We start from the raw sequence: 115,333 nt of genomic DNA on the forward strand, positions 1-115,333 counted from the left end.
CAAGATCATATCGGCCCAGCTGTCGCTGCCACGTGCATTCAGGTATTGACGTAAATGTTTTGGGTAATATCGCATGTTTTGTTTTTATTGCAATTTATTATTTAATATAAAACTTCTATAAATGTGTGTAAAATTGATTTTTATCTTAACCAGTCGCGATGGTAGTAGTAAAGGTAATGATTTTTGCATGTTAACGTACTCGGAACTTGTGTCAGGTTTTAAAAGCTTGTCTAACTATAAACTTTATCTGAATTCTTGTTTTAGCTTCAATAGGCATAGTAAAATAGATATTAATAACATTTGAGGTATTTCTCTTCTTGTGTCGTTATAATTTTTACTGCTTATTTATTGCGATTTAACTGAAGCAATCAGTTTAGCTTTACATTACGCTGTAATGTACCATGATTACTAAGCATATTGCATTGTTTTTCCCTAAATTTCCTCAATTATTCTCCACTTTCGACCCTAAAAGGACCTATCAAACACACAAAGATGTGTTCTAACATCACTTGTGAACAATCGGCGATCACATCGGAGGGGAGGCTAAGCCGTTTATATCTGTTTGTTTAACATTCATGAGGTCGACCCTCACCTACACACTCACAACTAACACTACTCACTGCCTACTGTTCAACACTTTGTGCTGCAATACATAGAATCAATATACGGATATTCATTTTTTTTAAATGTAAATTGTCATAAAGGAACCAAGTAGTACAGCCATGCGACGAAGTTGTTTTTTTTTTGTATCTTTGTATTGATGGCGTGCACTTGGGGAGGCCAGTGTCCAGCAATAGACGAATATCGGCTCTTGATGATGATGATGGTGATATCTTCGAATTTGCTTCGTTGACCAAAATATAGAATAGAGTTCTTGTTTGTTGTATAATGGTAGATCGTATTTGAATATTTTTCTTTGGTTTAATGGTTTACTTTTGTCATAAGCAATTAATTTAAACGTTATTACTTAAATTAATTCACGTAATCTAATTTCCATTCAAATAAATGTAAATTACTGTCTAACTAATTTCAACAATTTTATCGAGTATAACTCTATCTACAAATAATTTATACTGTCCTAAAATGGTTATTATAAGTGGGCCCTCCCACGTCCGTGGCATCACTATGCATTTTTTTATTTGACCATCAATTGTGCATCCGTCGTCGAGTGGCGAGGGAGGGCTGCATTCCCTCACACCTAGCGTCAGCTGGTCGTCCTCACCCTCCGAACATTCCTATTAACTTCAATTGAGCCCGACAAATTTACATCAACTAGGAAGCCATGAGGTTAGCGGGTGACGTGACTTTGCAATTACGAGTGCGCATGCTTTCATCCCTTAAGCTTGTCTTAAAAACCTAAAGTTTTCAAGTATTATAAATGTTTTAACACTTTAATCTAGACCAATCATTAAGTATATTTTTACTTGCATGTACCTAGATTTGTGTCGAAATCAGTCTAAAATACATTTTTGTATAGAATACACAGAACAGATTTTTAGAAAAAATCTGTGTTACCTACTACATTGACGTACAGAACTATTTTTGTTTCCCAGTAAACAATTTAGTAGTAAGTTTTTAAATGCTGTGGCAATACTGCGACAGTTTACGCTTATACACTTATTAAAAACGCACACTCCATGGGCACACCGCCGCCCGTGCGCTACGCCATATGGCCACGGCAACGCGACTCAAATCGCTATTATATTGCTTTTAATTGATAACAATTTAAATATATTTGGTGATTCACACTTACAAACCTCATTATTATTCATCGAGTCATTATCTCCATGTTCGCGTTTTACCAAACGATGGTATCTTAAGCACGAATGTGTTTTACCTTTTTTTATTGTCACGCTACTAATTTAATAATGCTGATGTCATTGTTCAATTGTTAGTAGTTTTAAATTGTTGATAAACCTATTATTACAAATATTAATTAATAAAAATGGCATACTTAGAGCTTTTTTTGCAAAAAGTTTACACAAATTGTTTGTCATTTCTGCACTAGCTACACTTACGCGCAACATAATAGAACATTATTTCTATAACACCAGAAATTTTCATAACAGCGATCGTTAAAAGGGAATTATGACCTATAAAGTTGTTCCATTTTGTGGAAATATTTTATTATATAATAAAAGTGTGTTTGCAACAAAGGCACATTGAATCCCTGCGGTTTTTGGAGCCCGTAAATCAGGAGCAAGGACCCTTGGCCCTAGCCAGCAGAGGCTTCTTGAACTGTCAAGGTCTCGTTGTGGTCATCCACATTTCTCCGACGAGTGCAAACAAACCATTCTTATGTTGATGGAATTGAGGTAATTGCGAAGAAACTTTGCATAATATCGCAAAAGTTTTTAAGTTAAACTAAAGATATGCTAAGCCAAAAAATAAGAAACACATTTTTTTTATAATTGCGTCACAACCTACTCAACTCACCTAAGTGTTATCCACAATTAAAAGCGATACAATAATAATTATAATAATGAGCTATTATAATACCATAACGTAAAAACAGAACGTACAATTAAATACGCGTCGCGTGCCGATGGTACCGTCAGATAACACAATTCACAGACCATATTGCATCCAGTCATCTACATAATTGTCCGATGTATGCGTTTGTGCTGACGATAACATTGAATAAATCGTCCTTATGGTACGGTCTGGATGAGCAAGTTTGTTTTATTGTTTCTGGGATGTTTGGAGCACTTTCATAGTAAAAATGTACGGAAAAATATAGGATTTGCTGACATCCAGTAGTTTGTTAAGTTTTGTTAGATAATTCACCTAATGTGAAATCTCAGTTCAAAAGGAAAAAAATGATTAACTGATAAAGTTGAACCGACTTCTAATAAGTAGAAATTAAACTTGGTATAGTTGGAATTTTGCAAAAGAAGACGGAACTGCTGTGTTCGGTGAAGTCCCTCTTTTAACAATTGAAGGTTATTGTTCTAATATTTAAAATAAAAGCCCATAGAAACAACACTACAGGATCAAATAATTGAAATAAATCAATATGAAATTGTGACAATAGCGGCATTCATTCCCATCTATGTAAATACCTTATCAAGGAAAACACATAAATGGCAATAAAAGTTTTATGTTAAATACCAATGGCGACATGATAAGTGGGAATTACCGTACCTAACTAAAACTGCCTAAGTAACTGCCAACCTACATAGAGAATCGATTTTCCGCCAGCGGCCGACCAATGGCGGGGCCGCACACACGGATAACCGATAATGACAATGATTAAAGGTTACAGACGAATACCTGATGGATTTCCTATTGAACACAATAACAATATGCTAAATAGGTAAGCAATTAAAATGCTTTTGAATTTTAGATCAAGTACGTCTGAAAAATACCTACGTACATTGATGCTTGAGTGACTCTTAGATATTAAAGGCGGTTAATGTAATATTAGCTTTTTTAAACGTTCAGGAAACATAAAAAAAGTCCGAGGAAAATGATGGAATGATTTATTTATTAATCAAGTTATTATCAGATTGAATTTGATAGCGTTTAAAGATAAAATGGAATGAAGACAAAGAGCTTTGACCGCGCACCTCCGAATAATCCTTGTGCCACATTCAATGGGCTAATTGCACCACATGTGAGATAAACTCATTAACAAGGATAGACGCGAGATTCCGCTGCTACCACTGCCGAGCTTATCTGTAAGGGTGCGGGCACGGTGTAAGCGCCAGCGAGCTAGCGTCGAAGCTAAGAATGTTCCGAACCATTTTGATTATAGCTTACTTGTTTTACTTTACTTACCTACTTGCTTTTTTGTGCATTGATCTCTTATTTCTCTCACTCTTCAGGTTATCTTTATTTTGTAACACACTTCATGGGTTCAAAAATAAAGATAACCTTTACGATACTGCAATACTTACATGTATTTTAAATATTTGTAGGCTTCAAAGCGGCATTCAACCATAATCACTTATTACAATATTACTGAAAGTCTAATTTCAATAAGCAGTTCATTTTCTTAGTACCATGTACCACAATATTAGCAAGTACCACGTCAAGGTAGTTTAGAGCCGCTCCGCTCATGAGTGCGTCACGATTCAGCACACGTACAAAGGCCTTTGAGGCGCGCGCCGGCGGGCGGCGGGGCGGGCTGCGAAGGGCGGGCAGCCCGCATGATCGCACGATCAGCGACCCATTTGCGGCTCGTTACACGCCGATAGCACCAAACAAAACACACCCCAAGTAATTACGAAAAGCCTTTTCCAGATACCGTAAGCACTGCCGTGACTCTTGTGTTCTGACTGCTGTTTTCACTGTTCAGTGTTCACCTTCAGTAATAGTGTTTGTTTCTGAATAGCGTTTGTTCTGTACTACAGAAACTGAATGTTTGGTCTTTATGGTAGTATGTTTTACTGAGGTTTGGGATAATCACGTAGGTACTGAACTTTTTATGATGAGACGTTGTGAATAGAAATCATCGTACTGATTTTGAAATCGCAGCTACGTATGTAAAATTAAGTGTGTGCCTAGTAGTTTATACATATTTGGTTTTACCTATATTGTTCGTCGAACAGCGCCGGATATGATGACTCTAATACTATCCTTTCAAAAAGGATAAATACTACAGAATCTGCGGAGAAACATTTTGACATTTTATCCACAAAAGTACAGGCGAAAAGAAAAAAAATACATCGCAAAAAATAGACAAAGGAATTGTTTTAGCACACTCAAGGTGCATAATATTTACGAGCTATCGACCACAGGATGACCATTATGTCTCTATGTGGTCTAAAAAGAAATGCTCGCTACTAGGGAATGTGTACCTAAATATTTAGTAAGATTTAAAAAACTAAGCATCTACCGCGTCCTCATAAAGTTAGTAACCTTCGATTTAGTTCGTCACATATTGACGTTGACGTATTGAATTAGTATCTTTCACCTTTAAGAAATAAAAAAAAAATAGAGTAAAGAAGATTAAAAGCACTTAAAATAAAGAAATGTATGGTAGCGGGGCTAAAGAATTCACTTGCTAATAAAAAGCGTGCTGGAAAGTGACGTATAAATAACTTCATTTTTGTAAACAATTTTTTTTATCTCATAAATGAGATAAGAGAAAAAATATGTAACCAATGTTTTTTGGAAATTTGTCTGATGGACTAAACATATTTTTTATATTGTGAAAGAAAGATGTCTAGGTGGTAGTAGGCCCTCTGGCTACTTTTAATTATAATGGAGGCAATTCAAATTTATTTATGGGTACAGACGTTGGCCAACCACAGTGCCACGCTCCACTAATAGTTCTTAAGAACATAATTGGATTTTTAGTACCAATAAAAACTGGAGTTTACAAACCACTTTCTAGTAAATATTTGCTTAAACAAAGCAGCGAATGGTTTTTGTTTTTATTGAAAATGTTGAGTTACGGGCAATGCAAAATAAATTACCAATCAACGCATCTTTCGTACTACAATGTTTTAGTCTATACAATTTACAACTAGCTAACTCAAAATCGAAATTTAAGGGTCCGCATACGCCGACGGCAGTCACTTAAAATTATTTTATTGGAAATATTAAATCTAATAATATTTTCACAGCTTGCACTTTTAGCACTTGTGGCAATAAGCTTATTTTAGAATTCATAAATTTTATAACATTGACAGTGCAATTACGTAGGTCAAATAAGATTAGGATTAAAGCAAAATAAAACCTATGCAGCAATTTGTCATTTTTTTTTCAGTTGGCAATAAAAATTAATAGTGTTTAGTTCAAAGATCAGTACGGGATCGATATCAAGGGATGATGTATCCTCGCAGGGTGCGTCGTGTGCCGGGTGGTGTGCCAGACCACCTGGGCACAGGGCCCATTGCCCACCTTTCTGTCACAAATCTATTGATCTGTTTATACATGTCATCAAATCAAAAGATAAGATAATCGCTTAATTGCTTGTCAGTCAATTAGACTAGTTTGTGAATTCAATTAGCTAGGTCTTGGCGGGCTTTAGGATAATTATGGATACTTTAATGATATCAGTGATCCATCAGCTCAAATAGTCTATAGAAATACTTGCTGTCCCAACAAACGTTATTTTGTAATAATAATGAGTTCAAGGCAATAAAAATAACATAGAAATAGAAATATAGTATGAAAGAAATAGATGTTGTCTGATTCTCCGACCTATGCAATATGCACACAAAAATTCAGTATTTATTATTTACTTATTTTATTTTATTTATTTATGACACTGTTTATATTATAATACTTATTTGCTTATACATAAATCCCCAAAAACCTGTTTGCACACTTTGTATGTGGGCATGACGACTAAAACTAATATAATCATATCATAATCAATTTATATCAATTAAGAAACAAACTAAAAAAGAAAAATTCTTTACTTTGGAAAATTGCTGCTTTGCTTCTAACATATCTTTCAGCTTGGACGTATCTCAACATATAACAGCAACAATTTTTATAAAACACTTATTCAAACCAATAAAGATTCAACAATCTGCCCGTTAATACTTTTTAACAAGTATTGCATTAAGTTAGGGTGTCAGTAGAAAGTGTAACGGTATTGTGCTTCGCCAAAGTCCTACGTCAATCAGTGGATGCGGGTTCACAATTAGACGCACGTGCCACGATGGGAAAACTGAATGCGAATACAAATAAATTCTCATAATAAACCATTTAAATATATCGCCTTACGTATTGTAATGTAACGGCTTTTAAACAATCATTATCTAAGCGTCCAGAGCTTAGATCTGTGTCTACATAGTCCGATTTAAACTGATGGTGCAATCAAACCAGCAAGTACCTTAATATCTGTTGTATTTTTTTGGAAAATAGCATTAATATTTTATGTTTTCTATTCCTCTTAGTTATAAATAGAATTAGTCTAATTATCCTTAGCCCTTTCGGTACCTACTTGGAGACTTCTTGTCCAATTTCTATTTTTCCGCCAAAAAAACAAAAACCGTTTAAACAACATAGACTTGTGACCGTAGAAACAACAAAAACTTTGAATTAATATAGTTATTAGCAAACGATTTGAAAGAATTGCATTATTTCCATTAAAACAATAGGTTCGCTTCATTTTTCCTTATGATCTTCAGACCAACACATAATTTTACGTACACCTGTTTTGTAATTAGTATTTCAAAGCCTTGGTTTTTAATTAGATTATTACTTAGTGTTAGCATCGTTCTATTTAGTTCACAAGCACGTTATTTTATACTCTATATACTGTAATACATCCATCTTGTCTATTTTTAGATCACAAAATAAATTGCTGCTTGAATTGTGCAATTAGTTGCTTGTAATTATACTAATCTGGTAATTTATATAACATTGAACCGTCTATTTTATTTTATTTCTTCTTCGAAAAGAAAACAAAAGAAATCAATTGACATCAATCAATTACACTCATTAGAAGACAATGCAGTATACGTTACAATGGACTGCAAAAAATATATCACAAATAAAGAAATAAGTTAAATGGTACTACTACTAGTTGCGTCCTATGGTGCTACTCGAAGATAAAAAAAGTATTTTATAATAAAGTATGCTTTATGTTATAATAAAGTAGTTTTAAAGGCAAGGCAAAAGAAGCGTCGGTCGGCCGGCAGCAAGATGGGTCGACAATATTGTTGAGGTATCGGTTCGAGTCTGGATGAGGCTGGCACAGGACTGTAGAATTGCGAGGAAGGGGAGGCCTATGATGATGATGATGTGTTTATCTCGAGTCTTAGCGATCTTTTATAAACATTTCTATTAGTTCAGCCGTTTGAGCTTCAAGAGGTAACACTTATACACGCATACAAACTTCAATAATACAAGAATGTTTTGAATCTACGAGAAGAAAACCTCAACCAATACCGGATCGCTTTATTAATAATAATACAGGCAATAACCAAATCATTTTATGTAATAAGTATTAATTTAGTACTTGGCAATATCATTAAAATAACTAGCCCATAAAATGGTCACAAGTTCATAGCTCCCTTGTACATCTGGTTGTACACTTAAATGTAGAGTTATTGCGTAATAATCTAGGCAGGCAGATGTTGGAGCTGATTGCCGCAGCTTAGATATGTTTAGCTAACAGGTGCTGTTCTATCACCACGTGGTGGCCCAGGGTTGACAGGAAGATGTGGCGTATTTTAAGTGACATGTAATCGTACTTGACTCTTGAAAAGTAGAGCAGTCAAACCGAGTTATTACACCGTTCTGAAGTCCATTTCTTGGTATATTAAAACATAACATATAAATATTAGTTAATGTGATGCTAAATAGCTCTTTTTGGAATAACAGCAGTTGAAACTGTCTTAGTTTCCATCCTCACGATATTTTCCAAAACCAATTCGAATTTTGCTGAAATTTGAGCTCATAGTCCTCATCAAAGCGCAACATTATTGTAACATTAAGATCCATAAAAATCTGAACACAACCCTCTTATAAGTTCATTGGGCAGCCCTAGCGGATAGGGAACACGACAGGATAAACCAGTTGTTGCGATTTTATAGAGTGGACATTACATAATGGCTACCAACGTGATAATTGCCCTATCCATGTAAGGCGTGCTTATAAAAACTACTCGCTTCTCCCAGTATATATACACGCTACCATTAAATTAACAAGGGCGTTTTGTATTTCTCAAACACTGTTTGTTTTCGATATCAACACTTGCGCTCACCATACTATTAATTCACGTATCTGCTTTATGCAGACACATAAAAAGAAAACACTTTTACACCTTTATGTTAAAGCTTAAATAGATATTGTAACACGGTGAGCATTTGAATAATTAAAGATGCTTGCAAAACAACTTCATTACTGTAATCTATCACTATCGCAGGAGTCTCTGATAGCCGTTATAATAATCTCGTTTCATTAAAGCTCTGGTCAGCGTGATAAATCGAGACATGGGTACACGTGTCGTCCGCAAGCCGACGTGTGCGCAGCCATGATTAGAAACAGATAATGTTGAATCACGCAGGTGGCTTTCCTTGTAGAAAAGTTTTTGCACAGATACATGTAGTGAAGGCAGCTGGCGTTGTGAAAATTGCGAGCCCCTATGTCCCTCACTAGTCATAATCCTAGAATTAATAGCCGATTGCTAATGACAAAATGGAAATACAAGCAAACGTTTGGTCAAAGCAACGCAATTACCTGCGGACGTTAGATTTGCGCATCGGTTGCAAACGATACGGGCCCCGGCACGTGCCTGTCAAGCGGAACTCAACGAAATATATGTACACCAGTCTTAGAAATAAATAAAACATCTTTGAATATAAGTATTTTGTTATAGCCATTAGCACCCACATCGAAAGGTAATCGGGTACTGACATGCACATAATTAGATACGTTACAATTATTTTACTATAGGGGTTTATCAAACTTGCTATCTGGATGGCTTAAATAAGATAATGGATACAACGACGTTAACAGAATAGGTCCTTATTGTTTGTTTGTTCAAGTCAATCGCAGCGGACATCGATAAATAGAACAAATCAGTGCAAAGTTTTGCAAAGCTTTTGTATGCGGCGCACATGCGCGCACTCAATATGGATGGAATACCTCACAAAACGCTTTTCATTTCGTTTGAATCGCTCGCGCACTTTGTGCGTACACGCAAGATGAGTCAGAACTTATAGAATAATATAGAATAAGTAAATAACAGACGTGACACTACTACTTTATGTTTCCCAAATATTTATTTAATAATTTTCTAGATTGTTTGAATTTGGTGGACCATTTTTAGAGACATTAACAAACGGTAATTTTAAGTTCAACTTTTAAAATTAAAATTAAAGAAAGCTAATAATATACAAACGCACTAACACAATAACATATGTATTTAATAGGAAATCTGCTACGCAATGAAGCTTTTTTTAACCGTAAACCAAATTCGATTTTGCCTAACTAAATTTCATGAAGAATTCATTAAACCACAAACAGTTTTTTTTAAGATTTATGCACTAGCATGAGCACTAGCAATTATTGCTCCACCAAACATTCCAAAGAAAATCAAATTAACGAAAAACAACTATCCCTACATCGGCTTCATAATCTTTGCCGTCGCGTAATTAGTAGCGGGGTGAGTTGTCTGCCTGGAATTCTTTTGACGGGAGACAAACGGAGGAGGTTCGGAACGAGCATGCCTCACAATGGAGTATCGTATGTCGGCCACCTGCATGAGCCGCTCTACATGGGATGCGCAAGCGACGCGGCTTGCATCGAATGCTGCGTGCTTGCAGAATTTGATTAGATATCAATGGCATTATACCTTAAAAGTAAATAAAGTCGGCGACATCTATATTACTCTCTTTCCGGTCTATCCAAAGGTTGTCTCCTAGAAATCTTTAGTTGCGATAGGCCCGCCACTCTACCTTTACACTGTATGTTACCAATTTCACTGGTGTTCAATAAACAGTATTCACAGATCGAAAATCAAAACTTTAATAATGCGGAACTTTAATTATAGTCTTAGCAACCACGGTCTTGTAAACATCCCCAAAAAATACTCTAAACAAAATCCACAAAATTGTAACTGTATCGCCGTGCAACCTATTGTGATTATTACTTTTTACTGTACAAAACCAAAAAGTCAATAATACAATAACAATTAGCCAGCTACCTCATTCGAAACCAGAAGGCCGTAAACAATAATCGAAATTTTACAACTCGGTCGTTACAGCTATTGTGGGTTGACTCGTAAAGTCGCAGATCTCACACGAAGATACGGTCGCCCCCAAGTCTCCTGCTGGCTCCTGAGAACGTCGCTCATTACAAAACAGTAATTTACCATCGATATTGAGTTAAACTTATCGATATAAATTGGCGTATCGATTTTATCATGCCTGTTGCGGTTTGTGTGGGAAACGAGCGGAATTTTTGACGATTTACCTTAAGTATGTTTCATGACACGTGCTGCTTTCGCGTCGATTCTACAGCTGCTTCTTACGTTTAAAGAGACGAGTGTGGTCATTCGATTACTTTGCTTGTACTGTGTATAAATGACCGCATCGTGGTTAGACCCTTACGAAAAGGATATTATAATTCTTCGACACACACTTCTTTTTTCAAACTCGGTAACATAACGTCCTGTTTTTAGACACACAGTCTACCTTTTTTTTGACATACAACTTATATTTATTGCTACAACTATAAGCAAATCTAAACTAGCTGGATCAACAGAATTAATGACACAAATGCCAATAAGTATAATACCTCCCTCGGCAACACAACTCATTATCTCAATATCAGTGATTAGTTAATCTAACACACGGACAGACGTGCCACCCCATCCTGATTGTGGGAATGGCAAAGACAATGGCGATTACATCAGGGTTAATAGCCACCATCAAGTATCTGACGATGACCTGGGGTGCAAACACCACCTCACAACATGAAAATGTTCAAAGTGAGACAGTGCTATACAGTGCTTAGAGCGGTGTCTCCCTTCCACGACTGCGGCTCTTACTTTTAAGGATGCTGGTGGAACTCCTGTTATCAGTAAGGATTATCCGGAAACTTGCCTGATTGCGATTTGAGATGTATCTGCAATTTGTCTTAACTTATTTTGGGCGTTGCAGTCACACATATAAATTGTAGAAATAAATTTCTTATTAAGATACTTTTGTGGCCAATATTTCGGGTCTTAGTAAGTTAAGAAGACTAAGGAGACTTATATTCGTATTTGTTTGCTGATGAATGAAAAACGATAATTTTAGAATGCTTGCGATATTGAGATTTTTATTGGCTCAATACTGTCCTAAATTGTAATAATAAATAAAACTTTTTTTTTTTAATGCCAATCTGCTAATGATTATTATTGTCTCATTTAAAAACACGTAAGCAATATTAAGAGTCTACATTACAAATTATTTCTTTAATTCGAACAGTAAAAAGTTATAGAACCATTTAAGAGCTTTTGTCACGGTCATAAGTAAAATAATCAAAATTGTAATACATGTACCAACAATAAGATCTATTTAAGTGTACTAAAATGTAAAAAGCTATCAACACCTAACACGGGAATATGAATCATAACTTCACAATCAGAAAGCTCATTATAACTTACCATAATTTCGCAGTTTATAGAGGGGAGAATTCATTGTTAATATCACAATATGGTCCTGTCAGTTAATTGGAATAGATTATGGGAATAAGGGAAGAAGTGCGCTATGGAGTGGTCCCGAGGGATGGGACGCGGATGAACTTTTTATATTTTTTTATCAAGTCATCGACTGACAATAGAGAATGGAGGGATTATCACAATATTTGGAGGCGGTCGTGTGGCTCCGCTGAAAATTGACACCGGCTGCGGTCGCTCAACAATGAAAGTGCTAAATAAATACCAATAATCATGTCGCATAACCACTTAAGTAGATAATTACCGCGTCATGTTTACATAATCAGTCATTTCTAAGTGGACGCGAGGCACTTTTAATCAATAAAATTAAGTATCATTTACTTAATTTAGAACTTTTCTTGTACTATAAAATGCAGCACACACATGAACTGTTTACGAAATTCAATTATAAGAATCTTTTTGTTTACCCATTAACGTAAATCAACGGATAGTGTAAAATACCTACAAGTGTTTTTTTACTATATAGACAATAGAACCGCTCAATGGATTTGTGGTAAATTTCCAATTCCAAAACAAACAAATGCTAAATATAAAAGTAGATTAACAATAAATAAATGTCATGACATATAAAATTGAAACATATTTTATAAAATCCAACTGTCATTCAGTTCCTCAGTATAATGCACTTGAAACAGTTACTTAATCATTCTTCGTCACAGCTCAAGATTAGCCTATTAACCAGATGTACTCTTGCACATAAGTGACCTTACCCAAGCTAATTCGATTAGTTCCAATTATAAGTGAATTACGTATCAAATAGGCTCTAGCCGGTGTCGGTCGTGACCCAGTAAGAGGCCCGCATGGCTGCCCAGACGGCGGGGCTCTGAGATGACCACGGAAGGACCTTAACAGTCTCAAGTGTTCTGTGATTCATCGTGGGACCAGACGAAAGATGTGCATGTTTATTGCTGTTTCGTTAAGTGGGATTTGTACCAAGTATGTAAGTGCAGTAGGGTAGGATTTTCAATCGTTCGTTACTTAATTTTCAACTCCTAATTTTAACCTTTGAGTTTGTGAAGTCGTGTTGTTATCAGGGTATCCAGCAAGGAAATGACAACTCGAGCCAACTGAAAAATAGTTAAACTTGACGTTCAATATAAAAAGATAGAACTAGAGTAAAAATGTAAAGCTAAGGGGTAAAAACAAAATTCCCGACACAGTATAGAACCGCCTACGCCTATTTTCTTTGATATGCAATACGAGTATAGTTGTTAACGAAATATCTTTGACGGTGTAACTGTAATCTTACACCATATCAGATACAAATTAACGTAATTCGAGAACATTATTTGCGGCAATCAGAAAAATTCTTCACAAGTCCCTTAATAAAAGAATCTCAGTAGCGGAATTATAGCGTGAAGCCATACATCGTTGTCGGCCGACATTTTTATTGATAAAAAGCAAATAAAAGATGTAACAAAGCTAACAAAGCTTTGAAGATGAGCAATAAATGTGCAATAACGTGTGTTGTAGTGCGCGCTCCTATGCAACCGCATAATAAGCGTGTCGGGCGTGACAATGGGCTCAGCGGCGCGTGCGCACCCGATAAGCACACCTTGTTGCGCGCAGCTACCCTGGCGGTGCAGGACGCGTGTGTGCCATTCGTGTCTATATTACCTGTTTTTAGAAAAAGTGATGAAACTATTTGATTATCCAGAGCAATATACAAAAGTACTAGACATAGTTATTAAGTACCTAATGGGTATTTTCTGCAAGCTACCTTTAAACATTCTATATGTAAATTATGTAATATTATTTTAGGGTAAAAGCTCAGTTAAGCCTTTACTCCAAAATATTTCAGAGTAAAACTAATACTAAATTTTAATAATTTCGTACTGTATTTGAAAAACGGCTGATAAAATTCTATTCAAATTTTGTAACCTCGACTTCCAACCTTTCTATCGCAAAATCCTATCGGACACAAAAAATATAAGCTCCCAAACTCCATTGTTGTAATGTCCGAAAAAACAGCTTATCGAACTCATAATAACACCCAACAGAAATATTGAATGCAGATCTTGAGCGGTCCATTGTAGCTGTTTCCTTTCATTTTTGATTTGTTGCTACAAATAGCGGACATGAAAAGCGTTTAAGGTACTTAATGTCCAGTAATTGGCGATCAATGAGGATCAGTGGGTACATTGTGCCAAAGTATCGAATGGCCCTATTTCTATTGTCCGAGCTCGGGTAAAAAACACACACAAAAAATATTAAACCAAATAAGCACCCGTCAAGGGTCAGCCGTCAATACCGAACTGTCGATTTGTGACAGATTAAAATAATATCTAATGAAACTTAAACCAGAACAATGTTATTTGAACAGTGGAAAAAAAAGAACAAAGTAGCCCCATGTTAATGGAAACTTAAGACTTTAAAGCTGTGACAAATCAACGTGAATGTTATTAATATTTAAACAGCGGCCTAAAGGTAACTGTTTACCATATCACGTATTTGTTAAAGGGTTGACAAATCATTAAATTAAAACAACGGAACAAGGTGTTCCTAACGGTTAGTAAACGATATAAATTCAAATACGAAAGCTCGGCGCATCACCGGGCGGGTCCCACGCACTCTGAATAAGAAATATGAGCTGAACGGATACTGCTATTATCAAAACATTATTACAACACTCGAAACGCATCGCCCTACCAGTGTAAAAATTAAACAACAATTGCCTTTAATATTCGCTCGGCTGTACTGAGCTAACCCTCGGCTGGTTTTGTAAAAAATCTGTCAATCCACTGTAGATCAATCATCCTTGGTGAATGGGCGGGGGGTGAGCCACACGCTTCTCAACCGCAATCAAACCTACCAGATAATAAAAGGTAGTCTATATTTACGTAAACGCATTCATTTGATGTCCAATATTATGCATGGGCGCATCCGACACTGATTTCTTTTGTCAAACGGTTTGCGAATTCTGTACTTCCAAATGTCAAGTAGGCGTTTGATGTTTGCTTTGAGATTTTTTTAACCCTCTTCTTATAATAGTTTTGAGGTTTATTTGGTAATTTCTATTTGAAATTACCTGAAAGAGAACCAATCATTCTTGTAAAGTTTTTAACTAAAGAAATATGTTTTCTAAATTTTAGGAGGTACTTTATGATTACTATTTTTGAAAGGTATTTAAATTGTTCTAGTAAAAATGTCAGGCATACATTCACTTGTGCATGACAGGGTGAAATGGACCTTCTCTGAAACAAGAGTCAGCACTCAGTGTCTCCGCTGCAGCGGAGATGCGCGCGGCCGGTCCCACGTGCGCGCACGCACCGGCGCGCCCACGTGCCCGCGCGCATCGCACGCGTCAGGTACACCTAATGCGCGACGCGTGCCGGAGATAAGACGGCTACCGTACGGTTACAACAGGTAAGATGTTATAATTAAGAAAGAAGATAAATTATACAGGTTCATTTGATAACAAATTGCTTCTATTTAGTCAATAATTATGTTTAACGAAAATTAGCATGAGATTTCTCTAATTTCGAATTGTAATTCACCTCCTATTTATGAATGCCAGCACAACTATATTAAATATTCTGTCTTAAAATACTGTCTCGTTAATCCTGTATAACAAAATATCCACGTCAAACAAAATTAATTTAACAAAATCTATTTCTTTTTTCGCAGGTTTGCTGGAAGCGATTTCTTAAGATATAGACAGTACCTTTGTACACCTCTTTCGAATTAAGTGTTACTTTAAGTTGTTCGTCTACATTTATAGTAAATAAATAAGTTTTAAGTGTCTAGCTATTACTGTATCTAAGATACAACTTCGTAACGAACGGATGGACAAAACGAACATTCAACGGTGGTTCAGTAAAAGGGTTCCGGGTTTTTACCCTTTGGCAGCAACCAAAGTTACTTTAAAATACCCAGTAATGATTGTTTACGAGCTACCAGCTCTGAGTTTTTAATCGCAGTGTCAGCCGTGCAGTTTATCACCACACCTAATCGCGTCACTCGCGACCCTTCTGAAACCCGTCTTATTGATGATCTGTCAATAGAAATCAATGGATGTGTGACTGCAGGACTCGTTAATGATTTTAAATTTAATAAAACACAATAGTATTAGGTTAAAGTACGTAGATTATGAAAAAGGGCATTATGGTCGTATAACAAAAATTACACGGCAAAAATTGCGGTATTAAAGAAGAAATTTCTTAACCCCGTGTTCGTCCGACCGTTGGCCTAAGTAATCAACCTCATTTCACTATCGGGCCATAGGTTAACACAAAAACAATATACCGCACGAGACGGACTTACCAATATTGCATGTTAAGTGCCAAGTTTAATACTCAAAGAAAAAGCAGACTAAAAATTTCGCATTTAAAATTTTTAACAACCAATTTAGTTTTATCCTATTTTGCAACATCACTATTCAACCTCAAACACAGTAAATCACGTATATTCAATTGTCCATCGATGTTTAATAAGTAACGTTCGTTAAAATCACATTACCACCTACTGTATATTGTAAACAAGTAATCGGCTAAATACATCAATCCTGTACAACAATAGACGATAGTGTTATACTGGGCGCGTGTCTGTCCGTCCTTTCTCCACGTTTCTATTGACCAGCTACTCGCAAATGGCCGCCGATGGACTTACAATAGCATTTCCTTGTTTCCGCATTCAGCTGGCCACAGGGAGTCCGATTGATCATTGAATATGAAGAATATACCTTTAATTTAACTAATCCGGAAACTTTTTTTGTAAAGCGCATCTATAAATATTTTTCACTTTTTACTCAACAACAAAAGCTTAATGTGATTTTGTTGTATTGGTTAATAAATTTTACTATAATATTCGTTGGATAGTGTTGAATATGATACGTCAGCAATAACCGTAGATCTCGGTATATGTATAAATATTGTTCTAATAACAATAAACATTAAGTGTTCGCGGGCTAGCGGCCGCGGCGGCGCGGCACCGGCGCACGCGCAACCCTTTCCCACCGCTCTAATTTTACTAATGCGTTCGACTAACAGAGGGGCCAGTAAGTATTTGGTTAAATAAATGCATTAAAACGATGTTTAACCTTTGAATTTACAAATTACTTACGGATTGAGTTACCATTTGTTTTTCATTGAAATTGATATTTAGCCAAGACAGGATAAAATTAACACCACATACATTATATGAGATGACCGTTACAATGAAATAATTTTTAAAAAGTGTTTTTATTTCAAGATTTCTTAACTCTAAAGTCAAAATTGAATAAATTATTTCTTAAGAATTTGTTTTATTTATTATTTTCTTCAGAATATTGAAGATCCATTAGCTATTCAACTGTTTAGTACAATTACATCCTCAAATATCTATGAAAAAGGTGTAATAGGCCTAAAACACATTCTAAAGCTGACAAAAAAACGAAAAACAATGCACAAAACTGTACAAACATCATGGCGTCTTAACTTTTTTTAAGCTGCAATCATTTTTTTTTAATCAACCCGGCACGCGTTGAGTCTATAAGAATCCAAACAAAATCCGTTCACATGGTGTCCTCTGTCACAATCGTAGCTAATTGCGCATAATGAGTGCAGCAAACGCAATATGTTTTTTTGCTATTATTTATGTGTTGTGCCCTAAACGGCCACCCTCCAGCGCCCGCGGGTTCAAATAAAATTTAATGGTCCGACGGGTACATTTTACTCTAAACGTTCAATGCCATGTGAAATATCGGATTTCCGGAGTTTTAAAGGAATATCAAGTTGTCTTTATCATCACTTTTTTTTGGTTTTGTGTACGATGATTGCACAATTTTTGCGCAACTATAGCTATCACTATATATGTAAGTAAAAATAATAAACATATATTATTAAAACTGTTGGATGTTCTCTTAAAATGTTTATCTGCATACAAACTATTTTTGTTCTTACCTTTTTATCTTCATCAGCCTCATTTTGACCAGTGTGCAATGATCCCTAAAATCCAAGTCCAATAATATACGGCACTATTACCAAATCCTAAATCCATAGGTACCAGAATAAATCCTATTAGTTCCTTTTTCCCACGCGTGGCCACGAATGAACATCAATTAATTAAATCAAGCAATCAAGGTGGGTTCCCACACTTCCCACGTTATGATATCTAGAAATCACGCAACATCTTTATTCGTTTATTAGATTATTCCCCCATCGCTACCCCATCTATAACCCATTGTTTTTGGGGCGAGTGTGAAATGGGCCGACCGGTGAAACCATAATTACTTTCCTAATACTCAACACAAATTACGTTTTTGAGGGGTGACTGACTACATTGCAATTTATTTATTAAGTTCCTGTATCCTGCATAAACTTAGCTTTTTATTTCCGCCTGTCAGACAAAACCCTTGAATTTTAGATATCTTTGTTTCCGCCTCTTTAATAGAAGCATTCAACACTAGAAGTCTTACAAATAACAAATAAATAATAAATTTTATGGTATAATCTCACAATACCGACAATGACACACTACAATTAGTATAATACTGCAATAATTCAATCTCTTCTATAGAAAAGTTCAAATAATTATGCGGAAATGTCGCGACGCCCATGTTTATGCAAAATAAACGTTTTTGAAAATTCAAATGAATCTACAAATTGTCGGGGTGAATGATAAAGAGTTAATTCGTACATTTTGCGAATATTCGCCGATTGGGTTATGTTGTAAGTAGAGCAAAAGAATCAACCATATGATAAAATATTTAAGGATAGCTTTGCTTTTTTGTGTTAGTGCACAATAATTTTTAGTAACTATTCCAATAAGATGGCGTGAATTGATGAAATCAATAATTAAAATCATCATACATGGTTTCGTACATATCCGTGCTATTGAACATAATAATAAATACTGAAAATACGTAAGATAAATCGACTTCGTATAAGGGATAAAAACATACTTAAAACGATCTTTCTGCGTACGTTGTGTCATTTTCGTTTGACAAAAATTCATCAAATTAAAAAAAGCAAAGAAACAGTTGTCGTTTGTCGCGTGCTGCATGTTAAAAAGCAGTAGCTATCAGCGAGAGGTGGGGCGCTAGTCGTATCGCTCGTAGCGTCGCGTCGCCATGACTGCCGGCCGGCGCACGCGCACCCGCATCGTGTAGATAACGCTACACCGACAATAAATTAACTCTAACACCTACCTTTCACAATATAAGTTTTCACCTTGTGTCTTTATCATATACCAAACGTTTACACCGGGTTAATAAAGTCGTAAATTAACATTTATTGCACAAATAAAATTTAACATTGGACTTTTCCAATCCGCTAAAAAAAATATTGTGATAACCAATTGACTGTACAAATCACTTTTGTTACACAGATACATGTCTTGAGTAATATACTATTTACTATGTAAAAGAATAATAGATTTTACATCTCACATTCTTTTTAGTCGGTGTCGTAGCAAATCGCTTCGCAGACCAAATTAATAGATCCGTTACTTGCAACCGTTCAATTTTGAGATCTGTAAATATTGAACTATAAAATCAATCGAAAAACATAAATCACAGAAATCGATCGGATGACACTCAATATTTTAATCCAATTGACATTCAAGGGTGAGCACAAGACACGAATAATGATACGCAGCCGGCAAAGCTGTTGTCACCGGCGTCACGTATTGCGCATATTGGCCACCGCATTAGTTACACCATACAATCGACTAAGGTCAATCACAAATGCGTTTGTCGCATGACAGTTGAGTGCGGGGGCGTTCTATTTGTTCAGACTTCAAAATAGTTATTTGATTAACTCTCTTTCATGTCGATGTTCGTCGGAACGCGATTGTCTGCGGATTTTGTTTAATTTGATCCTTTGTTTGAACGCCGCTTGTGCGGAAAGGCTTATGGGATGGGGTAGGCCTGTAGGGCGCTCTATGCAGATATGAGGAGCCGCTATCGGAGCCGGCGAAGGGTTATCTCTGTTGTCACGAACAGATCGCAACGTGTAGTTGATTTGGTAGGTTTGACATGTTCATGGAATGGATCTGTGACTATCTATTGTCGTATCTATACTGGCTATTTGTGCGAATACTATGAACGGGTTGATATAAAAAATAAAGTATTCTAGAAACAAGAGGACTTAATGCTACTTATATATTATTATTATTTCATAGAAAACGTCTTTGCTTTCTCTACATACTGACGACAAAATATGGAAAACTCTTTTTACGACCGTGATAAAATATATCGATGTACGACCAGCAACGAACACAAACGTACAGTTGTAGACACAGACAACTCTCTCGTGTCTATATTTGCTAGGAAAACTTTAAATCGAATGAAAACCCGTGTGAAAATGTATCGCAACGGCACATGTCGCTTTGATCGGTTGTTGACTCAAGCGCAGTGCTCGCTCCCGCTAATTCCGTGTTTGATTACTCCCGAGTAAAGCTTCTGACAAATACATTGCAATATACAACAGTCTTTGTAGCTCTGTTTGAGAAAAATACCTGCATATGTACGTCACTGTTTATTTTAGCAAATGTAGTTGAAATGAAAATGATTTATTTCGCACTGAGTTGCCGAAAATATCGGCTGCCAAAACGTTTCCTTGGTAGCAAATAAGTAGTTATTTTTGGTGTACTTCACGTAAAAAAATAAAGAATATGACCTTAACTTACCAAAGCTTAACGAAAACCTTAAAACTTAACAAAAAAAAAGGATTGACAATAAGGGTTTAGAAATGATAGAACATCAAAAAATATTTTAGGACATTATTACATTTTCCATAAACCTACCATTTTGTAATACTCGTAGTTTTACTCCCCGTTAACGCCACACAAGAGAGATATCTAGGATAGAGCTGCCTGAAACTTCGCAAAGATAAGCATCCCTTGCCAAGTTAATTCGCTAAATAGTCCGGTACAAGACAAATTGTCGGCCGCAAGTCATGACCCGGGGCTAAAATTAGCGAAAACTATTTTGGATTATAATACCGAACAATTTAATACACTCTAAACCAATGCAACCACTGATAATAATAATACAAAGATAATCACCACCAATTAGACTTCTCATATCATTGTTCATAACAAATGGAATATGGATAAGTTAGACCTAAGTGAAAAGTATTATTAATAACCAGGGCAAGCCAATATCCGTGAGGAAACGACGAATCAATATGAGGACAGTTGAATGATCGTAGTAGCAGTTCACACACGATTTACGATTACACACCAACCTTCTTATTCTAGACCGGAATTGCTGTCAATTTTGCGAATTGGCCACTTCCTTAGGGCCGGGCAGGGGACGCAAATTGTTCGCGAGCTCGACTCGCTTCATGGGCGTCAATTGACGACGGAGGCGATAACTAAAGGGGACTGCCTCTCCACCAATCATAACACGTAGCTCTACTTACGTAGATAATCTAATCTGCGTCCTAAACGATTCAAGAGTGTAGAAAACCAAATTGGCATTCACTTTAAAACCGAAAGCTGGAGCGAACATTTAAGTGCATAAAGTCACCGACCTAAAACGATTACTGCAAATCTTTTGCAAACGAAACTAGCTTAAAGCTAATATTGTTGATGATTATCAATTTAATCTTCTTAACTTTGCTCTACGGCAGAAATATAAGCTCTTACACCCGTCCTTAGCAACTGGAACGGGTCCCTACTTGTATCAGTTTAAAACCCCTAAGTCAGTAAAAGCACCCAGAAGTTTTGCCGGTACATACGACCCGAAGCGATTCTGCGATAAAGAAATCTCTAAATCCTGGATTAAAACGTCGCCTGGCAAAACAATAAACAGATTAAAAGTAAACAATTGATCAGAATAACCCAGATTGTGTGTTTGTTGCCACCGTTACAGGATACCGTAAACAGACAAAAAGAAGGATTAACTATAATTGTTTTCTGAATTTAGATTAAGTTTTGAGGTCCTTCTGGATTGATCTAATTATTCCTTTTAATAAAAAGGATATCAATAATTGGGAAGCTATTTTTTAATTGACTACTGGTTGGCTTTACTTGCTGCGGCACTCAATAATTGTGCTTTAATTTTATGTGACTACAATTTACTTCGCTCGTTGCAACACAATTTTCTCGGGTAATAAAATATTAGATCTTGAACTTCTGAAGTCTGAATCTACACATCTGCCGTGATGTGCTGTTTCCGACGGTTATTCAATGAGCTGTAGAGATGTGCACATCCAAGTTGGAAAATTGTGCTACATTTAGGAAAAATTATACAGGTTTTTTATTGTATGCACATGTCTAATTTCATGGCATTTGATTGAAAACAAATATTCTTACTTTAAAGTACATCAACGAAAAATTGAGAAAAATTTGACGATTCTGAAATCTCCTGAATTTCCTCAATATATGTATTTCTAAGTTTAATTAAGGTAAAAAAATAACCACGTCATGGTCAAATAATTCTAAACTTGATACGCCGGTAGTGTCAGCGAGCTTACCCAGAAAGCCTAAGATTAAAGTTAGAGATTAAATTAATCCAAGCCGAGGTCGGATTAACAACAGATTATTTAAATGTTTTAGCAGAATATTTAAGAATAAAAACAAAACATCTGATTAAATACTTTTATAGTTTCCCGCTAAGAAATTGAAGATTATTAACTAAACCATCTTTTGCCACTTTTTGAAGTACAATTTTAAAATAGTGCTAATACATTGAAATATTTTTATTTATATATTTACGCCCGTATGTAACCCCAAAAAAACAAGATTAAATATAATCTTTCATCAAGAAATACACCAAAACTTTAGGCTATTTTTAAAGATCTTTCAATATTCCTTATACCTCAGTTATTTAATGATTAAGGTTTTCGTTTACCGCAGATTAGATTTAGAAAGGAGTCACAGATTGGAGTCCTATTTAAACTTTGATTTTTTTTGCAATATTTGTATTTTATTGCAAATATTTTCCTCTTTCCAGCGCTTTAAATAATAAATATACATAGTTGTATAAGCTATGTCCATCGCAACATTTTCGCAGCTTTATTAGGGGCTGCGCACGCGCCGCGCGTTGTAACGTGCGCCCGCATCCAGGACCCTGCGTCATTTTATAGTAGGTCCGCTCTACATCTTGAACACACTCACCTTATATATAACGTTCAGTAATTATACTGCAGCTGCCCGTGAGAAAAACGTTACAACTAAACTAAACTGACGTTACCCATTTAACTGGAAAGAAAATTAGAATGATTTTCCTGATTGAAAGGTCCTTAGTTTAATGTTGAACAAAATCATTGTATACCTCGGCTGTCCCTCATAAGTGGCGAAAATGTTTCCTTTTGTTCGTTTTTTGTTTTTTATTAGCATTACGCAATCTGAAATTATATGAAGTTGCTATGCATGTATTGATTCGAAATACAGACACAAAGGCAGGAATAAATCCTTGTTTCATTAAGACTTGTGGGCTCAAAGGGTAAAAAGGAAACTCTATCACGAATGCTTTGCTGTCTATAAAGACGGATACGCAGCAGACAGACGTCCGTCCGACCGTCACTAGACTTTATCTCAATCCATGAGTGATAGCTAGACAGTTGAAGTCTTCACTAATGATGTATTAGTTTTGTCGGTATGACAACGAACAGAAATATAGATCGAGGTAAAGCCATGTTCGAGAATTTATTGGCGGGTGCCAATAAATTTGAGCATGTGCTACATACACATTTATTTGTCACTTAAACAGGTTGGTAAGCCTGTTTGCCTGTCGCAGAAGATATTAAGCGCAATGAAACTTTCTTGGAATACCTATATCAATAGCTAAAATGCCTAATACAAGTTTTCAGGAATTTATTGCTCTTGTTTTAATAATATTTAGCAAACTTTAAGTAGGTAACTGAGAAGGTTTCTTTGCTACTTAGGAGATACAGTATAATTAAATATTCAGAACAAATTTGAAACAATGTTTTATAAAGGTATCTTGAATAATGAATGTATCGAGTGATGGATCAAGAAGGAAAAAAGGAAATTAAAGAAAAGAGATCTAGAAAGACGAAATCAAAGTAGAAGTACCCAGCCTAAGAATAAAAGCTTATCGTAAAGATTTCATAATGACTTTTTATGAGTCATTCTCACGTAACAATTTTCTGAAAAAACCAAGGCTTGGAAAATACAGTAAAACCAATTAACTAGAGTGTCATTGCACAACATTTAACAAATATGTTAGTCACAGTTGACAGCAGAACAACAAAATGTTAACCACGTTTAATAAATGGCGATTGATAAGGATATTCTAAAAATGGCAGCGCACTGAAATTTCCCATGTTTTCCTGAAAAATACGATACTTATAGTTATAGAAATCTATCATTGGTGGACGTTTCTGGTTTCTGATTGGTCGGGAGGCGGCGTCGTGTAACTGGGAGCTTGCGATTGGTTGGCGGTCTGCCCCACCTCGAACACGGCGGGGCTCATCATCCCTGTGTTTATTTTTGTTGTTTCGTTCAGTGGGCTGTGAGCTTTCCCCGCGGTTACATGTGTGACACAAACGTATACATTTTGAATACGATCGTACGCGGATAGTGTATTGATGGACTGTGATTGTTTTGGACTGGACAGAGAACCTGCATTGTGATTGTGTATCGATTGCATTTCGGAGATGGTTATCCTGTAAGTACCTACTATATTTATCTATGAATATAGATTTATAGCTACGAATTTTAAGTTACTTTACGTTAATTTATGATAGTGTCATATCATGTCATAAGCGTCGATGATTACATAATATATGAGTTCTTATTTTGGAAATATAAGAAGTATCTGAAAATACATCTTGCTTTGCGCTTAAACCATAACATAATTATTATATGTATAGTAAACAGGCAATTAAATACTTAAATTACTACTAATACTTTTTTCTAAGAACTACCTATGTAACTGGATAGGTAATAGGGAGTATGAAAACTACTCCATATTTCTTGGGATCCTAGATTTTAGGTTCAAGCAGGCATGTTAGGTTTTATGATTTCATTCAGTCATATTTTTATAAACTTAATATTAACTTGTTAATCCATTACCTATTTAAGAACCGACAGGAAACCCTATCAATATTGATTTCCGTAAAAAAAAATAAAAAATGTATGTACCTACAGTTTGTCCGCAACCGACTTTCATGCTTATTATACATAAATATATTTTTAGTACTCTTTTTAGAATAGGGTATAATATTAAACTTTATCTTGGCATAGAGAAGTTTAACAAAGAAAGTCTAGAGTCCCATTGCAAAGAGTCATACTTATATCGCATATTTCTGATATTTTTTCTCTCCCTCTTTACTAAAGGCATTCAAAGGAACTGTTATTACAATAATAACTCTTACTTTTACTTAAATAACATTAACTTTATACCTGCTGCAAGCGCTTACAGTAGACCGGGCTTCTTCTAAAAAAAAAAAAAAAATTCCACTAAGGGCCGATTTTCCTGTCACAAGATAACTTTTATTCGACGAATATGTTTGAGGTTTTGACAGCTTTTGTATAGGAAATATGTCAAACGGCCATATTTATTCCTTAGATAAAAGTTATCTGACGATTGAAAAATCGGGCCTAAGAGAAATGTTCTTCCGTTCCGCACGTGAATCTAATTCACTACATTTTTATGTCATTTTGTTCTCTATCAAATTAAGTTTAACTTGACTTTCATCTACCAAACATTCATTTAATGAAAACCTTGTTAAATGAAATATAATTTACCTTCACTAAAAGCTCAATAACACACGTCATCATCATCATCATAATATATAGGTATTGAAATAAAAAAAAACAGCCGTCAAACAGTGTAAGCTAAACGTTAAACACATCATAAAATTCAATAGAACAGCAATAACATACATGGTCTAGCATTTACAAGCGCCCAAAGCGTGTAGGGTTGGGGAAGGTGCAGGCTACCAATTGAAACTAATTGAAACTCATTGAGACTGTGACGTTGCTTTGTTACTTCATTACGTATCACCCAGTAAGGATTTTGAATACGGCGAATACTTATGTTTTCTAGTTCCTTGTTATGTTATTCTATTTAGGATTTAATTTGAATATATAAGTTGATATGCAGAGATAAACACTGGTGGGGATCTACTTAAATAATGTTTGTAGTAAAAATTAGAAATCGGTATCATTTTTTGCTGTTCCTTCGATTTCAGTTGCCTGTCTTTACAAATAACTGTTAATTTGCACATAAGTATTATTATAAAGGCTAAAAAAGTTGTACCTACCACTAAATAATCTGTTGCGATGCAATCAAGCAAAGGTAGCAATATCTGACATGAGTAATTAATATTTTAATCAACAGGCAAGAATATTGTGATAAAATAAAGACCATTTTATCACGTTTACACTTTTAGTTCAATTCTCACTCATATTTGTTTTTTTTTTATATCTTCTCAACCAATACTTGCGTATAACTAAAAAACGTAGACCCTAGTCAAACTAAGCAAAGATCTTAACAAAATAGAGCACATTTAGCAACAACTTTAACATTTATCATTTTATTTAGAAGACGATCCAATATTCCCAAAGGACTCGTTCGTTTATTTACTTACTCCCTCGTAAGTGGGTATCTACACAAAGTTATTTGGCCAATTAAGGCGCGGCCTCCCCTTCAGACAGTGTAATTCTGAAGCAATTGGCTCAACAAGGACTCGTGAGGGGAACACAGCTTTCTCCGCGATTTAGATGTTTGTTTTTTATACCGTCAAAAGCTTGCTTCAGTTCTTTGTACCTAATACTGAAGTGGAATTTAGTAATCTCTAGGTATTATATGCAGTTACTTATTTAATTTTGTCATTTTTAGTGAAGCGTTATATTGAATTGACGAAAAACAAATTGTGGGCATGGGAAAAGCAATATCGGATTGAAGAGATTTATTTAAAGCAATACTTTTTTTGTATTTTTCGACTCATAACATTGGTATATTATCCTTATTATTTTTCACTAGATAAGCCTGGTACCTTCCATTAAACCAAAACTCTTGTAAATGTCTTCTTTAGGCCTTAACCCGTCGCAAAATTAGGTGCAATAGTTAGCAAACCCGACTACTATTAGACAAAACCCGAATCAAGTAGCCTAGCTAACAATTAATCAATTTTCCCAGCACCAGCAGTCGCACGGACATGTCAGAGGGCCAAACACCGGATTGGGACATCAACGATGCCGTGGTACCACGCGTGGCCGCCTTCGACGCCTTTAGCGAGTGGTGCGACGGCCACGTGAGACGCGTATACCCGCCGGCCTGCGAAGAAGCGAGACGGCACGCGTCGGGCTGGGCCATGCGTAACACCAACAACCATAACGTGCATATACTGAAGAAAAGCTGCCTTGGGGTGCTTGTCTGCTCGCAGCGCTGCCGCCTACCTGATGGCTCAAGAGTGCATTTAAGACCCGCCATTTGTGATAAAGCCAGGAAAAAGCAGCAAGGTAAATAATATTGTTACTTAACCTTCTCTTTTCTGTCGGCGATTTTTAACTAGTTTGTCTTTTTCCAAAAATATCTAACTTTAATATTTTACTACTATAGAATGAACGGTCAAAACCTACTTATTTCACTTCAATTTCGCTGAAGTATTTCTAATTAACATCTTTCTCAACAGGCAAACCCTGCCCGAATAGGATGTGCAACGGTGGTCGTTTAGAAGTTCTACCATGTAGGGGTCACTGCGGCTACCCCGTCACACACTTCTGGCGGCATACGGAACACGCCATCTTCTTCCAAGCGAAGGGCGCTCACGACCACCCAAGACCTGAAGCTAAGGGCGCCAGTGAAGTCAGGCGATCTCTTGGCGCTGGTAGAAGAGTCAGAGGGCTAGCACTTTTGCTGGCAAGAGAGGCAGCCATAGCAGACAAAATACTAACGGTGAAACCTGATAAGCAACATGCGCAGAAAGTGTGCAATACACATCCGCAACCTCCACCACTTATACCGGATAACCAAAGAGGTGTGTGTAGTAAACTATTGTTTTATCTCTAATGAGGGAAACCGAACTTACGGCATTCCTTCAATATTAATTACTCTAGAACTTGTTTTTTTATTATTATTTTGGTGAATATGTTCACTAAATTCGTATTTATTTTCGCAGGACAACTGACTTGCACGTGTGGGCCCTTCGAGTGCTCATGTCGGTGGCGAGTCGAGCAGACACCTGAGAGCTACGCGACCGCGGGCTGGTCGCCGCCGGAGCCGCAATACCAGCAGTACATACCTCCCGCGGTACCCAGCAACATACAGCAACAACATTACGACCCTACCGCGCTACCAGCCGACGACATCTTCCATCCTGAAGAAATCTTCCAACTTGACCAACCGATCAGACTAGATTTCCCAATAGAAGAACACACTTTAGAATCTCCACCCACGTTCGCTGATCTCAACAGTGAAAACTCGAGGCCTGAAGACGCGTACTGGCCGGACTGGCAACGAGCTGCGGGCGGCTCGGAGTCCAGTGAGACCCCTTCACCAGAACTCTTCGGCAGCGGGTACCAGCAGACTGAGGCTTACTGCGAGCAGCAAGCGTACATCCCTCAGGCGTATTACCCTGAAGAAGCACAATACTATCCTACTGAAAGTCGGACCTCGCCCATTATGGACATGCAGGAGCAGAGGTTCTACAGATACGGCCAAGATTGCTCGCAGACCAACCTAGACATGCAGGCCTGGAACTACTCTGACTGCGCCTTCACATCCAACGACATGTCAGAGTGCAAACAATACTTCGACGTCCAGCACCAACAGGCGGTGAACGCGTTTAGCGGCCTCTTATAATAATGTTCCTGTACATAGACTTGTAAATTGTAAATAAGCTAGTCGTAAGTAGATGTAAGTTGTTAATTTTGTCTCTAAGATACAAAGATATAATTAAGTATTATGTTCCTACATGGTTTTAAATAAACATATCTCCTTTTGAAACGTGAGAAAATAAAAAACAGTTTGTATAAAATGGTCTATTTATTGTATATAAAAATTACATTAAAATTGTCAATTTTACATTTTTAATTTCTAACAATAAAATTGGTCACTACAAAATAGTCCATTAAGCGATCGCACGATTTTATTATGCATTTGCAAAACATTCCGAAAACCGTCCTTGCGACACGTTACATGACACCATAATTTGACGACAGAGTCCGCAACCCAAACCTAATCCTTTGCAAATGAGTCTGTCCGTGTCCAGCACAAGTAAACAATGCGACATACCCACTGACCAAGTACCACAAACTTCTCAAAAATCGATAACCGTCACAATTCCATCACGAAATTTGGCTGATATCGAAATATCACAACTTAATTTTAATCCGACACAATTATGGATACTTATAACGATATCTCAAACAATATTTACAAACGATTGCGTTAACATTGCTCAGTGCTTGTATTGCAATATCCAGGCTGGCCCAGGCTGGCCCGAACTGCTCCTCCCGAATATTGCACAAGACTCGACAACAAGTCGACCACATCACTTCGATACAACATACTCCAGAAAAATATAATATATAGAATCTATATAATATAACTGAGAATGATTTTGTTGATATGAATGTCACTCTAAATACTATATAAAATTAAACTCGGTAATGTGGTCTATAATTTCCAAAGGAGCCAAATATATGCGAACGGTTTTACAGGCACAAAGTATACATAATAGCTAAACGTTTGGATTAATTTTAGACTTAAATATAGGCCCCTAACTCAATATTACGCACAATTTAGTGTGTTGTGCTGGTAAAACAGTCCGGCAGGGTCTCGGAGAGCACAGCGCGCACTATCACAGCAGTGAGGCCCCGCCGGCCGGGGCCGCAGCCCCATGGCGGGCGCCACTTATAATAAGGCCACAAACAAATTTAACGTGAAGCATGTTCTCTTATTTCATAATATAACACCATAATTTGCGCTTCGAACAAATCTAGTTTAGTTTAAAAGGCTAAAACAATATTCGGACGCAAGTTTCTGTGCCTCACTATTATTCGTTTCACTTTATAATTGTTCTTTACCACGTGTACCACGGGAGCAAGCGACGAACGCAACACTGTGGGCTCGAGTGATTGCCTCACCCTAGCGAATCTATAAATATAAGTAACTAAGCTACAGTGTGGAGTCTGATTAGGATTCAGAGTTCAAAAGGGGCGAGATCGAGTGTTTAAAGCGTTGAGTTTGCTGAAGCCTATCGACAACTGTAAGAGAAATTCCTAAGAGGAACGACTGTCCTACTAAATAATCACTATGACTTAGTTATCAAGATAGTACTTATCAAGGTAGGAGAATCTTAAGGAGAATGTGAATCTAACCACAATAAGACACGTATCTAGCTAAGAGACATAAAATACATTGTCATTTGTGAACAAAGCGCTAGTCTGAAATCAAAGTACACAGCGTTACAATAATATATTACGTTTGTGCTAGAATATAACTCGGTCACCAATAACACTACACTCAAATAAAATAGCTAACATAGGTTGATACACAATACGAAAGTAAACGTATCTAATAAGAAATAAATGGATATTTAGAGAACTAAAATATAACACAACACAACGTAAAGATAAGAAATATTAATATATGAATATATTCGCAACAAAAATCACGTAAAGCTTCAACACGACTAAACAAATTTGTACTATTGGAAGAAATTACTGCCTAATCGAGATACGAACTTCAACTGAGGGATTTAGAGACTGTAATTTCTACGTTATATTCTAGGTACACATAGAATATAGGAGACAGGGAAACACTGAGATTTAGGCGGTGAACCAGATTCACAAGATCGTCTGGTGCAGCCGGTGCGGCTGGTGCGACCGGTGCGGTTGGTGCGACCGTTACGATAGACGAGAGCGACAGCCGTAACGTCACGCGCGTACACGTACACGCCTCACACCGCGACCGCATCATTAACACTGAAGAATAAAGAAGTGCCGCCGCGAATACACCGCACCGATACGCCTTGGTAAACGAATGGTAATCTACACATTAGGGCGGTAAGATGCGTGATTAACACTGAGTGTTCTCGTGCACAGCGGCGTGTTCAGCATTCAGTACAGGTGTGCGCCCCCCTGCCCCCGCCCCCGCGGCCAGGGCGCGCCCCCCTGCCCCCGCCGGGGCGCGCCCCCGCGGTCAGGGCGCGGCCTCCTCGGCCAGCTCGGGGCCGGCGGGGTCGCCGCGCGCCGGCCCGGCCGCCGCGCTCCCCGCCAGCTCCAGCGGCTCCGCGCCCGCGCAGCGACCCACGCTGCACTCCATGTCCGTGCTGCAACAGTATCACACAACACTATTGATCGAACTCATCAAACGACACTAATGTTAGTGGTTAGCTAAATGTATACCTCACCTGCACCGGTACGGAGTAAGTTAGGCATGCAACGGGCTTAAGTTATAATTCGCGACCACCTTATCGCTGAGTTTGTATTAAGTTAGTAGTTCTGGGCATGCGTGTTGTAAGGGCTATGGGTTGCATAGACAGACCGCTTGAGGCGCGATACCGTTCTACATATATAAAATAGTGAACACCCACACGGCACTGATGGTGGAGAGTTGCATGCGGGAGTTCTGCCACTGGTCCCCGGCCTCGATGCTGTCGAGCTGGTCCTCGTCCTGCGGGGGGGGCGCGCTGCCGGGGGACTCCAGGTTGATGAGCGTGGCGGTGGCCACCTCCCCCGCGCGCGCGCTCTCCTCCGTCGTGGAGCTGGTGGACTGGCTCGTGTCCACAGACTTCTGCGAGTCTGTTGGCAAAGCGGACATTACATAACCATAACCAACTACGTCGAAAAACTTCCCAATTAAGTTTAATTTTTGAATAAAAATGTTACAGTCACGAACTGTTATAAATGTTAACAAACAATATTAAAGTCGTTGAAATTCGTTCATATAACATTTCGCATCAAATCACAGGTAAATGAGTTGGGAAACCCGTGTGAATGTATGAAGCAAAACAAGTATGAAGCGTGTGATGTGATCTGCAAGCGGATGCGAGTGTGAGATGAAGAGAAATAAGCAAAGACCTGGAGCATGCATGTAGGTCAACCATTTCTTGAGCGGTCGAGTCGGTCCGAACACCGGCAGCATGCCGCTCTTCAGAGCATCTGCAACGCGGGCATGGGTTAGACAAATGATGACACCTCTACTCCAAAAATATACTTTTCATCATATATTTCGAGACACAATCTAAGCTGTGTCTACTAATACATTTAGGTCAAACTAATTAGTAACATTTTTACTGTTTTTAAATCACCTACAGGTGTTTTAGAGGTAGCGTGCTATCAACTCAGGTTTTAAGATTAATCACTACTGTTTTATAAGATTTTTTACTGACAGCGTGGATAAGCGTAGGGGAAAGCAAATACTACACAGAGATGTTGCTGGCTTAAAAAATACTACTATAATTAGAGGCAGAAAAATACTAAAAATAACTACGAAAATTGTTGTCAAATCTAGTACAAAATGTGAACCATGTATGAAACAGTGTCATCAAATAATAATACTTAACACCCAAAACGTAACACAATAACATTAACAATAAGCAAAAAGGTTTTGTAGGAAAACCTTTTTTCTGAAGAAAACAACATCACAAATTTCACAATGCATTCAATGATAGAAGATAACAATTGTTCAAATGTACAAGACGGTAATTTATACAAAATTTTCCTTCCATTTTTTCACAAATTAAAATTTATTAAAGAAATATATATTACAGAGCGTTAAGAATATGAATGACTAAAAGTAAAAGCACACTTATAAGAGTCGAACGAAACGAATTTTCTAATTCTGTAAATGAAATGTCATGAAACTTCGCTCACTTCTCTGTGTCGGTTCGTCCAAATTTGTATGAACCCTAGAATTCCTAGATAAATATTCTGACGGCTTCATCGGATTGGGCGTGGCTTATATAGTCGACATGTGTTCGCATTTTATCCATTGTGAATGACAGAGCAACAAGCAGATAAAACATAATTTATTTAAATTGAGTGATGCTAATTTTAAACGGTAAAAAAAATCGAAACGATTCTTTTGAAGCGTTCGGCTCGGATATGTGTGCGTTCACCATTATTCTCCTGACATTTACAATACATAGACAGTTTTTAAGAGATTTCCTTCATGAATAGCCCTGTGCTAGAGTAATATTCTGGCCATGGATTAGAGAGTGTGTGTTGTGTCCGTACCAGGTCGATGCCTGGTGTCGCAGCAGGGCGGCGGCGCGGGCGCGGGCGCGCGCGGGGGCCGCACTCGCACGCGGTAGAAGCGGGACCCGCGGGGCATGCCGTAGCGGTTGCCGCTCTGGATAAACAACAATGTTTTATATTCTCATCATCACTTTAAATAATTATTTATTTCGTTATGGCGGATATTGGCTGTACATATCCTTAATCTAACTCTTATGAGGTAACTCTTTGAAATCCTGCCCGATTTGAACTTCAGCTTCTTTATTTGCATACGTAGTTATTAAAAAAATCGCCATCAAATAAAAGTACTGTTCAAATCTCGTTCTGCACGAATTAAATTAGATACAATTTTTACAGATTTTATCGCTTGAAATTGATAGAAAAAAAGTCATGCATAACGGCGTTAAGTCTGCTAAATCATGCTTAACCTAATCTTACATTAAAATCGCTGAAAGATCTAGAAATTCCACCTCATTGTCACTGTCTATCTATTATTTTGATAAAACATATCAGTATTGTCATAATATTAAAATCACAACTCAAGATAAGTAATATATTATCTTTTTATACCTTCTTGGCATAGCAATACTCCTTGGACTCGACTGTGGCGACTGCGTACAGTTTTCTCTCACTTTCGTTCTTAACTTGTATGCTGAGATCTAAAGCCGCCAGACAGTCGCTGTGCACGAAATACATTATCGATGCTTCCTGGAAAATAATTACATATTACAATAAGGTGTTGAAGCGGGAAGAAATAGGATTACATGTTCATTTGACATGTTCTCGCAATACGTTTGAATTCATTTAACACGGAATTATTTGGGTTTCGCTTAATTCGATTGGGTATTCAGACAGCGCGAAATACTGGTGGAAAAAATTATACTCCGGAGCGGGAGTTCTGTATTATTTTATCGTGGTTCAATCGGTATATCGGGGTAGGAACGCAGAAATGCCAGTTTAAAGATATCGAGTTCAAAAACAAGGCACGCACAGACTTTTCAAATATGTGCGTATTAGAAAGAAACATTAACAGTTTTCGTAAAAATGTGGTTGCTGTGCCTAATCTTTCCACGGTCGAGTTTGATCATCGTCCCACAGGGCCAAGACAGTAATAGAAGAGAGAGTGCACTTACGTTTGCGCAAAGGAATGAAACGGCGAATATACCCTGCGCATGGCGGGTGTCTACTTATCTAGTAACACTAGCCGAGGTGGCCGAAAACGGTAATACAAGGGGGAGAATATTACAAGGGTGTATGTTCGTGTACCTGCAACACAGTGTAGTTAAGATGCGCGGGGTCCCACAGCAGCATGACGGTGTGTCCGGGCAGACACGACGACAGCGACAGCGTGCCCGCGGACAGCCCGCACGGCGTGTGGCAGCGACCGCGAGAGCGACGACCCTCCTCCTTCTTTGGTGACGACCTGCAAATATTTAATAAAGGAAATATTTAATCATGGGAATTATTTCGGCTATAGTGGTCTTGTTCGAGGGGAGGTTTAGCCGGTAAGGGTAAAACGACAAGAGTTTAATAATTCCGTCAATTTTCTGCTTCGACTCTTCCGTAATACCCCCTGGTATTGGCCCCAAAAGGGCTACGATAGTTACCTGTCTTTAGACTCTTTTCGATATGCATGTTTTTACTCTGTGCCCGTATAAAAACTACAAACATTATACTTTTAAATCTCAACGACAAAGCATAATCTGATATTCACAATTTACCTATAAGAATTTAATACAAGCCTCTGAAGAATTTAATATAAGCCTCTACAGTGACCTCATTTTAATGACAAGTATATCACGCGTTTTCTAAACATATTCGCATAATATAATTGCACAACATGAGTCCGCAATAAAGGCCATAAATTTGAACTCACGGCATATTTCTATTGAATCATATTGTGAAATATTATCACGGATATACACGTTATTATTTACGTAACACGATTGTCAAGCAGGCTAATACCAAAAGATTAAGGAACAATTTTCAGGATGATTTATCAGTATTTAATTTTTAAGTCACAATTACGGTTAGCCTACTTCTGCAAATCTTATCAGATTGATGGATAAATACAAGATTTTTTTTCTGCATGTCACCAGAACAAACAAGAATGAATGACTAGTAAAGAAAAACAAATAAAATAATGATTAACATTTCTAAAACAGTTTTTCACAGAATACAATCTTTGAACATTATATAACAAATAATCTTAGTCAGTTGATGAGACTTCCAGATTATTAAAAGGGAGTGCGTTTGTGTATGAACTTGTTTCACACCTTTGTATAAAATAACAAACAACAGATTACTCGTTAGTTCTAAGTTCTTTTTCTGTCCATATCCGACATCAATTTGAAAGGATACATACCTGCCATCACTATCGCTTTTCTCTTCCTCGGTTTTCTTCTCTAAATCTTTCTTCAAGTCCTTGACTTGCTGTTTCAGAACTTCATTCTCATTTTCAAGAGTGGCCAACTGGGAATAAGTAAGATATGAAGTGTTTATCAATTAATTTCGATTATCGATTTATTTTATAGTCGTACTAATGTCGAGGTGGCCTGACGGTTCTATGCAGTGGCGCCCAAACTAGGAATCTAAAAGAAACACGCATCTGTTTTGTTCGCGCGCGGAACTACGAAATTTTACATTAAAAAAGTGTTTTCTTTTTATTTGATTGACACAAAAAACACAATCTTGCCGCCCTTCTGATAGTGGCGCCCGGGGCGGTCCACCCCTCCGAATTTTTCAGAATAGTGTATTTGGTGTCAGAATTTAGAAAGTCAGTAGCGCTGACGTGGTTTTATATTACCTTGAAAATTTTAAATAAAATTCCGAATTCGGGAAAAGTTTATCTTCATCATGTAATTTTTAATCCAATAATGGATCGGACTACACATTATCAATATTCATCAATCAATCATACTTACTGCAATAAATGCATACCGAGGGGAATTATAACATAATATTGGTAAAATAATATATGTAATAGTCCTATTACAATTATTATTTGAAGTCGCTGTTAAATAGCAGTAAAAATACTTATTCTTTGTTTGTTTTGGTTTTTGAGAACATGGAACAATTATGTTTATAAAACCGAATAATATGTCGCGAATTCAACCCCGCATAGGTCAACCTTTTATGTCATCCACGAACGATTTAAGGTAAATGAGTTTTGGTAACTTTAAGTTGACTGTTCCTTATCCCCACCCAAGACAAGGTATTTTTTACAAATTTAGGGACGTTTTAACAATGTTCACGTTAGTCCCACCATACCTCTTTACTTAATATAACACAACTATTAACTATTATATTTTATAACTAACTTATTTTATCTGCATTAATGTGGTGTGCAATAAAGAATATTCTATCAAGACTAGGATTAAATTCCATGTATGTAATATTAGACAGTACCTGAGTCTTAAGCAGCTGATCGTAGTCGTTGGTGTCGGGGTCGGTCAGCTGTTGTATAGTGTCGCGGTACTTGCCGCACTCCCGCAGTAGCGCCAGCTCGCGCTCCCGCAGCGCGTCGATCTGACGCTCCTTCTCCGACAGCAGGCGGCGAGTCACGTCGTTCATAGACATCGATGTTGTTAACTAAGGAGGTAAAGGTTATACAATGGATTATTGAATTAGTGATAATTAGAAATTCAACTTTGTGCTGGGGTATTCGACCCGCTACTCGATATCGGTCGCAAATTATGGGGTGTAATAGTTCAATTAATTATTTATTTTTCTGTTCGGCAGACAATAAAGAAGGCTTTTCTTTTATGAGTAAAAATAACGAAAACAGATACTGGTGTGGGGTCATTGCATTTTATAGTAAGTGTATTTGCTTGTAACAAAATAAAAATCCACATAGTCACAAAACTTCCCAAACTCAACCATTTAAAATTCTCATCTCAAACTAGCAATTTTAACAAATACTTTGTTTACTATACCTAAATCAAAACAAGCATCGAAAATGTATATAATTTTTTTTTATTTATAAACGATACAAATGGAAAAACCGTGGCGAAGCCTTGGCAAGTCATTTTACACTACAGATATTATTTACCTGTTTATCAGATTCTTGCTTAGCGCTGGCGGCGGCGACCTCGGCCTCAAGCTTGGCCTTCCACTCAGCTTCGGCCTTCGCCAGCGCCTCCCTCACGGCCTCCTCCTTCTCGACTTCAGCATTCTCCTTCGTCTGCATAACTATAGCATTATGACTGGATATCTCGATGACGTCAGTGCGTTCGATCTTCTCAAGGCTAGACTCGGACGGCGAACGGTCCATATTTGTAAGTGCTACGAGGCGGAACCTGGGAACAGATTAAGAAAAAAGAATGATTATTATAAAGCAAAAATCCCTCGGGAACATAAAATCGGGATAAAACTATCCTCTGTTAAATCTGGTTTTAAACTATCTGTATACCAAGTTTCGTCTAAATCCGGTTAGTCGTTTTTGCATGAAAGAGGAACATACATCCATGAAAACAAATCTTCGCGTTTTTAATATTAGTACGATTTGTACTGTGGGTAATTTCCATTTAAAATTTTGATATCTAAAAGTATGAGAAGTTATTTTTTAAATCCTGTCTGGGGTTTTAGTTACTTGCAAATTCTTGTGATAATAATTCTTACAATGTCATATTTTGTAGATAATATCACCATACAGTATCTATAAGCATAGATAAGAAAATTCGCTGTAGGAATTATGTGATACTGATATGGTTAAAGGTTTTCATGATAGGAATTTAATACCTGGATCGTAAAGACTCGATTTCAGCCTTGTAATCCATATGCATCTTCTCTTGCAAGTCTCTGATCTCTTTCTGCTTCTGCGCCTCAATATCTTCAAGCTTACTCTCAAACCCTTTGATTTCCTCGCGAGTCTTTTCAAGCAAGTCTTTTGTATCCTGATGTTCCTTTTCTAACTGTTCAATTTTTTTCTGATGTTCGGTTTTCAAGTTCTCCATTTCAGTTTTAAGGTTTGATATCACTTCGTCTTTCTCGTTTAACGCTGCCTTCATATCACTAAGTTCTAGTTCATGGTCTACTGTCAGCCTCTGTGTCTCCTCACGAAACCTTATTGCACATTCAGCATTGCTCTTCTCCCAAGCTTCTAATATCTCTAAATATTTACTCGTTATAAATTTCTTCTGTTCATTTACTTCATTCTTTAAATTCGCCAACTCTTCTATTATGAAAACAATATTCACTTTACATAAACCGTAAACTTTCACTAAAAACTCTTGAAGTTTTTCTATATTTATTTTGTGTGTGTCCATATTGTCCTGCGAAAAAGAAAATACCTTCAGAATATTCATTGTTTTGTAAGCTTCCCTACTATACGACTACACATTTAAAATTAATAAACGAATAATGCTAATACTACTATGCAAAACAAAAGAAAACATGAAGACAGCTCATACGGGGCCGGTGAAGACAGGAGCAAAATAAAAAATTACAATAAATAACGGTAACCACTCATATAAGACCTCCGGCTCAAATACCCAGTTACTGAAAGGCGATTTCAATTTATTTTTCTCAAATTGAACGTCAGCCAGTAAAGTTAATTGATCGGCTACTCTCATCACAGTGCTTGCGAGAGAAAGGCAATATCAGTCACTACGCAAGTAAAATTAAAACTGAGTTTAAATTTAAAGTTACATTGAATTGTAACATTAAATGCCAATAAAATCGGCCTATTAGAGACTGGGGGATTGAGTTTTATTGATTCTAAATGTTCTAATATCGGAGTTCTTATAGAAGTGGTGTGTGTCGATGTTCGTCGCGGGGTAGATGTACACCTGTCGTTCGTCCCGGCCCCATTCCAAGCTCGATGGTAGCGACTCTTCGATGTATAAATCCGAGTTCTCAAACTCGTCACTCTTTGGCGAGCTCTCAGCTGTTTCCAATATAACCGGTAGTTTTCGCACCTCGGTTACCGTCGACACTGCCATCGTTTCAGGAACACATATTATTGAGATGTCGACTTTCTGTTTTTGTGTGGAACTCTGTCCGCCGAGCTTTTCGAAGTCACCGCCGGTTACTGACTCGAAGTCTCTGTGAAGGGTAAAAATATAGTATGAAATCTATTTATTTAAAAGAATAAATGTATAAGAAACTGATAATATCTGTAGGTAACTTACTTATCCATATCAACTTGAATATCTGCATCTTTACATTCGTGTTCTGATGCTCGTATTCTGAAAAGACAAAATTATTTAACAATTTTCATAATATTACTTATAGAACGTTGTTAAAAATTTAAACACTGTCAGAGGTTTTATTTATCACCATTTTTCAAAATCGTTGTGAACGATTTACTTCAAGAAAACCAATCTTTTTAATAAACGTTGACCATACAAAATTTTCATCAGCTTATCAAAATTTTCTTTTGGAATAAACTTACCTATAAATAAATAATATTTTCTTGGACAAAGTTATTTAGTAGCACATAACTACTATTATAAAACGCAACAACATACCTTTGCTGGAAAAACTGTACAGTGGCATCCATATCATAACTCGGTACGTCTTTCGCCAAATCAGGGAAAGCGTTCGCTATGTACTCGACATCAGCCTCGGTTAGTTTCGGGAGGTTGGCGTCGAATGTAGGGGGCGCCTGTGTAGCGAAGGTGGGAGGGAGCTCCGTCATGCCCGGGAACAGGCTGCGGAGGAAGTGGCCCTCGAACACGTTGTTGAACTCTTGTCTTCTGTGGACCTCCTCGTCGTGGATTTTTAGTAGCTTTTCCGCGAGATCTGTCGCCCACTTGAAATTATAGAGAAAAATTGAGTTAAGTATGTTTATTCTTTCGTTGATCACGCGGATTCATTTTTTACTGCATATTCTTGATATATGACATATGTATATCAACAATATGCAGTAAAAAAGTTTAAATCTCATATATTATATGAGATTGATATACCATGATATTCCATAACATGATATACCATTACATCTAGTATCATACACCATGATACTAGACTTAGTACGCTTGTGTATCGTGACTTAAAGGTTTACTTTTAAATTAAAAAGACAAGCCAATGCTTTTGTCTCTGCTTAAATTTTGTTGCCATCGAAAGAATAAGAAAATGAACATTATATCTGATATAAAAAACCACAGTCCTTAAAGTTCAAAATGCCGTATCAATACTGTTTACCTTAAGATGTGCCTGTGAGAAGCTCCTCCTCCTGGCGACCTCGTGGACCGCGCTGACGAACACGCCGGGCGCGCGGTGCAGCTGCGACACGATGCTGAAGTAGCGCGACAGGCGGTTGAAGCACTGGAACGACAGCATGGCGTGCGCGTCCTGCACCGACATCGAGTTCTCGATCATCAGGACCGCTCTGGAAGAAGATAGACGGATATAGTCAGCAGATTTATTTATATTAATGAAAAAAAATAAAATTAAATAATGATATCTTTTTTTACACTCACACATGACCATCAGGTCCCAAATTAGAAATAGACTGCTAATTAATCTCACTAGCATCAATTGGAATAAAATAGGCCATTTGTCGGAATCCTAATAGTTTATTGTAAACTTTTAGATCAAACTCTTTCTCTTTAAAACCTACTTCTAAGAATCCTTCTACAATACTATTATTTGACTCTCCGATATTATAATCTGAGAAGTGAGACTTAGCTTTCTATTTTAAGAACTTGTTAATACAAAAACAACTATCGTTAACTTTTTTCACAAAAATGTCCCTCCAATATTAAAAAGTATGAATGTATGTATATTTAATTGGTACAAAAGTAAAAGGAAAATCTCTACTTACTCTAATCTCGCCTTCAATATATGTGAGAGTTCATCCTTAGACTTGGCGATACGTCTCCTTATGTCGATGAGCATCTGATGACCTTTCAACAACTTTTTGAGCTGACACCAGTGCGACTGCACCAGCGTGGGCAGGACGGACGGGTCGCATGTCGTGTTCAGACGTTCACGACACTGGAGAATGATAAACTTATTCGTTTAATACTAAATGGATAAGTTTAGTAAACTGAGTTACTGTTTATCAGGGTCAAAAGTAGATGTTAGTGAGAGTAAATTCATAGCACACAGTTAACAACTAAAGGTCTGGAATATTTGGTAGCATTGCATTATTTATTAAGGAAAACCATTGATTTATTAGAAACCAACCATTTTTTGGAAACCACCAACGTGCAGTAGGAAATGTAATCCTCACAAGTAGAAAAACTATAAACCGTCTGTGGTTTTTCTAATACACATCATTTGTTCGAGACAAATTTGGTCCAGTTTAAGTTTGACCATCACTCTTTCTACACACACAAAATAGAAGGTAATAAAAGGATATTTTCCAAATGTCTTACCTGAATTAACGATGCTGCCTGGTCGCGTTGATCTCTCTCTAATTTCTTCACATCGTTCAGTAACTGATCAAGCCCGTACAGCCGCTCCTCAATACCCTTTATATGCTTCAAGCCATGCATGTTAGCGTACTCTAGGATGTGGTACAGCTCTGCCTCACGCTCTTTGAGAGGATCTGCGTCTAACTGTAAGTAAGAAGAAATAATTGTTAATTTCCAATGACAATTTTATTTTACCTTTTTGAAACAAAGTACTTATAAGGATTATACATTCTTAGGAACCCAATTTTAATGTGTTGTATGCGTAAATCACCTACAAACGGATTAGCGCTATTCAATATAATGCCACAACCCTTCGCAGAGATGGTCCTCTGACCCGAGAACGGTGGAACAAACACGGGCTTTGGCGTTACCACGTGAATAATGATCAAAATCAGTTCTCTTATATGAAATCTGTATCGTTAAAACGTTTTAAGCCCATGTGGCAAAAATAGTAATACTCCAGCGTATGATTCCATAAACTACGCAATAAGCGAATCAAAACACCAAGAGTTTGATTCAACAATTTTAATAGCATTACAAGAAAGTACACAAGAGCATGTGTAACCTTAAAACATACTTTGATAAAGGTTTTATGCGTTCTGATAAAATTTAATATACGCAAACTTATGCACACATTTCAGATTTTCAAAATACCGTCACGAATGATCATCTTGTTTAACAATAACAACAAACTATTCTTTGTTTATTATCCATGTCTATTTGGGTAATAATAAGTCTCTGTTATGGCATTAAAGCTAATTGTTATCGTTAGCCTGAAAGCAATGTCCAGTATTCAATGTTCACATGCCTATAATGGGAATACGAATTCCCCAATAACCCATTATTCCGTGGTAAAAGCAATAAACGTAAACATTTATTTGCACAAACAGATCCTTTTAATACGACGCAATATTCGAATAAAAAATTATCGGTGTATTATGCTCGTATTACGAAGTCAAGGTTTTTGCATTTCTGACCCAATTTCGATATTTTTTTAAAAGATTGAGCAAGTCTTGGCTGCTTTTGGATTGCCAATGGGCTTCCTCCGCTCTAGGGAAAACATAGCGTGACGGACTCCGATCGTCCCTGAGTCCTTCTCCGTTCCTTATTCATGGCCATGCGGAAACGCTTTCGCATACCGTAACCACGGATAAACAAATACCTCGCTTAGACATGTAGTATTTATCCCAATAATATGTTTTAGCTAACTGAATATAAGCAACAAGTACTTACTAATGCTAATCCCTTTTGGCAATAGTCCAAAATATCTTGAAGCGACGCTTTGTTCCCTTGAGCCAATATCCAGTGTAGTAGGGACGGTTCCTCCTTGCTCTCGTAAGACTGTGCCTTAAAAGTGACCCCCTCATCAGACTCTTCGATATGAGGGATGGGCTCCGAAGATGTGGCACCTTCGTTACCTGAAGACGCATCTTTGTGCTCAAAAACTGGAATGGGTAAAATCGTTTTTTGTCAGTTTCACTTGTTCTGTGAAATTGATTTGGGCGTAAAAATACCAGTTGAGGTTTAAGAGGTGGAGAAAGTTCCTAAAATTTAGTTAAATGAAAATTTTAGACGTCAAAACCAAGTTTGTTAGCATTTTGAGCGATCTCATTCGTATCCTTATTCGCAAAGTAATTAATTTCACAAGTCACAACATAGATAAGCTGCAACAGTCCCTCAGAATTGTTATAATTAGAATATGTTATCAGTCACTGCCCTAAAAGCATACAATAATCGATATAAATCACATCATAAACCCTTCAAACTACCTGGATGACGTCAGCAGTGAATATTTAATCGTTTCCGCTTAAAACCTGTTTGCACTAAAAAGTCATTAGCCGAAAATAACTGAGGCGTCGTAATGCCAACTCATTGACATTGAAAATAGAATCAATTTAGATTCTGGCCTAGTGTAACACATATCGAGCACATCGTTAAATCGTAACTTCAATGTTGGTCGAACACGTTTGGTCTATATTAGGTGAAACTATTCGATCAAGATACATAAGTGATAGGTATATTGATTCATATTTAACAGACATTCATATGGAATATTTCACATACATTACAACATACTAAGAAATATAAGACGAGCATGATATGAGCAAAATAAGTATTCATGAAGATGATTTTAAATACTTCTGATGGTTCGCCGTGTGATGACGAAGCCGCATAATAAAAAAGACGGCTATTTGTTTTACATAAAACAGGTGAAGCGTTGAGTATTTGCCTTCTCGAAAATGAACTCATTTCGAAACGAACGATAATACGTTTATTTACACAGCGTATTGTATTGTTAAGCACTTACCATCTTCGTCGGACAGTTTGAATGCCTCGACGCCAAAATCCTGGCAGGGTTTGTTTTCTGAGCTGTTGTCTAGCGGATGCGTGATCCTGTAGTGTGGGCCTTCGAAGTCCGTGTCCTCAAAAACGTCAAAAGCCGAGAACCTGTGGGCCTCAGCATTCAGCTGCAACGGCGGCAATATTGGTATCTTGCCTAAAGATTCTAAAACTTCGTTGAGCCTAAAAACAAAACATTACTCATTGGAGCTTATCTTTCATTGACAGACGAAATAAGATTACCTACATGAAGTACGTAGACAGGCGGAAATAAGATATCTTTTTGTTTTTAGATATGAGGCTCATTGACTTTTAAAGAAAAAAAAAACCCGGAATCCCCGGATAAAAATATGAAGCTATAAAATATGCATACGAATATTCCATTTACGTACAAAACGCACTTGGAAAATTCTCTGTGCCATCCTATGGAGCCAGCAGACAAATGGATGTCCTATCATTGTCTCCTTTGTCTGCGAAACTAAACATGCATCCCTTTCAAATGCTAAACTAGCCGTTGCAAAATATAAGCATGTGTATTGTTCACACATGCAAGAGTATTTAGAAGATTACCTACTGTTTGTACTTTAAACACATATCACGTGCCAGTGAAGAGGTTTGAGCTTATCATAAAAGTTGGTCTAGACAGAATTGTGGAGTATATGCAAAGCAGAAGTGGGGCGCGCGGCCGCCGGTCAGGGTCAATGGAAATGCGACGATGCACGCCAGAGGTCCGAGTGTGACCCAAAAATATTTTAACGAACCAACCTAAATAAAGACGACTACTCTTTTTAGTTTGAAATTATTTTATGTTGAATGAGGTACTTACCTATTAATTGTTCCTAGTTATTAGTCATGGCATTGTAATAAATATAAAGCGTATTGCGCATTATCATCCTAATAAACACGCATTCTTAAAACGTGTTTAAACTTTAAATATTGTATGAAACTACCTGTAAAACTATGTAGTCCTAGACACTATGATTATGCAAACTCATGGTCTTGTAATGGCGGTAAATAAATGCATGGCGACTGTATGTAGAATCAATACTGAAACCGCTGCACTGACCTAACACAGTACGATGTGCGCAACTGTACCTAAAATAATTTATTCAGGCGAATGACAACGCGACACGAACGAGCTATGTCAACATTGTCGACTGAACTTCCTCGCATGCGGACATGAAACTCACACGTAATTATTAAATTACTTAAGTATATAATTACTATAACACTACGATATAATGCGTCAAGAATTCATGGAGCATTTTTATTCAATAGAGAAGGATTCCTTTAAAAGCATTTAATAAAGAATATATTACGATAACATACAACCTCGCGAGACATTTCCAATCTAAATTACGCAAAAACCAAACAATATTATATTAACAAGGTTAATGAGAATGAATTAATGCTCGCCGCCTTGTGTTACAGAAATTACTTTTTACTTTTAACGACTAGTTTGATTGTTGATAGCTTTGTTAGTAAATAAATGTAGCTGTGAACTTGAACGAATTGCAGTCGGTAATGGTTTTTAACACGAACGTGCGGTGCAGCACATAGATCATAACTCAAGTGACCAAGCTTTCCGTTATGAACGAGACTATTCACAAAAAGAGGGGTTTTGTAAGTTTAACGTATCTGTGTCCGTGCCATCACAGCTCCCGAACGGATTGAGCGATTTCAATGAAGTTTGCTTCGAATTATGTGCGAGTGTTCCTAGACATGTTCGATAAAAAATGGTCTAGCTATTTCAAAGTTGGTGGGGGGTTAAAGTAGGAAATAATTATATCCCAGTATTTACAATTAATAAACGAGTTCTTGAGTAGAGACCGCGAATCGGCAAACGGTAGTGCAGGCGGATGCTGGGTGCGGCAAGCCGAAGACAGGGCGCTATGGCGCACATTGGGGAGGCCTATGTCCAGCAGTGGACTACTAAAGGCTGATGATGATGATATACATTGTTGGTCATGTGAGCTACAGCTGTAGGAGGTATTTTAATTTTTAAATTGTAATTACTCATCAATCGTAAAACTAAAAATTACCATTTCCTTTTTTCTCTCCGTAGTCAAGCGATTTAAAACCATCCTGTTCTATTTATAATGATTTCACTGACTACCTGGCAATTTACCTAAACAGATCAATGTCCCGTTTTGAGTCCCGGAAAAGATGGTCACTTCAATCATTACCTACCAAGCACCCAACTACCTCTGTATGTGTATACTAAGTATTATAGTGTTTACTATTTGTTACTATCATAGATGTCGTATAATAAACAAGCACATGTTTTCATTTAGTAATGTTTGAGGAAAGGTTGAGCACTTTCCTCCTGTGAGATGCGTGGCTACTGCGTGACTCACTCAGAGATTAAGAATAGTAGAACTCAATATCTTAGTTACATGTTAAATACCGTTTCGTGGTAAAACCGCAATGAGATCGCACACGGCAGTTATCACAAAATGACTTATCATTATCAAAGAGAAATGTAGTTTATAATTTATGAAAGAGGAGGTTAGTAGCAGTGAGGAATTTAAACCTTGTGTCGCGGGGGTTTTCAAAACTTTTAAATCACGTTCACCAAGACACAAGCTCAAAACAAGCATTAGTAGATCACGACGCGCGTAGTGTTAGGCATGGTGACCTCAACCACTCGACTCAGTGCGTCGAATGTATCTTCTGAGACTTCAGTACTTACGATTTTCAGACCACAATTCTTATAGATGCGTTAGACTAACTACCCACTAAAGAAAACTAAAGCAGCGGAACTGCTCTCTAACAAACTGGAAGGGAGGTTTTGCAGGCCTGTAGAACAAAATCATACTTTGACACTTACCCAGACAACTTTTCATGATACTCTTCCTTTTTTAGTCGATGTTTCCTAAAGGATTCTTTAAAATTCCGCGATCTCTCACAGAATTCGTTGAATATGTCCTCCAAGTTAGCGACCACCGCTGCCCAGCCCTGCATCAAAGGAATCATTAAGCAAATGATATCGGGTCGAGGTCATCCAACCGATTAGTTTACTTAAACTCGTTAATTTAAATATACCTAGTGACACACTTGTGTCCACTAATAGAGTATGTTACTGCCTGGAGACTCAATTGTTTTACGCATTGACATAGTTTTTGTTAATGATCTTAATAATTATTACGACGAAACGAAGATAGAGCAGAAATGAGGAGCGAAAATTTAAAGTTTAAAGTAATCATATAATTTGTTCAAAATGTAAGGTATTTTTAGCAAGCCACTTCACAATTTGCGCTACTTTGTCCGCCAACCGTTTTTCTGGTCGATGAGATCTAGCCTATTATTATAATAGACAATGTTATCAGCTAGGTAGATAGCGAAGTAATTGGTTCGTATAGGTTCTCGATAATCGCAAGTATGTCAACATAATTACAACCAATATACATAGTATGGTCAAAAATGTAAACTATTACTGTAATAGCAATTAGATAAGATTAACTCACAGTGTTATAAGCACACGAGAATTTATAATCATTGTTATTTACATACATTTCGTACGAATTGAGACGATACCTACGTTTAAAGTTCCGTGTATCAGCCGTTTCGCGCGTGCTAATTACGAATGCGATTTTAGTTGACTTCAAACTTATTTACAATCTTGAATAGAGTTCCAGTCAAACATAATGTAATTTAGATTGTGGAACAAAGAAACAAATATATTGGAATTCGTATTGAATAGTAATGGCTCACAATTACTTACTTGGTGTTGCAAATGCTGCTCATGCACCAGCTGATCACAACTGCTGGACACTTCGAATGCGAGGTCACTGAACTGCTGGGCGAGTGACGCGCATGACGTCACAGTGTAAACGTTAGGCTGCAGAGAACAACACTTCTCCACCGCAGCCTTCAGCTCAGCCACCGACTTCCCATCGAAAGCACTTCGGAACTCACTTGAAAACTCACCGGTGCTCAACTCCACTATCGGACTTAGATCACACACTAAAAACGTACAAGAAATTACGTAAAACAATTCTTAATAATATATTTTTAAGAACAACATTGTGTAACCGCCTTCAAATAAAAACTAGCGAGCTTAACTTGATGATATTCTTATGGGACCAAATGACAGCTATATCACGTTAAATGAAGAAAGAATCAACAAAGTCGATTCGTCCAGTCCGAAGTTCTGAGGTTAAAAATTAAAAAAAGGCAAGTGTTAGTTGCTTGAAGACTGCTTATTTAGGACTGATTGGACATCAGTTCAAAAGTCATTAGTACAGTATATTACAGTACCGTTAAATTAGCAGTCTTAGAGCAAGTACTCATATTGCCTTGAAATTATGAATATATAATTAATATAATACATACTCATTTAATTAAACACATACTAAACCATCAAATTAAGTATTAAAGGCATACTTACTGGACTGTTTCAAATGGCTGTCCTTCACAGAAGGTTTGCTGAACATGTATATAGGGTTTGTGTCGGTACCAGCACTGTATGAGGAAACCATATGATCAGACTGCAGAACTTCACCCCCGCTCACGAGGAGCACCAAGGAGTTTGCTGGCACTTTAGACTTCCTCTCTATTGCTAGTTTTAGTGAGGACACACTAAAAACAAAATCATCACTATATATTTTTTAAGAATAAATTACTTATTTCAGTTTCTTTTAAAATTAAACATATCTTGTAGGGTATTATATAAAACATCTCATAGTACATTTTAAGTTGACTTTGAACACTGTAAACATACACATATAAATATTTATGGCTTTACCAATTTAACTTTCTCATAATTATCAATCTGTCTACTAAGCCACATAAACATACCTACAGTTTCTCTACACATAAATACATTAAATATAAATATAAAATAAGACTTAATATCTTCTAAGAATCAATTCAACTTAAAATTATGTTTTTTCAATCTAATTTCTCTGAATAAGTTTGTACAAAGTCTGCATGAATAATGAGTAAGATGAATTCTGCATGACTCGTCAAAATAATTATATTTGGCAACAGTTGGTACATTCTAAAAAGGTTTATTGGTATGATTGAAAATTTCTTTATGGACTCATCAAATGTGAACTTTGTTTGTATAGCAACATATGTTTTTCCTTGAAATATGTTTTTGTGGATAATGTATACAACAAACAAAGAGCCTTTTTCATAATGGAAATCTTTCTTTGAAAATGCTGTATGATATAAATCAACCAAAAAAGGTATAAAATGTACATAGTTATTAATAGTAATGTTGCCCTAGAGCCAAATATGTTTCTTAAATTGCATAAAAAAAACTTGAGTGTAGGATATTTTCTTCATTTAGTCCTTTTAGAAAAATATATACAGTTAATAGCTAAAAGTTACTTACTTCTGTAGAGTGAGACTCATATCATATGTGGTCATTTGACCAGCATCCACGTGAAACACATACAGCATTTTGGCAGTGTATTAATTCTCACAGCTTAAATATAATATGCCTTAATGTAACTATCACTTGCATCTGCCTGCATATCCATGGACACTACAAAAAAAAAAGTATATTTATGGGAAGAGGTTTTATGAGACATGTATTGCCTGTTGTTATTAATTTTAAGTTTGATAAGCATTTTAGAAAAATGTATTCAAAGTTAGTATACCAATACCACACAATATTCAGAAGGTTGCACAGTGTGAAAAAGAAGTATTTTTAATTCAAAATAATTAAATATTTAATATGATTACAACAAAGAGTTATAATTGATTAAATGTTCAGCATATAGTAAAAAAATATCTTAAATGTTAATAAGTAGCTTTAGTGAAAAAATGAGTAATATTTTGATTAAGGAATGCATCAGAACTTGGAAAACAGAGGTATTTTTGATATTTTTTTATTAATAAAAGATGATTAGTGGTAATATTAAATAAAAATTTAAACATGTGTTATTTATTACAGAACAAAACATTGCCAAACCAGTCATGGTGTTATCTGCATTTCAGCACTCAAATATATAAACAGTTGTGAATAAATATGAACTTGAAAATAACACTTGAAAGTATTTTATGTATCTAAAAACGATAAGTTGGACCTTACTCTATTTACAGCACAAAGAAAACAGCAGTTCATATCCATGTTTTTTAATTCAACAAAAAATACCACGCGCAAAGAAAACCTAGTAGACAAGCCTAAAATAAACAACAACGTCATAGTATGGACTATCAGTACAATCGGTACATTTGTAAACTTTTATATAATAATCAATCATTTATTAATTGCAATACATGATGCAAATGATTAAAACGTAAAAAAGTAGACGTGGTCAGCCAAATAGATAAGATGGAATTAATGCGTTAGAAAAAAAAATTAACAACAAAGATTTTGCACTTACGCAGTCTAGAAATCTCGCAAATACTCCTTAGAGCATTGCTAAGTTCTCAAACAAATCCATTAACAAGTTTTAACATGCATCACGTTAAATAATAAACAAACACATATAACGAAACTATACGAAATAGAAGGGCTGTTTATAATTTAAACTCTCGAAAATGTAAAAACACCACCATTGCTCAACTCAATAATCACTCAGCTGACATGACAGATAATAGGCGCACACTACATACTCACAACAAAAACATTGAACTATGTAACGCTGTCTTGTCCCTATCACACTCATTACTTTGTGATAGGACTATCCTTCTATGATGCTACAAAACAAAAAAATACAATCTGGTTCCACTGAAATGTCAAATACGACATTGCAATAAAAAAATATTAGAAATAGAAAACCCTTGGAACAGTGTTACCATTACCAGAAAATACAAAACAAAGAAAATCTGTAAACAAAATAGAGAAAGTAGCCGTTATGTGATAATAAAAAATAAATTACCATTTGATGGACCAGTATTGAATTAAACTTGAGTTTTTGTAATTAAAGCATGCAGGCATTTTCTTTCATTAATGAGACACAATAAGCCTTTCAGCTCTTAAATGAATGTCTACATTATTGTTGTCTGAACGATTATTTCATGCACACTGCTGACACTGCAGTAAAATAATTTTAGGATTTTTTTTTATCCATCCTGCCATCTATCCTACCATATAAAAACAAAGAAAGGTACGGCTGGTTTTGGGTAGTCGACTTTACAATTATCATTACAGATGTCGCTTTTAACCTGAAAATTACCTAAAATACCCACACCATCGCTTATGACGCAGATTTAACGTAAGTACCTAATACAATGACCCAATAGATTGAAGATATGATTATTGATGACTACGTCACTCAAGGTTCTCGATGTTATTTTTAAAAGTCATCACTTACGGCATATTATGAAATTAAGTACACATATTAGCACCATAATCTTTATTTCTGATTCAATAACAGTTTACCGATGATGTGTAAATGTACAAGTCTCTAAAGAATATATGAGTATATAAAATACATAAGTATATAGATCTATAAATGATTCAAAGGGTAATCACCTTTACAAAAGGTTATAGTTTATTATGCATTACATTGGCACTTAGTACCTCAAAATAAATTATTATGCGCAAAAGTAAATAGGAATCAATGCTTCTTATTCTAAAATAAAATAAAAAACAGTGAACACAATAAAATTAGTAAATTAACAACTGTTAAATATAAGGGAATAACAGAAATGATTGTTATTTTTAAACTGAAAAAAAAAATGCAAGGTAATTGATACATTATCAACTACTTCAAATCAATTACACTAATCATGGTACAATGAAGTTGATAACACCTTATATTTATTTGTTATGGGTTGCTGCATCATATCAGTGAATAAGATTCACATAAGGTCATTAATCAGTGACTCAAGGCATTGTCATACATGATGAGCAAAAAAAAAGTATAATCATGACATGATTATTTTTTTCTATCAAGCATAAAAACTAAATGCTATAGAAGCCTTCTGATACAGAGAACAAAACTCCCATTTTTACTCCTTTATTTTATAAGCAAAAAAAATTGTAACAAAACAAGATTTACAACTAAAATGTAACAATGCAAAAAGCTGAGTCATGAAAAAAAATGCAATAAGTAAATTTACATTGCTAAGCTAAAATGTATTATTTCAAAAATAGTACATCAATCACAATAACATAAAATGAAATACTTTTTAATAAAAATATGTTTTGTCAAAAACGGTCCATTAAATGCAGGTTAATATTTTTATCAAAATCACCACGGAAATGTATTTAGAATATCATGATTAATAATTAATCAAATCTTAAGTGGAATGTTGGCAAAGATAAATTTATTTTGTTCATGCTACATGAATTACATCAGTATCACAGCTTAAAAAGTTCTGAAAATTTATAAAAGTATATAAGGCACATGCACAACCATTGTCAAACAGTTAAAATGGTCCCTTAACTTATCATGTTAACTTGCAAAACCTTACATGCTATAGAATATTTATATTTGTCATTTATATTATAATTGCTTTTTATACAAATTGTAACATAAAAGTATAGAAAATATAAAAAATGTATGAAAAATATAAATTAACAACAATTCTAGCTAATTGTGATCAAAATTGGAATGTAACTTAAATTATTGAATTGGAACAAGCAGTATAAGTTGTATAACATATCCTATAATAATAAAATTATTATTATCTCCAAGAAGAGAAGCAAACCACCACCAGCATGTTTAACAGCCAGCCCCAAGCTCTTACAACTAACTTAAGAAAGAGTGGGTTTTTTCCATTTGTATGAGCCAGAGTACTTAAAGTTATACTCTGCAAGTTTATCATCGGCTTGAGGAGGCCCTCGAGATCCATACACATAGGGAACAGGTTTTATGTGTTTTCCTTCAAGTTCCTTAAGAACTGGAGTGAAAATACGCCAAGCCTCTTTCAATTCATCATTACGTACGAAATGCATCTGTGTACCCGTAAACACATCTAAAATAAGTCTCTCATAGGCATCAGGAACATCAGCTTCCCCATAGCGCATACTATATGTAAGATCCAGCTCAGTTTCAACCAAGTCAAACTTCATTCCAGGTGATTTACTCATCAGCTTCAAATATAATGCTTCACCTGGCTGTACTCTAATGACCAGTTCATTCCTCTTTGCATGCCCATCAAAGATGTCACCAGGGACATCTTTGTATTGAATTCTTACTTCTGCTTTCCTCTCATTTAGAGCTTTCCCACAGCGAAGTATAAAGGGCACACCTTGCCACCTGGCATTATTAATGTTAAGAGCAGCAAGGGCATATGTTGGGGTGACAGAATCTTTAGGAACAGTTGGATCTTCTAGGTAGCCCAATTTTTCATCACCTTTCCCCTCAGGGTTTCCAACATATTGTCCTACTAGAATATCACTTAGTTCAATAGGATTAATGTGGCGAAGAACCTTTACCTTTTCATCTCTAATATCATTTGGGTTTAAGGTAACAGGTTTTTCCATAGCAACAAGGGACAAAATTTGAAGAAGATGGTTTTGCATGACATCTCGAATTATGCCAAAATCATCAAAGTAACCACCACGGCCTTCTGTGCCAAAGGGTTCCTTGAATGAAATTAATACAGATGCAATGTTTTCTCTGTTCCATGAGGGCTTAAATATTTGATTGGCAAATCTGATAGTCATCAAGTTTTGAACCATTTCCTTGCCAAGGTAGTGATCAATTCTGTAAATTTGTTCTTCTTTAAATAGGCCTGCAAGGTGATTGCTCAAGGCATCGGAGCTAACATCATCACTACCAAATGGTTTCTCAATGATAACTCTTGTAAAACCTTTAATAGAAACACATGCATTTCTAATATTGACTGTTACATCTTGGAACACAGTAGGTGGAACTGCCAAATAAAAAATTCTGTTAGCAACTGGACCCTTCTCAAATTTGTTAATTAACTGGTTGAGCATTTCATAATCAATTCTCTTGTCATAAGATCCAGCGAAATACTCATTAGCTGCCCAAAACTCGTCCAACTTCTCTTCATCTCCAGGTCGTACCTTCAAGTATTTTTTGCACTTCTCTTTAACTTCGGAAAGCGTTTGCTTCGTGCGGGCATAACCAATAAACTTGGTGTGCTTAGGTAAAAGATTGTCTCGATATAAGTACCAAATAGTTGGATAAATCTTTTTTCTTGCTAAGTCACCTGAAGCGCCCAGAAGTATGAAGGTGTGCGGGTATTGAAAGTCATTTTTGTTTTCCATTTTATTCAATTTCGCTGTCGTATTTTATATGTAAAGCAGCACAAAGTTAACGTTTACGTATAAGAGCACTTCAGATGTATGTCGTCAAACTGATAAATTAAATCACAATGTATTAATTAATTACACTAAACATTTACGCCGGGAAACTAAGTAAACTTGCAAAATTGTCAGCAGAGTATTTATACAAAACTTATTTCAATTTCAAACTTACACGAGTGCAAGGTCAATAAGGTGTTCTTATACGTGATTGGTTCTTACTATGATTGATAATTATAAACCAATAGCATCACAAAGACTCCTTCCAAAACTTTGTTTGACAAGGAGAACTGACCTTATTATATGACATTAACTTGACATTGAAAAATAAAAAAAGCGCGTTCCGCTACATCCTAGGTCATATTCAATATTGAACAAAAAATTTACATCGGATTATTACTGATAAATAACTTTAACGTACTGTCGTTCTCAACTTCTACATAATCTTTCTTTATTTATGTATCACCTTAGCACACGTTTTAATTCTCTGTCGAGTATTTTTTAATTTACTGCACTATCAGTATTTGAGATCAATTTTCATTAATATAAAATTTTGACTGCACTTATTAATCCTATTAAAACTACGTTTGACTGCTTGCAGAATGAATATAAAATTTATTACTGCCTTACTATTAGTTTCTAGCAAAAATATTACCTAATTTAATGCATCACAAAATAAACATAACTTTAGCTGCTGACGGCATGAAATATTATTTCAATTTGTACGAAAAAGGCAATATTTTCTTTACGTTTGTAGCTATTTACTTTTCTATCGAGTTTTCTGTTTAGAATCTGATGACTTCTCGTACAATGTTTTAAGCTTCCGAACGAAATTCGACTGTGACGTGACGCGTTGTTTTATGTCACTAAGAATTAATTGAAATTGGGTTATTGGTGAATTCTTTATATATATCATCCTTTGTAATGCTATTATTGATTATAATTAAGTAATATTACGAGTGTGTTTCATAATATTCCCAAAGACTTCAGTGTGCAGCAAGGGGGTGTATAATTTCATCTTCTTATAGGTATATTTAGTTCAACGACCTTGTTACTGACAGGTTCATCGTTAGCCACTGAACTGTTCTATGAAAGTGGTGTATCGTTGACGAAAGATAAATAGAGCCAAATGATGGAGCCCTCGAGAGACTCAGGTAAGTGATACTGCATGGTCTGGACTCCTTTGTAAACGTACGTTATGTATTTCGCGTTTTATTCGTAAGGGAATTTGTGGTATCTACGATACTGCACTCGTTGTTTCCCCAGATAAACAATAGTTCCTATAGGGATTACTAGTACGTTCGTATTGTAACCTATACCCGAAGTTATATCGACTATTGTATTATGCTATACAAAGCTAGAATACAAGATATATGGAGATAGTAAGAAGGGGTTATTGTACGATTCTAAAAACAGACCTATTTATCACTATTAAATTTTTCGAGTTTTAGAACAGTCATAACAAAGTGATAAAATTATTTTATCACTCTCATTGTAATGCTGACAGTTGATTTAGACTGAATGAAATGGATAGGTTATCTCAAAATAGTATAGCTTCATACTGAAGCAAAATATTTTCATTGAATTTAATTTTCTGAAAACTGTTGGATTGTCATAATTACTTACTATAAAAAAGGGAGCTAGCTTGTAACTAGAAAGGTTAGAAATTAATTTGTAGCAAGTTAACAAAATGATTACAAAAAAGTTTTTAACTAAAATGACCTGAAACATGATTGATAAACATTCAGATTCAATTTGGACTCTGTATTACACAAATGAATGAATCTAAGGATAACTTTAAGTAGGTAAGATTTCCAAAAGTTTTTTAGTTAAATAGTATAGTAGTAGGGGTTTTAAAATATACCACAATCAACCAATCTTATTAATAAAGTATAATTTTAAATAATAATAATAATTTTATTTTTGGAAATTTGTAAATGTTAGTTATATTTTTATTACTTATACTTTGTTACTATACTTCTTGGTTATAAGAAGTGTAGAAGTAGGTAATGATATTATATTAATAACTATATATTAATATATTCATTAGAAAAAGTACTGATTAATAAATGATGATGTTTTATTTTTGTGATATGAAACCAGTTCATAAACAATTATTTTTATAAGTATACATACAATAATAGTCTACAGTTTTATAACTTGACTAACTGTAAAAAATACTACAAATAAAAAAATCTGTTAAGCTCTGTTACCAACTAACTCTATGTAGAAGAAATGCTGATAAAATTATAAGTAATTAAAATTGTGTGCTAAATAACTGAGTTTATGGGCTCAATATGATTTTTTTTAGCACAAAAATAAATCTCAGTATCATTCTTACTAAATACACTGCCTGCTAAATGTCATAGATGGCGCTTTAAAAATAGTTCTATCAGTTTCAACTAGATGGCGTTGCATACTCTGTTTTGGTCCTTATATTATCCACTTGAGTGTTTAAAGAGTCTCATAGTTTTGTTTATAGTAATCTCATAACCTTTGGCTGTAATTTTTATCCAACACCTGCTAATGTAAAATAAATTCTTTACTAAAAAACAAGTGCAAGTCGCATACGCGGCATTGTTCCGTTCATTAAACATATTGGGTAATGGAAATATCGAATCCCTGATTAAGGACTGGTGTAATATCTAAAAAAAATAAGAAGCGTATTGGACCAAGTGCGTCACCTTATAGAAATCTACCTAATTATGGACACGAAAAATCATTAAAAATATCTGGAGTCATACTGGACTTAACTGGACCAAATGCGTTACCCTGTCGTACTATCACTTATTAAAAATGTGATTCATCAATAAGATGTTGCCAAGAATGATAAAGAATCCTTGATCCACTTTTAAAGGAACGCGAAAGTATTAAAAAGATATAATAGTGTGCATTTTGCGTGTTCATGCAGACGGAAAAACTAAATTTACTTTCCTAAAAATTTAAAATTCATATGCAAATACAGAACGGTGCAGATAACTAAACAAAAAAGTGGTGGAAATACACAAGACTTCGTTGTTATTTCTAATGATTATGAAATATGATTGCTATATAACAACAATCCTGCTTGTCGAAAGGAGTTATCCGGTAAACCACTTAATTAAATCACGCTGACTATTCAAAGAGAAAAATCAATCATGAAGTTCTGAGAAATTTGTCCGTGGGGTTTTCATTTTTAATAAAGGAACACCTCGATGACCATCTGGTTGTTTGTTATGAATAGATTTCAATTTAGGCAAGGAAATCCAAGCATTTCTAGTTGCCTATCATATAGAAGTCAAATTGATTTCGCTAGTGAACGAGAAAATAAACAAACGTAAGAATTGCTTTAAATTAAACCTGAAAATCACTTTAGACCAACATACGTCATTAAAATAATTAAGGTTAATCATGCTAAGACATAAAATAGAAGTAATTACTTTATAAACACTGTACCCATAAAAGTATTTCTTTGTAACTTGATACTCATATCCCTATCAAAGACTAAAGTTTATTCATGTAACGAGTGATAATGTCTCGTGAGATACGATAGTGAAAAGTCCAATAGGTTAATAGACTAGTATAAGACAGGTCCAAGGAAAGGAAAGGTCGTATAGTCTGGCTGGTCACATTGCATGGTGCGGTTCGAAGGACTAAAGCACGTGCGATGCGGCGCGACAGGCAGCGCGGGGTGGCGGCAGGGCGAGGGGTGCGCAGTCGTGTGCAGTGGACCACTCGACGTCGCACAAGGTCAAGGAGAATGATTAACAACGAAAATACAGCAAAACAAACGGTGGCGATGCGGGGTACGAGCGGGGACGCGGCGCGCCAGTCAGAGCAGCGACGCCGTCCGCACCGGCCGCGAACTGGCGCCGCTCGCGACACACGAAAATCGATGCACGATCCGTAACCGGCATTTAAAGACTAATTAACTACAGTAATTCTGATATTAATTATTAATGATAATCGTCATGACGGGCCCCGCGCGCACTCGCTACTTATGTTTGTGATGTGTCACTCGTGTTGGGATTTAGGGTTGTCTCACGATTTCTGTCAACTTTGGATATACAAGCGCTCTTGGATCCCATGCAGCCATAAAACCGTAATTTCACCTGAGGGTGTTCCTATGATTATGTATGAAATATTTATTGCTTGACTCAAAACAGTAATGCTTTAAAAGCATAATTTGTTTAAGCTCTACATTTAAATCTTAAAAATACGTCGCATAACCAAATAAAGTGATTTATATTATGGATTCCAAATGTCTGTCTGTAAAGAGAAAGTATAAAGCCCTAATAATTTCCCTTTGAATTTTTTTTATCAAAACACGAATTATTATGTCAGTACAAAGAAATGTTGACAATAACATCTTTATCAATGTTTTTTTATCATTTTATTGATAACATTAAAATAATATGTCAATTATTTGGAGCAAGTAGTAGAAAGTAACTGATATTTCATCAGTATTTTAAAAGCAGCCTTTCTCGGATAACGATTGTTGCATTGTTGATACGCAATGTAAACTTGTAATGTTTTAATGCCCTTATGTCTTTATCTGACATGAGTCGTAAAGAGCACTGCAAGGTTGCAAGTGTATTGACTCTAGTGTTTTGAATAAATTTATCTCGGTGCTCTATTGGTCTAGCCGATGCATTTCCATTCGTGTACCTCATTTTCGTATCGAGATAACACAGAACTTTCCTCGTTTGATAGTTTGACGTCAGGATGATGTAACCTAGTACAGAAAGCGTGCCAAAGGAAAATGTGATGAGATCGGAACCCCGTCATATTCGTCAGACATTATAGGATTAATGGTGACATCTTTTTGCCTCCCAACATAACGACGCTTAATTAACTCCCTATAAGGCTTTTAATGTTTGTTGTATTATGAAGTATTCCAGATATTTCCGTCGTTATCCTCCTGGGATTATAAATTACTGGGAGTAAGCTCGTGAAGAGTCAATTTGACTTCGATCTTTTGCCTTGCTTGAATGGTTTTGCTATTCCAGTTTGATGCGTAAAAAATTGCCTCTCAAGCGATTTGCTGAAAATTCTTTTTGAGAACATCAAGTTAACAAACGTTTGTTAACAATAATTTCATAACACATAAATCGCAACAACTATTAACCAAATAAAATAACTTGAAATTCCAATATCCATTGTAATTTATCTGGAAATGGACCTACATCATATTTCAATGAATTACGAAGACGTACGTGAACCTAAAAATTACATGAATACGGTCAGTAATTATGCTGTCAACAATTATTGTAAAATTATTACACGCCAGCAACTGAAGTAGAACGGTGGATGTTTGTCATCATAAATTATATGCCCATGGTTAATTAGTTAATAACCCTTTTAATTGTCAGCCTGGGTACCAATGTTTGCATTTCAGCATTTACCGAAGCTCATCCAGCTTTTCAGAACCTCGCAGACTGAGACTGGTTTAAAAAAATCTTTTATTCTACATACACGTACATCTTCTACCGAATATTTTGTAGTTCTTTACCTGTCTTTTGTTTGTTTTTAGACCTAGCTTCATCGTGTCGAATTGTTTCACTAGGTGCAGTTGAAAAAAGTCCCTCTCCTGTTTCCAATGATGGATAGAAATATGAAAATTTGGAAAAGTTTGGAATATCTTTGTTGCACAAAAAATCCGATCTATAAAAATATTAAACGTGCCTACCAAAATCTACATAAATAAATATTTATACGAAATTTAGATTATACCCGTTCACTGAATGAAAAATAATGACAAAATTATTTCGAAGATACACGTTCCAAGTCGTAATAATTACCCATTTACATCTCGATGTCAAATATAAGAGTAATATTTCGAGATTTGTTATTTCATTTGGAATATCCGTCGTCAAAAGCACGTTAATTATTTTTTAAACTCGGTTATTCAAGACGATTGTATCATTGTCAAGGCCTTCTACTCCATTAGAATTCATAACCGTCCTCATGATATTTCTCATTTGGAATACTAATACGTTTTACGCTTTTGATAATGCAGTTCCAGATTGTTTCCGTAACGTTGTGTCAGATTTAAAGTATCCCATGAAAGCCGTCTTAAGACAAATCATGAATACCACTTTCAATTTCATTTCACATTTTAAACAATAAATTGCCTCGTCTTTTACACTCAAGACGCGACGCACGCTTTTCACTTTTCTAATGAATCGGCGGTTTAAATAGCATTGCTTGCACTTCCAAACTTTTATTTTCAAATAAAACTACATTGTGTACTTTGATTATTTCGTTTACTATTTATATACAAAGCTTTACATCAATCTCGGGTCTTTTTTAATCTCCATTATCGATTGGCGGCGATTACTAATCGCATTCGTTTATAGCCGTTGTAACCGCTCATTAAATATTTTTAAATTTAGTGTAACTTGTTAGGGAGTGTTTAGTTTATTATTGTTGCGTGTACCTAATCGTGGCAGTGGCGAGCGTCACGTCACGCCCGGGAAGTGTTACTCTCTGGCTTGGTCACGGCCAAGGTCTCGTGTCGACAGCGCTTGGCGTCATTATGTAACGCTTGGGTAAATGATAAACGTTCCAGTTCTCATTATTTTTTATTTAGCCATATGACAACAACGTACTATTCACGTGTTCGTTAGAATTTTGTTGGCCTACATCATTCATTCCTTTCTTCTTCATTGTCTCTTCGAGGCATAGGGCATTATTTCACAACAGGTTCAAAGTCGGAAAATAAATGTTTTGTTTATTGTCGAGGTTTATATCTTCAAGTATTTTTTTTAACAATTTAACAATAAGTCGTTGCAAATTCCCTCTCTAGAAAATTACTGTGTTTACACCATTCTTCAATTGCTTTCTGCAGAGGATAGAATATAATTATGATGCTGTTACTAATAACTTATATGTATTCTTACGATGTGCTCATCACCACGATGCAAGATAAGCCATAAACGAATTCAAAACAATGTAGGAATACTACTTCTGAGAACATAACTAAATGGCTTTGTTTATGTCCGGTAAACTGTATTAGCCTATTTGAAATCGAATCACGTGTCTAAAAGAATATTATTCACCTACACCTTGGTGGACCTTAATTACCTCGAAGTCCCACAATAACGCATCTCGGTATTGAGAATGAGCATTGTTTTGTAGTTGGAGTTCCGGTTGTGCTCCCCGCGCCGCGCGTCCACCGTCTCGCCCAGCGCAGACTGGCCAGCAGAGCAAGCATCGCTCAGATCTTGTGCACGAACAAAAAACACCTGTAGTCGTCAGCGAATCGCCAAGGTCGCAGGCCCCCGCGGCGCGCTTCTCTCTGCGTTCCGTTTACCCATATCTCGCGGCGAATGCACGCGTCGCACCGCCCCCGCGCCTTTGACTCACCGTACACCCGCTCCGCTACCCGCACGCCTCTCGCCTGCCGTTCTACGGGTCAGTTCTAGGACGGCCATTTGACTTTGCTTTTATAGTACTTGTCTCTCGTAAAGTTAATGACCAATTGACGTCCGCATTTCTCTATTAAGAGCCGCTTTGAAGAGTTCTTCCTTTTTCTCTTAAAACTGCATTTTTATGACTTCGGTATTAGCATACATCAATCCGGCGTAGAATTTTATTTCATAAACAAATGATGTAAAAACATACGTTATAAAAATACACGAAGAGGAAAGTATGTATTTGATAAGGTGTTGCGCGTGCGTCGCTATTGTCAATGTTAATTGTGGCAGGCGAGCGCGCGTCAAGTCAAGGTCGGTGCAGATCGATAGCGCCTCGCCAGAGGGGGGGCGACAGTAGTAGACGGATTTCCATCTCTATACACTCCACATGCACATATGCACGCACGTCATGCAGACCAAAGAAAGTGTATGAAAGTGGAAACATTCCTTGATAACGCGACAAACTGCTCTACGCTCACTGAGCGCTGCGTAATTCTTACTTATCGAGTTTTTGCATCTTTTTAATCTGGTTTACAACATTTCATGACTGGTGCTACTTAAAATTTCTTCGCATATTTTGCTTATTAAACTGATTACTCCATATGAAATATGGAAATTTCCAAAGTGATAACCATCAGATTTTTTTTATGAGAACTTTAGGATCTTTAGAATATTTTATATGAAAAACCCTACATTTTTTTTTGAGTTCTTATTCACTTGCTTCTTAAAGAAAACGTTTGTGGATGCTTTCATAAGTGGGAAATTAGATTATTAAACTTTTGTATGTTCCTATAATCAGATATCTTATCGTACACCATTGACCATATTCTGTCAGTTATTCCTTGTGCACTGGTTTAGAAGTGGCCTTCCAATTTCAGATACATAACTCATTTTTTTTTACTTCGTTGTATATATATAGTAACAGGTTCTTCCCCCAGATTTACTTTCCACCAAAGATCTACCGAAAACCATACGGCAGGATATGCCTATATAATCAACATAAGTAATTTAAATCAGTTGATCAAGTAGCCATATTCGAGCAAAAAGTATTTATTACTACTAATCGTAGTATCAAAAAAATGTAGTTGGGAAACAATATTATGTAATATTTCCTTTGTCATGTTTATTACCAGTAGTGTTCGTATCTGCTTCGTCATTGTTGAGGCGATTCCCTTTGTGAGGCCCATCAATCTCCACACTATATAAACGACTGAATTCATTCATTTCGCGCCTGAAGCCGGCGTTGTGGCGTACTAAAGCCTTTGTCGTATTATCGATGGCGTGTTTCCTTCGTCTAGTTAAAGTATTGATTTGTTCATTGTTCAACACGCATATCTAAGTATAAATACGCTTTGGTATATTAATTTACGAAGGAATCTTCTCTTCTCACGAGAGGCTATCAATTACATGGACCCGGGGTCGTCAAGGATACGGCTTGATTGACAGGTTCGGGTAATGTAGTTGTATGATATAAAAGCCTCCCTAGCCCAACACCCCAAACTGAGCGTAAATGGATATGGATGTATTCACGCCTGGCCGATTTCTTTCCAATCGAAAGTGAATTTTATTAAACGCCTACGCATTTAATGATGTACTTAGGTACATTGATTGTTTGCCTCGTTCCATCCAACGCTCGTTTTTGGATTCACAAGGTTTTATTGAGCCTACTTATTATCGTCTTAATACATAATAGATTAAACACATTTTGTTAATTCTATTATTTACATTTTGCCTTTGATGATTAAGATGTATGTAAAAAGAATCACGAAATCAGTGTCGTAGTACAGACTGGAAAATATGACAACATTTTTTACTGAGAGCAGAAAGCTCAGGTTCAATTTAATGAAATTGAATCCTTGATAGTTGAAAAGCGACGTTGCCGTGTAGTGCAAACAGCAATCAAATATATAAAATCAATGTAGGAACTCACTCAAAGTTTTTTAATTGAGGATAGTATCATTCATAATCTTTATTGATTCCATAGTTCTATGTCGTATCCATTCTGCATGAATTATGATTACTAATTAAGTTCAATTATCTGGCAGACTGTTTACTTTCTTTGAATCGTGTTACAAGGTTTATTTGTTCATCTATGTCGATCACGATTATTCGTTACCGAGCTTCGCAGTATGTGGTCCAGATGTAATCTAATATCTCGTTATTATCTTATTTATTTTTCTGAGCCAAACCCTTACGAACTGCGACGTTACTCTAGCTTTATTTATCGCTACATGTATACTTGTATAGTGTAAATTACGTAGTTGATACTTGAGCTTTTTTTTGTAATATGGTTAGTCATAGCCGTTAGTAAACATGATCCATAAGGACTCACTGTGCTGGGGTAAATATTTACAAGGCAAATGTTTGATAACTCAAAATAACATTTTAGTTTATTATGAGCCTAAAATGTTTGTGATCAGTTTTATAAAATCAACCGATAATAACTAGATTGTTTTGAACCAGAAGTATCAAAAAAGGCTTTAGCAGTAAACTCACGAAATGAAAGAACCATTATTTTTCTGAGGCGGAAATCTATGGAGATATTTCTAATGTTATCTTGCTATTTTACTGAACTCTCCTTTTTTCATTTCGTCATTTTGTTGTTAATATTCAAAACGTTAATGATCAGAACAGCAGTGAACGTTACACTGTTTAGTTTAGCACCGGAAAACTTTTTGTCGTCAAACTATGACAAGCGCCTCCAACACGTGCAGCGGACGTCCCAATACGCACAGGCCCAAGGCCGCATGTGTCTCCAAACAAACAAACATTTAGTCATGTTTTGAATTATCGCCCTCCATGATGAATGTTCATTTGTAACGTATTTGCGCACCCACTGTGGAAATCGCACGTCTTTTATTATCCTTTCCCACAGAATGACTATCACTGATAGCAATTTTAGTGATCTATCATTATATCAATTATTTTGTTTTATCATTCTCTCCGATACCGAATAACGAAGTTCCAGCAACTCTAGGTTTCGTTAAGTGACATAGCGAATTTTTATATGGTAGAGGCTATCGCAGGGAGTTCGGTCTATGAGTGACGTAAAACTTAATTACAGAAACGCGCCGCAGCCACGACCACGAAGGTCGACAGCTAACAACTACAATTATTTAGATGATTCCATTCTAACATATAACTATAAAATTTTAGATTATCTAGTTCAATTCGCAATCGTTTGCAGCTTTAAAGGCAAAAAATGTGATTATAGGAACTCGTTTTCAACATAAAATCAGATTTATTCACGTATGATTGTATGCGGACCTTGAGCGCGTCGGGTGAGACCTTCACGCCGGTAACCGCGCGGAAGTTGACGGGTACATTTTTTGTCAAATTCGAGCTTGTTGAATTTTAGTGCGCATTAGTCACTGGCTAAGCATCAGCGACGAAGCTCGTGGCGCATTGTTGATGAGTTGCATTGCGATACCGTCGTATGCGCGACGCCGACGGGTGCAATAACAGTCGCTATCACAATGTCACTACGTCTGCTTTGTCCCCGGTCGCGGCTCTGACGCTTTTGTCCGTATCTTCGTCGTCGCACGCTCAATCGCATTTGCACGTACCTATTATATACAGCCTAGCGTTGTAACACTCATAATCATAACTCGTGGGTTTGATCTTTTAGGACGTGAATTGATCGTGACCGTAACGAGCGGTACGTTGTCAGTATAATTCGTGTTTTAGTGCTGTTTGGTTTGAACTTCACTTAGTGCAGTGAGTTGCTAGTGATGTGAGGATGCTTGTGCGTGGCCATGTCCGTGGCGAAGAAAGATAAGCCGACGATGTCGGTGACAGCGCTCATAAACTGGGCTCGGCCCCTGCCGCCGGGCCAGCAGCAGCAGCCGATGACGCCAACGTCGCCTGGGACCTTACTGCAGCCATTAGCGGCGCCGTCTAACATGCCGACCGTGGACTGCTCGCTCGATATCCAATGTAAATATACAATTTTGTGGCATTTTAATTTTCAATTTGTAGCCAAGATTCAATTTCAACTTTAGTAGTATTTAGAACATCTTCATTATTAAAATTTTGCTAGAAAAGATCTGCTAAATTTCTAAATATTGTTTGACGCGGTTATATAATCTTATGTGCTAAATATGTAAATTATGGATAAAAAAAACAACTTAGCGGTTTCTCAAGGCTTTTCATGCACAAGTTGTTTTTACTACTTACATCGATGTTTCAGTTACACGTCTTATTTTAATAGAAACCGACCTAATGTAAAAACTGTATATCTATTAGTATATTGTGAAAAGTTTTAGGCAAGTCATGCTACTTATTAATATGTTTATTCTCGTGTAACCATTCTACAAAGGTCGCACTTAAATCAAGCAAAACATTTATTGATAATGTCAGTCTTTATCTAGAGAAGGGAGAATTTACACAAGAATAGAAATCTGTGTAAACTTTTCTTGCATAATCAAATGCAATATGACGTTACAAAACATTAAGGCAAAACTATTTAACAGATATGTTTTTGCGTAGTTCCTTCAAGATTAAATTTAATGTAAATGATGAAACATCAGAGTTTTCATATTTTCTTACCTACGCAGTTACCAAAGTCTTGTTCGTTAATATACATACATTTTTATTGGCCCGTTGTTACAAGAAAATATTAGACCTCAACTGATTCTGATTTTTTTAAAACCACAATGAATAGAACGTAATTAGACAGTCGTTTATACTTTTTATAGAGCCAATTAAGTCTCCTCTAATTGTGTAATAAGATCCACTTCTAATGATGAATTTGTCAGAATATTCAGATATAATAAATCTTCCTAAATCTTTAAGACCATTTTTGAATTAAACACCGTGATCAGAATATAATTACTAGATCCACACTTTTTTGTAGAGTTAACCAAGTTCCACTTGTAATTTATCTTCTAATTTGTGTTGGCGTGGTGTAATTGCCATGTTTACGTATGGCCTCATACACTTGTGATTTTTTATGTAAAATCTGTCAACAATAAGACTATAGTATATTCAATTCAGTATGGTTCCTTATGAAAAATTGTTTTTCTTTTCTTTCCTCGAGAACGCCCTGAAAGTCCTCATGGTCTTGGACTCTTGAGAAGACAAGTCGAATCGTAGGACTCCGGCAAACTGAACCCCAAGTAGAAGTACCGTTTCTCTTACAGAAACCAGACGAAATCGTTTTTTACAGACTCCTCTTAATGGGATACCTGTACCCGAAGATAATAAGTTACAATAAAAAATAGGTACTAATTAAGACATTAATAATACTAATATCATGGTCATTAAGACAATTATAGAGACTGCCTACATTTCGTTTTAATACAAGTATTATTTATAATTATAATTTAGACTCTTCTTACCTACATGCCTGAATTTAACGTTTAATTGACCTTATTAAATTAATTTACTGTAACGTATGTTGAACACACGCTGTGCAAACTTTGTTGCCTAGGCAAGATCATGATCAAGATACATGAAGTTTTAGTCTAGGGTCTAGAGAATACTTAAACTACAGTGTATCACTCAGGGAGCTTACCACAATTCGAAGCAATCTTCTGCGTTTCCAAGTACTGGCAGCAAGACTGTTCGTGATCATCCAGCTGGTGGTTAGTTTTATTCTGTAAAAATCTGGCACTGCTCATTCCAACCCCGAGGGAAGCGAAAAAAGGGGACTACTGTCATGTCTTAAACTAATACTGTGTTTGTGGAAGCGTAACAGCGCGCTACATAGAGTAGCATCTCACTTGCACAATTTGTCAATATCAAATACTTTTCCTATCGCTGGTCTACTGGTAGAGATTTCTTATGAAATAAGCAAGAATTTTGATTAAGAATCAGTAGCAACAGTATCAATCATTTTCCAGTCTTAAAATATTCTGATATTCGTTCAGAATTATATTCTGTACATATCTCTATATCAATATCGATTACATTATTTACTTCCCAATTTACATCCAGTTATAGTAATTAATCATTTAGCGTACAAGACCAAAACACGAGTCACAGTCATTTTTCTTTGTCAAATTGTTTTGTTAGTACGCAACAGTAAAATGTAAATTAAACGTTATGACTACTGCCTTTAACAAAATGTCTACTACGAGCCATTTAATTGAGAGATTGTGTTCTTTATGGCTTGATGTCGCAGTTTGATGTAGAGCCGCTTAGCAGGCGTGTCGCGCTCATAATCTTTCTTTTTCACTGATTTTCGTTAATTACTAAGATTAACATCAAATTATACGAGATATCTCGTTCGCGAGAGTGAAAATTGTTATTACGCTCCACAATATCTCTTTGAAATAAAACTCAATTACAAAGCTAAATCGAGTTGTCGTTCTCTTTTATACAAGAATACTAACTAGGTTATTACATTTTGTATATTAGATCACATGAAACTTGTTTATAGACTTTTAAATATGATTTCGCATCGAGATACGTACGCGGTTTCAGCCTTATGGCGCATAACGCAATCATTCTACGAAATGAACATGTATGGCAATAAAAAAATAATTTAAATTTTATTGTTGAATGAGAGAACCATTAGCTTAAAGTATACAGAGTTTTAATGCTAGAAAATGATAGGTACGTCTCTAGGCGTTTTTAGTAGTCCTTAATATTTATTGCGTTTTTACGCAACGGAAACAATTGATTGTATTAAATAATTGACACAAAGCAATTTTGAAAAGAGCGTTATTTTCTTTTTTTTATATCAAAGAGTAATCACTTCACGGCTTTCCACAAAGGTCTAATGTTGTTGTTTTCTAAAGACCCACTTCAAAGGACCTTGTCCCCTTTTCTGTGTAAGAAAACGTAAAGTAGGTGCTATTAAAGGTTTTTCAACACATAAAAAGTATAGTTACTTCTACCCTTCCTACCATTATTAAAAAGTAATTTATAGCAAAGTTTTTCTTTAAGCATTAGCATTTGTTTTTACCTAATATAAGGCTGCATATTTAAGCAAAAGTAAATGTAAAATGCTACCTTGAATACCTTGATATTTCATAAAAGAAATCCCTCAAACCATACTCTTTCTTACTCTGAAATATTACTTTACTTAAAAGTTTAGATATTATGTTTAAAGTCCACGAAAAGTGAATTAATTTTAAGCACCACTTAGGCTCTCAGGTGCATGTTTTACGACTGTAATTGTCATAATTTTAATCATTCATTAGACGACAAAGTTACAAATTCGCTAAGATTCTTGATTATAGTGCCTTTTTACGCAGGATTTAATCTGGGTAAAGGGTTTTCTTTGTCCATGTGTCCGGAATGTTTGTGAAACCCTCCGCACCCAAGGATAAATAGCCTTACAGCGGGAGTCGTTTAAAAAAGACGGGTAAAGTAATGCATATTTAAAATTATGAACATTTCGAGAATTTTCAAAGCATGAATGTATTGCCTACTACACCTTAATATTTTTCCCTCGCCTTTATCACCCGCCTTGCACACGAGAAAAGCATATATCTTTCAGGCATATATTCTGCCTTCTTTCTTGTGGGCGGCGAGTCTCACTCTGAAACCGTTCATTCAGATTTCTTTGTTATACTCTACCTTGAAATTTGTATTTCTCGAATGTTCCTTTACATTGTAAAACTTTCGCCTATTGTAGTACAAATGACAATAGCTGGAAAATGTTGATTGAACTTAGTTGATACGTATTTGATGAACGAATAATATATTTTGGAAACACACGATTGAGTTTAATTATAATCAATTAAAATAATATTGGTGCCTCAGCATGCAGAATAGTTATACGTAAATACTTGTATAGAAATTTGAATTATTTGCATCTGTCAATTGTTAATTCAAGTTTTTCAAGGATATTTTTTCCTCTACGGGCCGTTCGGTATTATAATTTCTAATTCTCGGTGTCTTACTTAGCATAAGTAGCTTGCTCATGATTTAGAAACATTTTCTGGTGTTTTTTTTGCCATGGCTAATCGGTTTATATATAGCCCGTGAAACAGTAGAAAAAGAACCTATCTTTTTCTGGATGGATACCTAGTTATTGTGAATATTCGACCTTTGTACCTCACTAAGTTTTACACGCGAGGTGTTTTCTAAAAATGTACTAAAATACTGAAATACTGATGGGAAAAAGCCCCTGTATGATGTTGAAAGAAAGAAAAAGTGTTTTATTGCGAACTTGAACGCATACATAACACAATGTTAATATTAGTCTTAAAGACTATGCGTGAAAGACTTTGTCAAATACATTTAGTCTTAACTCGAAGAGATTTCAGAATGCAATATATTTCATCATTGATAAGTTTTGCTATTTCATTTACATTGCTATATATGAGGAACTAGTAGCGGACCCTAAGGGTAGCATCAGGTAATTTCCTACCGATACCATATTGAATCCTTGACCACTACAGTAGGTACGTAGGAAACGGATGTATTAAAAGCGAACCAGACGATGCAACCGCCTCACTCATAAAGATAACGTTTGTTATTCACAATCTGCATTCAAGTTTATGTTTCATTTTATTATGATCTGAAATATAAAGATGAAAAACACAGTTAAGGGCTTCTTACACACTAACGTTAGGTTCTGTACCTATGAAGATGCAAAAGTACCAGATAAGTATTTTGGGAAAGTGTTGCGAACTGTGATAACGAAATATCTATGATTTTCTGTGATTTCGACGCAGGGCAACACATTGAATAAGAAAAGTAAAGCTATTTAATAAGTCGGGACGCCAAGTGTATTTAGGGGTCCAATTGCTTTAATACTGCTTCGCAAAATATCAACGACAATTCATATTACCAAGTAAACGTGCTTCTAACAATCAGAACTTAAAAATCCAGGTGTAACAATACCCCGCCTCCCATCATGCCTTTGTATTTCTCTCCTGTTATCAATTCTTCTGTTCAGAAAACTACACAAGTTGTCATTAAACAAGTAACGAACTTTGCTCTGCCGGTAATGGCCGTTGTAGATCGATCACAAAGTTTTGTCTAAGAAAATGTACCAATACCTTTCTGAAAACCTCTATTAGAACCGATCAGACACGAAACATGTTATTAGTGGTCGTTGGTGTCAAAATTAAATGTGTAAGTGTTAAGATGTTCTTCAAAAAAGTAATTTTCCACTTTTCGTTTTTGATATCAGGTCGCCAAAAAGATTTATCTGTAATATTAATCTCCATTTACATGATGTACCTCCAATGGAAAATGTAGTAACTCTAACAGTGTTTAAAGGAACTCTAAAATTCAGATCCCTAAGGACAAACAAGAGATGTTTTATGGACGACATGTAAATTAACACTAGCACTTTTCAATTATTAGCTAAATTAAAACGGAAGCAATAAAACTCTACAGTATCATATTTCAAACCTTATTCGCTGCGCGTATAAATACAATGCATTACAAATAAAATGTTGCGCGTGCATTTAAATTTTCTACTGATGTCATATTATAATTTTAAACCAATAGTGGGTGTGGTCTCCTTGTTAATTACCAATGAAATCAACATGACGACTTCGAATATAAATCACTTGAGCGTTACGTAATGAAATCGAAAGAAATGGTTAATTTCCATGTGTTTACTTATACAATTGCAATCATTAATTAAAACATGTATTCTGTACATTGAATGACATTGCTATAACTAATTTAATATGACATACCTTATACAAGAGGAGCTCGTGGCTAAGCTATAACCGCATAAGTAATTCGATCACAGGTTAAGCTGTGCTTGACGGGGTTGGTCCGCAGATGGGTGACCAGACCATGTTTGTCATAAAGAGTTCCTCCGTGTTTCGGAAGGCACGTTAAATTGTGGGTCCCGGCTGTTATTCCTACATCTTCGAAAGTCGTTACAGGTAGTCAGAAGCTTGAAAAGTCCGACATCCAGTCTAACCAAGGGGTATGGTGTTGCCCCGGGTAACTGGGTTGAGGAGGTCAGATAGGCAGTCGCTCCTTGTAAAAAACTGGTACTTAGCTGAAACCAGTTAGACTGGTAGCTGACCCCAACATAGTTGGGAAAAGGCTAGGCCGATGATGATACCATGTTATACAGAAGTTACATAATCAGCTACCTTATAATATAGATTTCATCGCTCATGTTTACAGTATTGAAGAGGCTCACTCATATTTTATGACGTTTCAAATTATTGTTATACTACCTTACGTTTCGAATCCTAAAAATGTCTCGAAGATTAATGGGCGAACGGCAAGACTTAAAATAATTTAGTGGTCTATCGAATTCTAAAAGCCCACTTGAATACTTTTGACATAAATCTCTATCGATCGTAAAATTTCAGGTTATGTTCAGTCAAACACAGATGGTGAGACAGTTATTTTTGAATTATCTATTACTTTATGATTGGTAGTTATTCACAAAGGACTTGCTGGATTTTATGTCACATAAATCAATAACATACGAGTGTGTCTATGTAAGACAGGAGAACAGGAACAGATTCACGCACGTGGTTTCCTTGTTTAGCAAATATTTGTCACTATCCAAATGGAGAGCAGATACCTGAAGCGTTTAACACACTAAAGCTCGAACTAAACTAAGATATTAAATAGTATTTCATAAGTAATTGTTCATAAATAATGATCATAACCAAATGCTTTTGGCCGATTATTCGGAATCCTTATTTAAAGTTTAAAATTATGTTTTTTTTTTAAAGGGTTAATTTTTGATAGTTGAATGCCTCAAGGCTTTAAGTTTGGACCTCTGACAAACTATTAACGGGCTCATATTAGATGTGTTTTACACAAAGCAAACATATAATATATATTTATATTTATAGCAGTACCACTTAGAATGATTAAAATTACCAAGTGATCCTTGAGCGTTGATTTTGGGGTTTCTGTTAATAATAAACCTTGACCTTGAAATATAACCAATGCTTGCCGCTGGTTCATTTTGTTCATAAAATCTGCGACAGGATTCTTGTATGTACTTATTTATATCTTCGTAAATGTCAGTGTGTCACTGTACAAAAGAACCGGACAATACAAGTTTTAGAGAATTTAAAACTCATATTACGTTCCTTGGAATCTTAGTAGTGTCGTAGAAATAGTGCAAAATAGTATCAAAGAGTCGATAAAACTTGAGAAAGTAAAAGCAATATATTGCTCCGCACGTGCACATATTTTATTTCATATTAATCTGGTAATTTTAGACAATATGTGACGTTCGAGACTGTGCAATACGAGGATTATGGCATCATTCAGTATAATATGAACATTTATTTTGACCGAGTAATACTGTATCCACGAGAATACAAGATTTACCTTTTAATATACCGACATGTTTACGTATGTGAATTGCGTCACGTATACTTTTAAACCATACCACTATCGATGCGTTTATTGGTTGAAAACACCTGAACACTTTCCATCATCGGTGGAATCATTAGTAAAATATGGCGCTTTAGAACTCACTGAAACTATTCCTGATAAAATACTTGAGGTTATACGAAGGTTTTCTAAACACACATGCGAAAGAGGGTGAAGGATGTGTTTATTTTCTTTTTGCTGCAAAAGCTCTTGGACTGCTAAACCGGTTCTGTTAGTTTTCGGAACAACTGCCATCCTTACTTTTTGTTATACTCAGCTTTGTTCCAGACAGCATTATGTTTTTATTTTTAATTTCCTATTCGGGAACTTAACTTGAATTATGCTTTAGTTTCTACTTAAAATAAATTCGTACAAACACAAGTAAATAAATGTCGTCTGAAAATATAATTAAACCCAAACCTTCTGCTATTGACAGCTAAACAAGAAAAAAGTACTAACGCCAGAGCGTGGAGTCTGTAATTAAGATTTCCATTATTGAAGCTGTTCAAATGTTGATTAGACTTTTTTATTGCAGGGCTGAACTTGGAGGGTGGTTTTATGTCGCCGATGTCACCGCCGGAGATAAAACCAGACACGGCGATGCTAGACATACGAGAGGACTCCACCCCACCTCCCGCGTTCAAGAATTATCCCCCGAACCATCCCCTAAGTGGTTCCAAGCACCTCTGCTCTATATGTGGAGACAGAGCGTCGGGAAAACATTATGGAGTGTACAGGTACATATAATTTTACGTCTAGCGAATGTTTAAAATCGCTGTAGGGAATACGGTAACACGGTATTTAACACAGGATGCCAAATTTTCGATACAAACGAAATTACTGTAATGGCGTTAGCTCCGTTCCCGATATCTGGAATGAACTATCCTTCCCTCGGGCCAGATGTGCGATAGTTAAGAGTTTGAATGTCAGGTTTTTGCTTTAATTTTTTTACGCCTCCTCATATGCACCATAAAATGGACCCTCTCTAATGCACTGTTTTAAATGGATCGTTATCTGTTTCTAATAGTCTTATCTCAAAGCTAAGTTCCCTCCTATTAGACTGACTTAAAATAGAAGTTTTATATTCATCGTTATTCTTCAAGGAGTGTCTTGTCAATTAATAGTAGCAAAACAGTTTTTCATTATATCGCCAGCTGTTTTTGTTTCTTCCATCATAACAGCCAGATGAGATGTTTCGCAATAATAGAAAAAACCGTGTGTAAATATAAAATAACTCTGAATGTGTTTTGGCAAAATACACGTTCACCTTTCATTATTGTTTTTTGAATGGGTTTCGGTCGTAAATACGTATGTACCAAATTAAGCAATAAGTGGAGTCGCTAGAGAGTTGTGGAAAGTAAAATGGTGGACGTTGCAGTTTTATTTTTGCTTTTCATGTCTGTCTGAGCTGGTATTAGTGCACCCTTGGGAATCATATTCTTTTAGACCAATTCCGATGGAAATAAATGTCGATCAATTTGCGCCGCATCAGTCACAGTCTTTTATAGTTTATGGGTCTTTAATATTTTAATTAAGAATGCAAAATGGTTGCCGGTTGTGAATTTTTATTGCGAATGAAAAACTTGATTTTACATCACGTGTCGTATATGGGATGCACATATACGTGTCGCTATTAAAAAAAAAAACAAGTTTATATAAAATTGCGGTTTGCACAGACGTTTATTTCGTTAATTAGCAGACATGCATAAAATATGATTACATATAATATGCTGTTGTAATTTATATTCTAAGACAAATAATCACAAATTGTAGCTATCACCATAAAGTGTACAAATGAAAGAGTTTAAATCTAGAGACGCACAATGATTATAACAATAATGAAATTCAATTAAAGTTTGCTAAAATAATAGAAAATTTAATACCTAGTTATTATTACGCAGTACCTCAGAGAGTATAAAACGTCGGTACGGTTTATTTGTTATGTTATAATACGAGTAGCTGAAGATGCCGCCGCGCGCCGTCTAGACAGCTATGCTAGTGTAGCGTCTGTGTTGAAAAGTCCGCTCCGTGTGTTATCTGTGCCTATCCACCTAGTATACCTACCCTTGCTTAGACACAACATTTATTGGCCCAATGGTTGCGTGCGAAATGAATATTATTTTATAGCTGGCATGCGCAAAATTAAAGATTTTACACCTTATTCTTCAACATTTAATTGAAGCTGGCGGCCGTGGGATATTTCGTTAATTCATTTTCGTTTCTATTTACACGTTTCAAACGTTATTGTAACGAAGCTCTGTCTTGAATGTGTATCGCTTTGCTATAAATTATTGAAACGATTTACAATTCTATCGATCGGCAGCCCCTTGTAATGCCATTCAGAAGGCATTTTTTTCACCTTGGTATGTTTTATGTTGATTTGAAAATCACGTATTCGAGGGCAGGTAGTCTTCATGATATTTACATGTAGTTTAAAGTCCAAAATAGAGCTGGGTGTAATTCGTGACATCGCTCTAGATTTACGCGGATCTACATGAAGTCCGTGCAGTCGGGATGGTTTTATGTCCGTAGCAAATGTATGCACATGTGAATACCTTCTTATATTGCTTTTATTACTGAAGGAAGATAATATTGGTACTATTCTCAACAAATAGGGTCATAATGTGTTTTCGAGTCGCTCTACATACGAGAATATCGATGAAAACAACGTTTGAAATAACTTTTATATCTTTATGTATTTGCTACTCGTATTAATCGAAATATTTTACCACGTACCTATATTAGGTCAAGTAAAATTTTTAGATTAGAAAATGTCTTCTAATAAATTCACCGCAAATTACGTGTATTTCAGGACTCTATTGAAAGAAAGTTACATAACGGTCGGTATCGGTTACATATTACTAATTTGGCACGCATCGTTTCAGAGGTCATCAAAATGCAAATTGTTATATCTTTATTAGTTCCGTTCTGTATAAAATCGATATCATTATCAGGATTCTCAGACAGTTATAAACGTTGCTGGCAAAGTAAGAAGAAAAGATTAATTAAATTATCGAAATTCAATAACGTATACAGATTCACAATCAATCAATGTTCTGTAAATGTTCGTCCCTTGTTTACACTTACAGCTTTAGCGATAAATTTCACGGAATGATTAAAACATTTTTCTCTACAAAGGAATTTTGTTCTGTATTCTCGTCCTTTTTATTTAAATTGTAATGATGGGCAATATAAAAAGGTTGAGAATGACAGACATATTTTGAACCGATAGGCAAATGGTACTTTGCCTTCCATTTTGGAGGAAATTATAATTTGCTTTTCATTTTTGTTTAGTAGGAAAGTCTGCTCCTAATACTTTATAGATCAGGTGTCGATGTGTTTTGTTTTCTAGCCGTAAACCGCGATACATTGCCAATACTTTTGTCTGCCCGTTTATAAGGATGAAGTCTCCGAGTAAAGCGCTTCATTCATCGAAATAAATCATTTTTGTATGTTTTCGTATAAATAATTATTCGGCGAGGATGAGATGTAAAGTGTAAATCTGTTTGTTGGCAATGTTGGCACGTGTAGTAGGGCGGTACATAGACTCAACGCGTGTTTTTCTATTTTTATCGCTAAGCTTTTTTACTCAATACATATTAGGGGTGTGTAATACATGGTAAAGTAATCTAGCTTGTGTGTTTTCTAGCTAGTAGTGACATGGATGTTAAGAAAATATATGTATGTGTGTATGTAATATGTGACGTAAGAAAGCAGGTTTTTTTTTGTTAATTGTAACAGTAATATTTAGACTATATTGCAATAAAAGGGTAAGATAGTTCACTAGATAAAAGCAGATCGGTTAGAAACAATAAACAAAAATTTTCTATATCTATTGAAAAATCCATAAGTCCATTGTAGAAAATTTGAAAACTGCTAAAAAATATAGCATTTACCTTTTGTGTAGTATTCAAAAGTATTTTTGTTTAGTGCTTATATTTACCCTGGAGGGAAAACGTCATCGCAGTAAGTTCATAAAGTAATTGAGTTAAGAAATTCTATTATTATAATGCTTGTATTGCGTCGTGTCTAGGGTAGTTGCGCTCGATGTAGGTAGATAGGTACAAAGATTCAGTTCGCTGTAGGTTGCGCGGTATCGACCGCCGCTATGTAAACAGTGTCAACGTGAAACGCAATGGAATGAGAAACGAGTATTTGATTCTTTTAAATTAGATTGCAGAGATTGTAAGCGTTCATTCCTTAGAAATGATTCTGTTGGATTTGTTTAGGTGTTAGTTATACAAAGTATATTGCAAGATTTTTATTTCTACGTAAAACGCCTGTATTAGCAAATTGTTGGTCATAAACATTTATATGTATATTGCTGTCGGTTAATCCGCTATTACATAAATCATCTGTTTAAAGCAATCCTGTTAAGCCCACTCAGGGCAGACATCAACATAAAACACATAAGCTCGTTGACATTTACTTAATTGCTGTAAACCATTCAATTTGCGCATGTAAATTACATTAAGCGTTGATAAAAACAATCGTCCAATAATCGATCCTTAGTTCGTTCGGTTGTAATACCTAAACACGATTGTTTATAAAATAACCTTCAAAACTTTTAAGTTCGATACAATAGTGCGCCATTTTGTTAAGTAGGAATGGCTAATGTGTTGATGTTATGATACGGACGGTACACCTACTATTCAAATGAAATACTCCTAATTATACAGCCACTAATAAGTCCATAAAGCGAAGTTATAGCATAATTATGCTGACACATTAATTGCTAATACTTTACAAGGGTTTCAGCGGTTTTAAACAATAACTTTGGTTGAAAGGCGTTCTTTGCAAAATCTAAAGAATTCTAAATTGTACTACACCTACCTGCCTAATTTATTGTCGTGCGTGCCCGCACACGAGTTGATTTAAAGCTCTAACACACAAGATTTAAAGCTATGTTTGTAAACTTTAAAGAAACCGGACAACGGGCATTGGACCACGCCCGCGACCATGGGCCGGTACCATTGATGCAGAAAACATAGTAGGTCAAACACAATATCTTTTACGAATTCGCAAAATTTCACAATATTGTGCAAGGGTGTTTTTTATACCAATTTCGAATGACTAATGCGCGAGAAATTCCTTTACCTGCCTTACCTGTCAGTTTGATGAACGAGGAAATGTTTTTCGCTTTCATAAATCTTAGAGAAAAAAATATGTTGATATAATTTTTTATCTTATCCTGGGACAAAGTGAAAGTGGAGCTAGCAACTTGCTCTGGACGTTGTAATGAAACATGTGTCGAAGGTTTAAAACGCAATCATGTCATTAACGTCGGTCTGAGAGCGAATTACATGCGTCACAGTCACCGCTCGTTCCTTCTGGCCGGCTCTTATTGATTTTGTACTTTTTATTTCATTGTCGAGTTGTAACTCAATGTAGTGCGCAGTTTTACATAGAAAACATGAGTAATGCTATTTGTACGTAAGATTCCAAGTTTGTATGCAGTCGGGTATCGTGGAATTTATTACATGCCATAAATGTTTGGACTGGATGTCCTCCCAGACACATTAAGGAAAGTTAAAAGTCCTAAACTACACTTTATTTTGTTTGAGTGTGGGAAATCGTGATTTTAATATCTGTGATGTCATCTTTAAGACTTATTCGATCTTCTAGAATGATGTAAGCCATATTTTTGACGGTTATTGTTGCGGTATTATTATTGTTGTTTATTATGTTTACAACTCCAGCTGACGGCTCACAATTTCCAAATACAATTTATTTCCAAATGTTAGTACAGAATTAAATCAATCACGTCAGACGTAATTGTAACAAGATTGCTCCTTTCAATAAATAATAAAGCAAGTATAATAACAATAACCTAATTTCACAATAACCACCTACGCCCTTGGTTCATCGCCTTTGCTATTTCAGACCTTTGACATATTCGTAGGGTTGTCGAATGCTACAAATTATAACTGAAAACGATTTTAAATGTCAACTTGTCGAGTGCATTCGGAATAGGAACGAGGCAGGCCGTCGTGAAACTAAATCCGTAAGCACAACACGATTGCTCTTTAAAAATTACGCTCTACATTAGGAATTCTACCGTATCGTGGGATCATGAGAGATACAAATCTCGTGCACACGGCTACGTATTTTGTGAACTATAATCATTTATTCGTGTGGATAATAAACACAAGCGAACCGCTGAATAAGTCTGATCCGATAGATTTTTCTATTTTCCCGACGTCACAGTATCTGCCGAAGATATTAACGAGGGATATGATTGAGTGTCGACCGATGTCATCTTACTCCCAAAGGATCCCTGTAATAATGTATTATGAAGTTACTATTTTTATCGCGGACACGGAATAGTGTATACTAATGTTGATATATTACACTTATTGCCAGTACAAGTAACACCCAATTGAAGTGAAGTGGAAATAGAATAGACCACAATGTGCTAAATTGATTCGTGATGCATCGGCCCGCCTGGCTGTTATAGATGATAAAGATCAGAATGTACTAAGAACAGCAAGAACTTATAAAACAGCTTGCTCTACGTTTTGACACAGATTCCCTATATAGATTTAATTTATTTGCATATGAATTGGTAGAGTAAGGATGGTTGTTGCTGTTCAAAATTGTATCTGAAAACTAGATTTAGATCGGGTACGTTTGCATATCTGAGTGTGCCATCGTTCTGTAGCCGATACCTCTATAGATACTATAATCGTACAAAGACCGGTGGCAGTTGTCTCAAAATTGATCGCTACAATCAACTGGCTTCGTATTTCAAGTATATCTTTCATCCAGTTGTTTCTTGTAAAGGAACATGCGGCAAAGTTATGTTTCATATTAATATTATGTTTGATGCCACCCGTTTACCACCTGCCATGCCATTTAGCCAGCCTTCGCTACCCGAGTACTTCTTATTAAAGAGTCTATCTCTGAGAATCCCAGTTTTTTATAATATTGGCCCAGACGAAAGTTGTGATTTTATCTTCAATATTATATTTACATAATCAAATTCTGTCTACAGGTATATTTATAGTTTTCATTTATTTCTGAAATCAATACTCGAGATCTTCAGTTTAATTAAATTCTGCTAGCACTCCGTCTCAAAATGTGGTTCTTTGTTAATGGTTTGTCAATAAAATTTCTTCTTAAAACGAGAAAATTCTTTGGATTTTTATGATTTTAACGTAAATGCTAATTTTCTTATTATGGTTATAAAGTAATAGTAAATACGGGCGGGCGTCACAGCTCTCGTGACGCGCGTCACGCGGCGAGGACGTATTGATTTTAAGTACTTTCATGTATTAAACATGAAAACGTTGCATCTGTGTCCATATCAGAGTTTCTATAACTACTAAATCTATATTTCGACGAACTATTAAGTCGACAGATAGTAAAGATTGCCTGGGGAATATTGGTATCTTTCCTATACGATCTTCTGGGAAATTGAGGATATAATGCGTAAATACATTAGCTGGCATAGAACTTAATTAGGTTTTTTACTGCGCGTAACAACTCATAATGGGATTATATGACATGCGGGACCAACGTCTACGTACGGCGCAGTATCTCGGTGCTTAGAAAACGAGAGAGCCCACTCGTAAAAATATTAAGTTGTATGGGAACGTACTGGCGACTGGGAAAGGTTGGGTTTACTACTTAAACGAGTGGTGAGCCAGCCGCGCCGCGATGCCGCGAACCCCGCACTATTAACGTTTCCAATGCTTTTAATAATTCAAACGATCGAACCTGTCTGCGGGTCAGTCTATTAATACCAATGCTACACAAATATTATATTGATCATTCTTTATACGTGCAACTGAATACGTGTTCGTAGTGTCGGCGAGTCCACATTCAATTAGCTCTGTCTGTTTGTTTGTATCACAGCGAATGATAATGAGCACTTAGCCTGTGCTGGTTCGACACACCCAAATTGTTTTATTTGAGTACACTTAGCAGGTGATATGTCATCATTAGCTGATTGGTGACACGATCGGAGCGTTTGAAGAGTTCATTTCGCGGAATATTAATACACGTTATTTGTTTTCACACGATGTAGAGGATAATATTGTTGCACTTTTTTAACAATGGAATAAATGTTATGCCTCCCTGCAAGACATAAAAACTTCACGTATAAATCCACATTTCACATTTGATTATTTAAATTATATTCAAGCTCCATGCAACTTTTTCTATACACTATTTGAATTGAATTGGTTTCTTTGTAATTTTAGCCTTGATATGTTTACAAGATTTTTTAGATTTATATTGTTTTTCCATCTTATGTGAATCGAAATGTCTGACTTGAAACGTGTTATGTTGTAAATTTTAACATTAAAAAAACTAATATCAATTCTATAAATAAGGTATGCTAATGATGGACAGCTGTGTTACCGGTACATCATGAGCTGTCAAGCTTGGTGACGTCCTACCTCTTTTTTTGGAAAGACACAATTATCTCTACGGGGAATCACGGATTGAACAAGATGATGGACTTTATAAATATTCGGATAATTCTGTTTCAGTTGTGAAGGATGCAAAGGTTTCTTCAAACGGACGGTGAGGAAAGACCTGACGTACGCGTGTCGTGAGGAGAGGAACTGTATAATAGACAAACGGCAGAGGAACCGATGCCAGTACTGCCGCTACCAGAAGTGCCTCGCGTGCGGGATGAAGCGCGAGGCGGTGCAGGAGGAGCGCCAGCGCGCCGCGCGCGGCACGGAGGACGCGCATCCCAGCAGCTCCGTGCAGGTACAGGTAACTAGCGAGCGACCATCCATCTCTTATTATAGCTTTAAGCATACTAAAATACATTAAATTAAAAAAAAAATCATAGGTTATTAGAAATTGCTATTGCCCTATTCCTAGAATTAAAACTGTACTGGTCTCAAACAAGACCTATAAAACCACTATCACATTTCAAAAAACGCAACCTAAAAGATATAACATCTCACATTACATACAGAACACAACTAAAAATAAATATACACATAATTCTAACGTCATACTTGTTTTTTGCCGACTGAATGGTGCTTACTTGTATCCGTCTGAGGTTTTCTTTGTGTCTCAAATGTCAAACGAAACCGAATTCGATGTGTGGAGCCGTTGACGTGCGATTATGTTGCAGCTGACACGCTTGTACGTGTGAAATACAATGTCAACTTTGTCTATATCTAAAATGTTCGGAATGCAATAAATGCTTTTAGTGTATTACCGACTTATCGAGTGATGTTTGCAAGACGCGCCATCCTTAATTAACCCTCGCAGGTCCCCCTGACGCTCGCGACTCGCGAGTGCCCTTTATCCGCGCTAACATAATTAGAGTGAGCATAAAACAGATATTACATTCGAATTGAATGTGTACTAATGATTCTCGAAATGATAAACCATTTTGTTTTCGTCTCGATTCCCGAGTTGTATTTAATGAAAAGTTACTGCGTTCAGCGTTAACACGCACGCGTAAATGTCATTATAACTTCGGTAGCGAACTGATTTTAATAGCGTAAAGTATGTAACAAGGTTTTATGTCTCCCCGGACTGGGAGTAAATTTATACAAACTCGTTATGTTCCAATTGAGAATAAAATGCGCACGTAAATGTTAAATGTATGTTGTACTAACATAAAAATTGTCGTAAATTATTTATGTTTCAAAACAACACTAAACGTGGAATTTTATGATTGCAACTAAAGATACATCGCTTGGGTATGTTCTTTTCCTTGCGTAGGTTTAGTAAAAACATAAATAGTGAATTTAAGAAATGGCTAGATGTAGACATAACCATGTTTAAACATATTTCAATAATTGCAAGAGAAATAACAATGGTTTTTACAGCTGATGATTAGCAATCATACTCCTCATTTGTGGTATCAATTAGTAAGTCGGGAATTTATCAGTAATTCCCTTTTACTATGAAGTGGTAAAATAATAGTGTTGTATCAATTAAAATTTCCCGGATTACACTGAGCCAGGAAACATGGGTAGGGTGTCTACAAAGGATCGCTCTTGGCGATAAGGTTTTTTAATCGCATTCCGCAGTAAGGAATTTAATCCATGTGTTGCGAGGGTTTTGCAAACGTTCAAATCTCGTGTGCAAAGACCCACAACTCAGGACAAGACTTCGTTTATCTCATTAACGCTTGTCATACTCGAGGATCGAACCCGTGCCACGTCGCGTACAGTGTGTTTGGTAACCTCAACCACTCGTCCATCTGTGCATCCCTGAACTATTTACGTTAGTCAAATCCTCCATAGACGTTGTATGAAATAAAGAATATTCTATCTATGTATCTATCGGTACTGATGCGCCGCGACGCAACAGATTTCTTTGTTCATAGCTTGTATCGATCTGTTGAGTTTCACTCGCGAACTGTTGCCATTCGGATCATATCGGATGGAGTTATTAAGCGACATGTTTTCACGAGCATTCAACGAAATAAAGATTAAAATAAGAGAGCTGCTAATAGATATCGTTTTCTATTCTTATATACCTAGACTAACTGCAGGAAAAGGCAGAAATGTCAAGTAGGAAGTGAAAGAGACAGAGAAAGATGGAAATCGCTTTACCGACAGTTGCACAGCACTTTGATTGATTGATTTTTACATAAATGAATATGCACCTCATCATAAGTTTCAAGTGGAAATTTCTCAACGAAACCAGTCTGATTATAATTTGTTAATATCATAATTACTGCATCTAATCAAGCGATTATCTGGTACAAAGAAGTATTATAAAATACTAGCTGTTGCCCGCGACTTCGTCCCCGTGGGTAGAAGATATAAGCTATGATTTATACCTGCCCTGATTTTTTCACATTTTATATTGTATCTTCGCTTCTATTAGTCGCAGCATGATGGTTTATAGCCTAAAGCCTTCCTCGATTAATGGTCTGTTCAACACAAAAATAATTTTTCTATTTGGACCAGTAGTTCCTGAGATTAGCGCGTTCAAACAAACAAACAAACTCTTCAGCTTTATATATTAGTATATAGATTGATCATGAACTCGATAAGAAAGTAGTTATTGAGGTAATCAACTGTTTCAATGATATAAATGAACAATAACTTGCTATAACCACACCTTTTACGGGCTCATAAATACTCATTCTTCTAGTTATTGACTTGCAAAGGTCACAAGATGTAGGAAAGAAAGCTAATGTTGTAATTTCTCTTTCATTCATATTGCAATTAGCTGAACACGAAATGTGGCTGGTATAATGCCACGTTTGGTAAAAAGTGTTCAATAGTGGTTAACCAATGTAAAAGATCATTAAAGATTACCAAATCAAATATGCCACTGAAATATATGGGTCTTTTAGTTATTTAATTAGTGTTTACAAGAAAGAAACACAAACATTGTTTAACCTTAATACTTAAATCAATGGAATAAAGTTCTAAAAACTTTTCGTAATGCTCCAAATCAATCTGCTTCACTATCACGATTCACAAGACAGGTCTGTATAAAGTTAGGACACATGTGTTTGTATATGTAAGACTTAAAGTAATTTTAAAAATTTACACATAACCTAAAAAATTATGAAGCGTTTTCAGCGTCTGTATTAGCCCTAAGTATGATGTGGAGTTTGCCAGCGTCACTTAACTCAAACATGTTGTATTAACCTTAATGACCTAACAATAATTAATATTATCGGACCTTTGAACGAATATAGTTTATTAATACTCGTTTTAATATGAACTCCCTAATAAACATGTTCATGATGAAGATTGATTAGGAATTTTGAGTCGGTTGTTTTTAATAAAAGTTATAATTGATCGATTAGCCAATCCAGTGTACGGAGAGCCGACTGGTAGAGGTAACCACGCTAAACCAACTGAGCGCGACATATTTCGAGTTCGATCACCGCGTAGTACAAGCATTGGTGTGATCCATGAATGCTTGCTGAGTCTTTGTGCGTCTGACTTAAATGTTTGTGAAACCCCTCGTGACACAAAGAATACACCTTAGGGCAAGAATGGTTTTCCCTCGGTTTTAAAGCTTAATTTTATTCAAACCAACCTAGAGACTAACCTGTAATACTTGGCTATTTCTAGAGGTTAAAGAGGATCTAAGCAATAGGGTTTAATAAGAAAATTATACCTTACGTGCAACTAATCTTCTTAATGTTCCTAAAGCACTTGTAATAGCTTCGGTAGAAGGAAAACGGTTATCACCAGATTTTATCGTGATTGCTTAATTTTGACTTCCCGACGTTTGGACCCCTTTGCCAATCAAGATACAATCCGTTTAATAATAGATCCCAAGAGACCCATGTTATGTCACCGTTAGCTTCCTGTCTTAGCAGACTCAGATGAATTCAACCTTTCGTGTGAAGTGACTTCTTCTCTGATCTCGAATATCGGTTTTGCTGCGTAACATTGTATGACGTAGTAAACATCCGGAAGATCTCATGTCTGGGAAAAGTACTCTCCTTGTTCCAAACCTTGCAGTCTTTTCCGATTTTTGACCACGTGCTCACCACATATCGGCAAAATTCATAGTCCAATTCCATTATAAATTAATGAGGGTATATTCTCCATTCAACAGGAGTTATCAATCGAACGGCTGTTGGAGATGGAGTCCCTGGTGGCTGACCCCAGTGAGGAGTTCCAGTTCCTGCGCGTGGGCCCCGACAGCAACGTCCCGCCTAAGTTCCGCGCGCCAGTCTCCAGCCTCTGTCAAATAGGTAATTAACACTTAATAATGGTAATAGGAAAAACATTAATTTGGTCTGTTTTTCTGTGTCACTGCGTATTACACTGGCTAAGTACTAGACTGAGTGAGAAGCAGTTGTGTGTCTGTGTTGATCAGCATTCCGCTTAGGAATCTTAGTTAGTGGCTTAAATCTGGCACCTGCAAATCACCTAGGATTTACATAATGTTTTTGTTTCTGAAAACCAAGAATCGTAAAATGAAGAAAAATACCTTTGTTAAGGTTACTCAGGTTGCGGTTTGAAAGAGATTTGGGAGAAAGCTGGCGGAAAATAAGGAGCTTTACTTGTGTATGATACGTTTTATTATTTGCTCATATTTTTATTCTACTTCTTATCATACGCTTTGACAAACACAGTTGATTCATCTAAAGATTCATGAGCAATAAATTATAAAAAGAAGTTTAATAAATCTCTAACTGAATATAAAATATAAAATATTACATCACAACTCAATAATACTCGATTATATTGCTATTAAGAAATGACCTTATTGAACTAAGCATCAGTGTTTGATTGGTCGTTAATAAGGCAATAATACTTAATGTAAATGTCGTGTGATTCCCGGGACCTACCAAGACGTCTTATAGTGATATTAATGCAGGTGTGGAAGGGAGATGCCGCTTTACACCGTGAATTGAAGTCCCGCTTGCACAGTCATTATAATATTACTTTAATACCTGTTAGTAGACTCTTAGGTCACTGTTTAATACTAGCCTTTCTAAACAATAATAGTTTGTCAATAGGCTATAAGTCGTCATGTCTTCAGCTTTCGCAATTCAGGATCGTAAAATGGCAATAGAAAGGAACAATAATGACATGTTAATCTGTGTACCAGTAAGCCTATTTTAAAGCGGAATCGCCCGACTAGTTTCGGGCCCAACCGGAGTCCTTTATCACGAAACAAACCCTTTGACATGAATCGTCTATCCATACATATCTAAATGATTTAGAACGGTTAACTTACCTGTATTTATCGAGATCGCCCGACTAGTCGCAGATCTTACCGGCTTCCTTAAAAGCAATTCGAACCCTGCGACTCGCGATTTTTGAGTCTGGTTGGGTCAGAGACAAGATAGCGACTATCACGATGAATAAATACCCTTAGGTAAATTATAAATTGCAAATAAATAAAACACTAGTTATAAATAATACCTCTTATATTTTTATTGGAAATGCCCAATTTCCTATTTTTAGTTCAGTGTACATTTCTTAGAAATAATAATGGAATCTGTGATTCTTTAATTTATTAATTAACTTCGCGGTTGGCCTTGTCTGGCGGGTATTATTTTGGTATGCAACATGATAATGCATATTCAAATTCAATGATATTAATGAAAATGCTACCTATCGAAATATTACAACAACAAAAAAATAGTATGACGGCTAAAAAATAAAGGACTATGGCAATTTATCGCATTTAGATTTTATCAACAAATGCAGAAAGATTGTTCAATAGCGCTTTGCATTAGTATCAAAATATATCACCTAAATAATTGACAAAACAGTATAAAAGAAGTTTCTTATAAAACAGGTCTTATTATATTCTCGTATCATATGAAAATTTCAAAGAATGAAACTGACTATCTATACGAAATTATTGATGTATACGCGAACGGAGATTAAAACGCACAAATAAAAATTCCACGCAACATAAGAACGCTGGTATGTTAGTATGTATTTATGTACATAAATACACATTATTACAATGGCATACATAATTTCAAACTGGTTTAAAATGGCGTCAGAATTGGTATCTACAAAATATAAAAATTTACTTGAATTATACGACATTTTTGTGCCTGCATTCTATGTGGCCGTACCTACGTGAGAACTTATTTGTGAAATTATTTGGGTCGTTGCAAGAATATTTGCTAACCTACAACATATAGCTTTAAGCTTTTATAGCTTAAGGTAATCGAGCAAAAATTATTGACACGTATTAAAAAATTTATTCGAGTTATAAAATATATTTTCTAGTTGCTCGTGTATTTCTAGTTGTACTTACCTATGTACTTATCTTTGTTTCTTTCCAAGAGTTAAGACTATGAATGACGTATGTAGAAGCAAATTAGTAATTAATTTGCAACGTATCCTTGTCGAATTGTTTTCGCAAAAAACTGAGGACGACGTCAATATAAAATAGATTGTTATTCAAGTTTTTTGGAACATAAATGTTGAGATGGAATAAATGATTTGCGCTGCTTTAGCGTCTTGTTTTACGTTTAACGCCTCTTGTACACGAGGCAACGAAAATATCCGATACACATCGAGTTTAGTTGCTAAAGTCACGATATAATCTTATAGACTGTAGACTTGGTTTGGAGGTTGGACCCTAAAGACTTCGAGAATCTGAGCATTGCTTCTCCTCTCGTATGAACGGCCTAAGATGTATTGCAAAACGCATGTGGCGATGGTTACCAATTACTATACACTTACATATCTTTACAATCGTTGTTTTATATGTGTTTGCTTTTTGTGAGTGCTGTTAATACGGCTTTACTTGGAATTTCCGCTTACTCTACATGTAGGGCTGCCAGCCGTTTGGATTGATCGTCGCCTTATAAATTAAATTGTATTTCTCACAAATGCTATATTTTGTATGTAGTTTATTGAACGTTTGAATATATACTTAATTAGATTAGAAAATATGTTGAGGCTTTAATGCTCGCTAGACATATTTAATATCTTTATTTTCCGATAGCGCCCTGTGAAGGTATAACCCTTTTAATACATTCAGTCAATAAGATCAATGAATTCCTGTAAAAAATACAGGCTTTACCAAGAAATGTTTTCCTCAATCGACGCAGATCAATACACAACATCAAGGGCATATCCTTATCCTTATAATTTCCTTTTGATGTGTACCTATCGTAACTTTATTACCGACACATTATGTACGCCCATACAATGTGACATGCCAACAATACTGCCAACATATTAGGTATTGTTAAAAGTACTCCTTGTTACAAAGATAAAGTTATTTGTTTTAATCTATGTTATGACTGTGTGCTTTCTCCTATCACTTTTTACCAAGTGGCCCCACCTTATCTGAGAATTAAATTGTTTATATTTTAAAATGATAACGTATCGAAAATGGAGCATCATGGCGACAGTAATTCGACTGCAATCATTATTAATTATATTTGACATGAATATAAAATAAAATACCTACCTATTTAGGCTGATGGATTACAAATATTACGCACCTTAGGGTTCAGATTTTTTTTTTATATAACTCAGATATTTTGGAAGGGATGGGTGTTTTATTCGCTCCCCCCATAGGTCCGCACATAATTCTTTGTCAGCCTGTATTGTAGGTACATACTTCTCAGACTTGTTTCACTGGAAACCCTTTTCCTTATGTCTACGTCCATACCTATAATTTGCGTGGGTGCAGATCGATTTACTTGTTTTGATATTAATGTATATAAAATTGTTCGCAAGTTCGTCTTATACGAACATAATTGGGGTTTACTCGGAACGTGCTTATTCGCAATCAAGATATTTGTCCCAAATGTATTTTTGTATACAGAAGCCGACACGAAAATAACTTTCTTATTAAATAAATATTTGTAAGGAAATGTGATTTATTGGCTGCTGGGAGTTTTATCGAGTTGGAAACCTAGATATATGTAGGTATAACAATGATGTATGTCGATTGTCGGCATCAGTCAATGTCATCGGAAATGTGATAAAAGTTGATGTGTCGGGGAGAGTGGATCCCTATATTATAATATACACTTACTAAGTTTTTAGGCGTAGGCAGTACTTTTACATACAGGCTATTAGCAAAAAAATAAATAATACCCGTAACTTAACAGTTTCTCCCCCCCAAATTATAATGGCTCGACCGATTTTTATAAACATGTATAACTGCACATAATTTCATCATGTTAGTTACCGTACTCCTCCGAAACGGCTTAACCGATTTTTACCAAATTTTATATGCGTATTCAATTGGTCTGAGAATCGACTAACATCTATTTTTCATACCCCTAAGTGTTAAGGGTTGCTCACACTAAAAAAATATATTGTATTTTTTGGACGAAAATTTTTGCTTTTATATTATAATGTGGCATTGAAAAATACATACAGATAGATATATTTTATTAGGCAAAGCATGGTTTGCTGGGTCAGCTAGTAACAATATAAACTAAATTGAAAAAACTCAGTATGTTGGGGAGCTTATGATTCCACAGACACTAACAGACAGACATGTCAAACCTATAACACCTCTCTTTTTGCGTCGGGGTTTCCAGTTTTGGGATATTAAATCATATAAAGCGGTTTATATTACTCTCTGTTTTTCAGTTTGAAATTTATCAATGTTTCATAATTTCAAATTTCACATTATGAAGCAACATGTTCTCATCCAATGTAATCGAGTCTAAGTATAAAAACATGCCTGTAAATGTAGCTGTAACACAAACAATGCTTAACATTAATAACATTGATGAGTGTTCGCGACTTCATTAATAAATTGAATATTAATCACGGCTTATTAGCATGCCTGCTTGTTTTACTTGCAAGTACGGCATAAACATGATGTATAGATATGCTTGTTAAATGTGTACCAGTGTGTGTGTGATGAGGGGATTATGTAGGATCATGTCTATAATCATTGATAGCGTAGGATGAAGTTTTGTTTTTGTATATTTTGATAAGACGTAATTTGAAGGGTGTCTCAAATTTTACATTGAAGAGTTGAAAGGAGAGAAGAAAAAATAAGCCTCGATAATGCGTTAAAGCGTCAGTTAGATGGTAAAAATATATGTGTTAATTTCATGACATGATCTTTATTGTTGGAGTTTTAACCTCTACAGTTACAATAATTAAAATAAAATAAAAAGACATTTATTGTTACTAAAATTGCAATATAACAAAAAATGCTATACTAGTGTAACTTAAATATAGTTAGTGCTTAAATTAGTAAAAAATGAGATTGCTCAGCTAATGCTGTGCCATGACGAGCCTCAGGTGTAAAGTGGCCGGAGTTGTATGACATTATTACAGATGATGGTTGTTTGAAATTGACTGAAGATGAAGAACTTTTCATCCAAAGTTTTCCGTGTTCTAGGCAACAAACAGATAGCGGCGCTGGTGGTGTGGGCTCGCGACATCCCCCACTTCAGCCAACTGGAGCTCGAGGATCAGGTGCTGCTCATCAAGGGATCCTGGAACGAACTCCTCCTCTTCGCCATCGCATGGCGGTCTATGGAAGTTAGTATTGGCACTTTAACGTCATATTATATTTATGAAGTTTCTTGCAGGTTTCTCTACTTAGGTGAAGTGGACTACTTTGGAACTGCGCATATACTTAGTGTTTTTAGTTTGCATTTTTTTTCTGCATTTTTGGTTATATATTTTTGGTCTTTTATTTATTTCTGTACTGAAAATAGTTTTATTGTTTTTGTTTGGTATACTTTAGTATATTAAAAATATGGAGTGCAAGGATACATTATTTACAAGTGGCTCAGAGAGCTATATCTTCAACATTGCTATGTAAACAGGTGGAAGTATGGAAAGCACATATATTTTCAACCAGCCAATAGTAGGCAAGGTTCTGAATCGTGATGCATTGATTGACGATGTATCCGGGCAACAGACTGACCCATACTTAATTCCATTTGAAACTTAACAATTTATTCTAATCCATTTATATTACATATTTCAGTACCTAACAGAAGAACGCGACAACGTCGACGGCACCGGCAACAGGACATCATCACCGCCACAGCTCATGTGCCTCATGCCCGGTAACTACTTATATTTATAAATATACTAACAGCCGACAAGACTTGCCTTCAAGCAAGACTGACACTTAGCTAACTGACCCTTTGTTAAAATTCGTCTTTTAATACCGCTTGAGAGTGATAGAGGCATCGTGACACCTAAGGGCAACATCTTGAATAAGGCAGTATAGCTATTTACCGTCGTACTAAGGAATAACGTATGACAAATACAAATTATTTTGAAGGTTCAGGTACAATATTCAGCTGAACCTCATTTCTTGGTTAAGGGTCGCCAAATTTACTGATTATGAACTCGAGAAGATCTCCAAGAATTAACAAGTCATTCAAACTTATCGAATCATCTCTTCTTTATATACAACACTCTTATAAGAGGATAATCACTACGTTACAAAAATACTAAACCTAGATCTTCATAAAGGTAAACGCGATATACAAAAATCGATCTTAGTTCTTTGAAATAAAGTCAAAAGAATAACTTTACTAAGATTTTATTTCTTCTGTATATGGGAAGAGTCCTTGGCCTATACAATTCGGTATCATAAGTAGGTACTTAAATGTTAACCTATTGAAATACCAATGTTCAGTGGTCAAGTACCGATTAGGAGCCACGCACCCTCGGTCACGGCATCCGCGACTTACCAAAACTTCTCTTATCTATATTTATAAAGGTCATCGACTTACACCAATCTATGCATAATTAAATCTATACCAGACATATGTTACTTAAATACCATTAGTAGTAGACAAGTAGTTGATATCCGTGATGCCGATAGAAGGTTATAAATCAATATAAATATTACCCATTTATTATATTTTTTGTTTTCGTGTGTTGACAAATTATGTATGGTAATTTATGGAGGTTTGAAGTAAACTGTTTTTTGGTGTTGATTGATATTTGTATTGAGTTGGTTGTGTAAGCATTGCTTTTTAGTGTTCGGTATTCAAGGGATAAAACGGACGCCTATTGCTAAGGCGGTGGTATCCAGATGATATCTCATGACGCGAAAGCAAGAAAATTGTTATTTTCGAAGATGATGTCGCTACCACAACAAAAATTTAAATCTTTATTAAGAAACAGTTTTTTTGGTCTATAATGTGATGTTGCAAAAAAAAAACAATTTTATGTTTAGAAGATATAAATGTAGTAAAATCCGACAAAGATTGACGTATCAATAAAAAAAGAGAGAAATAGAAGAAAGGTAAAGAGGCCTTTACTTTGATCACAACGTAATTAAATTATAAACTTTTATATTATCTTGTTATTGCAGGCATGACGCTTCACCGCAACTCCGCGCTGCAGGCGGGTGTGGGTCAGATCTTCGACCGCGTGCTGTCCGAGCTCTCGCTGAAGATGCGCACGCTGCGCATGGACCAGGCCGAGTACGTCGCGCTCAAGGCTATCATACTACTCAACCCCGGTATGTACACTGCACTGTTCATCAGTCATCATCATCATCATCAGGTCATATTTGCCCACTGCTGGACATAGGCAACGTACACTATAATGTTCATAATCATCATCATCATTAGCCCATATTCGTCCACTGCTGGACATAGGCCTCCCCAATAGCACGCCATCTATCTTCGTCTGCTCGACTGTACCGTTCCATCTTTAAATATATAGGTGTGTATGCTTCTCCTCAACGGCTAGACGGATTTTTCTGCAAGCATTTGTGGTAATCGATGGCTTAGATTCTCTTATCAGCCCGGTAGAACAAAGTTTACCACATTAGTTATTAGTTTCATATAACTTGTCCCAAATCTTGGCGAAAAGAGATGGCAAGATTGCAGTGATTGTAAGACAAGATTGTCAGGATATTTTATCTGAAAATTTCCTAAAAAGATACCACATGCTTAACGATTCCCATATATAGAGTGTATTGCTATCAACAAGAAACCTTTTGACACAACCTAACAATTGCTCTCGTTTATTTCCAGATGTAAAAGGACTGAAAAACCGACAAGAAGTGGATGTTTTACGAGAAAAGGTAATTTGCATGCGCTGTTTCGCGAGTCGCACGTGACCAAATATACATTTGAAAACAATTTAAACTTGCAGCGACATGTCGTGACGGACGCCCGCTGTAATTATATTACAATGGATTGGCATTTGTCATTACATTCATTTGACCTTTTTTGCATTTGAAAGCGATGAACATCAAATCATATATTTGCCTTTGTAATTAGTGTTGAGTTGTGAACACGTTTACATGTGTCATAAAAACCTTCGGTTTCTTTCGCTACCTACGGTTTTATCTTGAGATATCGATTTAATCTTGATTTTTATGGTAATCAAATAATAACCCTTTATCAATTAGCGATTATCATTATATAATTAGAATAAAGACGTTAAAAGGGTTTTTATGATGTCGATATCCTGTCGTGTAACACGTGTTGGTACATTCCAGATGTTCTCGTGCCTGGACGAGTACTGCCGGCGGTCGCGCGGCTCGGAGGAGGGTCGCTTCGCGGCGCTGCTGCTGCGGCTGCCGGCGCTGCGCTCCATCTCGCTGAAGAGCTTCGAGCACCTGTTCTTCTTCCACCTCGTGGCGGAGGGCAGCATAGGCGGGTACATACGGGACGCGCTGCGCAACCACGCGCCGCCCATCGACACCAACATGCTGTAACCGGACACGGCCACACGCGGACCTGGGGTCCTAGCGATGCAACACGAGAGAGCTGTGCAGCTAGTTAACAAGTTTATTTAACGCGTCGTCTTGTTAATCAATCTATCTAATTGGAAATCAACCGTTTGCCGGTCAAAGGTTCGACTTCAGTCTTGGTTCGACCATTTAATTAGGGTTCGTTATATGGAAAGTTAGCTTTAGCATTCGTCGAAGGGCGAGTCGATGTGGTTAGGTACATTTCGAGGTTTTAGATTATAATCTGTATACCTCACAACATGTACGTGCGTGTGACCGCTGCACGACCTCTGGCAAGATGTAGGTGTTTATTAAATAAACGGTACCGCATACAATTGTAGCTTGTATTACCGGAGTTTTGTTAATGTTAGCGAGCTATTCTTTTTGGTAGCGCCGCGTTTGTAGTTTTAATTACAATTGGCCTTTATTGTTGAAAACGAGGGAGAATTACAAATTACGTGGCTCAGAAATCAATTTAGCTGTAGCTATTTTTATAACAACGTATACGTGGATAATGTCACTCAGCTATTAAGTACCTGGTCTACAACCAGCCGTTATTATGAAGGCCCTTTATGTTCCGTTCGCCTGTTGAGTTCGTCCGTCATCAGCCGAGCATCAGAGTGCGGGTCACGCGACGGCGCGTCGTGTATCGGTATGTGTATATTGTATCGCGAACTTCAGATGTTAGGTAGTGTAAATGGGGCCGCCTCTTTTATTACGTAGAATATGATTAACGTAAATTAGTCATTCATTTATTAGGGAATTTTAATCGTCAGGTAGGTGTCCATAGTGAATTAATATAATGTTAGACTAATTAATGTGTAATTTTAACATTTACCAAATCTCTCTTCAAAGCACTTACATTTATTATGTATCTCTAATGGATATGTCGAAGTGTCTACTGAGTCAGTGATAAAAATTAATCGTAATGAAACGAAAAGAAAAATTATACAAAATTATGCTTCATATATTTCCCATATATACACATGTTGGTGCTTTAACATGCATTATTTACGTATTATGCATATCAAATATGCATAGTAAATCTTGAATTTAATGTTACTTGATAAATCCTTATTTTCATTATATTTAGTATAGAAAGTTATAAAAAACTGTAAATATATCTTGCATGTACAATGTAATTTTATTATGTTTAGACGAGTAATTTATATTGCATATTTAATATATACCTCACCAGTCGTGGGTGGTGGGACGAGACGGATAGATTGGCCTATTCTCTGCGGTTATAATTATCGAGCGTCAGACGGGCCACTTTATTTTTGTACCTTGTAAGTGCAACACGCGTTCTCAAAGAATTCACTAACAAAATTAACCAGTATTAAAACATTCACGAAACATTGAAGACTAAAAATTGACGTGGATTAGGAGCTGGATTCGATACATTCGGGCAAGAATATAAAGTTGGTAAAATTAACTTTTTCATAGATGTTGAAATTATATAGAAAACTTTGTTGTGATTTTGATCGCTGAGCGTAGCAGTCAGCTCAATGGCTAGACAGTCGTGTATTCAGGACATTCAGGTCTAACTCCAGTAGTGCCGCGCTTAGAGCTGCGGACTTCACGTTCACCGTAGATTGTTGACTTTGAACCATTTCTGTTATGAAGAATTAATGTTGAGCAATGATATTATTATATGGATGGGTTTGAATTATATGATGGCGATGTTGCAGCGGTTGTGAGATGATTTATAATGATGTTCACTAATTAATTATCTGACTAAATTTAAGTTATATTTTTTGTATAGACATACATAGCTTTAAGATTCATAAATGGTGATTAAAATTATTATCACAATCCTGTCTTGTTTATTTGTTAACACACTAGAATCTTGGTTTAATTTAGTAAATTAGTTTTATCAATTTGGTGTGGTTTTTCGAAGTTTCATTTTCAAAGTTTGTGATACCTGTAATTTAGTTACAATTACAATTTACAGGTTGCGTTAGGTCTTATCATGAGGAATTGATAGAATTGGAAGGAAAAACAATAAAAAAATAAATGTTGTATACGTATTATAATTAGATCTTGCAAATAGTTATAAAATGAGTAACATATAATATGTACATTTCAGTATACGTAAGGCACAGCCAAGCAATCAAAAATATAATAGAATGTATGAAAAATAACACTTAGGCTCATTTGTACTGCCATACTGATACAGGTTACAGAAATTATTATGAGACGTAATAATCATGCTGTCTTGTTCACTCTACTGTCTTACACGAGAGTGCGAGAAGGACGGTCTCGAGATATACTGAGGAAATAATATAATCATTAAAATACTTAGTCTTGTTATATATAGAGTAATACACTTAAAAGCACCTAAAATGTTGTACTTAATCGTTAAAATGCGAGGTTTCCATGGACTCGAACACGTCCAGTTTCACGTTCAATCTGAAACAGACAGATGTTGTTATTTCCATGGACTTAAATATTTATAGTGTCTTTGTATACTAGTCTTGTGTCGCAGGGGCTTACACAAACATTCAAAAGGCATGTACAGAGATATCCAGGCAAAGGACAAGCATTCGTGAATCACACAAATCCTTGTCCCACGCGGGGATCGAACCCGCGCCACATCGTGCACAGTGGCTTTTAGCGTGACCTCAAATCGGCTTTCTGTGAAGTTACCAAGTCTTTGAGTTAGTAAGTACTAGAGATAATTACAAAAGGTTTGTCTATAAATGTAATACTGACTTCTCGAAGGCGGTGTACATGTCGTTGACCTTGGTGGGGTGGCACACGAGCGCCAGCTTGCCCTGCTCCGTGTCGAACAGTGTCGGCAGCCAGCGGGACGCCGCCTCGTGAGCTTGCTCCGGGGTTACTTCAGATATAGCCGCTACCAGGTCGCTGTGAACGATTTTTAGTGTTAATGTATGATCAATAACTATGTTTAAAAAAACGAATTAATGACATACCATAGTGGATAATTTGCATTGAAAAGATTTAAGAGAATTTAATCCAATTTATTTATTAACAACATCCTCAAAATAATATTGCTGAAGCTTGAATACTACATTCTTGTATACTTGCAGGCTATCATACTACGAAACAAATATTTACTCAGCTTCAACTACATTTTTAGACACCGTTTCATACGATTGGTATGGCATTTAATTATTTATTGAAGCAAATATATGTTAAATCCACCACAAATAGTGTAAATTGCGTATTGAACAACCTCGAAGAATATGATATAAGGACTCCAATCAATCAGAACCACTAGAAGTCTTATTTTATCCGTTTATCGAAGATTAAGCGGAAATACACTGGGAAATACCGCAGTTATTTATACAGACCTGCAGTAAGTGGCGTCGACTCTACAGAGATAGTTCATGAGTGACCGCTTGACGACGTCGGCGGGACACTTCTCATTCTCAACCACCTCGAACAGAACCGTACTCTTGGCGGACGCGAATAGGTCCGGGTCGAACTTGGCGTCCCTCAAGTAATCTTCCTGTTGAACAAGGTATTGTTTAAATGTAAGTGTTGTAGCATTTAGAATATACCAAGAGGAACATAACTTGGTTGCTTTGATACCTAATTTTATTTTATAATACACTTACTGAAAGTGGAATATAACAAAACAATGCACTCTAAGGTTAATTGATTAGATGCAACTTTGATTACTTGGAGTATCGATGAGTCGACAGCTCTTGTGGAGTGAGTGCATTTTGGTCAATAACATCTACACATTAATGATAACTTCTGTTTGAAGTTTTTTTAAACATTAGTTACGTAAATGACCTTTCTATGAACAAAGTCAATTGAATTTATCGGTACTACTCTGTAGAAAATTTCGTATTTACCAGAATGCTCTTAGCTTTGGTGTATGCGGCGACGGCGTTGGTGGCGCGGTACAGTGAGAAGATCAGCTTGCCTTCGTTTGGCGACATACGGATTGCATAGCCGTACGACAGACCACAACCACGGATCAAACGCCACATCGGACCCTGGGAATATACAAATTTAATATGATTTATTCAAGATAATGCATGATGGATTTTCTATATCGACAGTCTTGTTAAAAGTTGATTAGATTGTGACTTATTTTACTTTACAAACAAACTTATATTTCCTTGAATATGTTCTGGCTAACTAATAAAGTTGGAAATTCCGATTGTTCTAAAAGGATGCTATTTTAAAGGAGAATTTCGAAAAAGCTGTGACTTCTGACCCAACATAGACGAACAAATTACTGATATCACAGGTTAAATAAGTAATACATATATCACATGGATCAATAAGTCCCGAGACTAACCCAGAGATGGCGCTCGTAGTAAACCAGTAACTACGTCTTTCTAAAGTACTAACCTTTGCTTGAAACATTTAAAAAAAATAAGTCGATCGGACCAGAAACAGCTGAGTTATCGAGGTTAGAGTAAAGTCGTTTTGTAGTTTGTTTTAAAAATGGAAAAAACCGAGTTTCGTGTTCTGATAAAACATTGTTTTTTGATGGGTAAAAACACCGTGCAAGCAAAACAATGGATTGAAAAATGTTACCCGGACTCTTGTCCATCAAAAGCAACGATAGTCGGTGGTTTGCCGAGTTTAAACGTGGTCGTACCGACACAAATGACGCGGAACGCGCGGTTAGACCTGTGGAAGCCGTTACATCGAAAAATGTGAGCGAAGTGACAAAAATTATAATGAAAGATCGAAGTGAGGCTCCGTGAGATTGCTGAGATGACACAGATATCATATGGAAGTGTATTTACTATCCTTCATGAAAAATTGAGCATGAAAAAGGTTCTTTCCAAGTGGGTGCCGCGATTGCTTTCGATGGAACAAAAACAGCAAAGAGTTGATGATTCAGAAAGCTGTTTATCGCTATTTACTCGTAACAAAAAAGATTTCTTGCGTCGTTACGTGACCATGGACGAAATATGGATACATCACTACACTCCAGAGTCGAAGCGGCAGTCATCTGAGTAGCGCAGAGTTGGCGAAAGCCGTCCGAAACGTCCGAAAACGCAGCAGTCAGCTGGCAAAGTCATGGCGTCAGTTTTTTGGGATACGCATGGCGTGATTTTAATTGACTACCTCGAAAAAGGTAAATCGATCAACAGTGATTATTATATTGACTTGCTAGTACGTTTGAAAGAGGAAATCGCAGAAAAACGACCGCACATGCAGAGAACAAAATCCTTTTTCACCAAGACAATGCACCCTGCCACAAGTCGATGAAAACAATGGCAAAATTGAACGAATTGGGCTTTGATCTGCTTCCCCAGCCCCCATACTCGCCAGATTTAGCTCCCAGTGACTACTAGCTCTTTGCTGATCTTAAAAAAATGTTCCAGGGAAAAAGATTTGGCTCAAATGAGGAGGTCATCGCAGAAACTGAAGGTTATTTTGAAGCGAAAGATATTTTTTTTTATAAACATGGTATTGAAAAATTGGAAAAGCGTTGGAATGATTGCATCACCTTAAAAGGTGATTACGTTGATGAATAAAAAACATTTTGCAAAAAAAATGTTGTTTTCATTGTTAGTCTCGGGTGTAATCCATGTGTTATGTGATATATAATGATACTGTTGAAGTTGTATACCTCGAGCTGCGTGAAGTAGTTGAGCGCGACCATGAGCGGCGCGACGACCTGCACGTCGTGTCCCCTGGGCCCGGGCGCCAGCTGCGCCGCGCAGCAGGACTCGTACCCGCCCACGCCCAGCACGAACCCGCCCGCACACGCGGACACTAGCTCCGCGTCCCAGTACAGCGCGGGACTACACACCGACATGTGAAAAAGGTTATTAAATAATGTCGTGCAGCGAGATGCGCGGCCACTGATGTTAGTTCATGATCCGGTTGGGTCCGAAAATAGTCGGGTAATCCCGACATATACGCATGATTAAACTGTTGCATCGTTCAATAATAAATAATTCTAAAAAGTGTTAAAAAAGACTATTTATTTTTTTGGCACAGAATTAAAGCATCTATGTGTTGGTACCATTAGATAGCATTACCGTGAGGGTCAATAAAGGTGATTTTGCACTGTTTTAAATAGTCTTTTATCAAAAGAAGTGCTTAAGTTTACATTTCATTTTGTTGCGTTTTCTTAACTTAGAACTTTTAATTCTCAACATCCTACATAAACATGTGCCGCAAAATGAAATACAACAAAACTTACGCCAGCGGAGTGATCTCATTTTCCCTGGCGAACTGCTGCCACGGCTTGGTGCTCAGCTTGTATCTCTCGAAGTCTGACGCTAGATGGAGCCACACGTTCTCCGTGATGCTCTTGAAGGTGGCCCTGGCTTCAGACAGCGCGGCCTCGGCGGAGTCTCCGCCGGCGTTGAGCTGTTCTATGAGCTCTTTGAGGAACTTCTGTTGTCTCAGGACAGTGCACCAGTGCATGTTGCTGTCTTTGCTGTACACCGAGTCGCGGAGAGCGTCGTACATCATTTTGTCACCTGCTCTCCTTACCTGCGTGGTTTATTTAGTTTTAGTAGATATCCTACAATAATTAGTAGGGGCCAGAACCAAACACGAAAGATTTGGCAGGAGGGACTAGACGTATTCCATCAGATGTAACGGGTAGAATCTAAGGACGAAGATCCAAGATTGAGACCGAGATATACATATGAATAAATAACTTGCTTAGCAAAAGGATTACCTTTATAGGTGTTTTATTTGTATAAAACTTCAATAACTAGTGAAAAGAAACTTACCTGAGCGACATCATTAATGAGCCTCTGAGCGAAGACCAGCAAGCGTTCCTTAGTGATCTCAGCGGCATACAGGATCTCGTACAAGTGGTTCACTACAGCCTCGTAGTCTTCTGGCTCACACTAGAATTACGATAAGTTAAATAAGTTCGCGTAGTAGATCATGGGAGTGAAAATGTTAGAGATGAGATTACATAGGAAAGGTATATGGTAAAATACCAATGATACGAGTTCCTACTTAACTAATTTTAGTAAGATGATTGAGAAGCTTAGAAACATCTTAGTAACAATTTACTTCTTTAAAAACAATGATAGGCTTTTTTGTAAAATTAAATAATTCAATTTTTCTTCTCGTTAAATATCTTGTAGTCTTACCCTGGTCTCAATATGCACAAAGTTCCCAAAATGTCCGACGGAGAAGTTTCCGCCTCGATCGAATCCGATGTCGTTGCTGAACAACACGGTGAGCTGCTCAGTGGCCCGGATGACGTCCTCGTGCGGCACGAGCGTGTTCCCGCGCCGCACGGGACACTCCGCGAGCCCGTTCAGGTGCAGCGGGAGCCACTTGCGGGCCGTCTGGTCCACTGACGTCGTGTCGAACATTAGGTTGATCTGTAATTCATTGTGTTTTTTAAGGTTGCGCTTAAATAGGAAACTCCTTGGAAGATAATTTTGATTGTTGTTTTTTTTTCTAATAATTTGTATTGAAAATAAACCCTCAACATCACGCTAAAAAATGATTGTATTTATGTGCGTTCCAGCTGGAGCGTGAAGAGACCGCACATAAATACTAATATGAATATGATCTACATAAATATGAATATGATTTCAGGAAGGTAGCTGATACCTTGGATTAACATATAGGCTTTTAGGTTAAAGGATGGTAATGTTATAATATGTTCATATACAGTTACAAACGACTTCCAGGCAGGCGAGCGGCGAACAACATGTAGTTTACGATGGTATTTTGATGATATTTTAGACTTAAACTATTTCAAGTAAAATAAACTTCATTGTTCAACAACTGAAATTGTATACATCCATCATCTAAAACTTACAATATTTTACTCTATAGTTTTCCCACTTACATAAACGAAGTTGGTCTTGAGACTATGTATCCTGGCGTAGATGGGCAATTCCTTCAAGTCGAAGTGCGGGCAAGGCTCGCCGTCCGTGCTCCACGACTGTATCTGGTGACACTTGAAGGAGCACGGCGGGACCGGCACTGACGCCAGAGTGCCCGCGGGCGGCGCGCGCTAACAACAAAAATATTACTATTATACTTCGGTACTTAAAAAGGTATACAATCTTATTAGACCGAATCTAAATTTGGTGTTTTTAAAGTTAAATTAATGAACGACAGATCAATTTTAGTGGTATATTTGATTCGGTAATCTTTATTTATAATGAAATTCCTAAGTACACAGGTCCGGGACAGGTCATGTTAGAAGTGCGGCCCTGGTACCCCTCTCACCACAAATAAAATAGTAGTCAGTTTTTCCAGTTTTCAGCTTTCACACTCGTCCCCGCCATATATTGTTAATTTGCCTTTTTTGGCGGGTTCCAGGTCTGAACTGAGTTTTTAGAGTAAAGGACAGAACGAGACTATTAACCTTTTGTTAGATACCTACAAAAAATAAGTATTGAGTTTAAATTTGTAGATGTAAATCGTAAAATTAATGTAAAACGGAGAATACTTGTAATGTTTATAGCCATTTTTCTATTTTTTTTAATAATATTATTTTCGCTTAAAACATAGTACCTAAATGGCTGTAGTTATTGAAATTGTTTCGCCAATTATACATAATGTGGATGTACACAGCTGAAAATACGTAACTACGGCTCGAATTTACCTCTAACTATTAATAACTGGTGTGCATTTAAAGGTGCTGTAAATTGTTCTAGCTATAGTCTAACCAATAAGTACCTGTATCAGCTTTAACTGAAAGCAACAAGGTCTATTTTTATTTAAATTTTCTTGTAAAGCTCTTTTACTTTTTACATTGCTAATGACAATCGTAAAAGTGGTAATAACCATACAGAATAGTTATCTCCAAGTCATGACGTCACCAAACTATCAATAACGCATTAATGAACTAATCACAACAGGATATTAGTTGTTCCATTACATCTAATTAATTTTGAATGCATTTCGTTAATAGTTTAACGAGTTTCCTTGATAAGATTTTACTTGGACTTTAAACTTTACATGGACATGAGTCGTTACTTTATCTTAAACAAAAGAACTATTAAGATTAACTTAAGCAACAAATAGTTGAATGATGACGTTTTATCTTAACATATAAGAATATTGATCATGTATTAATATTGACAAGGATTGAAAAATACAATTACGATAATTGCCTTGTTAACTAATAATAAATAAGATTAGTGCTAGATGGATATTATAATAGAGTTATGAACATTATAGATAACTTAGGAATATCTATTAGGAAAACAATGAATGATTTAGAATGTTAGCAATGTTGATGGTAATGGAATCTATTATAACAAAACGTCATAATAATTTGTGTTCATGAAATACTATTTGAATTATATATAACACCATGTGTTCCAATGTTGTTCCACTTTCTCATACAAACGTCTATATAAGTGACATTCTTTGGTGTACAATAAAGAATATTCTAAGTGACCTAGCCGATGCGATTCGATCAGCGTCAACTCCTACAGAAATGCTCTTTTTCTAGGTCTCGTATAATTACCTCGTTGAAGTCCATAGCTTCCTGCAACCGTTTACCCTTCTCAGCTAATCCGGCTTCGCCTAATTGCCTCCTCTGCTCTTCCAATCGAGCCTTCTCTTCATCAGCCATTCTAAAAAACATTCATGCATTGTTAATTACTATTTAAACACATTTTAAGTTCTTTGAGATTTGTTATTGTTGTTCGTCTTTTTATCGTTGTCATTACATAAATATTTAAGTAAAGATAAAACTATACTCTCTTAGAAGCGATAAACTAATGCTGTTTTTAATTATCTATGTTAACTTAAATACTTGTGTAAATGTCGTTTTGAAAGTTAAAAATCGTTTTAGAATCAACTTAAACCTATTTAGCAATAATCATTAGGAAATATCAGTAGTTATGACTAACATTTTAAGAAATCGGACAATTAGACAAATGGTCAAGATGTAGACATTCTGGGAGTGGTTGTTGACTCATGAAACAAGGGCATCGTGGGTAATGTGGAAATTCTTTACTTAAGGCCAACTCTTGTCCTTTACAGGCTTTTCTTTGTTTGTTAATATGGATCTAATTGACCTAAATCTTGGACCTTTATACTAAAGTCAAAAGCCATTGCATGAGTATCTCAACTATTTAGTTCATAAGGTTTTTAGTTCACTTGTCATGCAAATAGTCGCGCCGTCTTTAATAACATTCTAAGACATGTAAGAAATAGTCATAAACCGAAAGTGTCGATAAAGAAGCCCTTTAATTCCTATAACTATATAGCATTTGTTTCGGTACTTAAAAAAGATAAGCAATCTCGGTGTCTTTTTGTCTAAAAACCTACAAAAAAACTTTTTTGTGTTGTTAACTAACAAATTAAACGCAATTAAATGCCAACGTAAAACAACAATAAATATTACCAAATTAAATATACCCCAGGAATATAACAGTTTTTTTATTTGTGTTCTGTATGACGTTTTTATAAAAAGACAAAGCAAGATAATTTACCTTTTGTAAGCACCTAAAGATAGATGATACTACTAAGTCACTCACTTGGTCTGCAGTTCAATGCTCGGGGAACCCATGATGATGACGACATCATCCGTGAAGTACTCCTGGAGAAGACCGAGCCAGTAGTCTGAAGACTCCTCCAATAAGGCGTGCAGGTCTTTTTGAGGGTTCATGCGCGAGGTGAACTGAAAACAAACATATACATGTATATGTACATATTCTTCAAATATATCTATCAGAACCTATTCCAATGAGATGTCTAAACTGTCTCGTCGTTTAACGGTAACGCGTAGTCGAATATTTAAACATGTGACTTTATGTCGATGTGCATGTGACTTGAATCTTTCTGAAACCTCCCATGGTAGTAAAGTAGTAGTATTTTTTTTAAAAGAAAAACAACGCATTCCAAAAATATAATGTCTTGAAAATAGGTACATACATAATTGCATTTCATTTAATTCGTTGTTTTTCCTTGCAGATCGTTTTACCGACTTTCAGTGTGTACCATTATAAGCCAGTCAATTGAATAGTTATATGCCTACAACATGCTTCATAATGACAATTCGTTACACTGCAATCGTATATAAAATTTCAAAAATTTTCGCCACTTAAATAAAACACTTGATTTTAATAAGCATTCATTGAACTGTGACCGAATTATGGTGCTATTGTTTGATATATCACTACGAATCGTTTTGGAATATTAAACAAGGAAATTGGGTCATAACATAAAAATATAAACTATTTAGAATCTCATTCGGTTTTCAATAAAATTCAAATGGATCAGTTTAATGGTGACACGTGATTGTGATAATCAATCTCCATATTGTATGGACACTCAATGTTTATGGTCGTAGTTTCACATAGCTCTACAATAGGAAAAGTATTTTTATTATACAACGTGTAGTACAAATGCGTCATATAAGAGATTCTGTTTCTGACTATTAAATGAATTTAATCTAAAGTATGTTAAGTCATTTTGAGGAATTTGTTGAACTAGCGTAAAATTTTGATATGAATTAATATTTGTTCATATTTAACTAGTTTAATTCTAATTGTTGCCCACAAGTTGCTCCGCTCGGAACATTAAATCGTGAAAGGACCTATCCTACGTGTTAATCCAGATAATAAATTTATGTGTGTACCAAATTTCATTCCTTTCCTTCCAATCCTTGCAGTAGTTTTTGCGTGAAAAAGTAATAAACATCCATCCACCCTAACTATAAATACTTTCGCATTTATAGTATTAGTAGGATTAAATATTAAAAATAAATATTTTATTTGTTTGTTATTTTATTGTTAGATTTAAATTTTATGCTAAGGTAATTTTTGCCTATTGACTATAGATCATTAATTTTTATTCCTATTTAAAATATCACGCATTTCTACACACAGTATGTTAAACTCAATAATAGTAAAATAACTGTAACAAGTTGTATTTCTATTGCCTGCTTGAAGTTACGTGACGTATATTTATCGTCGTATCGCGTAGTATCCTTCAATCTCAGATTAACACATTTCAATACAACAGAACAACAGATTCATAAAGTTACAGATCATTTAATCCAAAAAATACCGTTTGACGTTTAAAACTCTTCAAGCCGAAATCACTTTGAAAATGTATTTTTCGTAAAACCATGGAGATATGAACCTATTTTCGTTTTGTTAAAACAAGATGCACTATTCATTACAAAATTTCTAATATGGTATCGTTGTGTTATCTTAGTCTTATATAATATACATAAGTTAACATTATACATAACCAAATGGCTTAAATTAATTCGACCTGAAACCTTCTGTCGCGGGTTTTTCTCAAACATTCAAATCACATGCGCAAAGACAACCAGAGTCAGGAAAAACATTCGTGGATCACACAAATGCTGGTCCTACACGGCGATCGAACCCGCGAACACGTTGGGTTCTTTGGGTTTGGCATGGTTACCTCAACCACTCGGCCACTCTTGCTTTCAAGTGTGTATAGTTTCTTTAACAGATATGAAGTCCAGCCCGAGCATCGGTTCTGACTGCCTCACCGAGCAATTATATGTTTTCATTCATTACTACACAAGCGAGCCTTGGCCCGGGCCGACATATACCAAAAACACTAAAAATAGGCCAACAATCTGAACAAAAACTTATTTATCTGCTACTTATGTTAATATACCATACAAACTTACGTCATGCAGGTTCTGCGAGTACAAAGCGTCTCCAATACAGCGGAAGGCCACCGAGTGGTGCGGGTCAGACTCGAGGCTGGCGATGGACTCGCGCAGCTGCTTGCGCAACAACCTGCGCAGGCGCTCCATATCCAACACCTCCTCGCCGCAGCAGACTGTCTTCAGGCAGCTTAGGGCTTCGTCACGAGCTGCCTCTAACTTGTCTAGGGGAACGTTGTCTAGTTCGATCTTGATTAGAGAGGCGATGTTCTCGGTTAGGTTGTAGGATATCTGTCGCAGACAAAAAAGGGGGTTATTTAAGAGTACTCTGGTTTTCATTGTGGTTGTTGATGTTGACGTGTGAAGGCCTCGATTATTCCAATTCAATAGTTTTGATAACAGTACGATGGATAATTTTCTATGCTATTAAAGAAAATTGAGAAGCCTGTTGAAAAAATTTACTCGTTTTTTCACTAATTTCGATACGTTTCTTTTTTAAGTAAATCTTTAAATAAGAGAGTAAAAATAAGACTGCTGCAAATAAAAAAAAAAATCCTTATATAATCCTCCTTAAACGGAATGGCATCTTATTATCATTATCTCATTCGACCGGTTTTTAGTCTTGCTTACATTTATCATGTTAGTTTACTCACATCTCCGGCTAAAGCATCTTCCTTTTCTACCAGGCAACGCTGTAGCGGCGCCGCAGCGGTATCGCAAAGGTAACGCAGCAGAATCGCACATCCAGTCAGGTCTTTAAGAGCGTTCTCATGCGTTAAAAGAGGTCCGCGCCAGCCAAACATCACCTGGAGTAAATAGACAATTGAAATATGATATTTATAGGTAGCGTACATATTACCAGATCTTGAAGCGTATCATCTCAGTACCAAATAATAAGAATACAGCTATTGCTTACCATAGATAGATAATAGATATATGTTGATAGAAAATTATTTTCAAACGAAAAAATATCGTACAGCAGAATTGCTTGAAGAAAATTATCTTTATTTTTAAAGACTGTAAACTGTTACTTGGCAAATAGATTCGTGAAAAATAAATTTCAAGATCAATCTTTTCATTTGGTCACGAAAATGCAAAAGAAAATGACTGAAAACTGAACTTAGGATCTTTTATACCTGTCCACAGTCTTCGGTATCTGCGGGCCACTGCACCTTGTACTCGCCGTATTCAGGCGTGGGAGGGATGGTCTGCCATGGCTTCACGAAGGGGTCCTCACATGCGGTGCATACTCCTTTCTGCACAACAGAGTTCAAATTATCATTAGGCTTCACAATGTATTGCAACTTGCATGGGATTTCTAGCATCGTCTAAATGGGCCCTAAGAGAAGCGGTCAACAATCGATCGCATCTTTATAGGTACTATGGTAGAACCCACATTATTCATATAACTCAGTCACGGCATAGATTGACATCTATCTATACATAAAGACAAAACAGAAGCGACAATCCTTCATTCGAAATCGTGTGCACTGTAAACAAAAAAGTTGACAATCGATAATTTGTTCTAATGATGTGGAAAACTCGAAGAACGTTATTGTCAGACCTCGAATCAATTGTAGTTAGACATTTAATTAATTACGAAAAAACCAAGCTATTATGAACGCGTTAGACATGAAGTCACTATGAGTCATGTCTTGTAACTTGTATAATATCAAAGTGTATCTTGGAGGTGAGGTCATGTTTAAAGAAGTAATGTTTTATTGACAAAGGCAGGTAACATAAATGTCGAAGTTGAACAAAGCTATGCAACTGCTTTTTTTCCAAGCTTCTATTTTCATATTCTTATAAAAGGAATGAAAATATCTTAATGTATATTGATTATCATCACGCTGAGATGCAGTTTTTATGGTTTCTCGGCAATTAGTTTCTCCTTAGCCAATTTATACGAAACTTTCGAACTGTCGAGATTCATTTCGGACTGGATTTTAGTTATCTATAATCGGATTTTGTTTAAAGACCTTGTATAAGCATTCGATAGTTTAATAAAAAAAATATTTTTACCAAGTCTAATCGTTTTACTATTTTTATTATTAGTGCCTATCTGTATTTTCCCAGTATGTATAAATAAAAGTCTATCATGGTGCCTAAAAATAAACAAATTTCCTATTGATAGGAAAACTGAGATAGTGTATACATTTACTTTCGAAATAGATAATAATGTTGGTTTGACTCATGCACTTGTTTAACGAGTAAATGATTACAGCAATTAGTGGCTGATAGCAGTCGAGTGAACTATTACTGTTTGCTTTAAGTTTAAAGTTTTGTTTGTGTATTATTGCGACATTTATTTGGTTGGGATAGGCACAAGCTATATCACGGTAGTTTGCGTCGCCTTGTGTGGTCCCTTGTACAAGATAAAATTAAAGAACTCCGACGATTTTAGCTGACAGGAGTCCGGCAGCATACCGCTCCCTCTTCCCCAGGGCTGACAAAGATCATAAGGATTTCCCCGGGTAGTAAAAGGCGCAAGCCACTGATTACTGATTACGAACTGATTCTACACACTTTCTAGAAGTGCGTGTCACAGCATCTTGCTTCCTCAACGACAAAATACCTGCTTTAAAAGCAGAAGGGAAGAGTGTTGTCAGTATATTAGTCATACTGTATTGATTTCTTAATGGTGTAAGAATACATTAAGGTTTACTATAGAGTGAAGTCACTTTACGTCTAAGAGGTTTTCCTTAAAAGAATGACGTAGTAAGAACAGCCTTACATTGAAGCGATATGTTAATGCTGTGATATAATGGGCCTACACATTACTACAGTTAATATGCAGATTTCATGTTTTATGTATAGACAGAAAAGAGTCGATGTACAATGACATGTTTTGAAATTGTTAATTTTAAAAAGATTTAAGGTGATATGATTGAAGTGGTTTCTTAGGTTTACGCGAATGTTAGACATTGAAATGAAACTACTGCAAATGCAAACGTGTCGAAACGTAGGGAACTAAAATGAAAAATTAAACCGCGATAGAATCCGTAAAAGTAGTTTCATTTCAATGATATGATTGAAATTAGAATATTGGTGTTTATGATAGAGCTCTGTGCTCCATTCCGCAATATACAATTGTTGATGAATGAATGGAAATAGGATTAAAATTGTATGGCACTATTCGTATTCTTCTAAAATCTAAGAATGTTTGGAACGAAATAACTGGAAATAGCGGAATTGGGGCTTTGATGTGTCTCTTTCACTGCAATTCATGCAACATTTTTTTTTAGATTTCGTTCAGGTCCGGTTTCATGTAAATGTAATTTTTTTGCTAACTGTACCTTCTTCATGATGTCATCTTCAACGACGGCCAGAGCTTGGAACACATCCTCAGCGTCGATCTGACCGGTCAGAATGATGGTCAGGTTTTCCGCCCGGTAGAATTGTTTGTGGAAAGCTTTTACCTGTAACAAACGTAGATGGTTAAGAAAAATATAAATCTTTAGTAAGTAGGTTAGTTACTACAAAAACTATCGATAATATAATGCTCGCTGTCCCAGCTAACGTTGTTTTGCTATACAATTGAGTTTTAGGGAATAAAAAAGGCGGTTTGAAAATAAATACTGTCCGATTCTCAGACCTAACGAATATAGAATATATGTACACAAAATTCATACGAATCGGCCGAGCCGTTTCATAAGGGTTCAGTTATATACACCGTACACACGTATGACACGAGAATTTTATATATTAGATCTACCAAATTACTGCTGAATATCTGCTAGTGACTACATATCTATACAATATATCAAATGTTCTGAACAGAAAGTATACTTCTAGCGATTCATGTCTTAAATTAACAAGCAAATGACAACTTTACCATCAATATCATATCGCGCACAGATCGCTATCTAACCATTGTTTTATGTTATCTTTTAACTGTGGAAACAGCAGATTAACTCTCATGTTTCAACATTGTCCTAGAAAATAACTTCAAATTTTGTGAACTGTTGACTCATGGGAAATTTACTGGGCCACCAAAGTGGTTTGGCAATAAATGGGCATTACTCAACGGATCCATTAACTTAGTTATGACGCAAATGCATAATAAGCCCTTTCAAACTCAAGAATGTGGACTAATGTTTAAAAATCTTAATAAGTCTTAATGTTGTGTGTTCTAAGGCTATTAAATTTAATACAATACTGAAGTTTAATGAAAGACAAACATTTATAGCTACGAAGGTTCTATAGAAGCAAAGAACTACAAAAATTGTTTTAACAGACACAAAAATTTATATAAAGGGAAAGATGGATAAGATCTATGGAACTATTTGTAGACGAACTACATTAACATAATTGATGACGAACTGACATTATAAGTCAATAAGAAAATAGTTGGAGCTGAACAAAACCAAATAGACTAATATATTACAGAGCTTCGTCTGAAATACAATTTATGTTAATAGATGTGTCAAGATGTAGTATTTAAAATGCATTTTATACAATCCTCTTTAAAAAAAGCAACTCCCAGAATAAGAAATTTGATTTTTGTGCGGCAGGGTGTTTAGTGAAAATTCAAGACAAATGCATGACCTACGTGGGGCTCTAATCATTGACACATAGTAGGGCACTGTGGATTTGGCATGGTGACCTCAACTATTAAGACATCCGTGCAGTAAATGACATATGGTTCACAAACATTTACTGCTCAGTAAAACAACACTAACTAGGTAGAATAATTAAAATCTTATAGTTCTACAGCTCAATAAATTATAATAAAAATAATATGCTATTGTTACTTTGTATATTTGACAAAACCACATCATCGAAATATGAATTTCTCATTCTAGTTGTATAAAATATAGTTAATTTTTCTTGTTGGAGATTGGACACTGCAAATTTTAATAGTATTATAAATTAATCATACTTACTTTTGTATTAGTAGTGGATGTTCTCAGGTTCTTCATAATACCACCAGTTTCAGCAGAATACCCACTGTTGGGATACATGGCACGCAACAACTGCAGCTCACACCTACAACAAATAATTCAAATAGAGAATTTTACACAAAAAAGGGGGTGAGCAAAAAAAAAAAGATGTCTGATAGCAATCTAGTGGGAGTGTTCATTTAGTTAATCTTTTAGGTATTGTTATAAAGAAAGAAATGACATTTCATATGGGTTGTTATGATAATTATTTGGAACCTTTGAATATTTTATTATTTGTAGACTTGTTGCAGCTTTTTAAGGATAAAAGGATAGTTGCCCAATTCTTACCGACTAAATGAAGTATTCTCCCGCCCCTGCATTTCACAATACACAACTCCAGCATCCTCACCCTCTCCATCAATATGGTGGACCTCGGTAATAAACCCATGGTCCGTAAGAGTTGGCATCAGAATATGGTCAAGGTATATAGGCAACAATGTCAGCATGCCTGAATCTCCCGCTGTATACACGGTGTAGCAAGTATGGTCTGTATCGGTCCATGCATTGGTGCCATGCGCCATGCAGCGGTTGGCCAGCAAGTCCAGGATACCCTTGTAGGGATACCGTTCGGAACCAAGGAAAATAAGATGCTCCAATGTGTGGGGCAAGCCATCATCATCATGAGCCTCAGTTGCTGAAACAAATAAAGAAAATGTAAATTTCCACTTTATTTTCAAATTTTAAAAATATACTATTACCTACTTAGTTAAAATGCTGTTTTTACAAGTGTTACTTATATTTATCATGTAGGTAGGTAGTAGGTAGATGTCAGGTAAAATTTTAATGTCTAGAAGAATGCCTCAGAATTGTATTATTGTTAGGAAATTTGAAACTCACCTAGACAAAAGAACCCGTTGACCAAAGGCCCTTCAACACCAGCTATAATCACAGTGATACCGGTCTTCTGCGACACATACTTGTTAACAGGAATCACATCAGAAGCTTTCGTCGAGGATACAAGTGTAAAATGAGACATTTTGTATTTTAACACAACCCGAATTATTTACGAAGTGTACGTTTCAACCGAAATCAAAATACACTATGTGAGGTCTACCGGCGCCCGCTCTTTCTACACCTACACAAAATGACAAGACTCCTAATCTCCTATCAATGACGTGAAGAAATTCCTAACAGTGTGGTCACTGTAAAATTCAAAAGCTTCCAAGACAGAATTATTAACTCGCTAGTATTCGCACAATATTATGTAGGTATTTAACCCAGCCACCCAACCCGATTTAAACAGTGCACGGTCGCGTAAAATGTAAAATACCAAACTGCTACTCGAAAATATTTTTGCTAGGAACAGGGAACTTAACCTAACATAGTGAAGTATAATTTTTCTTCTTAAAATAACGTAATTTTGTACTAAAAAAAAAGATTTTTTTAATCAAATCAAAATTTTATTTAGTGAATTGAAATTAATTCAATATAATTAGTAAGGTCATACTTAAAAATACTTACACTTACATTTTGTAGTCAATATCAAAAGGTTATTTACATTTTAAATTAAAGAAATTAAGAGGATAAAAAGCTTTCAATGTAGTTGATAAAAATGTTACTAATTTAGAAACTTTGTCACTATTGTTGGTAGCACTGAGACTGAAACGTCATTTGAAATTGACATCGTTATAAGTTTTGATTTCATGTACACACACGTGTACAAATGTACAATACTTACGGACAGCGACATTACTTAATAGCACTTAATTGTTTGTTTGTGAAATGATAAGTAACTAGAAATTTTATGATTATTTGTCAGTTTAGTTGCGATAAAGTTACATAAAATTCCCGCCATAACATAACTTTAAATTTTGTACAGATACATTTTATTTTTCTAGCCTTTATTTCCTACTAAACATACTTTCAATATCTAACTCTGAGTATTCAGACTTTTAGACTCTCTTCGATTTGATTATAAGGATCATTGAAGGAACATTGGTTCCTGCAGAGCGAGTTTGAGTTGTTGCGTAACAATGAGAGTTGCTTTAATATATTTGGCAGGCACATAGTCTACTCTTGTTTTATTATTTTTAGACATTGGCTTATCGTGTGATATGTAGTTGATTCCTTAATAAATTAAAATATAATCACAGTTATCGCTATTATCTTGTCACACGTAGATAACTACTGTAATATTAGGCGCCATTTGTTCAGCTGATCCTTTAAACCATTTTTTTTCCTGCTATCCTCCTCAGATCGACTTTGAGCTGGGAATAATGAATACTTCCCCCTCATCCTTCCCCTGGACAAAAATAAATATTTGAAGTTAATATTAAATATTTGTACCTACTGTAATATTTTGAACACGTTGATATTTATTTTAAATAGGATGACTTCTCCTCAACAGATCCTAGCCCAGCTTTACTATTTATAAGTAAATACGCTACAACCGGATTAGTATCCGGTAACCATAATATTGTAACCCAGATAATTATTGTATGGCAGTGAAAAAGAGTAACCATGGAGTTTCTTGCTCGTTCTTCTCCATGAGAATCTACCTTCCGAACGAGCGGTAGCTTCAATAGGAGACTGACCAACATTCTGAAACTAGTTTTTAATATTGTTTATATATAAATTGTTTTGACGTTCAAAAGTGCCATATACTGGTCTAATTGAAATAAAGCATTTGACTTTGACTTTAAGTAACATTATACGTGAGGTACGCTTTTCTAAAACAGTTTTTACAGGCGCTGTATTTCATTGAACTGAAACGGAAGTACCTATGTTATAAAAATGGTCCCAGTTATTGGGGGTAATAGTCCAAGGTTGTTAAGTTCTCAGGGGGTCAGTCGGTGAAGGGCTTCACGTGTTTTATGAAAATATATTGTTTCCCTAACTTTAAATCTTTAGGTCTGGTGTAAATTGTATTGAGGTGCTAAAACGTTAGGTACCTGATGAAACGGTATTTCTCCCTTGCCGTTATAATGCCGAAATGGGCATAAGGAAGGAATCAAATCCATATCTAGTTATTTAACAAAGAACGAATCATTAATATTTAGCAACTTGGATGGTATCCTAGCAAGTGGGCTTATACCGAAAAAAAGTTTAATTTTTTTTCCTCCATACCATTAATCCAAGTTTATCTGAGTTGTTTTTATAAAATAAAAGTCACAATTTTAAATATGAACCCGCACAAGGTTCTAAGACTGCATACGAATCTGAGGATTATGCTACTAAGCTATCACGGTGAAGGTTAAAATAATTATGTCTTATTTATTCAACAGTTATTAAGTAATTTTTGATTAACTGACTTCTAGTAGGCCAAAAGGAGATTTTGCACGAGCTGCTATTAATTATATTAACTACAATAAAACATATTTCATTTATGCAAAGGGACCACGTATTTATCGGGATTGCTCGACTAGTGTCGGACCCAATTAGAGTCATCAATAATGAGCTGACGCATCGGGATCGCAAGTTGTTGTAATAAAGTATGAAAGTTACCATAAAATCGAAATATAAAATGTATAAAATATTTGTAGTTACAATAAAACTGTGGTTTTGCAAATATTTCATTTATAAATTGTAAATAGTTTTTGACGCACTAAGGTTGAATGCCAATAAAATTAATTATTAATATTTTGTTTTTAAATCAATTATTCGTGATTTTAAATATTTATTTCGTAAAGTATGATAATATACGATCAGAAGAAATGTGTAAAGGTTAATATATACAGTTGTTTGTTTAAGTTTTCAAACGATATTTGTATATTTTGTTTTGACGTTAAATCTTTATAGAATTTATACTGCACGCTGCAAGTATACTTCCAAAACTGGTAAGGATCTGTTTTTTTTTAATTCTTTTTGCCTCTCGATTCGGTCATGAAAAAAATATAAAACCAAACAAAGGTCGTTAGCAGTTGATCGAACGTTAATTGTACGAAGTAGCGCTGATGACAAGTTTTAGAGTGCTAAATAAATCTCAATTCAACGGAGAAATAACTCAAATTTATCGAGCTTTTTTTAGACACATATTTTTTTAATTTATCGGGAGTGTTGGGCCTCT

At 36.0% G+C, this 115,333-nt stretch overlaps 5 protein-coding genes and 1 long non-coding RNA gene across 12 annotated transcripts; 2 read left to right on the forward strand and 4 right to left on the reverse strand.

The window, feature by feature from the left end:
• Positions 1-27,153: 27,153 nt before the first annotated feature.
• On the forward strand, positions 27,154-29,071 carry LOC113501396 (transcription factor glial cells missing 2-like; the record flags this gene model as incomplete). Its single annotated transcript, XM_026882527.1, has 3 exons — positions 27,154-27,493; positions 27,667-28,011; positions 28,153-29,071. Coding segments are annotated over 3 exons (1,368 nt in total), but the record flags the coding sequence as incomplete, so codon positions are not given.
• A 2,085-nt stretch (positions 29,072-31,156) lies between these two features.
• LOC113501058 (RB1-inducible coiled-coil protein 1) lies at positions 31,157-50,559 on the reverse strand. 3 transcript variants are annotated; one of them, XM_026882048.1, is made up of 23 exons: positions 50,259-50,559; positions 49,262-49,414; positions 48,311-48,519; positions 47,645-47,886; positions 46,751-46,878; positions 43,889-44,103; positions 42,814-43,025; positions 41,542-41,724; positions 40,986-41,158; positions 40,364-40,550; positions 39,688-39,971; positions 39,349-39,405; positions 39,136-39,262; positions 37,958-38,490; positions 37,269-37,515; positions 36,626-36,808; positions 35,583-35,689; positions 34,484-34,640; positions 33,788-33,925; positions 33,218-33,332; positions 32,060-32,140; positions 31,573-31,780; positions 31,157-31,308 (listed from the first exon to the last, which is right to left on the reverse strand). In XM_026882048.1, the coding sequence occupies exons 2-23, from the start codon at positions 49,327-49,329 to the stop codon at positions 31,179-31,181; spliced, it is 3,984 nt and encodes a 1,327-aa protein (XP_026737849.1). In that variant the 5' UTR covers positions 49,330-49,414; positions 50,259-50,559; the 3' UTR covers positions 31,157-31,178. The 3 variants fall into 3 exon arrangements, with proteins under 3 accessions (XP_026737849.1, XP_026737850.1, XP_026737851.1); XM_026882049.1 differs by having other exon boundaries at positions 48,311-48,501; positions 50,259-50,557; XM_026882050.1 differs by lacking the exon at positions 32,060-32,140 and having other exon boundaries at positions 50,259-50,558.
• Positions 50,560-51,218: 659 nt separating this feature from the next.
• LOC113501060 (glucose-6-phosphate 1-dehydrogenase) lies at positions 51,219-54,299 on the reverse strand. Its single transcript, XM_026882051.1, has one exon. It carries the CDS (start codon positions 54,062-54,064, stop codon positions 52,580-52,582), a length of 1,485 nt encoding a protein of 494 aa, XP_026737852.1. The 5' UTR covers positions 54,065-54,299; the 3' UTR covers positions 51,219-52,579.
• Positions 54,300-54,932: 633 nt separating this feature from the next.
• LOC113501062 (protein ultraspiracle homolog) lies at positions 54,933-95,658 on the forward strand. 5 transcript variants are annotated; one of them, XM_026882056.1, is made up of 10 exons: positions 57,795-58,016; positions 65,126-65,433; positions 73,304-73,505; positions 81,264-81,489; positions 85,282-85,420; positions 90,526-90,668; positions 91,123-91,204; positions 92,470-92,619; positions 93,140-93,189; positions 93,610-95,658. In XM_026882056.1, the coding sequence occupies exons 2-10, from the start codon at positions 65,253-65,255 to the stop codon at positions 93,826-93,828; spliced, it is 1,392 nt and encodes a 463-aa protein (XP_026737857.1). In that variant the 5' UTR covers positions 57,795-58,016; positions 65,126-65,252; the 3' UTR covers positions 93,829-95,658. The 5 variants fall into 5 exon arrangements, with proteins under 5 accessions (XP_026737858.1, XP_026737857.1, XP_026737854.1 ...); XM_026882053.1 differs by having other exon boundaries at positions 57,797-58,016; positions 81,264-81,495; XM_026882055.1 differs by having other exon boundaries at positions 57,797-58,016; positions 65,185-65,433; positions 81,264-81,495.
• On the reverse strand, positions 60,651-64,646 carry LOC113501063. Its single transcript, XR_003401256.1, has 2 exons — positions 61,166-64,646; positions 60,651-60,923 (listed from the first exon to the last, which is right to left on the reverse strand). It is a non-coding gene; the product is annotated as an uncharacterized LOC113501063 (long non-coding RNA).
• Positions 95,659-95,860: 202 nt separating the features above from the next.
• On the reverse strand, positions 95,861-112,425 carry LOC113501061 (uncharacterized protein C05D11.1-like). The gene is made up of 18 exons (XM_026882052.1): positions 112,165-112,425; positions 111,616-111,961; positions 111,271-111,373; positions 109,681-109,803; positions 107,521-107,640; positions 107,038-107,190; positions 106,406-106,675; positions 104,271-104,413; positions 103,253-103,361; positions 101,618-101,785; positions 100,905-101,141; positions 100,533-100,652; positions 99,992-100,287; positions 99,413-99,587; positions 97,671-97,814; positions 97,161-97,318; positions 96,559-96,711; positions 95,861-96,255 (listed from the first exon to the last, which is right to left on the reverse strand). Exons 1-18 carry the CDS (start codon positions 112,301-112,303, stop codon positions 96,198-96,200), a joined length of 3,015 nt encoding a protein of 1,004 aa, XP_026737853.1. The 5' UTR covers positions 112,304-112,425; the 3' UTR covers positions 95,861-96,197.
• Between the last annotated feature and the right edge of the window lie 2,908 nt (positions 112,426-115,333).

Source organism: Trichoplusia ni, chromosome 15, assembly GCF_003590095.1.
Source record: "Trichoplusia ni isolate ovarian cell line Hi5 chromosome 15, tn1, whole genome shotgun sequence".
NCBI lineage: Eukaryota > Metazoa > Arthropoda > Insecta > Lepidoptera > Noctuidae > Trichoplusia > Trichoplusia ni.

Excerpts from the sequence above, each read along its gene's own strand:
- LOC113501058 (XM_026882048.1), bottom strand. The coding sequence starts at position 49,329 with ATGCTGTATGTGTTTCACGTGGATGCTGGTCAAATGACCACATATGAT. Across the intron at positions 33,333-33,787 it reads AGTATTGCTATGCCAAGAAG|AGCGGCAACCGCTACGGCAT; the intron begins GTATAAAAAGAT and ends TTGTTTATCCAG. Across the intron at positions 31,309-31,572 it reads CTCTCCACCATCAGTGCCGT|CACGGACATGGAGTGCAGCG; the intron begins GTGGGTGTTCAC and ends ATACTGTTGCAG.
- LOC113501060 (XM_026882051.1), bottom strand. The coding sequence starts at position 54,064 with ATGGAAAACAAAAATGACTTTCAATACCCGCACACCTTCATACTTCTG.
- LOC113501062 (XM_026882053.1), top strand. The coding sequence starts at position 65,253 with ATGTCCGTGGCGAAGAAAGATAAGCCGACGATGTCGGTGACAGCGCTC. Across the intron at positions 91,205-92,469 it reads GCTCATGTGCCTCATGCCCG|GCATGACGCTTCACCGCAAC; the intron begins GTAACTACTTAT and ends TTGTTATTGCAG. Across the intron at positions 93,190-93,609 it reads TGGATGTTTTACGAGAAAAG|ATGTTCTCGTGCCTGGACGA; the intron begins GTAATTTGCATG and ends GGTACATTCCAG.
- LOC113501061 (XM_026882052.1), bottom strand. The coding sequence starts at position 112,303 with ATGTCTCATTTTACACTTGTATCCTCGACGAAAGCTTCTGATGTGATT. Across the intron at positions 97,815-99,412 it reads ACTACTTCACGCAGCTCGAG|GGTCCGATGTGGCGTTTGAT; the intron begins GTATACAACTTC and ends GTATATTCCCAG. Across the intron at positions 96,256-96,558 it reads ATGTACACCGCCTTCGAGAA|ATTGAACGTGAAACTGGACG; the intron begins GTCAGTATTACA and ends TGTCTGTTTCAG.